At 41.3% G+C, this 144,179-nt stretch overlaps 1 protein-coding gene and 1 pseudogene across 1 annotated transcript; one reads left to right on the top strand and one right to left on the bottom strand.

Moving 5' to 3' along the window:
• Positions 1 to 35,433: 35,433 nt before the first annotated feature.
• Positions 35,434 to 36,470, top strand: LOC128746149 (uncharacterized; annotated as a pseudogene).
• Positions 36,471 to 40,119: 3,649 nt separating this feature from the next.
• On the bottom strand, positions 40,120 to 124,447 carry LOC128745308 (homeobox protein B-H1-like). Its single transcript, XM_053842345.1, has 3 exons — positions 124,051 to 124,447; positions 60,584 to 60,815; positions 40,120 to 40,714 (listed from the first exon to the last, which is right to left on the bottom strand). Exons 1-3 carry the CDS (start codon positions 124,445 to 124,447, stop codon positions 40,120 to 40,122), a joined length of 1,224 nt encoding a protein of 407 aa, XP_053698320.1.
• Between the last annotated feature and the right edge of the window lie 19,732 nt (positions 124,448 to 144,179).

Below are 144,179 nucleotides of genomic sequence, written 5' to 3'. Positions count from 1 at the left end.
GAGAATTATTCCGAGGTGTTTGACTTCATTACTGAAGCCCAGTCTGACACCATTCAGTATTGGGGGAGTAATGGTATGTTTCCTTCGCCAAGTCCCTCTTGTGAGCACCATAACATGGTGGTGTTTAGAGCTGCTTGCAAGCGACTTGACAATACTGCGTCAAACTTACCCCTAACGATAAGTACAACGTCGTCGGCGTAAGCAATGGTATCATAACCAAGCTGTGATAGCTTGTGAAGGAGTACGTCGGCCACCAGTGACCAGAGCAGGGGGGAGAGAACTCCTCCCTGTGGACATCCTTTGATCCCCGAAATCGTGACCGACGTATCTCCCTATGATGCTGTAATTTGTCTGCTCGAGAGCATTGCTTGAGTCCAGCTCATTGTAGTGTGGTCGATTCTCTTTTGACAGAGAGCCGTATTAATAGATGCGAAGGACGTGTTCTCGAAAGCGCCTTCAATATCAAGAAAAGCTCAAAGTGCCGTCTCTTGATATTTGAGCGATTTCTCAATTAACGTCACTAAGCAGTGCAGTGCGGTTTCCGTAGATTTACCGTGTTGGTATGCATGTTGATTTACATGTAACGGAGAGTTGCGGATATAGTTATCCGGGATTTTCTCCATCAGCTTAAGAAGCGTTGAAGTCAGACTTATCGGTCTGAAAGCCTTAGGCATGGTTTTGTCTTTTTTGCCAGCCTTAAGTATGAACACCACCCTTACTTTCCGCCAATTCTCCGGGATATACCCCAAAGTGAAACTGGCTCGAAAGAGGTTGATGAGCTCGGACATTATAACACCGTCCGTTTTTTGTAAGAAATAATGGGTAGAATACCATCCGGACCTGGAGATTTTATTGGTTCAAAAGAGCTGAGTGCCCAATTGATCGAAGCCACCGTAAACAATCGGCGTGCAAGTAGAACCGAATCATTTGGCACATTGTGTAATGACCCATTCCACTGTTGCCCGCCTATGTTTTGTCCAGTGGTCACTGTCGAACCAGGGAAGTGCGTGTTCATCAGAACTTCCAGAGTTTCCCTGGTGGTAACAGTGACACTCCCATCCTCTTTTTTCATTTGCCCTAGACCATTGTAGTGGTCCTTGGACATCGCTTTCTGCAGACGCGTACCCTTTGGCAGAGTTTGAATGCTTTCGCAAAATTTAACTCGTGATTTCCTTTTGGCTTTGCGTAGCTCAGCGTTGTATTTGGTGAGCGAAGCTCTGTAGTCTTCCCAGTTAGACGTGACTTTGGCCCTGTTGAACAGACGCCTTGCCTTCCGACGGAGATTGCTAAGCGTCTCATTCCACTGTTCGCGTGTTTACGGGACAGTTTGTGTTATACGCGTCTGTGATCCTACATTGCAGGTCACTAGCGGCGATATCCAGCTCAACTGGAGTTCGTATATTATTGAAGGAATTACGTGAGGCAATCAAATGATCCCTAAAGGAACTCTAATTGGTTTTCCTCGGATTCCTGAATTGTTCTCTCTTTAGAGGATTAGCCTCGATGTCGAAAATGATATGTCTGTGGTCTGATAAACTTGGTTCATCAGAGACATGCCAATTTTTGACTTTCTCAGCTATAGAGACCCTACATAGAGTAAGGTCAAGGACCTCTTGTCTGATAGCGTTTATAAAGGTGGGGTCATTCCCTACATTAAGTACATTGACATCGTTAGAAGTAAGATATTCAAGTAGGTACTCACCCCTGTTATTTGTGTCCGAGCTGCCCCATATCGTGTGGTGCGCATTTGTGTCGCAGCCTATCACGTACGGCTTGTTGACTGCCCTGCAGTACCACACAAGTTCAGCAACCTCGGGCGGTGGTATTTCGTCCTTGTCCCCTGGAAAGTAGGCGGACGCAACGACTATCTCCTGCTTCCCTCTAGTCGTCGGGACTACCACCGTAATGGCAACGACATCGCGTTGGATGAATTCTGTAATTGGAGAAAATGTTATTTTCTTATTTAACAGAATGGCAGTCCTCGGCTTGGACTGTGTATTGCAATAGATAAACTTACCATTAGCGCCGGATAGACCGAGGATTGTAGTATCGTTAATCCATGGCTCTTGGATCAGAGCAGCACTCACCTCCTCCTCATTGGTGAACCTCCGGCTTAGGACACTAGATGCGCCCTTGGCATGGTGGAGGTTCACCTGAACGCAGCGTAAGCTGCTCATTTTGTGGCAGGATTACCGTTTTCAGCTTGATCCAATGATGGATCGAGCCTTGGTGTACGAATACCAGCAGCGTTTTCGCTGAGTTGAGCGGCCTAGTCGCCCACACCGGCAGGCTTCGGTTGCTGCAGGCGACAGGCTACAGACGTCCGACCCGCCTCTGAGGTTTGCTATCGACTGGTGGTTGCTGCGTACGCCTCTTGCGAGGTTTTCGCTGCGCCCGTCTAGTCTTCGCAGGAGTGCATTGTTTAGGTGGCGGCGGGGCACTCCCGGATGGAAGTTCCGCACTTTCCAACCTCAACGTTGCGGAATTGCATGGTCTTGGTGGTGGCGGGGCGCTCCCAGAAGGGAATTTCGCTCGTGCCTTCCTCAACTTTGCAGCAGAGAGCGCCTGTGTTGATCAGACCTTTGCCAACCTGTCGCATGCGTGCTTTGCCAAACATGTAGTTTAGCACAAAGCTTACATTTGTGCTTACATAGAGAATTCATAGAAAAAATCCCTTTGTCTGACGATCTGCGCAAATGGCAAAATGAGTCAGGCACGCATCATATCAGGGACCGTCAACGGTCACGTAATCTACAAAGCGGTTTTTGCCGCTTGCCAGATTCATTAATTTGGGTTACCATTAAATGAAATTTAATTGAATGAGTTTCAAATCCTGAGTCATTAGAATGTTACTAATAAATCCTTTTCCCACACAATGCTATCGGAAAACAGCAATTGGGCAGCAGCTCACAATCAGTTACATGATACTATACTAGCAGCCGAAGAAGCAGCAGCTCGCAATGCGATATCGCAATTATCGCTCTTGTATAACGCATTCACTCCAACACGTATCCAGCGAGAAAAGACGCCAATTTTTTACACACCGTCGACTGAAAATCGTTTCCTTGTAGGCTAGGAAATAATTAACCTACTAAGTGAATTTGATTATTCGCAACAGTAGCTTGTGATTCCCGAACGAATGCGCCTCTAGCCAAGCTGGCAAAGCACAGCACATTTTGTTCGACCGATAATAGGAAAAATACAATGCGTTTTCCTACCTGCTGTGGATTGGCTTCACGTGAGCTAGCCCGGACCCGGAGTACATACATACATACATCCGAAGCAGTGAAATGGAAAAACAGCATCGAAAGAACTATGCTAATAGATTAATGTTACATTATCGCGAGCCGGCGTGAAACGATGTGCGCAGGAAAAATTAACGTACTGTGCACCTTAAAACCATTATTTGCTGCCTTTCGGATGGTGGAACGAAAATCGTCTTAGAAATTGCATAATTCATTTTTCCATACCACCGCTCCTTGTCGCCCGGGCCCGGACCAGGGCCGGGTACGTTAAGCCGTCAGTCAGGCAGTCAGTCAGTGGAGCGTCGTCGTCTTCGCCGTCGCCGACGTCTGGTATCAGTTATTCCGCGCGGCGCCGGTGGCGGTGCCCGCCGTGAACGGTTATAACGGCTGTGTATGGATCAGGAAAAGCGCCCATAAATTGCTGATTTTTTTCGCACTGTCTCACTCATGTTTCAATCCATGTTCATAATTTTCTGTTTAATTCACTTTTCGATTCATTGTTTTTGCGCGAACTGCGAGCTGCGAGCGATTTTCCGTACTACTAACCAACTATTAGTCGTTCGGCGGGCAAAACAATGCGCTTGTCGCTGTGCGTGTCGAGCGCTCAGGCTGCGGGGTGGTTTGGCGCACGACGGGGCGGATTAGTCTTCCGCTGATGGTTTTAATCGAGTGCGGTGAAATGATGACACGCTTTTCGGCTCCGGGAAAACGGGCGGCGGGGAATGGCTCCGGTTGGGGCTACCCTGCTCGGCTTTGTTCACTTCGTTGCGTGGGGTTTTTGTCGTGGGGAGCATTTCCTGGAATGCCCTTTTCGTGTTATTTAGCCATTTGAAGACATTGTCTGCACGCAGACTCGTGTGGGTTAGTATGGTAACATCGAACTGAATAGAGGAACCGAGCAATCAGTGGGTTAATGTGGTATTCAGGTTTTACAGTGTAGAAACGAGCCGATGAGTGATACTTCCTTCAACCAATAGGGAAATGTGGAAAACTAATTTTCAACTGATTAAATAATTATCTTCGGCATGGAAAGAAAACTAATAATTTTAATTTGATTGCATGATTATTGGATTACATATTTGTATCATAAGATATAAATCTATCATCTTTACTTATAGTTGATCGAAAAAGTATTCGGAGTTCAAAAAATTAGATTGCTTTTTGATTTAATTGCTCAGTTATTTTCACAAAACAGAAGTATGGCACGCTTGGATCTACGGTAATTAGTAAGATAAAAGCATTCCATCGTAGAGACATGAGCAATGCGGTTTGAATGTACCAAAAATGCAGTCAAAAATTTATTCGAACAATTTACTATTAGTTAAAATAGTAGTTTCTTCGTTAACCGTCCATGTCGTACCACCCATACCCATTGATGACCTGTTTCGACCTTGCCATTTTAAGAATTCCTCCCTCGGTCCTGGGCTACTCGTCGCCAATTCGTTGAACGTCTCGACACACGCAAGCCAGCTTCAACCTGGTCGAGCCATCTAGCACGTTAGTCTCCCAACTTTCGCCAAGTGTACGATGAGAATCTTTCCAAGTAGTGCCTGCAGCTCGTGGTTCATACAGCTGTGCTACTCTCCGCTTTCCGTTTGTACTCCGCCAAAAATATTCCATTCATTCAAACACGCAAATGTACGTACATCTACATACTTAAAAAGTTCGATAAAGTTTTACCGAACTCTGAGCAGCCGAACGTTCGGTAAAAATATCGGTGGTGTAAATTGACGTTTACGGATCATTAGTAATGTTTGGCATCATAAAAAAATTTTACCGAACGTTCTGCTGCTCAGAGTTCGGTAAAATTTACCGAACTCGGTACTTTTTTTTAAAGTGTGTATGTCTTCCGTAAACAAAGTTACAATCTCAAGGCTTAGAGGACTGCTGGTCTGATTAGCGTTTTGTACATCGCTAGCTTTGTGCGATGGCATATGCTCCTTGATCGATCCGTCTTGCGGAGGGAGAAGTAGGCTCGAATTCCAATTTGAATGCGTTGTTGAATCTACTTACTGGTATTATTGCCACCGGTGGCCAGAGCTTCCAGTTCATCGCCGTCAATAGTCACTGCCCGTGGGACGTTGCTTTCTCTTGAGCCTTTTCCTACCATAAATTTGGTTTTGAATGCATTGTTTTGCAACACAATCTCCCAAGTCTCAGTTTTTGACCTAGTGTTTTTGACCTGGTGATTGCGTTCGCTGTCCCAAGGTTTCTAGTAATGATGCCGAGCTCGACTGCGAAGGCTAGAAGTTGGCTACTTGACTTGCTTGGTTTACTGAAGATCGTTTTTCTCGTTTCGATGCCCGCTCGCCGGATAACACCTTCAATAACGATGTTGTATAACATATAGGACCCTTACCGCAACCCTCTGTCCGAATCGAAGGGGCGCGAGAGAGTGTGCGGACTACACGCACGTAGCACATCACTCGCTCCAGAGTAGCTTTGATCAGCCGCGTCAGTTTATCCGGAAAACCATTTTCGTGTATTATCTGTCATAACTGTTGGCGCTCGACTGTATCTTGTGCTGCCTTGAAATCCACTAAAATATGATGTGTAGACTCGTTCCGCTTTTAGATAATCATCCGAGTCGAAGAAACGACTTTTTATCCTCAACATACACATCCTTGTGTTGATCATTATCAAATCCATCTTGAACCTTAAGACCATCCAGCTTTAGAAACGGTTGCCTTCTTGATAACTTTTCTCAGATGTTCCACAGTGTTCCGCCCTAAGTTGTACATGATAGGATACAGTATAAATTGATTCACAAAAAATAAGTGAGATTAGCTGCTCATAGCTGCTCTCCCCCGAGTTACACCCCCTTAAAGATTACATGTAAAAATAAAAAAACCAGTGACAGCTGCTAAAGGGAAAAAGATAGAGCTCTACTGTCTTCGACGAAAATATGCAATTTAATGTGATTAATAATTTCTTCTTTAAAAAGCATACGAAGCGTTATTGAAGAGCTAGATCGTAAAAACTGTTTTGAAGGGTGTCCCTAAGAGTTTGGCTCTATAACTTCTTTCATGTAAGAGATAGAAATCTTCAGTATTCAACAAAGTTTCTCAAAAATAGTTTAGCTACAACTTTTATGTAGGTAACAATCATTTCTTACTTAGAATAGAGAACATATTTTTTTGTATCTGTTTAGGGATACCCTAATGTTCGAATATTTTTTCACCACTAGAAAGTGCTTTATAAATGAAGAAACTTTTCTGTAGTAACTATTATGGTATGTCTTAAGGTTTCGATGCTATTACTTATGTTTCACTATTTTTGAAGACTGTGCGTCGTGAGCCACTCCAAATCCGGAGTGCAACCGCGCACTTGGTTGAGAATTTGTCAAGCTACCAAGAGCCGCCCCTGATATGGGATCAGACGCTCAAGGCTGACAAGACAAGGCCTCGTTGCCACTCAACGTTGGCATGAGTGTTTTCTTCCCTCTCGCTATACGATCTAAGTTTCCACCGGGATTGGTTATCAGATCTCCGCTAAGGTTGCTCGAATTCCGACTAGTATCAAGGCAGGGATAGGAGTTGCTGGATGATATGCTACGGACCACTATGGTTTCTATTTTTTTTTTTTTTTGGGTACATTCTCCACTGCGACCAGTAATTTGATCTATTGTGGCGGGCTCCTATTTACTGTAACCCACGTCAAGGTGTCGTATCACTATTAATAGGAGTGGTTTCCACTTGTTGACTAATGGTATTGTCCCAATAAGGTATAATACCACGAATAAAGTTAATTGCCTTATTGGGAGAACTTGTCCACACAACTGAGGGTTGTATTAAACCCTCCCCAAAGAATTTGCTCCTTCTATGATAAAGTGCTACGCAGTTACAAAGCAGATGTTCCGCATCTTCGCTATCTAGGTTACAAAAACGACAAGAGTCATCTTTCAATTTGCCTAGCTGTTTTAAGTGATAGTTACTTGAGCAGTGACCCGTTACCAAGCCACAGAAAGTACGTAAATCTTTTTTAGATAGACTAAGAAGTCTCTGAGTTACTGTTTTGTCAGGTGATATAAATCGCTTTGATTGGCGAGCTGTTAAATTATTTTTCCATATGTCATTTATCATTAATTTTTCCCAGTTACTCAATTCCATTCTGAGGGTTGAGGCCCCACAGAATGGTTCTGGTCCAATGAAAGGTTTAATCGATCCAGCTTTTGCCAATTGATCCGCTTTTTCATTGCCTTCAATTCCACAGTGCCCAGGTACCCAAAAAAGACTTACTGTACTTTTTTTAGCCACCTGCTGTAGCAATTGAATGCATTCCCAAACCAGCTTCGATGAACACGATACTGACTTTAGTGCTTTTAATGCAGCCTGGCTGTCAGAAAATATACATATATTTGCATGTCTATAATTTCGTCGCAGACAAACTGTAGCACATTCAATTATTGCCTGTATTTCTGCCTGAAATACAGTCGGCCATTGACCCATAGATATTGATATGTTGACTCCGGGGCCCGTTACCCCTGCTCCGACTCTATTGTTTAATTTAGAACCGTCAGTGTAGAAGATGATGGATCCTGGTTGAATATTAGGCCCACCTGATTCCCACTCCGTGCGACTTGTTTCGGTCACTTGGAATAGTCGTTCAAAGTTATATTGCCTATCCATCCAGTCTTCCTGGGTTAATATAGGATTAATTTTGAAATCTCTTAAAATACTGAGGTGGCCCCTAAGGTCTCCATCAAGAAACTTCTTTGTTCTTCTTAGCCTTAGTGCATTTTTCTCAGCTTCCAATTGCACGAAAAGGTGTAGTGGCAGTAAACTTAAAATAGCATCTAGTGCTTTTGATGGTGTACTACCGGTTGCTCCAGAAATGGAGATTGTAGCAAATTTTTGCAACTTCTCCAGTCTTTTCTGTGCATGTTTAATTTTAGTTTTCGGCCACCATACTAAGGCTGCATATGTTATTCTGGGTCTTACTATTGCCGTATAGATCCAATGAATCATTTTAGGTTTCAATCCCCATTTATTTCTATGTTACGCATTATCCAGCCGTATGTTACGCATGAGTAGGTGGGCCCATCTTGGTGTGTATCCCACCAAAGTCTGAGATTTGTAAAGACGTGGAAGGAAACCTGGTCACAAACGAGCGCCAGGTGGTTGACAGGAGGAAGCAGGCCTTCGATTGGCATATGGCGGTATAACAGAAGCAGGTGGCATGGAAAATAACCTAGGAGTGCATACAAACCATAACAACGTCCAGGTTCTCGATCTTGAAAAGCGACGTTACTTCATGGAATAATTTCATGTATTTCAGAATAGGCGAAACTATCGGAGAAATGGATGGAAGCTTCCATCCCAACTAACATTGAAGGTTTTATTACAGTCTTATGATAGTTTTTATAACCAAAATGTCATAAATACCATTATCAGATCGCAATAAACCTCTAATTTGTACACAGTTGGCCTGGAGGTATGGTTTGCCCGATCTACAAAAAAGGGGATCTCGTTACGTCGTCTATCTACAATAGCATGAGATTTCGTAAGGCGGTATTAGGCGGGTAGTTTTCACACTCCGTCAAATCCTTCAGAAATGTCCGGTGGAAAACATGCATTTGGATCATATTGTCAAGAATTTCAGGGCGAGAACAGCAATGGCAGATAAGGCACAAAAACGGTTTTCCGGACAAACTAACGCGACTGATCAAAACTACTCTAAAACACATGAGGTGCTATGTGCGTGTTTCGGGGACAACCTCAAGTCCTTTCGAAACGCACAGAGGATTAGAATGTCCTTTATGTTATATTGCATCGCTATTGAAGAAGTAGTTCAGCGCGCAGGCGACGAAACGAGAGGAACGATCTTCAGTAAAACTAACTAACATCATTACCAGAAATCTTTGGACGGTGGAGACAATCTATGCCAGACTAAGAAACCATGGTAATCTATGAATAGAGTACCCTGCGGGCACGAACGAGAGGTTCACGCAAAACTACCCAAGTAACCACAAGCATTAACGCATAACCCCATATTGGCTGTAGCTCGGCATCGCTAATACCAGACAGCGGTATATCAGCAATTCGCATGGTTAAAACTTTTGTATAAACATTGCTAATGCGTCTAAGCATTATCGTAAATTAGCATTATTAAAAACACTATTTGCGTATATAATGTTACAATATGTTGCTTACAAGCTTTAGGACAAATCTTTAAAACGTACCGTAAATGTTAATAAAATGCTTATACTTGACTTCGTTTTTGCTTATTTACGGCCACTACTCATACTCTGTTTCACCTAACTGCTGCTGTCTTTTTTCAACCAATTGAATTCTAAAATCAACTACGAACGACGATTTAAGTACGACTAATTACAACCCACTCATCTATAACAGCTGTGGTTAAGATATCAAAGGCGCCAGCAAATGAACTATGCAGGGATACACGCACCCATCAGGTTCAAGTCTCATTAAAGGTAACATTTGAAATGCAAAAAAAAAATCCATTCGTCGTAAATAATGAAGTAACGCATAGCTTGAGAAGCTGCTAGAACCAGCGGACTTAAAAAATAAATATGAAATATATTTATTTTTGTCTTTTGACACGCCGGCCGAATTGATGTTTTTATATTTTTTTCGCAAACAGGCTAAAAATAACGATATGTCGATAATGCAGGCGAAGCGATGTTTAATTCATGCCGTAATGGTGCTTTAGCAATTGCTATTATAATGCAACTTTAATTTGACAATAGTGGGGCCCTTTTCCACTTTATTACTGCATTTATTGTACATGTAAGAAAATAACACATTATATGATATGCTTTGTAGCGCACTATAAAGCATTACAATTGAAAGCTAAAGCTTCGTGGTTACTTGGGTACGAATACAGGTGCAATTCGACAATACTTGACAGTTTGAAAGTATCAGTCCACCAGTCCGGAAGAACAAAGGGAAGAGATCAGAGATCTCCACTGCCGATGGTTACACGCCATGGCTTTTACCTGTCACCAGAGCAGATCCTCGTGTACAGCCCGTCGTTGGCTAAGCTGCGTCGCCATGAGCCTTTGGGTTTACCACTTCTACGCAGTCCTTGCGGATTTCAGCCGAGTGCTTCTCTGCAGATCTCGTTCGCTCCTTTCCTCGAGGTATGTCCGATCCACTTCTACCTACGTCCACGAACCAGGTCCGAATACAGCGGAGACAAGTTTTTGATACAACACGAGCCACCATGGCTCTATGCCGCTAGTAGTAAGAAACAAGATCTGACAGCAAATGTGTCAGGTAAAAGATCACCTCTCCGTGCTTTCGACCGACCCAAGACGAATTGTTTTGGATTACCCTATGGGTCCATCTGCCGTGCTCGTCATTATCCCATTCTTGTCGTCAGCTACCCATGGAGTCTGGCCTTACGCTATCCCGAATGTCTATGACGTTTCTCTGCCTATACCACTCGCTATCTGCACTTGGCAATATCCTTTTAGCACTGACGAACTGACACGACACATAGAAGAAAATCCTTTAAAAACCATCGTCCTACACATTTTGCTTGCACACTAGCACCCTCTATTATGCATGTTGCGGAGTAGCTTGCATTTGCAGGGTTTTATGCTGTAGGATTTTTACATTTGTATGGTTTTATACTGAAAACTCTAAGCAACAGTCGCGCGCCGCGGTGTGTCCATGATGCGAAACATGCTTTTTTGAAAAATGAGTGGTTTTTGATTGGACGATGGAATTAACGCGAGTGTCTCGTCTGTTTGTCTGTGCTTTTAGGAAGCATATTCGCAACGCTATCCGTCTACTCAGCATAACTTTGGACAGTGCAGTAATCGCCGTTGACGCCTAATCACAAACATAATCAGCCTGGCAGGTGGCAGTTCAGTTCCATCCCTCTATTATGCATATGGCACAGATGCCAGCATCTCCACTTCCTCGAAGAACTCGACTACCATTGTTAGGACGATATGTGGGTTTTATTATACTCTTATGGTAGTTTTCATGACCAACTTTGGTCTTAAATGCCATCATAAGAGTGTAATAAAACCCTAACTGTTACTTGGGCGGTCACTTGGTACTGTTTCGCACCATCAGCGGTTTCGTTCTCTATCGTCCGGTTTTCGAAACAGCTTTTAAGCAACCAGTATTGATGGTCCGGTAGCCTCATCCAGCCAATAAAGGCGTTTTTCGTGTCAATCGTGACAATGGTACAATATCTGTCACCTCACATCTTTTGCCTCATCGGCTTTTCGGCCCTCCCTAGGACAGGCTTGAGCGCATCGGTAATGGATATTCCCATACGGAATCTAAACTAGGGTAAACTATTCATTAGTGGACCCTTTAGTGCTTAAGTTGTCTTTTTCCATGAATTATTTTGAGCTGGTAACGCTAAACACCCAACCGATGACACTTACAATACGAGTAACTTTCGATTAAGCCTAGTAAAATATTAATTTATGTTCCAAATCTCTATATTTTCCACATTTTTTAAAACAGACTGGAATGCCCGTTTTCCTTTCATGGACCCTTTGTCGTTTACAATAGGACAACGACCGGGTCCATTATAGGAATTCCAGTGTATTTTGTATGGAGAGGGTCCACTAAAGGCGACATATTTGCGTTGCTAACCGTATAATGGACCCTCACTTGTTGAAAAAATCGATTTTAAGGCATTAAAAATTAAATAAAGCTAAATCTTTATAAACTGAAATATGTGGTATGCTCAGTACTATCCGTTTCATCTCATATGTCCTCGGGAATAAAAAGTTCAAGCTAATAAACGCCGGAACTGTACCCGAGGTCCGTTATAGGTAAAGGGTCCACTATAAGATAACTTACCCTACGTCTTTGCCAGTCCGGCTATTTATAACGGGCGTCAATCATGTTTAGAATTACCTTTTCTAGTAGCTTGGTAGCACTGGTTTTGGGTGAAACATTCGGTACCCCGTCAGAACCGGTTGCTTCCGTGCTTTGAAAACTTTACTGTTCTGATGTATCGTACGCACATCCCTGGCACGAACGTCATTCTCATACATTTTTCTTGAAGCCGTTTGATCCAAGCTGGATACCGTTCGATCATGTATTGCTCTTCGCCTTAAAAATGCATCTGTATTGGCAGCGCACGCTTTCATGTAATCAGTGTTTCCAATGTTGTTACAATTTCCTAAAACTTGTCATTACAATTATCGATCCGCTATATATCAACAAACGCTCAGCAAAATATAAATGATAATGGAAAATAAGTTTAACTGATCATATAAATCATTACGTGTTCATAAAACGTATAATCTGGCATTAGTTAATAGATATTTGGTTGCGCACATATTTCGTTGCACTAGCAAATTCCGAAAAGACAGCACCACGGTCTCAAAGTTTCGCCACATCAATGAGCTTTTAAAGAGCTTTCAACTTTCGCCGCATCGATAAGCTTTGAGTGAAGTAAACAAACGATCAGCTGACCAGGAATCCAAAACTGGCCTTCAATGCAAACGGATTAATTAACTATCCTATTAATCCTATGCATTATTCAGTTGCTGCTGCAAATTTCAAATGAATCGGAATGTCTTGATAAAGAAAACAAACTATATTTCGGGGTGTTCGTAGTCGGTGCGGTTGGCTGCGGATCAGCTGTGTTTATGTTAACAAGCTCTGCTATTTGACATGTTTTACTAATACTTCGGCAACATTCAAATAAACGTTTAGGTTTTCAACGAACACATGAGGATGAGATGTACAGTACACACAACACAACAACACAATGGCGTTAGCCACTTTCGGTTTCTCTTTAAGCTTCCTATTTAAGGTGAATGTGTTTCTCCCTATTTCGTAGGGATGTTGAACTCCGCAGGCTTTGAACACTTCACGATTTTCGCTCATTCGCGCAATGATCTCGGAGCACCATTTTTGCAGAATTAGTTTATGTGCCAAAATGCTAATCCGACCTAAGCTCTTGAAATTTGCACTTAGGTACTTTGACGTTTATTAGTTGTGTTGCAAATATGAGCATTTTCATTCACATTGAAATAATTTCCATAATTTTTAGTTGAGAATTTTGAACCATTACAAAACAAATCATTAAGAACTTTACAGTTTGAACATTTCTTATGTACATAAACCCCCACTGGTATGGCAATTGCTACACTATTGACGGTTAAGTTCGACGGGTAAACTGTCCAGCAGTTTTGCAACTTACCTTTCTTCTGCACCCAAACTAAACTATTTTAACCAAAATTGCCGAACGATCTTCCTATGGTTTGGAGTCTGGGAGCACGGTTCCGGTTGTTTGTTTTCATTCAAACGCTCCGTTTTTCAAGAAATTTTCAGTGTTAAATCAAAGTATTTATTGATATAGTTTGCGCGAGTGGACTGTTTAGTGTTTGTTCTTTCCTGTAGTATGCTGATCATGTCGATTGGCAAGAGATAAGTATACATTTTCAAAGCTAAAGTAGTTTCCAAACACATGTCATGGAAACAAAACAAACCTGATAAACCCCGATAAAATTCTTCCAGATGCCAATTATCGAAAATTATTTTCGATATTTATTGACGAAAAGTGGTTTCATTTGACATGTAGCTGGCGCTACGGTAGAAATTATTCTTTTATGCATCGGAATGAAATTGGTCTAGAAGAATTTTGCAATTATGATTTTGTTTAACTAAATACGTGCCAGAATAATGAAAATTATTCTGGAAGTATGGCTATGTAAAAATATCCATGCGGGGCTTATTGTTTATGAAGGCGACCTCGGAATGTACGTGTACCGTGGACCCCCGTTCGTTTGACCGCTTTTAATCTGAACACTTTTTAATTTGAACCCCGTTGGTTTGCACAACGTGCAAACTAAAAATGGTTCAAATGTCATTCTCAATGTGACATCATTTGCTAATGTGGACAATGCACATAAACACGATTTGTCTGTACTGATCTAGCGTGTTTAATCTGTTTCACATTGCGTTTTCCCGCGTTTTCCCAACGATTATGGTAGAAATCCGATCGAAAAATGAAATATTCGCTGCTTGCAACTGCCAACTGAATCAAACCACCAAAACAATAACAAAGAGCAGGGCAGCCAGTTCACACAAACTTCAGCATATTTAGGGTTACTAGTTGTTCAAATTAAAAACTAACCCCGTTAGACTAATCTCAAGATTTTAGTCTTGACCTTGGAATGAGGTCATACATATATTAATATTTTTTTTTTTTTTTTTTTTTTTGAAACGATGGAAACGTTACTTTGCATGAGGAATCGTTCAAACGAACGGGGGTCCACTGTATATCCAGGCATTCTAGAAATGGGTCGCTGGATGAACAATAGAGCTGTCACCTTCCATCTCCAGGACTAAAATTATTTGCATTTACAGAAACAAACTTTCTGGATGCAAGTAACTTTTTTACATAAAAGCGCTGCCGGTCAGTGGGCGATGGATTGTAGACACACACACACACACACAATTGCCAAACGATCTTCCTATTTTCTACAATTTTAACGTTGACAAATCGCGCATTTTGATACATTTTCAAAAACTTTGTTTTCGTCAAAGCAAAACAATAAATTCAAAGGATTCGCAACTTGCACGTATATGTGAAAATGAATAGAGTTACCAAATATTCAAATTAAAAATGAACTCACACAATCTGAACGAAGTGACATTCATATTACCGGGAGTTTTTGGTGTTTCATGATTCTATCCACCTTTTCGCGTGCTAAATGCAGGGGTGTGAAATTGTCAAAATTTTGCGGACTAAACATCCATGGACGGCGACAACTTGGAACCAGCCAGTATACCGAAAATAGCAGCTAATATTAGTTAAATTATAGCTCAAAGGCCGTGTTTAACTGCTTTCTAATTAGTTCCAGTAGTCTTAAAATGAATAAACCTTTAAGTAGGCACCAGAACCAAAAGTACCAAAACCAATGAGTAGGACATGGACAATATATGTAGTTTGACAGCCACACCACCCCGCTGGCTAAATGGCGAATAGTGGGCGCAACTTTTGGAAAATATTTAAATGCTTTTGGCAACTTTGCTAACGTACGCTTGACAGTTTTGCAAGGGGAAAATGTCAACTTGACGTGAGCAGAGTTGCCAAAAGCATGTTATTTTTTCCGATAGTTGTACCCACAAGCCGTAAAGCACTATAAATGTATATCTTTATAGGGCTTTAACTAGCCGCCATTAGGGACGCGAAAAGGTCGATATGAAATGGGAAATTTAAAAACCCGCAACACTATTACGTCGTTTATGGAAGTTTCGTACGATGTCGAACAATGCAATAACATGAAAAAGCATTCAAAAGCTGAACGATTCGAAATAATTTAACAGAACATAATGAAATCGTAAATTATACATTGGGGCCAAAAAGTATAATAGCCGAGGATTGCTACATTCTTCTTCGGTTGCGAATCGTCGCCGTGTTTCCTCCGATCAGGACTCTTTGCTGCATCCGCAAGTAATTGCTGCTATCAATACGCAAGAGTGGAGTGAATTAATTTCGGTTTATGGTTTCTGCTCAAAAAAAACCCGATGATGTTCATGATTGGTGAACAACAAAAACATCGAACATAAAGAGCTTATAGAGTCGAATCCGATTTAGCAGCAATGTATTGAACTATGGCGCTGTTCAGTTCAGTTGCCGATCTCGGTATAGCTCGAAACTGGAACCGGCTTTCAATGGCCGCAAGCGGCTCCGCCAGGTACGGACAGGACTGCACACAAAACAGTCTGATAACAGCCGGATGACGGTAGTTTGCTGCGGTGGTTCAATTTTACTGCGCTGCCATTGGTCTGAAAGGGTTAGCACGGCCGAACTGCAAATTGTAAACCCGCATTGGTCACGTACAGCCGGCCGGGGACGAAGAGATGAAAGATCGCCAGAGATAAAAGCCCGCAACTTGGATGGCCATTATCATCGGGAGGCTGCACTACACAATCTGATGACGGATCGTTCAGAGAAAGGAAGAAAAAACATACTTCCCTTTACGCACAAATTATTGCTTCCGAAAGTGGGTAGCTTTGTATGCGGAAAGTGGTAGGCACGGCCATAGCCGGCGGCCATATTGGCATTTTTCTCTCCGCTTATCGTATATAGGCGAACTGGTCGGACTGTAATGTAAGGGGGCAGGTGGGGTATAATTGGCAATCGCTTGTTTACCAATATCACTATTAGACTTAGCATGTGGTTTTGTATTAATTATGAATGAATTCATGTAATGAATGAAGTTCATTATGAAGACATTATTTTAATTATTTTTATAACGATCCACGATCCAGACGGAAATAAAGATACAAGAAAGTAATGAAAATTGTATATTTGATAGTACTCTAGGAGCAAGAAGACGATTGGATTGGTTCAAAATACCAGTCTTCGAAGTATACTTATGTTTCTAGTTCATTATATTCTGTTATATTCTGAGATTCACGGAGTACCAACTATGAAACGCAAGGACTAGCAAAAGGTAATTGCTGGAACTGTTATTTAAGCTGCGTTGTAGTTGTAGTTTACATATGACTATCCTATGCCAGTGGAGGCCCAATTATTGCCTCGATGGTTGCAATTTAACCTCTTCAATCTGATTACTATGATTTGTATATTTCCGTCTTTGGTTACATAATCCAATCACGGGAAATCACGATATCCTCCACATGTGCTCCGTTCATGTGTGCAAAATGTTTTTGCATTACTTTCAATGAGATTCCTGTTTCGAGGGTTTATGTCAACTGTTAGGAACGTATATTTCATTTATTCCTAAAAACGAAATACCGATAAATCTCCCTAAAATTTAACGCAACCGGTAAATCTATTTCCACGGCTCACAAGTGGCCACTAATCGCGTTAAATTCGTTGGGTGTTTCCAGCCCAAAACACCATCCAGTGTAGCAAGGAAACCATACGATAGCGTCCCTCGGCTCCCGTCGACCAGGAACATCCAATTCATTATGTAAACGTGTCATTCACACACAGTCCTTTTTCGCAACAGAAATGTCCGGATGACAACCTAAACTAATCCGCTCCATTAAGCACCACAAAGCCGCGGCCAAGCTCCCTAAATTTGTTAACCCCCAGAATTCACAGTAAGGAACCTACCACCCTACCTCGTGTTTTCGTTGGGTTATTATAAAAGAGCCCATGCGAGGTCCGGAAGACGTTTTATTTGGCTACAGCCTAACATCCGAGCGTCACACCGCTATATTAGGCTGAAAAAAAAATCAATTACCACATCAATCGTGTTGGACTCCATAATACATCATTTTTATAGCAGCTCCTGTTAGTGCGGTCGATTCAGATTCAGAGCACGCTGAGTGTGGCTTAGCAAGTGTGCTGCCGAGCCGACCGCCACCGCCGCCTGACTACTGGGCAGAAAAGTGGAACACGTTGTAAAATGCCGAAAAATTAATGAGCCGCTCCGTATGGAAAGCAGCTTAGGAGGACCCCCTACCACTGCACTCACTGGACAGGGAAGGAAATCCTACACACACCCGTGAGGAAGCCATTTTTTGCCGTTTATTAGATGTACCAACATGCTGCGGGGGGAAATGAAGGCGTTCGAGTGGAAAGTGTTAACATTGGTACTGTATCAATATATGATGTTTATTGGAAACGTGTGTTATCAACCGCTATTTATGAGCCGAACGCCGAGGAAAAGCGGCGGTGGTGATAGGAACGGGAAATGCGTTTTACTACACACCCCTATCAGCGTACCGTAATTACCACCGGTGCTCTAGGTTAGTTGTCCTAGCTGGCAGTAGGGCACACCTGTATTCGGTGAATGATGTGTAGATAACTTGTGTTTAGTCACAAATTGGTGTAGGTATCACAATTCGCTCGATAACACGTGTTAGCAATCATCATCAGAGAAAGTGATTTGTACACATTGTAGTCACAACTTTATCTTTTCCAGTGAGAAGCTGTTTGAATGCCCGACCTTTATAGCTATTAATATATACTTGTCATGTATAGGGCACTCCGGTTGGCAAGTGCCCAAGTTGGGGCACGTGCTTCTCTGTAAAATCTAATGTAAAACAAAATAATTTCTGTAACCCAAAAGTTCGCAGTTTTCAATTTAATGGGCCAATATTTTTGCGATAAATTAATTAATTGTAAACAAAATAGTTTCAGTTAAGTCCAATTTCAATTCCGGTCATTAATTAAATTTCAAGTTAATTAAGTTTCAAGTCTAATTTAAACCCAATTTCAAGTTTAAATTCAATTCTAACTGCATGCTTAATTTCAACACTTATTTCAAGTCCATTTTTAGCCTAGTTCCAAGTTAAATTCCAAACACAATTTCAAGCGGATTTTAAATACAATTTATATCCAATTTCAATTCTTACTTTGAGTTTAATTTCAAGTTTAATTTCAAGTATAACTTCAAGTCAGCACAGAAGTAATTCGGAAAGAAACGGAACAGAGGTAATTGCGGACTCGGGAAAAGGGCGACAAACGGAACGGGAAATGAAGAGAAAGCAGCGGTTCATAAAAAAGGTAAAACAAGAGTGAAAAAGAGGGAAAACGAGATAAGAAAAGGACAGGGTCGAAATAGAAAACAAGCGAAATTAAAAGGAAAAAGAAGAATATTGAGTGAGAAAAAAGAAAACCGATGGAAGAAACGATAAAAACAGGAAATAGAGGTCAAACAAAATAGAGGACAAAATAAAAAGATGGATAAGACTGAAAAACGGGGCATCAAGAAGAGGAAAGTGACACAGACAAAAACGAACAGGAAAGGAGATAAAAAAAATACGAAAACTGGAAACAAGATAGGGAAAAAGAAAATAGAACTGAAGATGGTAAAGAAGATAACGAAACACACTGATAAGCATTAGGAAAAACAGGACTGATAAATAAACGGAACAGGAAACACAGGACAGAAAAAGAACAAGAAAGAAAGAAGAAAAATGGATGGAAAGTGAGGGTAAAAACCGATACCGGTGGAAAACGGAACAGAAAAAAGTGAAAAAACAGACAGGAAAGAGTAGCAAATGTGATAAAACGTGTGAGAATGAGACGACAAATGTCAATTTTAATTCCAACTAAAACTTCGTGTCTAATTTTATGGCTATGTCCGGTTTGAAGTAAAATTATAAATTCAAATTGTAAGCTTAATAAGGGGGGTTGCGCAGTCTCCTTTTGTCTAGCACCTCTATGGTTCAAAGGTACAAGCACCAGCGAGCCACATGCCCTGGCCGGTCAAATCCGGTTATAAACTCAGATTATAGCTTGGTTCGACCCATGCACCATTCAGCATTGGACAAAAGGTAGGAGTCACTACGACAACTTGTTAAGCGTAGCTACCAGTAACCATCAGTTATTAGTTAGGTCGTAAACCGAATTCATATATATTATTTCATATATATTATTACACTGGTTTTTAATTCTATCTATTTATATAAGAAGCTTATGCCTGTACCAAAAACCAGGTCTCTGACAAGACGTCATAAAAGGTTTATCGGTAACTAAAAACAGGTCCCTGACTGCTCGATTGCACTACTGGTTGACTAGACCGTTCGACTGGACAGGTCGATTAGACTGCTCGATTTGATTGCTCGACTGGACTGCTTAACTGAACTGCTCGACTGAACTGCTCGATTCGACTGCTTGATTGGTCAGATCGACTTGACTGCTTCACTGAACAACTCGATTTAACTGCTCGAGTGGACTACTCGACTTAACTACTCGATTCGTCTGCTTGACACATTTGCTTGACTTACTACTCGACCTGACTGCTCGACTAAACTGCACGATTGAACTGCTCGACTGGACTGTTTGATTCGAATGCTCGACTGGACTGCTTGACTGGACAGCATGATTCATTTGCTCGACTAGACTGCTCGACTCAACTATTCGAATCGACGCTCGACTCAACTGCTCAATATAACTGCTTGATTCCACTGCTCGACTGGACTACTCGACTCAACTGCTCGACTCGACTGCTCAAATAAACTGCTCGACTCAACTACTCGATTGGACTATTCGAATCGGTTGCTCGACTCAACTGCTCAACCCGATTACTCGATTCAACTGCTCGACTACATTACTCGATTTCATTGCTCGACTCAACTGACAGCTTGATTCAACAACTCGACTAGACTACTCGATTTAACCACTCAACCCGACAGCTCGACTCAACTGCTTGACTTAACTGTTTGGTTCGACAGCTCGATTCAACTGCTCAACTGGACTACTCGACTAAACTGCTCGACTCAACTGTTCAACTTAACTGCTCGACTGAACTGCTTGAGCCGACTGCTCGACTACACTATTCGATTCAACTGCTCGACTGGACTACTCAACTTAACTGCTAGATTAAACTGCTCGAGTCGACTGCCCAACTCGACTGCTCGACTCAGCTGCTCGGCTGGACTGCTTGAATGAACAGCTTGATTTAACTGCTCAACTAGACTTCTCGATTTCACCTCTCGATTCAACTGCTTGACTTCTGTTTGATTCGACAGCTCGACGTAACTGCTCGATTCAACTGCTCAACATGACTACTCGACTGGACTACTCGACTCGACTGCTCGACTCAGCTGCTCAAATGCTCGACTCAGCTGCTCAAATGCTCGACTCGACTGCTCGAATGAACTGCTCGACTTAACCGCTTGACCCGACTGCTTGACTAAACCATTCGATTCGACCACTCGACTCAAGTGCTCGACTGGACTACTAGATTCAACTGCTCGATTAAACTGCTCGACTGGACTACTCAACTTAACTGCTCGACCGGACTGCTTGACTAAACAGCTTGATTTAACTGCTCGACAAGATTGCTCGACTAGACTGCTCGATTTAACTGTTCGACTCGACCGCTCGACCCAACTGCTTGACTTGTTACCGATCACTTTTAAATTGATCGTCACAATGAAGTAGTTGGTTCAGTTTAGCGTTTTAGTTTTAAGTTTGTAATTATTTTGTTTTGTTTTGATTGGCTCTGAATTATTGTCTTTAGTTTGTTAATTTCTTTTGCTTATTAAAATTTGTTATTTTTGTTTAACCTAGGTTTAAGTCCTTACTAACACACTAACATAAAAGAAAACCCTATAATTAAGCAACGACAAATTGCGAAAAAATGAATATTGTATTGTGGCCGCTTACAAGTCCGTGGGATCCCTGCCGCATGATAATCTGGGATAACAAAAGGGGCCTTCTGAGCACACCCCGGAACGTGCAGACCAGACGTTGGGGCGTTGGACGTGCTTCACAAGGAGCCGTTATTTATTTCCCAGAGGGCAGCCAAAACTTGTAAACGGTCACAAATTTAATTAAAGGCATGTACCGGAAAAACCGCAACGGCAAAAGACGGCAAAATAGTCCGCACTAAAATTTCCAACCAATAAACTAACCCATTGATCACGGCACAACCCTGGGAACTCTCAACCGGTTCGCCTATCCGCAAACGAAGGGAAATTCGATAGCGAACCCACTGTGTCCGGATAGAGAGAAGGGAGGAGAGAGATAGTCGACGAGAGGGAGATATAGGTCAAAGGTTGAAAGGCCCAAAAGGAGGAGACAGTCGAGCTCGAACTATACGGTGAACTATACCCAACGCCAGAAAGCTAAAAATTTAAAGCTGTGCAAAACTACCTAGTCATTCGAAGCGTAGTCTTTCTTAAAACCGAAGAGCTGGATTCATATTCATTCGGCTAAGACAGTGTGGCTGTCCGTGTACCAACGTATTGGATGTGACAGACAGCGGCCAGAAGCAGTCGGACGTAGTGACCCATACCCATTTCAACTACGGATTCAGCCATCGTATAGCAGGTGTTACGTGGAACCACGTGTGACCCCGTTGCCATTCTGGACGGCAAACAGCTTAAGGCAACGTTAGTGTTCCTGAAGGGTGGAAAACGAAGTGCAACGCTACTCATCCTGATTCCCGGAAGTCACCGGAAGCACAGTTCCTGTCAACCTTAACCTCGATCTAGTACGTCATCGTGCCAGCATCTCGAAAATCGACCGTGAAGCGGTCGAGGTATGTACCCTCTCTCTTTCATCCGTTTTCCTGCATGTCGCCGATGGGCCCCAACGCGTCGTGACCCGTACCGCAACGTGATTTTCAACTCTAAACTCGAATTAATAAATAAGTAAAATGGAGTTCTAGATTTTAAGTTTAAAGAGCCGATCCCTTTTCCTCTGAACCTTCGTTCGTTGTTCCGCTTTGTTTGATTGAGACGGTAAGTAGTCCAATGTGCTGAGTCCCCCGAACACGCTACGACCCTGAGAAGATAGAGTGAGCCAGCAGGGCAGTGTGAGCTTTCTCATACTTACAATTGGCGATCCGCGTAAAATAAAAATATCCAAATCCTTGATTTGAATATTTTTACCGTGTTTCGGGGAGACTCGAGTACAGGTCGGTACTTGTCTCGATTGTTCTTTGCATGAATACGTCCTTTGAAGGTCTTGCACGTGACCGATTGTTAGAATCAAGTGAAAACGCGATGACAGATATCTGTTGCAAACGACGCATGATCAAAGTGAATCCGTGAATTGTAATGCTAGCTCGAAAAACGCGATAATTATAGGTTTATGCAGCACAGAATTTGCAGCAATTCTTACCATTCTTTTCTGAATTAGTTGAACACGTGAAAGTTGGAGAACAAAAGAATTCTTAACAAAAGAATGGCTACGGCTATAGAAAATAATTATACAATGGAGAATATTAGGAACCAATACTTTGAAATGCGCGTAGATTTTCTTGATGCAGATGATTTAGATCTTGAATTATAATTACAGTGACCGATTACCACTCCCACAGTTCAGCCAAGGAAAAGCACACCGAGAGCCAACTGTGCTAGCTACAATCTGCTAATGACTAAATCCACCGTAGTTAATCCTTGGATAGGCTGGCCACTACAGACTCCCCGATGGGAGCAAACACAACTTCGGAAAACCATAGATCCCAGCGCCGACTCAAACTACCTTCAGTAATGATCAGCGAATATAGTATTTCTACCGACCGAATACGGTTACTGGACAGATAAATTTCGTCCAACAAATCCCCGTTTCCTTGTCACTTCCTTGGCAATCAATGAATAACCACAATCAAGGATGTAGTGGGTTAACACAATCGGATTTCAGACCGGTATTTCCTACCATCACGCTGGGAAATCAAGGGAGAGCCCAACCAACCTCTGCTATTCAACTATCTGAATTTAAATCGCGACCGATGGGAATGACGGGTCATCGAACGTTATCAGTATCGCAGGGGAAAATCGATTTTCATTTCACTGCTTTGAATCCATCTACTACCGTCGTCTGTCGCTCACCTAACCACCAGGTGGAACAATGCCGAACACTTAAAGGCCCAATTTGCTGCGTGTGACTTAAAAGAATTTGATTCCCACAACTATCCTTACTTTCGAAAAACTAGAAAATGATGAACGAGAATCGCCGGTCATCAGAAAACCTGCGTGAAATGTCCACGAAATCATCTAGAGATACTAGAATTCAGTCTAGTGGATTCGGAAATGTATTCCGATCAATCGACTTGACTATTATCAATCTTTTTCCTGACTGCAACAATAATCGACCATATGCTTGGGTGCAAGTATATAATTTTGTAAAAAAGGTTACTAGATTCGGGTAGTAATCGCAAAAGTCTGTTTCAACGTTTAGATCACTGTAAAATTAAACCGCTTTAGTATAGATTAGAGCTAAGATTCTCCTATAGTGAGATCCTGAGAAAATTGATGAACTATCAACCATTCGATGGCGCCCTATACATGTTTACATCTGTTCCAAATCACCAGGTGAATGAATTGAATGCAAGCTGATAGTTTTCTCTGAAGAACGTGAATAAATTTTGTACGAATTCCACAACAAATCCATCCGCTAGTTTAGAAAAACGCTAGCTAGAATTAGGTATCGAAACTATTGTCCTCAAGTAGCAAGAGATGGTAGAATTCACTGCCAAAATGTACGGGTGTAGAACCTGGAAGAGTGGCTCATAGCCCATCCCAGCTGATGTTTGCATTGTTGTAGAAAAAAATTGTTATGCCAAATTTTGAACATACTTCACTTCAGGTCGTCGAATATAAAATATCTAGTCCGATGATAGACCGACTGGAAAAAAACAAGAATCGGGTTAGAAATTATCGTAGCTATCCCCTGCATCTGCCAGCGGGGAAGAAATAGAATGCGAAATTTATGACTCCGCCACCTGTTGGACCTTTTACACCACAGAAACTGTCCGTGAAACAGCCTGCCCAATGTTGACACAAGTTGCTAATTAAAATTGAGTATTTAAAAGATTTAAAAGCAACTAATAATCCTATAATTCAGGAAAATATGGTGCACGAGTCACCGAGCGTAAAAAGCAATAAGATTTCGATTGATAAGATTCCGAAATAATTGACAGCTGTCGGATCAATGCTAGAAATAACCGTTTCGAATTTCGACATTAAGTTCGAAATTCGAGGGGCACGTAAACTTTTATTACTCACCGTTTGAATCAAGGGTTCTAATCGGTCGAAGTAAAATAATTTCGATTAAATTTAATGTCTTGAATTGATGGGTGACCTAGATCGCTCAAGAAGAATACTTTCGCTGGAGACCAGAGTCTTGCGACGATGAAGGTCAGTACCAGGACTTTCAGTACAAGAAAGTAATCCTCAAAATAGCGCGGAGTTGTTGAATCGACGTTGATGCCTTATGACCCCGAAAGGAGCTTCTGGAGTGACTAGATCTACTCTATTGATCAAGCAAATAACAAGGCGGAAGGAAAAGCCTTGACCAATGGTAAATACCTGGAGTGACAGAAATTAAATATTGTCCACCAGTTAGGAAATAGAAAGACCATTAGGAATAATGAAAGATTGAAAGAGAATGAATGAGAAGGAAGAATGAATAAATACGAAAGACGGCCATTGAATGAAATGTATGAAAGAGATGAATTGAACGAAGAGTGAAAAAAGAATGAATGAAAGAATGAATTAAGTTTAGGTTTCCTTAGCGTAATGCAAAGGAGTAAAAAGAAAGGAATATGGGAGTAAAATAAAATATTTTCCCATCAGAGATAAAGAAGAAAGAATGATAAGAAGATAAATGTTTCGAAAATAAGTAAATATTAAGGTGTAACGCACGCGAAGGTAGGACAATTCATGGATAGAAAATGAGTTATGAAGTTTGCAACAGGTGGTAGTAAATATTAATGATCCAGTCGTGTCACGTCAACGAGTCAAAATGAAGTATTTTTGTAAAAATAATACAGACTTATACGAAAAATTATTTGCATAATTTTTCTATCCCGGCCTGGGGAAGATTGTTACCGATCACTTTTAAATTGATCGTCACAATGAAGTAGTTGGTTCAGTTTAGCGTTTTAGTTTTAAGTTTGTAATTATTTTGTTTTGTTTTGATTGGCTCTGAATTATTGTCTTTAGTTTGTTAATTTCTTTTGCTTATTAAAATTTGTTATTTTTGTTTAACCTAGGTTTAAGTCCTTACTAACACACTAACATAAAAGAAAACCCTATAATTAAGCAACGACAAATTGCGAAAAAATGAATATTGTATTGTGGCCGCTTACAAGTCCGTGGGATCCCTGCCGCATGATAATCTGGGATAACAAAAGAGGCCTTCTGAGCACACCCCGGAACGTGCAGACCAGACGTTGGGGCGTTGGACGTGCTTCACAAGGAGCCGTTATTTATTTCCCAGAGGGCAGCCAAAACTTGTAAACGGTCACAAATTTAATTAAAGGCATGTACCGGAAAAACCGCAACGGCAAAAGACGGCAAAATAGTCCGCACTAAAATTTCCAACCAATAAACTAACCCATTGATCACGGCACAACCCTGGGAACTCTCAACCGGTTCGCCTATCCGCAAACGAAGGGAAATTCGATAGCGAACCCACTGTGTCCGGATAGAGAGAAGGGAGGAGAGAGATAGTCGACGAGAGGGAGATATAGGTCAAAGGTTGAAAGGCCCAAAAGGAGGAGACAGTCGAGCTCGAACTATACGGTGAACTATACCCAACGCCAGAAAGCTAAAAATTTAAAGCTGTGCAAAACTACCTAGTCATTCGAAGCGTAGTCTTTCTTAAAACCGAAGAGCTGGATTCATATTCATTCGGCTAAGACAGTGTGGCTGTCCGTGTACCAACGTATTGGATGTGACAGACAGCGGCCAGAAGCAGTCGGACGTAGTGACCCATACCCATTTCAACTACGGATTCAGCCATCGTATAGCAGGTGTTACGTGGAACCACGTGTGACCCCGTTGCCATTCTGGACGGCAAACAGCTTAAGGCAACGTTAGTGTTCCTGAAGGGTGGAAAACGAAGTGCAACGCTACTCATCCTGATTCCCGGAAGTCACCGGAAGCACAGTTCCTGTCAACCTTAACCTCGATCTAGTACGTCATCGTGCCAGCATCTCGAAAATCGACCGTGAAGCGGTCGAGGTATGTACCCTCTCTCTTTCATCCGTTTTCCTGCATGTCGCCGATGGGCCCCAACGCGTCGTGACCCGTACCGCAACGTGATTTTCAACTCTAAACTCGAATTAATAAATAAGTAAAATGGAGTTCTAGATTTTAAGTTTAAAGAGCCGATCCCTTTTCCTCTGAACCTTCGTTCGTTGTTCCGCTTTGTTTGATTGAGACGGTAAGTAGTCCAATGTGCTGAGTCCCCCGAACACGCTACGACCCTGAGAAGATAGAGTGAGCCAGCAGGGCAGTGTGAGCTTTCTCATACTTACAGACTCGATTGCTTGATTCGACTGCTCGACTCGCCTGCTTAACTCGATTGCTTGTCGCGATATCATATGGTCGGTGTTAAATCAGACCGGACCAAGTCGCAAAATTTTACAAAATGCGTTAATGATAGCGAACGATCAAGAACTTTCTAAGCAACATTTTGCTCTAATCAGACTACATAAATGTTGCAAACAGCCAGAAGTTTTTATTCAGTTCAATAAAATCCAATACGACCATAAAAACTATTTGTTTCAGAGGAATCTGCAAGCCTAGGTGCTGCATTCCGTTATCGAAACTTGACCTTCTGTTTTTATACGACAGACTTCGCAGCCTGCTGCTAGAGTACAGGACAATTGCAGGGCCAGTTGATACTATCCTATTAACTGTAATAGCCTCTCCCAGTCAAGATTCGAACATACGACGATTGGTGGCTTATTAGGCCAGCATCATACCTCGAGGCCAACTGGGGGGGCAATCCAATCTCAGTAGGTTCTCCGATATCAGCAACCTCCGGTCACCGTCCGGTCCAGGTCACCGCGATTGTGGTGTTCATACGTACTCTCGAACATAACTCAGAGGCGTTTGGAGATTGGTGGCAATTTTGAGCGTGTCGGTCAAGCGAAGATTCTTGTAGGTCATCAGGTCATCTTGGCATCGTGATATCATCATCGTGGCAGCTTCTCTCTCTATCGAGTGCCGTTCCTTCTTATCTCGCAACGGCGTTCCCGTGACTTATTGGCAGTGTGTCCCGGCATTTGTGATCGGTCTTTGTTCCGTCCAAATGGTCGATTAGACAATGTTGCAATTTAAAATGGATTCGGCTGGTCTTTCTGAATGTTACTCCGATGATCAATGCAATGTTACCCCGTTTTACGGTACTTCAATGTGATTGTCTTTCCAGATGTCGGAACGTTCTAGGATTCCCTTTTCGTGGATTCGCAGTTTGCGTTGTATCAAAACTCGGCATTCGAAGAATAGGTGTTCCGAGATCCCACACTTAGCTTGCCTATCTTCATGAGATGATGTTTGCGCGGGCAGTGACCGGTGGGGTTGCGACATGGTGACCACATAAAATTGCACCACGGAAAAAACATTGTAGAAAATTACCTAATCGACTGATCTTTTTCAAACTTTCAGACAATAAAATATAACTCATTAGTAAGTTTTTATCATATTTATTTCATTCAACTTCAATATCATAACCGTATGTTCACACCTTACGCCTAACTCCACTCATAAGGTTCTGTACAACATCTGACTGCAGCTTCTTCTGTACGAAATACAACTTTTTCTTCATGTCTTCCTCAGATTTGACTTCCTTGGGATGCTTCTGTAGTGCTTGCTTCATAATAGCCCAGTATTTTTTGATGGGCCATAGTTCCGGTGCGTTGGGGGGGTTCATGTCCTTGGGTATGAAAGTAACCCCATTGGTTTCGTACTACTCCAGGACATCCTTTGAATAGTGGCACGAAGCTAGATCATGCCAGAAGATCGAAGGGCCCTCGTGTTGCTGCAACAGAGGAAGCAGACGCTTCTGTAGACACTCCTTGAGGTAGGTCTGCCCGTTTACAGTCCCGGTAGTCACCAACGGCGCACTCTGTTTGCCACATGAGCAAAGTGCTTGCCAAATCATGTATTTCTTGGCAAACTTTGAAAGTTTCTACTTCTATATTTCCTCCGGAACATCAAACTTGTGCTGGGCGGTGAAGAACAGTATCCCCGAAAGCTGCAGGAAGTCCGCCTTGATCATCTATGATGAGACAATGCGGCTTCGTCAGCATCTGAGTGTAGTTTCCGGGCTCGTGGGTGACTTTCCCACCGTATTTCGCCGTTCGTCATTATTTGGGGCCTTCTGCACTTTGTACGTATGCAGTCCCTCCCGTTCCTTGTCTCTCTAAATGACAGACTTGGACAGATTCAACTTTTTGGTCACATCCCTGGCCGAAGCATTGGGATTCTCCTCAAACCCTTCCACGACGCACTTGTGATCCTGATCACTAATAGAATATTCATTCTGAGCGCATTTCTCCTTCCGTTCGATGCTCAGAATTTCGTAGTAACGTTTAATCACACGACTCATCGTTGATTGCACGATTCCGAGTTGTTTTCCGATGTCTTGATGAGAGAGTTGAGAATTTTCTAGGTGCTTGTGCAAAATCAATTCGAGACGTTGCTTTTCGGGTGACGCGATTTTTTCCAATTTTCGAAAAAAGGGCAGCGATAAAAATACACTGTAAACAAGACACTCTAAACTACATCTATTCAAATTTTCAAACAGAAAATAGTCAATGGGTATTTCTACAGTGCTCTTTCTGTAATGCAATTTAATGTGGGACACCCTTTAGCATCTCGGTATCTCTCTCTGCTCTAGCGTATCAGTCACCCGTTCATCAGTTTTTCATCAGCAGCTCCTACCGTTGCTAAAGGCTGAATGTTCAGTCGTATCTCCCGGATGATATGGAGTCCTCTAGAAGAATCGGTTCAGGGCTGATCCATTTCTTGCTAGGCTGTCAGCAAACTCATTACCCTCGATTCGGCAGCCTCCAGGCACCCAGAATAATGAAACTTTGTTCTGGTAGGATAGTTTTCTTAAAGTTGTACAGCACTCCCAAACTATGTAAAGCTGGCACGAAAGAGGTCCGCCTTTTGTAAGAAGATGAAAAGGATGTCATCCGGACCTGCAGACGTCATTGGCTCAAAATAACTGAGTGCCCAGTTGATTAAAGCCTCCGTAAATAGTCTTCATGCAAGTAGAACCGACTGGTTTAACGCATAGCGTAATGACTCATCTTGCCGACGACGCATCCAGTGGTTACTGTCGAGCCGAGGAAATATATGATCGTAAGAACTTCCAACGTTTCCATAGGAATAACAGTGAGACTACCATCCTCTTTTTCTTTTTTTTTTTTTTTTTTTTTTTTTCAAATATCCTAGGTCATTCATTGGTATGGTCCTTGGCTAACGCTTTTTGGAGTCGCTTCAGGCAGAGTCTGGCTGCTCTCGTCAAACTTGACTTGACTTCCTTTTGACCTTGCGAAGCCCAAGTAACCAGTAAGCACTAAACACTTGTCCTTTGACAACATAGTATAAGCATACAGAACTATGATTGAAAGCTTACTTTTCTTTATATATTTCTGTAGAACTCACATAATGCTAAAAAGGCGAAATAGCGGGTTATTAAAATGCTACACCACAAGCATTCAATAAACATTATTAGTGTTTCTTTGAGGCTTAATCGAAACGTCACTTTGTCTACATTGTCGACGTATCGAGAAAGTATCGACGGCATATCGTTTGCTTGTTATGGAAAATAAAAATAGATTCGGTTGGGATTTAAAAAACTAAAAAAGCAAGCGATTTTTTTTTGCAGCATCTCAAGGGGAGCATGCTAAACAGAATCATTTTTTGAAATGCTGGATAATGTTACCACCTAGACTTGGGCTCGAACCGGGGAGTTAGTCATGCAACCTGATTCGTTTCCTTGCACCTTTGCTACCTAAACCATAGCGGACGTGATTGAGTGAGTTGAAATTAGCCGTATTTAAATCTTGTTGATATTCCCTCTATCATAGCTACTTGTCCTGCATTACCAATAGGATAGAAAACGACGGCATCCATTAGGTGGAAGAGGGCACGAATAGTGGCCGCAGAATAGCAAAATAAGAAGTTAAGTACAAGCCATTTATCAACACTTACCGCTCGTTTTAATGCAATTGACTAAATGCATTATATTGTTACGTTATATGCGCATATATTGCTTTCTTTAATGCTGATTTACGTTAATGCTTCTATGCATCAACAATGTTAATATACGTTTTATAAGCATTAAGATTGCTAATATACAAAAGTTTGGCACTTGGGATGCAGAATTATTTCCAATATACGGTTTTGGATTAATGCTTATAGTTACTTGGGAGCTATGCATTATATTTGATGAGATATGCCCTATAAGCGTCCCAATTGGACGTGATCTGAGCTCTATTGAATAAACGCCTAGCTTCCTGACGAAGATCGAACATGGCAGACTTTCCATGTGATTAACGGACAGTTCATGGTAAAAGCATTGATGATCCTACTTTGTAGGTCATTGGCAGCAACATCCAGTTCAACTGTTGTATAACTGTCTTTAGTTAATACCCTTCTTTATCGACAGACTTAACAGCCGATTATTAAAGTACAGGACAATTACGAGGTTGGTGTAACGATCCTACTGACTCTAGCAATACCACCCAGCTGAGATGCGAACATTGCAAGCCTTGCCGAACATATAGTTCAGCATTTCTGCTCTGCTCTGAAGCTCTGCTTGGCAGACAAATGGGCTATCTCCAACGCCAGCTCGACAATATTGCCTATCGACCCTACGTCCCCTACGACGTAATACAGGGCTGGTACCGAATGGCCGAAACACAAATGGCCGAATCACGAATGGCCGAAATCCAATTGGCCGAATTTCAACAACAGTCACAGAAAGCCGAATCACGAATGGCCGAATCACGATTTTTTTTTCGGAATGCCTAAATAACTATTCAATAAAAACATGAATTGGCAAGCAGTTAACTACTAACTTTAATCAAACAAAAAACAAAATAAGCAACACAAATATTTACTATAGGGTATAGATGATTGAAAGTTCTTTCTTCCCCTAAGCGCAAATGTGAGACCTATTTACCGTGTCAGTAGCAAATGTGTCCTAGATGATTCAGGGCGAGACGGCCGCGGGCCGCGAGTGCGCCGGTGACCCGCCGTCTGAAGCGCCGGCCACTGCGGGGGGCAGCCCCCCGCACTATGGCGCAAAGCTGACCAAAAGTCAAAAATCCAATTTCCAGTTCTGGCCATTATTATATTTTTTTCATATTCTGGAATAGTTTTGGAAGTTGACCTGAAAATTTTAGCCAGTTTGAAGTTAAAATGAATTTTTGACAAATGTCTGAAGTTGATCATGTTGAAGATTGATATTTCGTTCTTCCATACAAATTGTATGGGAAACTCAACATCAATGTTCAGCGATCAAGAAAGTATGGTGGGAAACGTCAGAAAACGACCATGTTAAATGCATCTTATATGAAATTTTCTCTACTCTTCGAAAAACTGGGTGGCTTTCTGCGTTTTGCTGCGCTAAGGGAGATATATCGATTTTTTGAAAGGTATATCGGAAGTGATTTCTTCGTGTTATATGAAGGCGTGATTTTCTCGCACTATAAAAATTATCTTTTCAACAAAAAATCGAAAAGGTTAGTGTTATTCATCATTTAACTTCTTCGATTTACCGATTATTTTGTGTATTCATATATACATCCTATTTATAAATGCTCTGGGTTTGTTCAAATTTTTTATAGTTGTTCCTTTTCGGAGAATTTAAGACCCCTACCTGTTTATTTGATGCTTGGGGTGCCTCTGTCTGAGTTAGGGTGGTTCCAAAAATCATCATTTTTACCAAATTTTCTTTCTTTAAAAGTTCATAACTGCACAGCCAATACTAACTCGTCTATTTATGTACGAAAATTATCGTATATCTCTGAACAAATTTGGAATCGTATAAACAGCCTAATGAAGCGCGTACAAGTTTTCACAGAAACGTCATTAAAAGCAGAATCTGCCTAGTAGGCCCACCCTTGCAAAGGTTCTAGAGATACTTCAAGAATAAATTAAAACGTAATGGTAGTATCACAGAGGCATTTAAAGTGATTTGAAATCAATACGTTCACTATAACAATTTCCTTAGGCGCTTGCTAAATTTACTAGAAAAGCCTTTATTGAGATTAAAAATAAACATTTTTAAATTTCGTTCAGCCTCAATAAATTATTTTTAGCAGAATCAACTAAAACAATTTGACAAACAAATTCCATTTCCTAAAAGTTTCCATTTATTGCCATTAGTGGCTTATAATTTGCTAGTTTTCTTTTTTTTGGAATAAAGTTTTTTTTATGGTTTGTGAACCACCCTAATGCATCACGATACAAGTTAGTTTTTATATTTTCAAAGGCAAATACAAAATTTGCCATCCTAAAAAAACAACAAACAAAAATAAAATTAGTTAAAAGAGAAACATATTTTTTTAAATTTTGTGAACCACACTAATGAGCACTTATTTTTTCGATTTTGATCCCAAATTTGAAATCACTGACCCAAAATTAGTGAAAGATGTTGTTTTCAGCCGATTTGAAGTAACTTTTGGCTTTTGGCCAAGCTTTGTATGGAGGAGCGCCACTGTGCCCCGGTGCGTGCATTTTTCTAGGTTTACTGACTAGTAGGGATTATCCCTTAATTAAGCCCGAACGAGCGGCGGCGAGTAAGGACAGCGTGTACCCAACGTTTGCGCAGATTAAAGGCCGTCAATATTTTCGGCCAAATATGAAGTTCGGCCATTCGTTGTTTCGGTCATTTGTGTTTCAGCTATTCGTGATTTGGCCATTTGTGTTTCGGCCATTCGTAGGTAATCCGTAATACACACCACGCTTGTATAAAGAAGCCGTCGTTCTGATTTTGAGCAGGCAGAGGATCATCACTCTACTCCTTGAACACCAGAGGCCTCGGGAGGTCCGTCATGGTATGGCCGTTTGACACTTGGACCTGTTGCTCTCGTGTTTTGTGACACAATTTCCGCCGACAGTTGCCGCTTGCTCTGCTCGAGAGGTGGCGGTTGTAGGGCGACAGAACGCCTTTCTAGCCTCTTCCTGTGTATATTCTTTACTGAAACACAGCTTGTGACGCTTTTTTTATGCACTGGAGAGCCACTTGAGCGTAACACGAAACGACGTTGGTGCCGCATCGTCGTCTGCCGCATCGGCGGATCTGGAAGATTGACCGTACGGCTCTCCACTTTTCCATTTGGTGAACTCAGGAGCAGCGACGAGATTGAAAATCCTCCATACAGCGAATCGCTGTCGAGGTTGAAGCTATCCTCCAGCTCCTGCTCCTTCGTTCGATTGGTTGCGCACAACGGAGTCTTCTGACTACATTTTTTCGGCATTGTGAGACGGCCGGTGCCTCAAGATCAATATTCCCATGATCACGTTTTCCGATAGGTACTACTATAATGAAAAAACAACAACGACCCAGGTTTTCATAGTATTCATTTAGCTTTATTTCGTCATATTTCACGTAACCAAAGTATTCTAGTGAATATTGTCCTTCTGCACTCTGCAAAATTATGGTGGCCCAACTCTGACTATAGTCAGACATGACCTTTATAATAAACGATTTTGTAGCATTTCACCTTTCCCTACCCGAACAAGTTGCGTTACTTAAAAAAAAGTGTTTAAAATATTTTTTTCTTATTTGCCAACTTACTGTTTTATAAAACAAAAATTTCACGTTAGCATTAATTTTCGTTCCTGAGTTCATCCGCAAATAAAATGTCGGAAACACCTTTAGTATGTATTGCGCTATATATAAATGTTTGTACCTATGGACTATATAACTATTATTAAGCTCTTCTAAAACACACAAAAAGAAAAGAAGAATGCCCGGCTCCATATGTCGATAACTAATGACATATGTTACCTTCACGACCTACATAGCCGAACGTCGGACCGACCGATTCGAAAAAACGAGCGCTTCCTTGTAACGTACTCATAACATAATCATTCTTTAATTAACTTTCAATTAAACTCAATACTCTACCCCGGGTTAGTTCCTTTTTCTTTTCTTTTTTCGTTTTTCGAAGCGTAAACCAATTTTTTCCTCTTTTCACACCCCCTATTTGTAAAACAGCCAGCGCGCTCTTTCTTTCCCTTTACGTACAAACGCACACACTGTGCCTTCAAAGCGACCGTGGAAATCTTTTTCTTCTCTTTCCCCATCGAATTTTCTTTCAATTATATTCAAACCATCTGTTACTTAATCAAAAACTAATGGTAAAATAACGCACGAACATGGAAATATGGACACTACCTCCGGTAGTATTTGCATTTCCACTTCAGTCTGTTTGTATTGCTGTTGCAGTTGAAAACCGTAATAATCGACTTGTGACATTCGGTTTTATTCTAGTTCTGTGTGTCGAAACTACGTCGCACGTGGCGCGCTGAATGGTGCGTCAATGTGCGATCACAGCGCACCACGTGCGACGTAGTTGCGACACACAGAACAAAAAGAAAACCGAATGTCGCACGTCGATTATTACGGTTTTCAACTTTCTGGCTTTAGTTTTCAGAATGCATACAAACGGGTTGATTATGCGACCTTCTGAAAACTAGACCCAGCTTTGTCCAACTTACCAGCACTTTTGTCTACCGATGTACTCATCAGACAGTAATTTAAAGTCAAACAGCAATAGCGCGCACGGGTGGCAATAATTATCGGGCCCCCCGATGTCATCATCACACAGATCTGTCATCTAAGCTAACATGTATTGTCTCGCCACCACTAAATTGAAGTTCGCGAGTCAGACTCGCGACGCGAACTTGACTCCCGACTTAACTGTCAATGCTTTTGACACATGTGTTATTTGTTTTCGATGACGGAAAATTCAAATGTTTAAAGTAATTTGGTTTTCAAATTATTATTTTTATTATAATCCGCGTTTATATAACCAATAATGTCCAATATTATTATTCAAAATGTACGCCGACAACATGCCAGCGTCAATACAGTGTATCATGCGTTATATGGTTATTATTTTCTAGGAATTTCTAAGAAACAGCTCGCCATCATCTACGGCAAATGCTTGTCCACGATTTGTTCCTGGTTTTCCAAATACGAGAGAAACGGATTGTTTCATCGCAAGCAACGCGAACAAATTTACAAAAAATTTACTATTGACATGCGCAGCTGGCTGATTCAATTATATATGAAAGAACCTATGTTGTTCCTTGATGAAGCAAAGCTCCGATTCCAGCTAAAATTTCACACCTCTATTAGTGTATCTTCAATTTGTGCCATATTGCATGAGTTCGGACTTACGCGCAAGACAATTGAACGCCGCGCCATCCAAATTCGCGACGAAGAGATCGTTCGATTTGTCAAGGAAATGATGTCGATAAAGTGGGATATTTATAACCTGGTTTTTTTAGATGAAGTCAGCTTTGATAGTCGTGATATGCTACGCCGGAAGGGGTATATCGTGGTGAGTTTTGTCGCAAGCCTCGCGTATCGTTTCTCTGTTTTCTGGGTATGAGTGGAATGTTAGATAGCTTTTGGACTCAAGGAACATTCACCAGAGCAAAGTTTTTTGAATGTTGCAGAGACTTCGCTCTCCACAATAAGCAAGTTCAACGCTATCCCGGATTCCATTCGATCTGGATAATGGATGGAGCAAGGATTCATTGTGATCCTAACTTGATAAGATACCTACGGTCAATTGGCATTATCCCAATATTTCTTCCGGCGTACTGCCCATTCTTCAACCCTATAGAAGTAATCTTTGGGTTAATAAAGAAAGACCTCATTAGAAATAGACCTGAACATTCTTCAATCCTGCATGAAGTTTGCGAATCGATTAATCGATTTAAAATTTATCTGTGTACAAACATATTTGAGCATTCCGGATATTTTGCAGGGGGAACGTTTTTACCTGAAAAGGGTCTTGACCAAGATATAAACAGTTTGGATTTTATTATCGATAATAAAAATTAACATATTAAAAATATATCAAGTGATTTTTTATCAGACAGAACATTATTCTCTGAGGTATACTTCATTATTTATCAATAAGTTTCATTGATGATCCACGTCCGTACAGTCCACTACCTTCGCTGATAGTTTCTGACTAATATCACTTTCTTCAGGCTGCGTTGCCGATGACATCGCTGCAAATAGTTCAGATTCACCCTTCGCTCGAGATTCCATTGCATTAAGTTTGTCGACAACTCTCTGAAGCACGGTTAACGCTAGATCGATATCTTGCCTTACTTCGTCGATTTGCTTTGTCCATCCATCATTCACAGTTTGCGCTACCACGATTCCTCTATGCAACGACTGCAATCTTGCTGCTTCAGATATAGCCGTCCATCGAAAATATTTCGCCAGTTCTAACGGTGGTGCCTTGGATGTCTTCAGTTTATCTCGTTCGTGTATCGGAGAAGAATTGATTAAGTTGGCCCAAAGCAGCCATGAACTATGATGCCCCTCGATGTCAGGATGTTTGCTGCGAAGCTCAGCGGCTAGTACAGATTCATCCACAGTACTGTTGGCACCAGATCGATCCGGGTTTTGTGGTAAAATTAATTTCTTTAAAATTTGTTGATACTGTGTGTTATTTTCGACATTTGTGGAGTAGACGTAAACAAAAATTTTAATCGTCTTATGTCGCCAATTCCGCAGAAGTCTGGGAGAAACCGATGACACATAATAGAGCTTCTTTTTACACGCATCTTGCAATGTTACAAATTTTTGTATGTGTTCCAGTTTTGGATCATCTTCGGCCCATGTTGGAATATCATCTTTCAAGGTAACTGCTCTATGCACCTGCTTTTTTGCTACCTGCCAAAGTAACTCCAAAACTTCCGTCATATCATTTCCTTCTATATTACGCTTTTCGAATTCACGTGGGCGCTGCTGGGAACAATATAATTTTCGACAAAACACACCGGCGAAAATGAAAACTTTATCGCTGTCTCTATTTGTCTCGTCTGCTTCAAAATTCACCGATTCTTGCTGGTTAATCTCCTCGGTAATTAGTGCGTCGTTATATGCTTCTTCATATGCAAAAGCATTCCGTGATAATTCATCCTCAACGTCAGCAGCATCGTCGCACTCGGTCAAATATTCCTCTTGTTCGAATGATCTAGGGACAAAATATAAACAATTAAGAAACAAACATTTTGAATCAAATTATACTAAATGAACATACCGGTTCGCAACTGAATCATTAATCTCGGAATCGAACGGATTTGACCGCAGAATATGCTCGTTTGTTGCTGCCGTAGAAGTATCAGCATTGTTGTCATGTTGATGTCTGTTTAGCAAATAAAATGACCTAAAACAAAATTTTAATTTAATGCATACGATACAATTAATAATATTATAAACTCACGGTTCCATTTTTATAGATATCCAACGAAGAACGAGAAAGCGTTGCTCACGGTGCTGCTTCGATTTCAATTTGTTTACATTGGGAAACAACTAGGTCAGTGTGGCCGGATATTTTGATTTTCAATGAAAAATTGTCGGCAGTGTATCGTGTTGCCAAATGCACTGCGCTCAAATTTTGATTTTTATCTGCATGGACAATACGCCGGCAGAACCGGCAAACTAGCAGGCCATGGTCCGACAAGTGGTAATTAGTGATCAAAGCGGGAGGATTAAGTGAATAATGAGCGTTTCTTTTTCTTCGGTATTAATAATTCAGGACTGAGTAATTTTCAATAAAATTTTTATCTTTATTTCTCGTCATATTCGTTAGTTAGGTCTACCATTTGTTTACACGTTAGTGTTCCATTCTCGTACGATCGTGGCTTTTTTGTGACAGATCGCTTGCCTGATCGAAAGTTCCCGGAATGGAATACTGCTACTGCCGGGGTGAGAAATTTCACTCACAAATACGCCGATTATCTTCATTATATCGATATTTACAATTTTCCAATAACTAACTATCGTAAGCTTCCTTTCGTCTCGAATAGTTGACAACTAAAAGGAAAAACGACTCGTTCGTAACCTATAATCTTTAGCTTGCTTTGCTTGTTGTCTCTAGCTCACATCCTGTATCGGTCCGCCCTAAAACAAAATCTAAGTATTTGTGTGTTGTAGACTGCTGAATTCAGCTCCAGCTCCAGTTTGGTGTGCGGTTAAAACAAAAACTTAAAATGGGAGGAATTGATAGTTTCGCTCGAAACTACCGGTTTATGCGCTCTCAACTGAGACCATTATAATACTGCTTCTAAGTGGACGTCTTCCGAATTTGCGTTTCTTTTAACTAAATTTTGGCAATTTGGTTACTTACTAGCTTGCTATTGTATATGATTAATTATATCTGAATGAGTGTGTGTGAGTGTGTTGCGTCTTTTCAATTGTTTGTTTGTGTGAATTTAGCTTTTGTTTGAGCATTTTCTGCTTGTCACTCAGTCGAAGCATTTTGTTTTCTCTTGTTTTTGTTTTGTTTTTAAGTTTAGATGAAGGCAGCTTGCGGCGATTTTCAAGAGACAATCGTGAGCTTTCAGAAGGTTTAAATTTGACCCACAATAGGTCAAAAGTCGCTTTGCAGGGCGCGAAAAACTAACACATTGAACTACTACAGATTGGGAAACGGGACGAAGGGTGGCCAAAGTTTACAACAATTTACACTTATAAAATAATTAAATAATTATTTTCAAATACTATTATCATAAATTAAGATTATAGTTAATAAATTTAGCGGTCATCTCACTGGTCTGGATAGGCGGAATGTCGTCTTCTTCTGCCTAGCGATTTTCATTTACTGCCATTATCTATACAACAAAAACAAAATTAACCGTATTCGCACTCTCTCGCTTTCTCTCACGCTCCTTTATAGAGTTTAAATTTCCATCGTCTTCGTCGGTGCTGTCAATTTTTCGCCCTTCGTTCTTGTTTTCCTTGTTATGCATTTTTGTTTTTATTTTGTTTTTATTTTGAGCTGTTTTCCCAGCTGCTGGGAGAATTCATATCAAATATTCAGCTTCTGTATTACTATTCTATATGTACACAACAGAGGACGTCCGTTTCGTGGGAACTCGAGTGGGTTAAGCACCGATCCTGTTCAGCCGTTTAATGTCGACGAAAACCAAATCGGTTCTTCCTATGAACCCGAGGTCAGAATGGGCTTTAGAACGCCCGCCGTATGTAGGGTAAATCCTAAGGACCCGGCGAACTCGATAACGCCGCTGCACTCATGCGCAGCAGCGCCGCAAAGTGAAGTGTTCAACGAAGCGTCACTTCTTCGCCGCCGGCTGACCACTAATTAATTAAATAATACAAAACAGTTATAAACGGTCGGCCAGAGAATGGTGCTTGCGCTCTCTTTGTGCGTTGTGCTTTCGGACCTACATATTTTCGAGACCTTGTGTGTGACATTTCGTGGCGCAGAAGGCGCTGAATTTTGCACACAAAGAGCTGCACGCTTCACTCGGTTTGTCCTCCGACGGTCGCCTCTTTTCGCTAATGGTTTGTTTAAAAAATAAAATCTGCTTTAAATAAATGCTATTAAAAATAATAATCACTATTTTCATTCTCAGCTGTTCATTATACGTATATGAGTGTTCGGTTGTCACGGCGGCGGCGGCTTCAATCACACAGCTTTGCAGCTTTGGGTTTACTAGGCAGAGCAAACTCAAACCTGTATGTTTTCGTCTTCGTCGTCGCTGGGAGGATTGCTCTCGGATCGGCCCGGCGGACTGCCCGGATTGAGCGTTGGGCTGGGCGATCGCCGAGGATGACTACTGAGGCTGCTGGTGCTTCCGTGGTTGTTGTTGCCGCTGCCACCGTTATTCGCGCTTCCATTGCTACCGGTTGCACCCGGGCTGCAGTTGCTTCCGGGGTGTCCCGCACTGTTGGCGGCCGCGACTGCCGCTGCTGCAACCTGTTGACTGCTGGCTTGATAGTAACTGCTAAGCGTCGACAGCGACGTCGACGCCGAAAGGTGCGGGAACGGTGCGCTCGGGCCTGGAATGGTGTTTAGTGTCCCGAGACCGGGCACTCCGGGGTAGATTCTGTACGGTAGTGGTTTTTGCAGCGCTGCTGCAGCGGCCGCATGTCGGTAGTAGGCATCCACGGCACTCTGCGGTGCTCCCGGAGGTCCAGCCTGCGTTGGGTAAGGCCAGCCGCCGATATAGGGCGGTCCTCCGTACAATCGCTGGAAGGCAGCGTAGTTGCCAGCTTCCGCCAGCAGCTCCAGCCCCACTGCCGTTTGTCGCTTCCATTTGGTTCTGAAAATGAGGTAGAGAAAGGACGTCGTTTGAGTACAATTTGGTTTGAGTTATGACGAAATTTATTGAGCTAAAGAAAAAGGGTGCGTTACGTAGAAATAATCGTTTATAGTTATTTTTCGCATTTTCCAGACGGTAACTTTCCGCAGGGTGAGCAATAACCATCAAATGCTCACTTTTCCCAGTTTTGTTCGTAAACTGGGCTGATCTATATTCCCTGATAAAGCATTTAAATGGCATATGCATGTTTCTGGTTTCTGTTTCTTTCGCCGGCCGATTGTTGGTGTTGTTTTATTATTATGCACAGTTCATAACTTATAACATCAAAATCAACTGCCGTATGCTGTACCGGCAGTGCTGATGGCAGCTCGGCAGCAGCAGCACGGTTGGATGCACCGGTTGCGTGTGTGTAAAAATGCACCGCACAGCCACGGGGGCTCCACGCAGGGAATAGACTCTGCAGCCCAGCAGCAGCGGGGTGTGAATAACTTTGTGCACCGCGCCCGGCAGAGCAGGGAGGTAATTATTTCAAACAATTTCCACTTAATTGTTACTGCTGTTGTATGAATTATTGTCCCCTCGACGCTAGCGAAACCACCAAGCCAGCCAGCGCAGCAGCGCAGCGGCTTTCTGATTCATTCGCGCTGTACTGAAACACTAGGGCAGTACTAATTTGACAGTTCCGGGCTTTTGTGGTGTTTGTTGAAAAAGAAAAGCTTTGTTGGAGCGAATTTTATCGTAACTTTCGTCGCTTTCGTCTCTGGTCTGGAGTGTTGTTAGGAGTGAGTCATGAATTTAGCTATTGGTCACCTCGCTAATAATGAAATTAAACTAGTTTAGGCTTCTTACTAATGGTTTGCTTAATACGGTCATAAAATTCATCGCCATTTTCAGCCAATTGCAGTAGTTCATCGGCGATGCTAGCAGTAAAAGAGATTTCCTAGGCTGCTCGCACTTACAGAAAATCTCAGGGCGAAGTTTGAACGCGTGAGTGTTGACAAAAGCAAAAATACTTCTTTCTCTTGATTCTCACACAAAACCCTGAGCAATATCAGCAATGCTGGCATCGCCAATTGACAACAATCCAGTTCCAACTGAATGATTGTCGTCGTTGCTGTACTAATCATCATCATTATCATCAACGACAACATGATGTCTATTAGTGAAGTTTACGAGTATGACGGGAAGCACGATGACGTATTGGGCTTTCGAATAGAACTATTTTTGAGCACGGTCCTGGAAACTATGTTGTTGAAATTCCCGACAGCTTCTTTACGCCATTAGCTGAAATTGAGGCAGCAATCAAACGTATGAAAACCAAGAGAACTGAAGCCTGACTAAGTGCTGACCCAGTATTATTAGCGCAGATAAACCATTTAGCATCATGTCTTCAATGACATCCAGGAAACTGCGACACGTGGATTGAATGCAAAGTGTCTTGATAGAAGTTCCCAATAAAGGGACAGCGATGAGAAAGTGGAAGGCTTTCAATATCTTAGCAGTCAGACGTTGGTACCAAGACTGATATTGAGACACGGATCAGAAAGACCAGGAAAGCCCTTGGCGCTTAAATCCCCTTACTGATTAAAACACAAATTTTTAATTCCTACGCGAAGTCCGTTCTCCGTTCTATTGTACATCTGCAAGAAGTGATGCGTGTCGCCGGAGACAAAGAGAACACTGCAGGTCTTCGATAGCGGTTGCCTGCGACACATCAATCGAGGTTTATGGCCTCACACTTGGATCGTCAATTCGGAACTCTATCGTCGATATTACCAGCTCCCGAAAGAAACAGATTCGGAAGCGTAGGCGTTCGAAGTGTATCGAACATAGTTTGAGGAGAGTAAAGGACGAAATTTGCACCAGAATCTCGACCGGAATCTACAGGGGGACAGTGCAGCAGAGGTAAACCTTTGGCGTATCAAGTTTGGTGGCCATTCCTGGTCACTACCAACAATCATATTAACCTAGTTAGGCAAATTCATCGTCATTTGCAGGTAATTTCCATAGAAGATCCCACACATTCTAGTTCCCACTAAACCACCATCGTCGTATTCGTCGTCGTCCTCACCATTATCATCGTCGTCGTCATCAGCTAAACAGGCGGCAGCAGCGCAGCGCCGAACAATTAGGAGCAGCAGAAGAAACGACGTGAAAAAGACCTCAAACGGCACGATTTACAAATGGAGGCGAACCTTATGGACGAGCGAGAAAGGCCCTGTAATCGAGTACTCAGCGAAAATGCCTGTTAGCACAAATCTAAAACCCGTTTTACGGTTCCCTGATACGCGGCCAGCACTGCACTGCACTGCACAAGCAATTTAACTGCTCTTCCCCCCGCCCGTCGGGGACGAGCTGGGGAATGGTCATCGGAGCCAGGAAGGCAAAATGATCTCTTTTCCACCCGACAATCACGCAATTGATTCCGGGAAGCAAGTACGACCGAGCACCAACGGACGGACGGACCGGCGAGGAGGCGCACGAAGCATTTAGAACATAAACGTTTCCAGCGCTGGCGCAAGGCTTCATTTACATCCCGGCAACGAATCGTGCTGCACACAATGCAACGAATATGCACAAAAGCCAGCTTCGCACGTTTAATTGGCCTGAACTGGTTCTCGCACCCACCTTCCGGCGTTTTTCCTACTCTCTTCTTCCTGCTATCCGCACGACAGGGCAGGAGAAAATCTTCCTGTCTGCCGGCCAGTAAGACCTATCACGCGTAAACGCAATTACAGTCCACTAGGTCGGACGAAGAACTTCGCCATTTAGAATACAACAATGAAACACAAAATTAGTTTTGTTGATGAAAAATCGCCGAGCTCCCGCAAATTGCACTCGTGTTAAGCCTCCCTCCCAGCTCCGTTTTGCTCGCTTCCAGCAGCCTACAAGCGTTCTACACACACATAACAACCCATGAATAATTGAAATATTCATTACTCATTATTTAATGTTTTCAGGTTATGTCTGTCTGCATTTTTCTCGCCCCGTCTTTGCTCCCAATGTGCACTGTAGCTATTGATGGAATGCATCTCGCGTACAAGCTGTATACATCGTGCTCGGTAATGATATTATTTTCATGTAAATCGCAACCGCAGCCTTCACCCTCGTCGTCGAGCCCCGTTCGCGGGACTGCCATGACTCCGCGCACACGTGAGTGATAAATTTAATCAAGCATTATTCAAAGAAACACGGCCCGCCGCCGCCTCCACTGCCGCCACTGCCATCTCCATCTACAAAGCGTTACTACAAAGTAGTGGTCGCGCGAGATTAAAGATTAAGACACTTGTAATTTTGTATTGCTGCCTCGCGTTCGCGTCTCGCTCAATCACGCAGCTCTCCTCCGCCGCCATTAGTGACGACCGTAAAATCATTTTGTAGAAGCGCTTTGTCGGTCAGCGTCAGCGCAGCCACAAATCAATATCGAACCCAGACAGCCATTTTCAATTCTATGACTACGCTGGTTGTCCCACTCCGACTAGTGTTGTTTTATGTCAAACGTGTCTCTGGCGAATAAACACAAACGCCCCCACCTCTTTCGCTGCGCTGAGCGCACTCGGCTTGCTCACTCACTACTCACTAGGTTAGGTGCTCGTTTCCAGTTCATTGATTCTCTGACTCGTTAACGACAGCGAACCCAACTGGTTTTTGTCATAAACGGCTCTCCCCGCCGAACATAATAAATAAAAATTTGCTTGTTCCCGCCTTCGCAGAGGCGCGCAAAGAACCATTCCAGCCAGTCAGTCAGTTAGCCAAGCTAAGGCGCGGCGCGGACCAAGCGGGTGACGACGGCGACGACAACAAGAGCAACTGCCATTATTTGCCACCCTCGCTATTACCGCATTGTCCGCCGCTAGAAAAGGAGGCTCGAGGGTGTACCAGATGGTGTCAATTACCGGTTCTTTCAGCTTGCATTTTTTTTTACATATTTTGCACAACAAAACTCTTCCCCTCGAGGGAAATCGCTTAAAAGTGCTTCAATTTTCCTGCTACCTTGCGCACACAAAAAAAATGCGAATTAAGATGCTGTTATTTTCTTCATTTTTCTTCGAGTTTTTTTCGCCCTCCTCAGGCTCCGAAAGAAAAGGAAACTAGTTAGCGAACGTCTCTTTGTGTCGATTTGTCACCCTTCTTTCGTCGACAGTTTTGCCATAATCATAACTTTTTAATTAATCTTTCGGACTTTGGAATCGAATCGACTCGACGGACCTTTCTCGTCAGTCAGCGAAAAAAAGCAGTTAAATTTTAATCGGTTTTCTGTTTAACAGAGCAAAATAAAAACAGAAAAAGTGCACTTCTGAGACGGAACAACTTGAAAGGATCAAAACTTCCATTAATCACCCTGTCACCCTGTTGTTCCCAATCCAAGCAACTAAGCTGCCTGCCGTTCTGCTTGTGTGTGGGGGAACGACAGTCGAAAAGTCAAGGAAATGCTGTCACCTTTCCGTTTCGATCCCTTTTACCTACCCTTGGATTCATTCCATCTCGGACGGTAGCTGAAAAGTTCGAAGCCCGCGTGTCTTTGCTCACGAAGAAAGTGATTAATTTATCATACACACCCTTTCCCTGCGCCCACAGGACGGCGAAGCTGAAAACAGAACACAACCGGAGCATATCGCGTAATAAAAATCAAATTAAACTGCTAGCCGCCGATTACGCCATACACGGCACCACAAGGAAGGCAGCTCAAGTCTATATCAATTAATAAATACGTTGCCAGCTTGTTAACGACGACGTGATTTCGATAGCCCAGCTGGTAACTGTAAAAAAGAACCTTCATAATCGACCCTCCAACGGGGTCTTTCACGAGGTTTTATGACAGAATGCGCGTGTGTGTGTCACTACTACTGTACGTGTGCTACCGAGCTAATACTGCCGGAACGAACTCGAACGTGTCGCCAGCCAGCAGCAGCAGCAGCGCGCGGGGCGAATGATCGGGCTTCGGTTCGGTTCTGTCTAACAAAAGAAATCAACACAATAAAAGAATACCATTAGTGCTAGTGGCTTTTCCGCTGACTTCCGATCTGCGGCTGTGGCTGGCAACAACAGTCAGTGGAAGAGAGCTATAATTTGCAGCAGTCGTTGACGGTCAGACCATCATCGTCGGTTGCTGGTGATTGTGGAACCACGCAGCACACATAGAAAGCGTTGTGCTAATTTGAATGTCAAACAAATGTAATTATTGTTTTCGCCCCCCTACGCTAACCGATATGTTTGAAACTCTATAATTGTACAGATCGTTGCGCAATTCTAATTGTTTGTTTTTTTTTTGTATTTTATTTTGGAGATCCACTTACTCCACTTGGTCGACCACCCAATTAGCTTCGAGGAACTATGCTGATCTAACAAGCCAATCTTCGAATGTTCGAAACTTGACTGGGTAATGCTGCTGAAGTTAGTAGGATCGTTTCTCTAATTGTCCTCGAACAAAAATGGTTAAAGCGTTCCCGCGGGAAAATCATCGTTACCTAACGGTACAATTATTCCCATGATCTCAAGCAAATCGATGGTTCCTCACTCGTAGAAACTCGTTACAGCGATCTCAAGTGACGCTGGGGTTTACATTCCCATATAAATCAATCGTTAAGCGAACACGGAATGCTAACACCGGACCTCAAAATCCGGATCGGAATGCCACCGTATATGTCTAACCGATCTGTTTGTATAAGATCATATCCATTGCAGCAGCAAGTGTTATTTGTCCATCGGATCGAGCCGTAACGAGCCCCGTGTTGTGATACCCGCGCTCTGGCCAATGGACCGGAACGTGCGCCACGTTACTCAACACCAACCCAGGTAGGTAGCGCTTGTCAAATACCGCGGATCTCATTACCTCTTCTAGCCGGGCTCAATTCCCATGAATGATCGAATATCGCCCGTGAAATTCATCCGATCGAGACTTTTCCACTGCACTGTGGAGTCTGGGTAAGTGACTTCCTCTGTCCCTCCGGTGGAAGTCACAAGAAAACAAATACTTCGGCTATGTACGTACAATTATCGAAGGAGAACCGGAGTCCGAAGCCTAATTGATTACATTATACCTACGAAAGGCGAAGCGGGAGGAACTAGATCCGACCGTTCATGCGTGTCGCCGGATATCCCCGAACCCGATCTCACATTTCCAGTCCTGAGATTCATTCACAAATTCTCGCTCTCGCTCGGCGGAGTGTGGCAATGTGCCATTAAATGAATCAAATTGAATAAACAAGATTATAACATGCTTTGTTATAAGCAGGGGGTTTGTGTGTGCCGGAGAATGAAACCGAAAAAAAACTATCAATGAACCATTCGCCCGTCCAAAGAAGGGAACCACAAAATCAAATAGATGTAAATTACTGTCGATAATTTACTATACTAATGCTATAGTAGAGAAGGATGGGATAGAGAAGAGCCGGTCGGTCGTCTACGACGACGACGACGACGATGACGACGGTGATGATGATCTGACGGTAGAAAATTAAAGGGAACGAACGCGAGCACAAATTGAAGTTCCTCGGTTATAGTGACCAGCCGCAGCAGGAGAACGAGAACGAGGCAAAGCGACGAGGTGGAAACTTCAAAGTTTTCGGATCTGCTTTCGGGCTGACTCCTTCCGTGTTTTCGACAGCCTAGCCAGAGCAAGAGAAACGACCGTCGAAGGGGCAACATATTTAGGCAGAGTAATCCAATTTAGCTAGTTCTTCTTCGTCTTCAGCTGCCGTTTCCCTAGCGGGTGGGTCACCCACCATCGACGAACCCCGCACTACCGGGGAGAGAGGGTGACAACTGAAGTATAAAGCGGTTTTAAATCGTATTTTCGGGCGGTTTTCCCAGCGTGCAGGAGATTTACCGTTTGCGGCTCGAGAGCTGTTCGAGTTTTAATGTAATTAGCAATTATCACCTTCTCCGGGTGTGAACTGATTAAATTAAGTTTATTCGTTTATTGCTGAGAGCGAGAAAAGTGCCGGGGATTAGAACTAACTAATGCAGTGAGATCAAAGTGGGAACGGACCAACGTTATTGAATAAAGCAATTCATTTCGAGGGGTACGACATCGATTGAGCTCAATGTAGCTACGATACGACGATGATTTGAAGCAATCATGCCGGAAGTTAGTTAGAAGTGAAACTTCGAAGATGGGAAAATTCGCTAACATACATCAGGAGATCATCACTTTAGCAGCCATGAAATTGTTTTGTACAAGGTAAAATATTTTTCTTTGTGAACATTGCGCACATTTGTTGCCACTTAACCATTGAGGTCAGCCGCAGCAGTTTCCTAACGACTCTGGTTTCTTTTCGCCTGTAGCACTCGCTATCCTCCTCCAAAGTTATACCGAAAAGAATCATCCCGGCGATGACGCATACTGCCTCTGACGAGATAGTCCTATACGCACTCGTGACCCCCATAGCCATGAGTCTGAATGTACTGTCAAGCTTTGCTTGATTTCGCATAGTTTTTGGTGCTGCAATCGAAGCGAGACGGCCATACCTTCGTATCGACGAAGATCCACTGGCACGTCTTCTACTACTTCTTGGCCCAGAGTTGTTCGGCATTATGCTAGTTAAGGCGTTTGTGACTTTCACCGCCTTGTCACAGGCGCACTCAACGTGGCCATTGAAACTCAGCCGATCATCAAACATTACTCCCAGGTATTTCAACAATCGTGCACCGCTTTACAGTTACTAACCATAAGTACTTCTTTCTTTTGGTGTGCTAGCTGGAGTTTCACTCTATGCATCCAGTTTGTTTTCATGTGTATGACCTTGGGTGGTAGCACTTCCATCTCTAGGCACTATATCGCCTGCAAAGCCAACAATCTCGACACCTTTCGGCAGCTTCAATGTCAATACGCCATTGTGCATTCCATTCAAAAGCGTTGGACCAAGAATGGAACCTTGAGGAACTCCCACCGTTATTCTGATGGATTTTGTCCATCTGACATAGCGTAGGCCAGCACTCGATTTTTCGAAATAGCTTCTAACAATTCTGGATAGGTAGTCCGGAACCTCTTCGGTAACGATTTCCCCGCCGCTTCTGCATCGACGGTTTCTCGGTCCTCTCAAATACCCTCCGAATTGCATCCACTGTGGACTTTCCTTTCCGGAAACCGAATTGTTTGTTCGACAGTCCTTACTCGCTCTACGTATATCTTGTCAATCTGTTAAGGATTGCTCTTCCTAGGAGTTTACCGAGTGTGTCCAGAAAATATATTGGCCTATGCGAAGCCGGATCTCCCGTTAGTTTTCCTGGTTTAGGTAACAGTATCAGCTTCTGTGAGTCTTAAGGTTTTAGAGTCCGTGTGTGTTTCGAAAAATTGTGTATGTGTGCGTATGTGACTCAAAGTGACGCTGCAAGCCGCTGCTTGTTTTCCTTAAGGGTAGTGCCGGCGCTGCTCATAGGTTTTGAAATGATTGATTTGATTTGAACAAAATTACTACAAATGAAAGGGGAACCTACAAAACCATTTCTTGCTGACGAACTGACAAGACACATAGAAGAAAATTCTTTAAAAACCATTGTCCTGTACATTTTGCTTGCACACTAGCACCCTGCGTAGTATCTTAAAAACATTCAAAACGTATCAAATGTGCGCGAATTTTCAACATCTGGATTGTAGAGGATACGAAATAAGAAGATAGCTTCAGACTAAAAATATTCAGATTAAAGAAGGTCATACCAGCGGGGGTTCTCGGTACTGCTACCTCTCAAGTAACAACGGTAGCTGAATTGCAAGAGCAATTGCTGTTTACGGGTTGGTTTAAGGCGATCAAAGTTGCATAAAGAAAGCACTTAAATGGTGTTTGAATAATCGATGGTTAAGTTACTTTACGTTCTTCAAACCAGATCTCTCTCGAAAACTGATAAACAAGCTTAATAACGGATTTTTCTGCTAAACAATTCGCTTCTAAACAGCCATAAACATCAAACCGTTTTGTGGCTGCTTAAAAGTGTTAAAGTGGCCTAATAAACCACCAAAAGCTTTCATTAGGCCCACAGCTTTCAAACTGCTTTAAAGCTGCGTAAGAGTGTTAAAGTGGCTTTACAAACGATATAAAGTTTCCATACGGCTCACAGCACACATACCGGAAGATTATTGAATTTCTCAACTCGGATGACAGCAGCAGCTTATATCAGTTATCGACATTATCGACTGCTCAAGGTGTAAAGATATTCCCATTGTCTGCTCTGCAGGTGCAGATGGGGCGGATCAGACGGTGGGTGCTTATGGGCCAGAAGATGGCGGGTTCAATTCCCGAAAAAAGACATACATTTTTAATTAGCTTATAGCGAATTTGGTTATTCAATCCGGATTAGAACCGGATGAATTTTTTGTGTTCATTTGCTGCTATCTGACAGATAAAATTCATACAGTTGCAACCCGGATTAAATAACCAAATTCGCTATTACTTAAATGGATTAAAGCCTCTTTTTCTTGATAAAGGTCAAGTAAAGTCACCGAAACGTCGGAGTATTAGAAGCAAAACGTTGTTTTAACTGCTATAAAACGACTGCAAAGCCGAAAAACCATCCCAAAAAATATAGTTTCATAGTCGATAAGCATATACTCAATTTAAAAATACATTGCATAAAGGTTAATGAGACGTTGGTTAAGCGACTTGAAAAGCATAGCAAAGCTATTTCTCGTTCTAAAAATAGAATTGACAGCATTACGCAAACTGGCGATTTAAAAGCGCGGAAAAGCCTCTATTAAGCTTCATTGCAGCTTCGAAAGCAGCCATTAACAAGCCCGAAGCTTGATAAAATCACCAGATTTAGATGTTTAGGAGGTTGAATAAAATCAGCTATAAAAGCGTTTTATCGGCCTGAAATTATTACTTGGGAAGGTTTTTGTTTCTAAAACTAAACCAAAGTTCAGCCACAGGCAAACAGACGAGACACTCGCGTTAATTCCATCGTCCAATCAAAAACCACTCATTTTTCAAAACAGCATGTTTCGCAACATGGTCACACCGCGGCGCGCTAGTGTTGCTTCGAGATTTCCGTATAAAACCATACAAATGTAAAAACCCTACCGCATAAAACCCTGCAAATGCAAGCTACTCCGCAACATGCCTAACAGAAGGTGCTAGCGTGCAAGCAAAATGTGTAGGACGATGGTTTCTAAAGGATTTTCTTCTATGTGTCATGTCAGTTCGTCAGTGGTTCAGCCGCAGGTTGAATAAAATCAGCTATAAAAGCGTTTTATCAGCCTGAAATTGTTCCTTGGGCTTTCCTTTCAGGCGAGAACTGGTTTCTCTGTGTAAATATTTCGGCACCAACTTTTCAAAAGGGCCAATCTGCAAAACGTAAACAAACCGAGTGACGGTTATTTTCTGCTGGACTAGCATAGGGAAAGAATCCCTCACTCTGTTTGGTTACATTTTGCAGATTGGTGCTTTTGAAAAGTTGGTGTCGATTTTATAAAAGAGAGAAGAAGCTCCCTCTGAATTGTGATAATTTCATGTTGATGGTAGAACAGATTGTTTCGTAAAATTATTGCTGTTCTTGCAGCTTTTGATTTTTCTCGTTTTAATTGGCTGTCAGTTGATAATAGAATAGATTTTGTAATCTTTCCAACATTTCAACTGTGTATTTCAGTCTTCAGGGATTGCTACAATGTGTTAGGTCTGTCGTAAAATGTTTGTAATTTCTACGAGACAGAGATACTTGACAAAGAGCAGACAGTATTATACGTATAATTTAAAAAAACATTTTCCGACAAACCTAACATGTAACACATTGTAGCAATCCCTGAAGAAGACTGAAATACACAGTTGAAACGTTGGAAAGATTACAAAATCTATTCTATTATCAACTGACAGCCAATTAAAACGAGAAAAATCAAAAGCTGCAAGAACAGCAATAATTTTACGAAACAATCTGTTCTACCATCAATAGACTGACAGCCACTGAACGAGAATATTAAATTCTACAGTTGACAAAACCAATTTTGATTTTTCGTAACGTGGCCGCATAAAGCGGTGCTTGCCGAATGTAAACACAATTAGTAATATCGGTAAGCTGCAGCGTTGTAACACAGAGAACAGATTAACCGATTAATCGATTTTTTGTGTGTAAAATCTGTCGGTAGCGCCCTCCAGAAATAGTTTGCCAAACGCATCAAAAAATAACCATGTACCTTTATCATTATTTCTTTGTGCTGGAGTTACATAGCAGCGATGGCAGCGACATCAAGATTTAGTTTGCCACTTAGTGGTCGAAGGGTGCTCTATTGAAGGATTACTCGTAGATTACATAAAAACCTTTTACACACTTTTTGTCAATTACCTGGTAGTCTGTTCACTGTGGTTGTAACACAGAGAACATCGACAAAAAGTGTGTAAAAGTATTTTATGTAGTGGAAATCGGCTTACCGGTCACCGGTGGACACTAAGATCATATGCGGACAGGAAGGAGACACTCACGCGAATGAGTGTAAACTCTCCGCCCGCAAATGACGGATCACTGCAGAAGCATGTTCGAATGAATTTGAACTAATAGCTCTTATTCATAGCGTGCTGATTTTGCGAATAGTCGGACATTTTCGCAACCGCTATTACTATTACTTAAACACCTGAATGGATAAACCCCTAATCCAAGGTGTCATGCGACCCGTGCCGAGGGATGAATGATGAGAGGTTCCTATAAATACTTAGCCGCGAACGGAGCCTGTGGAGTACCAGGCTATCCTCCACAGCCATTACCATGAGGGGCTCTGATGCAGCGGACTTTTCTTCCACTCAACTCGTAGCACTTTTTATGAACCTAAATACGAAAAATTCAAAATTTTTAGACACCGGCCGTCTTACAATGCCGGAACCAATGGAGTCAGAGGAAGTTCTACGGAACCGCGTGCAACTAATCAACCTAAGGAAGAAGAGCTGGAGGAAATCTTCAACTTCAACAGCGACTCGCTGGTCCTGAGTTCACCAAAACGGAGCATAGACGCAATCACGTCAAGTGATCCACCTATCCACTATACTTACCGCGGATCAGCTAAGGGCTATTCGAAACGAAATCCTGAACTACATTGCGGAACAGGATTCTCCAGCCATACGGCCAAAGTTTAGGAGCTACCAGCTTAATAACAGCTACTTGCTCCTCGTTTGTACCAATGCTTGGAGATTACGGTACCGACCCTCAAGCCGTGGGATGAAGCGCTGTTACCAACATACACCATGAAGGACCTTACGAGGCCCCTAGCGTTCCTAGGTGTATTTTCAGAGCAGCGTTGATACTTCCAGCGAGAGATTCCTTCGTCTGCTCCAAAATCAGAACGAAGGCTTCTCTACACAAGCGTGACGTGTACTTCGTCGCAGTGTGACAGAGAACACCGTCGAACTGGCTTTGGAGATAGAAGGCTCTGTCTGCCAACCTAATTGTCAAACTCTGCTGACTTCATGCTGAACTATATATTCGGCAAAAGCTCGCATGTGATTTCGTATAAACATACCAAATTTGAGCATAAAAAGAGCTAAGCTGGAAATGCTTGAAAATAACTTTGCCACTTTTTAGATGCACAAAAGTTCCATAACCAAACAAAGAAAGCATTAAAACTGAAGTACCGTTTAATGATTGTGTCGGCGGCGGTTTCCGCCAAAGCCTCACAACTCCCATCCGACACGTCGTCGGTTCGTTGGTTTGATCCACCAAGAGCAAGATGAAACAAAAAACAACCAAATTACAACCATCGATACACATATCGTCAGACACTTTCAATTAGGCTTCTCTAAAACAAATTTCCGCCCACCCCCGCCAGCATCAGCATTAACCTCCTGGCGGCGGCTGTGGCAGCAATTCGAGTCAGTTCGGGTCAGTCAGAGTGTGGGTAATAATTAGAAGATGAAACAGTGGAAAAAAAGTGACTGACTGTCGATGGGCTTTAATGCTGACTCAGTTTCCGGCGCCACAGGATTTAGACCTGCGCCAACTGCACTGAACTGAACTGAACGGGATTGGCGCCAGCCGGAAAGTGTTTTTTTTTTTTGCTTTCGGTGATCCTTTAATGAACGGGATGAGATGCATCACTGACTGCTGCGAAGCTGAACTAAGTTGAGCCTTCCAAATCCAATTATGATCAACCATGAAAAGGTGCGACGCCGACAATAATTTCTCACTTGCACTGGACTGTTTGCCGAACAAGTTCGAACTGTGTAAAAGTTGCTCAGCACGATCTCTTGTTACGGGGATGATGCACAGTGTCCTTTCAAGGTGGGATGACAAATGAGATTTGTTGCCAACTTGCCGAGCTGGGTGTGAGTGTGTGGTGTATGGGTTCAGAGCTGTGGCGTTAATTAATCATACTCTAGAGGTTGTCTGCAGAAAGAAATTTATACAACAAAGCTTTGCGGCCAATTACCGTATTCGGCCCGAGCAGCAGATCCACTTTGATAAATCATCCAACCATTTGGAAGAGGAGAAAAATTCGCGCAATTCACTTAGACGTAATTTATAGTTCGTATGCAAATATATTACGTTTATGTATGAATAAATTTGTTTGGTTCGGTGTTAATTCCAGGGCGCACTCGGTTCCGAGGGACGCTCTCGAATTTTTTACGGCTATTAACACGGCCGTAAAAAGCCGGAGTGGATTCTTTTGCAGGAGCAACCAATTGTCACTCGTGGTCTGTGTCACCAACCACGGGCAGCCCGCTCGTAGCAACAATGGGCACTAGAGTTTTGACGAACCACACAATACTACACAAGCAAGGATTCAAGAGAGCGCGCGGAAAAAAAACATCCTAATAAATCAAATTCAAATTAGTACCAAAGCACGTACGCATTAACAATTTATTGCCCGCATCGTTTTTTCCCCCCGTCAAACGAAGGATTTAGGGTTATGTGTTTTTTACGGTCTTTTCCTTGCGTTGCGACCGCAATCCGGAAAAGCAAATCAATCTATTCCGCCGAACGGCGTTAGTGACAGAAATTACCGAAATTAATTTGTTAGCTCTCTATTTAGATGGTAATTTGATGGCCCGGCAATCATTCCGTCGTTAATTGTGTGGCGTCTATTAAACATCACTATTAAAACCGACGACGACGACGACGACGGTGACGCGGCATGGTGGCGCGGCTCGTAAATCATATCCGCGCGCGCTCACTCGCTGGCTCGCAAAGTGGCTCAATTACGCCGCCGGTCGAAATCCGATTTTCCGGTGTCGATCATAAGTGCGCTCACATGTATAATATGAAAACGCGACTGATTGTCCTCAATTGACGTTATGTGATCAATGTATGTCAAAAGTTTCACCGGAGAACGAGAACGCGGGTTTATTCTTCGTTTCGTTCTGACTGGAAACCCTCGGCTATTTTTTGCACCAGACTGCCGTCGTTTAACGAAAATTTGCATACGACAAAACGCGTTAATTTCTACCTTTATCAACAAGCACCGATTGGCATGCAATAGTTAAACGCTATTTTCCTTCTTTGTTCGGAACAGCAGCGCTGGCGCTGCGAGGCGAGAAAGCTCCAAACCTCCTCCGGAACCGTAATCCTTCGCTTTCGCAGGCATTTAAGCATACATATGTATATGCACAAGATAGGAGAGCCCAAGCAGTGTCGGATATGTTACAACCAGGGCACCTAATAAATAACTATCGCACCTGAAGTACTGTGGGGCGATTAAATCTGGTTTTAAACAAAGCGATATTGCTTCCACTTAAAGGCGCTCTCCGGAAGGGATACAGCCAGTTTACCTATTCAAACTAAAAACCAAGCATCGAGTCCTTTCCGAAACGAAAAAAACCACCGTGAAGGGGAGGCGAAAGCCCGTTAGTTATGGAGCCCTGGCAGGGCACGATAGAACGACTGTTATCTTAATAGGCCCGCTGCGGTTTTTATGCGGTTACAGTCGTAAGAATTTTTATGTTTTCCCTATTCACCCCTGTTTGTACCACCGGAGGAGTGTTGGTCTTTGTTTTTTATTCCTACCCTGACCGGCCGGACAACGATCGGGACAAATTTGTTACAAGCCACTTATGATTGTCGGTGGAAAAAGCAAATTTCCCATCGATAAACTGAACTGATTGCCGGTCCAAATAATGCGAACCCCCGGCGAGAGTAGCACGACAGCTGCTGGTGCTGCTGTCCGCCTGCCTGCCTATGTGCTTGTGTAGATGTGCGTGCCAATTTGTGCTGTTTGCCGTCTGATCCCTTCGGTTCAATTTGCGGCGCAACGGGTAATTTAATCAGGTATTAAATCATGTTATTTTTGCCGAGACTCTCGAACTGTGGCCGAGACCGAGCAAAAATACAATAAATAAATTGATATCGCAAAACCACAAACAATAAATCAAAGCAGTAATGACAGGTGCGTATGTGTGTTTGACCGACTGTCTGTCTGTTTCTGTTGGACTGCCCCCAACCCCAACCCCAACTGTCCGATGCGGTATAATGCTGTCAGTTCGATTGGTCTCTCTCTGTCTCTGTCGTTCGACCTCAAACCGAACTCGGCAAAATAATAATTCAACATTCTGATCGAAAATCGAAATGACGTAATTTGCATAGCTACGTATAACGTTTGATGCGTTCCAATTGACGGTTGGCTTTGCGGTTGGACCGCTTCGCAACCGCCAGCTGGTCCCGGGTCGGCAACTATCGGCTACATACATACCTGCATATGTACGTATGCAACATATTATTGACTGTGCGATGATACGGTTTTACAGCCTAATGTAGTGATTTTCTCATTAGCTTGTTTGTTCTGCAAGGGTGTGCTTTTCGCTCATTAGCTAAATGAATAGTTTTGCAGAATTGAACGGTTGCGCGCCATTTATCAAGCAACGTAGAGGTTATGGCTTGACAAACAATGTTCGTTCTACGAGTTTACCATGCGACGATGACGAGGGGCGGTGACAGGCAGGTTGAAAGCCGTAGTTAACGGTAACAATTGATTGGACAACTTCGCCGAACGTACTTGTTAATTTTATCTGTGTTCGAACTATATTATTAATGTTTGAAACTTTTACAGAAATCAACAATTCAAACCCGCTTCTGAGAGAATTCGGCCAGCAGGCTATAGATACTGTATGGGAAAGTAATTGCTGCAACGTTTTGACAAAAATGTCTCTTCTTCGTGCCCGTCTAAATAACAAGTAACATTAGCAGCAACGCACCTACCTCGACAAATTGCAAGCTTTATGTAAACGTAGTGAGGGAAAAAGTTGTGTGCGAGCATACCGATGCATTGCATCCATAGCGACCATCGGTGTCTTGTGCCCTGGACATGAAATAGACCCTACAGTAGTTCACGGCCTCTTATCCAGTAACTTCTATACCTACCTCCTAGTTGTACCAATTGGGACACGAGCGGGCTTGGTGAAGCTCACGTAACCAACCCCCAGGTCGTATGCTGACAGGGATAGAGAGCTCTATCGAGCTACGTTGGCCTTCCGGCGATACAATGGTGATGGTCGCGGCCTTGCAAGCCAGAACTTCTAAAGCAAAGAATAGCAACGAAGGACATAAGTACTAAATCAGATCGGAACAATCAGCAAAGACCCAGGCAACGAAAATGGACTAAAGATTGGAAATTTAAAACAAGGAACTGTCAATCTCTCAATTTCCTCAGAAGTACTCACGAGCTTTCTGAAGAAGTAAAGAGCCATAAGTTCGATATCGTAGCACTGCAGGCGGAATACTGGCAAGGAATGATGGTACATACCTATAGAGATGGTCGTATCATCTACCAGAGCTACACGGTCGGTACCGTTGACTAAAACAACTCAACAAATTTAATCTCGTTTTGCACGCCGTTCGCGTACAGGCAAACAAGCACAAAGTGTAGGAAGCGTTACACCGGTGGCGTTAATTTTGATATATTTTCAGTCCCAGTTTTCAATGCCCTCGGTTAGCACTTTTTCGAGTGTTAACTGAAATCGGGATCCACCGCAAGCGAGTATTTTCTTGCTTACAAAAACGCGCATGGAGGAGCTTCATGCTTATTCCAAATGGCCGTGTGAGTAAATGAAATAGAAAAAGGAATACAAAAACCTAACGCTAGCAAAAAGACGAGTTCACGCTGATCGTCCAGCATATATCCAAGAAGCTTTTACGAAGTAAATGCACGCAATCCCGAGTGTTTCCGACGTGTTAAAACACCGTTCTCTAAAAGACTACACTGAAGCGGGTTGCGGGTGCTTTTTCAGAGCGTGTTTATTTCATTAGGCACGGTCGCAGCGTACCGGCTCAAATAAATTTCGTGGAGTTTTTCAAGTGCGGTACGCAGTATGGTTCAGTGTTTAGACATGCCTGCTTTCCTGCATACTTTTCAACATTGCGTTCGAAGGACATGCGGAGCACGATTGTTAATAAATCCAGTCAATTCATCCGCTTTTCCGATGACGTGGATGCCGTCGGCAGAACATTTGTAGCGGTGGAAGATCTTTACACCAGACTTAACCCCGAAGCAGAGAAGAGTGGGTTGAAGATAAATACGTCCAGTATGAAGTATAAGCTGGAGGCCGGGAGCGAACGCGACACGTTCCGCTTAGGCAGTACCGTGGTAATCGAGGGGATGTGTTTGAGGTAGTCGATGCATCTATCCATGAGATTAGAAGGCGTTATATCAGCGGAAGTCGTGCCTACTATGGACGCCTGAAAGAACGGCGGTCGAACACTCTAAGCCTCCGTACAAAGTAAACATTGTTCAAAACGATGATTAGCCAGATTGTCCACCGTGGGCATGAAGCATGGACACTGCTAGATAGGGGCCTGCGACCACTCGGATATTTCAAAAGGCGGGTGCTGAGAATTATCTTTGGTGGCGTGCAAGGGAACAATGTACGGAGGCGAAGAATCAACAACGAACTCGCGCGTTTCTACGACGAACCCAGTTGTCAGAAAGCGGCTAAAACTGGACGAATACGTTTGGCAGGACTCGTTGCTAGAATGCCGGACAACTATCTTCCAAAAATGGCTTTCCGGAAGGGACAAAACGAAGAGAGGCACTGCGAGCGAGGTGACACAATCAGGTGAAGCGAGAACTGGCGAGCACTGGGAGCCCGCAGAACTGGAGACCAGCTGCCATGGACCGTGTTAGATGGAGGAATGCCGTTATGCAGGCCTTATCATAAGGCGTAAGGCCAACTAAGTAAGTAAGTACATAAGAAAGTAGGCGTTCATATTCTTAGTTACCGCTTAGTTGGTTTTGAGGTACGATGCTGGTCTAACAAGCCAGTGGTCGTATGTTCGAATCTCGCTGCTGCTAGATAGAGCTAGTTGGATTGTTGCACTAGCCCCATAACTGTCCTGTACTCTAATAGCCGCCTATGAAGTCTGTCGGTAAAGGTCAAGTCTTAGAAAAGTCTTTCGAGCCCAAGGCTTTGCTTTTTTGCGTCCATATTCTAATATACACAATGGCATACGTTAGCTCAAGTTTCACTCGGCAAATTGCATTGTTGTTACTGTCTAACGACGTTTGGCAGAGTTGGCAGTCTTTTTGATAGAATATTTTTGGTAGTGCCATCCAATTAAGTGGGGAAGTATCTGCTGCAGCCACTTCCAGTGAGTGGTTTGACATAAAGTGTCAGCAAATGACCGACGACAAGATTCGATCCAGAGTCCAGACGTTGGTTACGACTGTGAACTGCCAAAGCAAGGAGAGGTTTTTCGTCGCACTGTCGTCCGGCATTCCTACGACGTGTCCGACCCATCGTAACCTACCGACTTTTGCCAGCTTCTCGATGGGAATCTTTCCAAGAAGTACCTGTAGCTCGTGATTCATAAGCCCCTGCCACTCTCCGCTTTCAGTTTGTACTCCGCCATATATCGTCCGCAGCACTTCCTGCTGGAACACGCTATTCCGTGAGCAGCGTCACAGCTTTAAATCCATAGAGAACTACCGGTCTGATAAGATTTTTGTACATTGTCAGCTTCGTACGGCGACGTATGCTTCTTAATCATAGCGTTTTGCGAAGGACAAAGTCCGATTTCCGATTTCAGGACCGATTTCCTGCTTGAATGCGCCGCTGAATCTCCTTACTAATGCTGTTGTCCGTGGTTACCAATGATCCCAAATACACGAATTCATCTGCCACTTCTAGTTCGTCGCCGTCAACGATTGTCGTATGTGGGAGACGCGCGTTTGTTTCCTTCGAGTCTTTACCTTTCATGTATTTGGTCTTCGACGCATTTATTTGTCGTAAATTTCGTTACTATGATAACAAAGTCATCTGCAAAGCCTCCTAGGAGTTGACAGCCCTTGGTGAAAATTGTGTTCTTCGTTTCGATGCCCGCTCGTCGGTTCACCCCCTCAAGAGCGATGCTGAACAGCATACAGGGCGTGCCGTCACCTTGTCTCAACCCTTGTCTCTGAGATGCGCACATCCCTCGACCAACTATAGCTCCGATCAGTCGCGTCAGTTTATCCGGAAAACCGTGCTCGTGCATTATCTGCCTTTATTGGTCTCGATCGATTGTATCGCATGCTGCTTCAAAATCAATAACGAATTAAGAACCGGGCCGCGCCAATTAACGTGCCCGCTATGTGCAATGGTAAGGAGAGGAACCTGGTCTCCGAAAGGTCAGAAGGGGCCATGTATTGGAAATAAAATTTCGATGTACTGGGAAATTATAAACACGATGCAGCCGTCGGCGAAAGCTAAATATAACAAAGCAGCTAAAAATAACATCAACCCCGCTGAACTTTTGAAAGTTAAGAACAAAAAGCTGTAGTGTGCATTCCATCGGGTCATATTAAAGGTATGGGCAAAGGCGGATCTATCGGGGGACTGCTTGGAAAGTTTCGTATTTCCTATCTACCATCGATTTCAACTTCAATTGATGTCCTCAGTGAAATAAATAGAGGCGTAAAATGAAAGGCGACCTCAAAGTCACTAAAACTACTACAAAAAATCCAAAACAAAAATACCTAGAAAAACCTACCTTCGGTTTTGGTACCACGTCTTCACCTGGGTATCGCTCAGGCCCAGCTTGTTGGCCAGCTCCATCCGGTCCTGCACGCTCAGATACTTCTGCCGCTCGAAGCTCTTCTCCAGCGTTTGCAGCTGGTGGTCGGTGAAGGCTGTCCGCGCTTTTCGCTGCTTTTTACTCAAACCGGCTGTGCCGCTCAGTCCCAGGCCACTCTTTATGCTATTGCCATCCTCGTCCTTGAGGCCTGTATGGAAACGGAAACAAGAACAGTACAAAATCGATTAGATCCCGAACGCGCTCTAACTGAAGCGAAAGTTGAAAATCATTCAAACACTTAACTAGCTTTGACACTGTTCATTCATTTTTAATAAACTTGACGAGTTCTGGAATGGGACTGCAGCCTGCCGCTCTATTTAAACCCGAGCGTGGACAATTAATCATACCGATCTGCTTCCCCCGGTACGGGAGGCGGATGATGGGGAGCGCGGGTCGGTTAGGCGGTAAAGTAGCATAAGGACCTCTCCAGTTCTAGTTCGACGTGTCTGCTACAGGGATATCAATTATGTGAGAAACGGGAGTGACAGTGCACTTTTCGCCCCACGGCCGATGCTTACTCTTTCTCCGTCTATTCGTCTTAATTATGCTTTTAAATATTTATAACAATAATAACAATCAGTCGGTTACAATAACCGGAGGAAAAAAGGCTCACAGATACGCGCCAGGAGGTAAGCGCGCTCGCTGTTCTCGCTACTCGCTGCTATGGGCTTTCATTGTGACATTTAAAAATCTATTAGGCTGCATTACGTCAGCGAATTCGATTGTCACAACGGAACTACAGCTGCCACCTATGGCGTGAATTCACTCCCTGAATTGCGGCAATTGATAGGGGTAAGTAGGTAACGATTCGGAGGAAGATAAACGGATTCCTTTGATCGATGTCGTAAATATTATGAAAGGAAAATGAATTTGATAACTTTGTTTGCCACTGCTAAGTGTGACTTGTCCAGGGAGCACAAACAAAATGAAAAAGACTATTCAATGTTCATTGAATGTGTAGCGATTTTTCAACTTTCGCAACGCTCAACGCTGGTTAAAAGCCTAATTAAATTCAAAGTCGTAAATAACGCGCCTAAGCCGACTGCTGACGGCTGACAAAGCAAAGGTGCAGATCGTTATGTACCGAGTAAAAAATTGAGCTACAAATTCCGATTTTATTCAAATGTTATCAAAGCAAGCGAGCAATTTTCATATATTTAGGGAAATTTCGGCAATCGAGTCCGCCATAATTCATTTCATTCATATACGATGTAGCTTCGGCGTTCGGGTACGAGGGTGATAAGTCTCAATAAAAAGCTTGAGTGCTTGCTCAGCCAGGTGGAAGTGAAACTATCGGATCACGCTTTGACCGGTGTCCCACCGGATAGGGGAGAACGTATCACATCGAAATTTCCATCTAATCTGAAAGGCTAACAACCATCAAATTATCATAGCACTCCAATCTAATGCTAAATTCAACACCTGTTTATGCTGTTAATGCGAACGATCATTTGCACCCCGCACTTGGTTACCCCTACCCAAGGAGGGGATTATCGAGTTTGCTCTGATTACCTCCGCTAGAGCTCTCGACAAGAACCGGAGGAGTTAATCTTTCGTAACCGCACAGTTATGCAGATTGCAGTAACGCTTGTGAAACAAGCCATTTAGCAACGGCTACGAAAAAAAAATCCTAATTGACGATCCGATTTACTGCGGCACGGCGGCTGCGCGCCTCAGTGCTAGCAGCTTTAACGTTTCCTTCCAACCACGGCCGCTCTAGGGTCATTAGTTTTCTTGTTTCTCACCCGATCACAGCGACGACGACGATGGACCACGCGGGTCGCTTAATTATTACAAACTGCAAATAATTGCAATTTTATTTCAACGATTCACTACAGAGGAATGCAAGCCGCCGCCGCCGCAGCCGCCGACCAAGCGGGCCCCGTGCTCGGCCCCAAAGCGCCGAACGAATGGACGCGGATCGGCACTACATGACATGACACTTGTCTGCGCGTCGGGCATGGGGCTGCGGCTACAGTGTGACGTGACGATTGAATTTGACAGGGTTACAACTAAGAAAACTAAAGACAACTAGTAGCGAATTTGTTTATTCGATCCGGGTTAGAACTGGACGAATTTTATCTGTCAGATAGGAGCAAATGAACACAAAAAATTCATCTAGTTCCAGCCCGGATTGAATGAACAAATTCGCTACAAGACTGGGTGGTTATCGGTAGTTGGTGGTACTGAAACTCGTTTTATTATTATTTATTGAGTACTTCATTAGTAACTACAACTGTAGGTGGTTTGTTTGCAAGAAATTATAGGGAATTTACGCGAACTTATTTATTCGATCCGGACTGGAGCTGGATGAATTCTATCTATCACTTCAGATAGGAGCGAACGGACACTAAAAAATCAGCGAGTGATTTTTGTTTTCATTCAAAGAGTCAGCCTTATTCTTGATTCCGGCGCATCTCAATTTCGATCTAAACAGTTTTGATCGAGTCAATTGCCCATTTTATGTTGCTGGCATCCGTGAACAATGCCATGTCATAATTATCTTTGAGAAAAGCACTTTCATGGTACGGAAAATACAGACAAAACAGTAAATATTAAAACAATATTCTGCCGTTGAGAGCAACATTCCTATTTCAGAGCATATGTTTGATTTCTTGTTTATATTCCGTCGGCATGTGTCCGCCACAATTTGTTGTCCGTTGTCAATCATTAGACGTCCCGGAAGGCAACTTCGCCGTCAGGTCTGGTCGAAGTGTAGGTGGCCACGTTAACTCTACCAAAACAGCAAAAAACAAATGTTGGAAATTGATTTGAGTTCTTTTTTTTTCTAATCTGGTAGACAATTATGGATCACTGTTGTGTTTCAAGTTAAATAACTCAGTTAAACAAACTGTTTAAAAACATTAAGCATTTTTGCAACAAAATATAACACATAATACATCCTTTTTATCCCGAGATTGATGCGTTTTTAATAAGCGTGCAATGTTGTCATCGAGAATCTGTCAAAATGTCGTTTTTCTCAATCAGCACAAGCAGTACGTTCCTCCTCATCCATCATAAAGATTACAAGTGAAATAATCACCCATTTTTGTGCAAAAAATTACGTACACAAAGATCAAGGCAAGTTCTTTACTATTTAGCTAAATTTTGGTGATTGCCAACGATTTTCCTGAGATAATGGGCAGTAGTGTTCCACAATAGGGACCAAAACAAGGTACTCTTTCACAATAATGGAACACTTTTGTCCAATTTGTTTATTCAATCCGGATTGGAACTGGATGAACTTTTTGTGTTCATTTGCTCCTATCTGACAGATAAAATTCATCCAGTTTCAACCCGGATTGAATAAACAAATTCGACATTCGATTCCAACGTAATTTTCATAAGTTCATCACCTATCACAAACATTTTTTAAGCAGGAACGTGAATCGGAACGCTAAACGGAAGCTATACAGTGCTGAGTATTTGGAAAATGCTGTTTCCGAAACACGCAGGACAGGGAAGCTACACGTAAGGCAGCAAAACGCTATGATGTTTCGTATGAAACGGTTCATCACTACCTTAAGCATCCTCCAAGGAATGACAGACCTGGACCCTCGAGCTTACTCCGTCCAGAAGAAGAAGCTCGTTTCAAACAGTGGGCGCTTTACGGATTTCCGATAAGCGAGATTGATTTGACACGGCATGACGCTGTGAAAGACTACGCCGTGATCCACGTGAGACGCGTGCTTTACCTGCTCCTTTTCCAAGACAGTATTACGATTTGAATATTGTTTTCATCAAAACAACTATCTTATGTTCTGACTGTTTTGGGTAGGAATTTGGCAAAAAGAAGAATACTACAAACTTATCAAGATCTTGAGCTAATCTAACCGAGAACGTTCTGCGCATGTTATTTTCGGAAATTGAAGACATTTTCGAGGAAGAGAGTATCAACATGTCGATTTTCGATTCCCCAAACCAAATATTCAATTCCGATGAGTCCGGATTTAGGCTTTCGAGGCCCTTTGCGAAAGTAACGCTGAAAACACCTGCATCATTAATAGCAATTCGGAAAAGATTCTAGTTTTTTCTTTTCTGTCTAGCCTTTTCGGAGTCAACGCAACCGGTGAACTAACTCCGCCTACGATTCTTTTTCCGGGACAAAGAATCAGTGGTGAAATCGCGGAAAGCATTTCTAAAGGCTGGTTGGTAGGTGTTTTCGAAAATGGATTGCAGACATCCAAAACCTTCTATGAATTCTAGGAAATGGTTAATGATTATTATTTTTGTTGGTACAGTCCAAAGTTGCTTCCAGTAGTTGTTTTTCTAGATGGTCATAAGAGCTACATAAGCATAAAGTTGATGGAGCTCTGCAAACAACGTAAGATAATACTGGCTCCAATCTACCGTAATTCCACAAGAATTCTCCAACCATTGGACCGATCGTTCTTTGGTCCTTTTTTGAATATTTGGAACAAGGTTCTAAAGAAATTTCACTTGGGTGATTGATTGATTCAACAATTCGTCCCAAAAGCTACACAAGGCACATAGTAGCGCAGTTGTTGCAAATCAGTTGTGGCAACCGATTTATAACTAATTTCAATCATAAATAAGTTTCTACAACCATAAGTGCGAAAAGCGTGCTGCTTGGGGTCTTTCAAACGATTTGAAACAAGTTATTTTAATGTTACATGATTTGAATAAAGTTCATTGAGTGAATTCGCTGCCAAAAAGTGATGAAAATTGGTTCATAATTGGCAGCGGTTTAATTATTAAAATTTTGACTGAAACTAGCTAAATGTATATTATCACCATTGGCAGGATTTCATCACAATCTGTCAAGTGGTTATCTAGATGGCATCCGAGTAATAGCAGTGGGCAAAAATGCCGACGAATCACATTTGGGCAATCTGGTGCTTCGTTTTTTTGCCGTCTCAAGGCCACAGTTAAGGAAACCTGTGGTCATATCGAGCCATAGTTAGTTGATACAGGATCTTTGGTTATTTTCATACGTTCTGTACTTTAAAATACATAAAAATCATTTGTTGGATGAACGAAAAGTCGAAACTGTTTTCACAATTAAATTCCACTTTGGAAGAGTACGGTGGGCCGGACACGTCGTAAGGCTGCCCGACGACCGAACGACGAACGCGGTTCTCCACAACAATCCCCACCGGCACCAGGAACTGGGGGCCCACCGTGCAAGATGGCGCTATGCGACTTCTGAGACGCCTGGAAAATTGGGGATGAGTGAATTAAAAACCGAGTTGAATGTAGATGGCCGCTTGAAACCGCCCAGTTAGCTTCGAGGTGCGATCACAGACAAACAGGCATAACACTTGGAAGAAAAATCAACTAAAACTATAGTACCACACATTTAGCCTGAACACTAGCACCATCTATGATCGACATTCCCAAATATCAAATAGTAACAGGTATCAGCATCTTTGGCTCGAGCAGCACGTTCCTCACAATCATGTGGAAGATTTGTGCCTTTATTTTTTATAACAAAAGGACCAAAGTAACAGTTTTGGTTTAATTTCACTCTTATGATGGTAATTAAGACCAAAATTGGTCTTGAAAACCGCCATAAGAGTACAATAAAACTCACATTGTGTTACCGATCATTTTCAAATCGATCGGCACAATGAAAGTTTGTTCAGTTTAGCGTCTTTAGTTCGTAAGTTTGTAAATATTTTGTTGTTTTGTTTATCGGCTCTTATACATTGTTGTTAGTTTGTTAAAATTTTTGTTGTTAAAATTTTGTTATTTTTTGTTTAACATAGTTTTAAGCCATATCACTAACATAACCGTTTGATCCTGACACAACCCTGGGAACTCTTAACCGGTTCGGGTAACTGCAAACGCACCCACTGGATCCGGTTAGTGAAGAAAGAAGGGAGATAGTCGGCGAGAGAGATAGAGGATGAAGGAAGGTCGATTGTGGAAAGGCCAAAAAGAAGTTTGGTAGTCGAGCTCGAACCGTATGGTAGAGTACACGGAATCTTGTACCGCCAAACGGCGTGACCAGTCTGATGTCGCGATTTGCCTTCTGATTAAAGTGAAAATCTATAATACGGCTTAAGTTTCTAAACCAACGTAAAAAGGTTTGACTTGTCGTGCGGCAATGCTTGGAAACAGTAGTGCGTGGCAAAACTGACCCGATTCTACCACGGGTGTTACCAGGAACGTTTTAAGGCCGCGCTACCCACACTGGACAGCAGAGGACAGAGCAACGTTATCTTTTTTGTACGGCGGAATATCGTAAGGCCTTGCTACATGTTCTGGACGTTTTTCTTGGAAATCGGTGGAAACTAAGAGCCTACATTTCGTGCATTCGCCTGTATATGCCATCGTGCCCAACCTCAGCTATTCGACCGTGAAGCGGTCGAGGTATGTACATTCTCTCTTTCGTCGTTTCCTGCATGTCATCGATGGGCCCCAACGCGTCGTGTTCGTGATCGGTACCGCAACGTGATTAGTGAACTTTAAACCCGTATGAATAAATAGTTAAATTGTAATAATAGTTTTAAGTTCAAAGAGCCGATCCCTTTTCCTCCTGAACTTTCTTTCGTTGTTCCGCTTTGCTTGAGTGTGACGGTAAGTAGTCGAATGTGCTGAGCCCCCCGATCACGCTACGACCCTGAGAAGGTAGAGCGAGCCAGCAGGGCAGTGTGAGCTTTCTCATACTTACAATTGTTGCTTGGGGAGTATCCCTCGAACTAGCAAGTACATATTTTTTATGGGGATTCCCCTTCTTTCGTTAAATAGCGTCACTTTGGCCAAACAAACTTGTCCTCGTAAGTTCAAACCTCTACCGGACGGTGCTGCAAAAGGGAGAGTCAGTAGGATTGTAGCACTACTCTCGCCTCGCAATTGTCCTATACTCTAATAACCGGCTGCGAAGTATGTCGATAAAGAAAGGTCAAGTGCTACTGACGGCTCTGCTTTTTAGGCAATGTGGCTCCTTTTAACATGTTTTTAAATATGTTTCGTCAAAATGCGCAATTCGTCCTGTCACTGGAAAACATAACCTTCATCTGCCGACCAAAGAAAATGGTAGGAGGTTCATAAACTTTGAGTAATCTGAGTATGAATATTGCTGGAAATACACCTGGCAACCTCCTAATGGAGATCCTGGCTCCCAGATCGATCACATCTTGATTAACGGTCATCGAAGTACGGAATCTGGGTGGAAATACAAGCGCCGGAGAATTGGTTTGGTGGCATGCTGTCCCATTTCTTGTTTTGTAGATTAAGACTATTGGCGGAGTCCTTCGTCAGCGAGTACTAAGCCGGTTTTCGTTCAACGACGGAGCGAATGTTTACTCTACGTCAGTTACTTTACAAGTTTCAAGAGTATTACCTGCAGACTCAATATCTGTTTGTTGACCTTAAGGCGACATACGATTCAGTCAAACGAAATGAGCTGTGGCAAGTAATGCTAAAACATGATTTTCCGATGAAACTAGTTAAACTGATTCGTAAAATGAATGCTAGATGGATTAAAATCATGCGTGAAAACACTGGGTTCAAAAACATAGCCAAGGGTTTCTTTTGAAGGTGCTATACGAAGAGCAAACATGGAAAGGAATGGAACTAGCATTACGACATTTCACGTACTTTCTGGTTTCAACAGCAGAGCAGTGGTAGAAGCCTCTTTAATTGAAAGCAGCGAGATTGGAACTCACCATTAACACTACCGAAACGAAATACAGGGTTGCTGGCAAGGAACGTGAGAGTGCAAATGATGTTAGTACCACAGACTAATAGACGTAACACCTCGAACAAATTTTCTAACAAAACATCGTTTCAATGACACCCCTAGAGCTTGGCAAAACGCTAGCATCATCTGGTGCAGTCCTCGCGCTACGCAGAGTAAGTTGCTATAAATTTAGCAATGCTATAAATTTACTTGTATATTATCTGACAACAGCGCCAGCGCAGGCGAATGGCGTTACCGCGCAGCGACTGTTGCTTGAGTCTTGGCTTAAGCGAAAATTTGAAATGATCGTTTTTATTGATGATGGAATGAGGCTCCAGTGTTACGTCTGTTAGTCTGTGTTAGTACCGTAGAGGAGCTGGATGGGCACAAAACTGGCACTTTACAGAGCTTTTATTATCCCAGTAGCCCTTCACAGATCATAGACGCCGACGGAAGCAGATCGACGAGTGCTTGGGATTTTTGAGTGTAGAATTCAGCGATCAATTCTTAGTGACAAAAGGGAAAAAGGAGTGTGGCGCAGACGCATGAACCACAAGCTGTATCGAGTTTACAAACATGCTGATATAATGAAGGTAGTACAGCGTGGCTATGATTTGTTAGACATGTGACCGTAATACCCGACGAAATAGTGGTCGAAACTATTTGCATCGGATAAGCAGGAAGAGGCCGTTAAGACGGCAGCAGACCCCGCATCCGGTGAAGGGGCGCTGTCAAGGATGATGCACGTTCAGTTGGTGCTTGAGGAGAACACCGTAGAAACGACCGTCCTGGAGGACTATGGATTGCTTAGCGCAGGGTCGATAACGGGCCGTCACCACAAAGCAGTTCTGACAATCTGACACGATCAACACTTCACCGGCATAGCAAGGCACACACTAAATCAAATTGGAACAAATTGAATTCTGAGGTGACAATAATAGAGCACAGAATTAAGTGACTGAAACATTCTGTAGCTGTTTCCCAAAATTTATTTGCAATTACACAGTAGTAGCTCATGCAACATCCGACTACAACCCTGCCTTCTCCAATGATGTAGAACGACAAGGAACTGGCTCAATTAAAAAGCCACAATCATCCGCTCCACTCCGTGCGCGCGCGTCCTCTTCAGACATTCCGAAGCAACCATCAGCAGCGGAGCGAATTGCCAATCGCCGAAGGAAAATCACTTAAAAGCTAAAAATTATCATCATTTTGTCATGTCATGTCCAAGTAATTATAGTTTTATTGATTCGCTGCCATACACATAATAATCATTTATATTCCATTTTGCCTCTTTTATATAGGTGTCTGAATATATATAAATTGGCAATTCCGCTACGGACGGACAGCTCGTCCGCAAAGGCTGCAGTGCTGCAGCTGCTCTAAAAACACTGCAATGATCGAAGTTTATTAATTTCATTTCTCCATTATGGCGCCGCAATTCGTCTTCTTTCATTTCTCGTGATTCATCGCTTCTCGTAAAAATTGCTCGAATTGCCAATGGAAATGCTCCTCTATGTCGTGTTCTTACGTCGCATTCAAATTATGTGTGAAAATTGCTAACCCAACCCTGCTGCAGTTCCCACCATGGCTCGCATGGTTCGCGGTTAGCAATGCCCCGTCGCTTCAGATGGAAACGGTCCAACGTTGTTTACACAAATCCATTAGCGTTAACTGTGCGTTAGGCTGCCAAGCTGTTGGGGTAATCAGACTATCATTACACTACTGGCGGATAAAAGAGGTAAAGGAAGGATTCTATTATAATGATGCTAATAATGATGATGGTACTTCTATCCACGTACGGTAACGATATGTCAGCGCGGCCTGGCAGAAAAAAAATCCAACCCAATTATAGGTTTCTGCTAAGTAACATCTATCCAGCAACCGAGATGATAGGCTGTCACACTAAACTGTCAGAACGATTTCGCGTTTCGAGCCCGTGCGTCGGTAAAGTAGATCACGCTTTAACTATCACGCAATCTATTAGCGACTTTACTGCCCTGTTACCCACTTTGGCTAATAGTTTCCGGTTGTGACCGAGGCCACTGCTGGAGCCGTTGGATTTTTATTACTATTATTTACCTTCCGGGGACTGCACAAGAAAAAGGGCATTAGCACGAAAGTTGCTAGGGTGATCGCGTCAACTCTAATCGAAGCGTTTTTCTTGGTTCTGCTCGGTTCTGGTCCCACGGACGGGGGAAAAACATACAATTAGAGTCGTTTTGCGGCAGCCAAATGTAGCCGAAACAATGACGGAATGATACTGTGATTCATGTTGTCACATTTCAGTTTACATCTGAATTACCGAATAAATCCAGCATTGGATAATAGACGGACGGTTCCACATCCTTCACCGCTGCGCTGCGCTGGTGGAAAAATGCGTTCCATTCTCGTTTTGGTCTAACAACAGCACTTTGTTATTCTAGCTAAATTACCATAAAACGGTAATAAAATAGACAAGAATGGGACCCAAATTAAGCGATATTTTCCACGCATCGAACCGAACAGTAAATGGCACTGCTTTACCGTTTTGTCGGTCGGTACAATGGCAATTCTCGAAGCGATGGCTTCTATCAAATAACTGTTTTGGAGCTGCAATTCATAATGTCCCCGGCCTGTCACGCGAGACAGTGCCCAATTCAATCTATTTTGGGTTACAATCAGCGAGGCAGGTTCATGCATACTTTCCGCAAATGGTCTATTTGTAATTTTGATAATTTTCACTAGTTTCTATTTTTTTCTCGATACTGTTGCTGTCATTTCACCAGCAAAACAGCGCGAGGCGACCAAAATTCGGTAGCGCGACGTTATTGCCCGCTGTCACGCAGTTGCGCTTCACCGCGAAAAGCACCGTTCGTTCGGTCATTTATCGCCGCTACTGACCGAGGGCCTCCTGCTGAGCGCACCTTTCGATCCGCTTTTTCCCCTTTGAATTTCCCCCAAACGTTCGGGCACGAACTGAACACCCCCCGAACCAGTCGTCGTCATTCAGCAGCTAAATGAGCCGTGGAAAATGTGTGTTTTCCAAGTTTGCTGCAAGCAAGCCCCGCACCCACCGGAGAAAACCCCATCATTTGAACGTGAAGTGCCATAAGAAAAAGATATGAAGTTTCCCCCCTAAAAAAAAAATTGAATTTTAATATTTAACCAAGCTCGAAGTTTTTCGTTGTCGGTTTCGTTACTTTTAATCGAGAGGTACCACAAATTAAATCAATCACAATCCATTTTGTTTTGCTTGGTTTCGGCACCTGATGAAGCGGAGAGCAGTAGCAATAGTAGGCGATGAAATCATGGCAATATCCCCACGCAAAAATGGCAACAAATTAGCTCCGCTCGCTCAGGTCACCCGATGGATTCGGGTCGGCCAGCAGCAGCAGCAGAGGTGGGCGTCGGGATCGATTAATCGCAGAAACACGCAATGGGTATCTGGTTTTCAATTACGTTTAACGTATTTTGCGGTCGAGCTGGTTAATAATTCAGATCCCGCCGCCCGTCGTCGTCGCCGCCGCCGCCATTGGAGCGCGCGGTATGGATGACAGAGCAGAGCGCAGCGCGGTGTGGTACCGAAGGGTATAATTAGAGTAAATCGGTTCTTTTTTCGTGACGACTCTGGCAGGGCCACTGGTTGGCCACTGTTTGCTCTCTTGTTCTCTGACTTTACCCGTCATAAATTGCTGTCTATTTATGACAGAAGGGGCTCAATGGGCTGTGATTGATTGCAGTGGTGAGTTGAGTCGAGTAATGGAATAGTTGATTCGTAGCTCGGAATTGATTAGGGCGGACTTTTGTTGTTGGTTTTCTGGAAATAAAGAACATATTTCGACTCCAGATCGTCCCCAGGATGTGGGGTAAATTACTTCTTTCATAGCATCGCCATTCTTCGCAAACAAGTCGTCGCAGAAGACGATCCCAGCAATTTCTAATTGAATATAGCACAGCACTGCACACAAAGACGCGAGCGCTAGCTGCACTCGAAAGGCGTGGCAAACTCTTATTTATCCAACATCCTCCGTTGTCCCCGTAACCGTCGTCACACATCGTTATGCTGGCTGGGATGCTGCGAGCCCGATCTCTTTCTTTCGCTTCCTCTCTTCCTTTTGCCGTCGTTGCTGTTTTTCTCTCATTCGTGGCTTGTTTTCAAAACTGTTCCTCTCTCTCTCTCGCACTTACTACGTGCCCTCGCAGCTCACTTCTTCATCTGCAATAAAAATCTCATCTCACACGCACTACCACACGTGCACCAAATCACATTTCTCGCGCACTAGATCGACATCAGCGCTCTCGCTCTTTCTTCCGGCTGTCGGCATTGGCGTGTATTAGTGCCACTTTCCGTCCGTCTGCACATATTTACATATTACCGGAAAATTACCTCCCATCTTCATCTAATCATTGGCGTGTATTAGTGCCACTTTCCGTCCGTCTGCACATATTTACATATTACCGGAAAATTACCTCCCATCTTCCAATTAGCAGCGACCAAAGTGAATTTACTGGTTTCCTTTTTTTCTTTCTGTGAGCATCGATCGAACACCATCACACTTGAACAGACTCGGGCCGTTCCGCTTGGCGTCCGCACGGAAATGGATCTCTCTGCCTTTAACTGTGGACCCCGGTAATTCTAATCCGATCCGTTGACCTTCATGACTGTAGCGGTGAGCCGCACCGCTAGCAGTCAAGCAACACCCAATTGACACAGAATCACAGCCTAACAACTGCAATTTAATACCCTCGGTTTGTCCCTCTTGATTGCTCCGTTCGCCGTCTTTTTCCAGCTCCTAGGGACCGCGTCCTACTCATTCTCGAATCGTAGAAAAAAAGCCAATCCAAAGCACCATTTCAAGTGCTCTTAACAACTGTATAACATTGTTAGCAACATAGGGCGCACTCCTTCGGATCCAACCGCCGCACATAATCATAATTTTCCACTCTTGACTCCACTTCACTCCACTCGCGAGCGCTCGTGAGTCAAGAGGCCATGCACTTATCGACAATGATACTTGCTTCCTACTCCCCTCTCGGATTCTCGCGTTTTCGCTCCTGCCATTATTGTCGTGACTGCAATTTTGCACCGTAGTGTATCGAGACTTTTCATCACGTCCTTCTGCTTGAATTTGCCGTGTGCTTTTTTTCCTGCGAAAAGGACTGCGCTCTTCTCCGTCGGCTCTCACAGCATCCAAGCGTTTTCGGTTGCTCCAGTTTCACAATACGGCGAAACAACGGCATAAGCAGCAGCACCAACAATATATGGTTTTGTACCCCTCGTTTCGGTGTATTAAACAGCAATGCTGCTTCGGCCCGGGCTCGGACAATTCGTGATTTACACAATAATGAACGTACTTAATTTCGAAAAAGTACAGTATATAATTTCGCCGAAGCTGTTCTTATTTTTCTTCTCTCATCTAACCTCGTTCCGACCGGCTCCGATATCCTTGAATAGCTTAAGTACACATTTTAAGCTTGCCCGTGCAATGTGAAGCTGAGAAAAATTGAAATGATGCACTGCCATTCACCGAAAAACACAAACGTGGACGTAAAATTACAATAATAAGTAAATTCGTTTCAATTTGGTCCGTGCAATTGGAAAAGGGGGAAACACATTAGGAATCTGTGGATGGGAAACTTTTCAGTTTTGTTGTCCTTGCGTGAGATTTTCCCCGTTCTGTTTACTCAGCCGACGCCTAATCGTAGCCGGTGTTGCTGCCGCAAATGATTTGAAATGATTTTTGGTAATAAAAGCGGAAATTCCCAGCAGTTCGCAGCCCAATTTGACCAGCAAATCTTTGCAGCTATGTATTCCTTCGTTTATCATCAATTATCGCTTACTTCTAGCAGAACCTGTTAGCGTAGATCTTCACAAAGCGTTACCAATCGTCTAATGACGGACCCTTTGATGGTTCGCGGCTCATGGCAATTCAGAGCTCACGCTCGAAACCACCCAGTGGACTGATCAGATCTTTTCGATACGCTTTCGATCGATTTCTCGATATTTCCATTCGAGAAAAGACAAAACTCCTACATCCGTCGAAGCAACCCTGGCAACCTTCACGTGAAGCAGCTTATGGCGTGTGAGTGTGTGAAGCCGAAATCAATCAAAATCACACACACGTCCATCAATTAGCGGTCTTCAAAGTTTCGCCGCCGCTGAACTGTCATCCAAAACTAAATATTCCATTAGCTCATAATCATTTCAGTGTACACCGCGGATGGCGACCTCGAAGCTGTCCGAAAACAGAGACATCAAAATCAATAATCAAAACTATAACAGCGATCACAACTTTTATCTCCCTCTCTAGCTTCTTCTGTGGAAGAAGAAAACAAAAACACACCTTGATTGATTTAATGTTTTCCCAAAATCCTAATTCTTCACATTTATGTACAACGTCTCACGGCCGATTTCCGTTTCACCGTTAATCCTATCAAAATGTCAACTGAGAAAGACCATTTAACCGATTACCTAATGAACGAGCATGGTTCGTTTGATCGTTCACTCCGTCAGCCCGTCCCGTCGTCGTGGACTGAGCGACGAGGCGTCCGAGATGTTTGTTTAGGAAATCACCGACCGATTTTTTGACGGGGTGATCAGCAAACCAAACTAGTTAGTTTGGTTCTGGCCGGGACACCGCACCGAGCCGAGCGAGATTGGCGAAGAATCGAAAGCTTTAAGCTGATTAAGCGATTACTGTCTCAATTTTGTGACTTATCACACAAACTATTAATCGACGCAGCTCGGTCGGTTGGTCGGTCGGTCGAACAAACCATCATCGTAGAGTCGAAGGATTAGACAAAGGTTCATTATCGCTCTCATCAGCGCGCAGTCGCGACGCTTCTATCTTTGCGCGCTCTACGTCTTTCAACCGAGTTCCGTCCGACAACCCCTGCCAGTGCCAGTGCGTGCACCCACGTGGAAAAACACAGCACGGACCTTGGAAGTGGTACGTACGTACGGAGTGCTCACGCACTCCAGACCCAGCTCCCACTGGTCAAAAGTTGCTAAACAGAAAAGCTTTTAGGGAGGCAGTGATCCAGAAACACTTTCGTCGAACGGTTCGTCGGTCAGTCGGTTTTCCCGCCGCAAATAATTAAGGCTACAAAAGACTTAAACGTCTTGAAACTAGTCGTCTCGAGACCGTCACTTTCCGCTTCCTTTGCGCACCCCGCTTGCCGACGGGTTTCCGTAATTATCATGCGAGCACTGAACACGAACCTTGCCTCGCTCGCCTGGCTCACTCGTTTGCTCGCTAGTGCGTCGGGGTACTCATTCCTGACGAACTAAACAGTACGAAGCTATCACAGCAGGCGTGCGCATTGTTTTGATCTGTTACAGATCGGACCAGTGCGATAAGTCCAAACAGCAATGACCAGGCAAGGTGTGGACGTTACTGTAGTCAAGTTCTCGCTGCGTTACGGGGCGGCGGGCGGTGCAACCACGCATAGTGCGCTGAGTGGTGGCAGAGCGGTTGTACTGTGAGCAGTGGATAATGTGGTTCGGTTCGGTAATAATCGGAAGCAGGTGTGGAGCAGCATTAGGGTGGTTGCGATTTGATGATCAGCCACGTGGTTGCAAAGGATCACAATATGACTTTTTTCTGACTTTGAAACATTTACATTTGCGACTGTTGTTTGACAGTTTAAACTAACGGCGTCTGACGTCAAAATTGCAGAACGCTACCGCAAACGTTTCAATTCTGGGCAGGTCTTAACATTTCGTCAAGGAAACATTTCCAACATTTCCAGGGTGAGTAATAACGACTGTCAATGTTTTTGGACGTGTTGAAATGAAAATGGGTTAATCACAGATGTTTCCGCATATTTTTCGTTTAGAGTTTATTCAAATGTCAACACAGCTGATAAGTTTGTTTTAATTTTTCATTCGTTCAAGAGTCGTGGTAATCATGGAAACAACAGAGAACTTGTGAGAGCCTGCTTTTAAAAAAATTTCGACTGTGTGATATTTTAAAGAAGCTGAGGCCACTCGGAATAAACGAAAGATTTATCAAACGAAACAAGGAAACCCGTTCTTGGAAAATACTCCCCAAACCTGGCCATAAACGCACTGTAAGGGCACCGGAAGCCATCAAACGAGGAAGACGGATACCGGTCTGGATGTAAGATGGTCAAGAAACTTTTGCATTATCCATGGAGAATATATTGAAAGATGATCTCCAATTGATGCCATACAAAAAATAACGGGATGGTTTGACTGAAAAGCAAAAGGTTGCAAGAGTCGAAAGATGTCGGCAGCTGCTCAATCGGTGCCAGGATTGTGAAATGTTCTTTTCGGACGAAAAAATGTTCCTGCTAATGGATGATCACAACCAACAAAAGGATCGGATATATGCAGTACACCTTTCTGATATTCCTCGGAACAAACTGGTTGTTCAAAGATACCATAATGTTTCCAGGGTGTTGGGATGGGAATGTTTCTCCAAAAATTTTAAGGTTCCATTCCTGTTCATTGAATTTGGTGTTAAAATCAACGCTAAATATTACATCGATAATGTTTTAAAGCACCATTTGTTTCCCATCGTCAAAAAACACTACAAGAATGCACCATACTGCTTCCAACAAGATTCTGCATCATCTCACCAAGCGAAAGCTACACGAGCTTGGTGTGAGGATAATTTTCCGGATTTTATTTCTTCGAAACCGTGGCCAGTTTCTTCGCTGGATTTGAATTCTCTCGACTTCTACCCGGAAAAAAATAATCATAAAACGAAGATAAAAAATGCAAAATGCAGTAAAAACAATAAAATTTAGCGTCCGAAAAGATAACCAAACTATTTTTGTCCACCGTAACTTTCATGGTTTTCTGAAATTCAACCATAAAAATGACGGGTTGTTAAGTATCTTAATAATAAAAAAAAATCTAGTTTTTCGCAAACAAACATTTTCATTTACAGTAAACATTACCGTCCTTTTATGGTGATTTTTTAGGCGAAAAAACATAATGTAAATAAAAAAGGCAGTAAATTTTTGATGAAAATTCTAGAGCATAAAATAAGAAACAGCAATATTAATAAAATTTGCTTTTAAGACACTTTTACAATGAATTTACCATAAGTTTCAATGTTCACAATAAAAACTGTTGTAGATGCATTGTTTCTACTTCAAAATTTAATGTAAATTTTTTTCGGGAATGCATAGAGTTGCATGCTAGACAAACTAGGGAGTACCAAAGAATTGACTCGTTGTCAATTGTCTGCTCTTTGTCAAGTATCTGTGTCGCGATAGTATTCAATCGTTGAAGAAGACTGAAATACACAGTTGAAACGTTGGAAAGATTACAAAACAATCAAAACAAGAATGTTATCTTTCACTAAAGAAACTTAGAGAGTCGCCATCTTAAACCGAAAATTCTAATCGAGCAACATCAGTTGTCAAAAGTAAGTCCAATCGAACAGTAGACTTGCCGAAAAACCGATTAGTTCCCAATTTTTACACGACCGGTTAACACCGGAATTCACAATAATAAATTCCTGAAAGATATCATACTTGGCAATCCTGCCTACTCGGAACTGGATCGGAATAGTGATTCGCAAGGTACGTAGGGTTACATATTATACATTTGCTTGAAATAATTAGCAGAATTTTGATGCTAATTTTTTTAGCTATTATGCAGAGCTGACAGTAGGGATGGGAAATATCCTGGGGCATATCGATAATTATCGATAAGTATCGTTACTTTCGGTAACAACTTACAGATAGACAATAAAACCAAATTTACATATTTTTCACTCAAATCGGTGCTTCTGTGCGGAAAGATGGCTTTAGATAAAAGTTCCGAGACTGAAGTCAAAAACACGATTTTCAAACTTTATGTATCTTTTTCTCAGACACTACACAACGCACAGTGGGCAAAAGCTACCGAAAAACGGAACTTTTTGTTACCACTGTTTATAAGGGGTAAAAAGTGACGTTTCTTATGTAAAAAATCACGATAAATCGATTCATGATAGTCTGAACGTCCGGAAATGACCGGAAGTAGCCCATTTTGCCCCATTCACCCCTACTTTCTAATAGCATTGAAAGAATTTTGCACAAACTCTCTCTAATTAGAGATTCTATGGTAAGAAAAGAAAAAGAATCTTTGGAAAAAGGTATATGAACAATTTTATTTTATTACAACATAATCTAATAGTTTGTTTTACTCCAGTTTACTCAAGGTTTTTGTACTACAGGCAAAACGCCAATCCGTTACTTTTGCCAGAGATTTTCAAGAAGGCATGCCTGTTGGGGAGGTTGAAAAAGTCAAAAGATCGAACGACGATCAAGTTTTATACTAAAATGTCATGTGAGGGAATGTTTTACCTTGTTTTACCCTACACTTTGTACTGAAATCAGAGAAAGGATAGGAAAACGAGCAACTTTATAAGTACTCCGATTTTATTCAAATTTGGTGTGTTTGTTCCTAGTCAAAAAGTTTTAGACCCATATTTTTTATAGGATGCTTAGGGTGCCCCTTTCTGAATTAGGATGGCTACAAAAATCATTATGGTTACAGATTGTTTTTCTTGTCTTACCATAGAATCTCAAATTAGATAGAGATTGTACGCAATTGAATGGGAGAATGGGGCCAAATGGGCTATTTCCGGTCATTTCCGCGCGTTGAGACCATCACCAATCGATTTCTCGTGATTTTTTTTCATAAGAAAAGTCACTTTTTACCCCTTAAAAACAGTGGCAACAAAAAGTTCCGTTTTTCGGTCGATTCTGTCCACTGTGCAACGTTTTGAAACAAACTTGTTTTTGTTTTGTTGGTAGAAGCTTGGCAAAAACTTTTGTTACTTTTGAGCTTAGTAAACGAAACACTACCCGAGAAAAAGGAAAATGAAAACAAAATTTTATTTTTTCAGTCATCTTTTTTTCTTTTTTTTTTCTTTTTTCTCTGGCTGTGTTTGGTTTACAAATCCCAAAAGTTATAAAAGTCTTTGCTAAGCTTCTACCAACAAAAAAAAAGTTTGTTTCAATACATTGTGTAGTTTTCGAGAAAAAGGTACAAAAAGTTTGAAAATCGTGTTTTTTCAGGAGCTGCGTTTTATTCCGTCGAGTTTGTTCCACGTCGCACTGGGATGCTTATGTGTATGATCGGTTTTCGGCCACTTTCCGTGGTCGGATCTTTACAAAATTAGTATGAAAATAAGCGGACATGACTATAAAATCAAAATCTGAAATAAAAAATAATGATTTTTTCAAAATTTTTAGTCGATAATGTTTGGATGTCAATTAGCGGATATGACTCTTTAAAGCTGTATGGACCGAGTTGCCAATTCTGGGCTGTTCAGCAGCGTGATATTAGGAGAGAGGAAAGAGACTTCCGTGCAGTTGAATCATTTCAAGTTTCTCTGTTTTCAGATTTTACTAAGATGGGATTTAATTGGAAACGAAGGAATTTAAGTCAAGAAAGAAATCTTGTTCTGAGTTCCAAACGAAGTAAAAAAAACTGTAAATCTTGCGCTGAGATCAGGTATTTAATAATCGCTGCCTACGATTTATCATTCGTGCCTGGTGGTGTGACAACTGGATATTCAACGAAGAATTTCAACGTCGATGTCATCAATGGCCGATAACAATAGAAATTTGCGAACGTGTGTGGAATGGGATTGGTACAGAGACTATAGATTACAGAGACGCCGGTAATCTATAGTCTCTGTAGGGATCGGACACACTTTCAGACAAGGAGCAAACGACATCTGCAGAAAAGCATTCAGCGTGGTGGCCGATATCGAGCCCGGTATTCACAGCAGTGTTTAACAAGATGTTTACGCAATGTTTGGGAGTCACCGGCAGGATGTACTGGTGATCAGATCTGAAAAGTGACAAGCTGGAAGCTGCACAGAGCTTTTTTTCTTTGATTATAATCACTTTAACATTTTGGGTCATTCATGACTTCTGCGGGGTTTGAAATTGAACACGGTGTTACAAATAAGCAACCCTAATTCGCAGCACTGTAAAAGGTTTGGGACAATTTGGACCTACAGCATCTTGGAAACCTCATCGAAAGCATCCCCAAACATCTGCAATGGATCAAAGGAGTGACAGCAGCTTGCGTTTAAAGGTGGATCACAACTCCTTCCAATTGATCTCGAGGTACGACGCTAGTCTAACAAGCCAGTCGTCGGATGTTCGAGTCTCGACTAGGAGAGGCTGTTAATAGAAAAAATGGTTTTGTTATTTTTCTGGGGTGGATCTTTTTCTGTGCCGGTTACTGTGTCACTATCGGTTGATCCATTATAGAAACATTTTATGAGTCACCGTAATAACGCAATATTAAGTTAACCACTCCGTAAAGCAGTTCTTACGAACAAGTTTTGAATCATCCTCAACCAATTTAATGAATAACCAACTTCGGCGAACTGCTGGTGAGATAATGTTCTGTATCACATAGACTAGCCTGTTCCATCCAAGGTGGTCGAATAGAGAGGTACAGGGGGAAAACAAAAGACCACAGCAGAACGTACACTAATCGAGCAAATGAGCAGCTACAACAGCAGCAGCAACCACCACCGCTGCCACCACCGTGCCATTGCAAGAGGAAGGAAGTAACGAATTTATAAATTTCCCTAAAACTTAAGATTATAATTTGTTTCATTTGTGCTTTTTTCCCTGCCTGATGACCTTGCCTGACATGCACACTGCCTTGCTCCGAGGCACGAGGAATGTTGTCGACTGCTGTTCTCGTCGGCTTGCGGCTGAAATCCGTCACCTGACGTCAGTCGGTCGTAAGACGTTCGACAAAATATTCGTTCATGGTTTGTTCTCGTTATACGATATTTGCAACCGATCCCGGTCGGTTATACAACCCTGGCGTTAGGTTAGGCCGATGAAAGAGAATCAAAATCTCGCGTGCTTAGAGCTACTTTTGCCATAAACCCCCTCCGGGGGTTTGTCTCGCTGCACTGGAGCCGGCACAACATAACCTTCAAAACCGGAAGAAATTATAATAGTTCCCAAAAAGCTGGCACAGGATTATTGTTTGCTTCCCGGTTGAACTGGAATGTTTTAGAGAATCCTACTGACCGTTGGTTGTTGGCCTCCCAGATAAAACGAGCAACATACAGTAGGCGGAGACGTCGCGTCGTTTGCTATGTAAATAAAATGTAAAAACAGTAATGAGTCCCTTCGTGATCAGCTACGAATGGTAGGTAAAACCCTCAATTGGAGTGTGCGGTTAGCCGGTTCACAATTACCTCCTGTCAGATTGATCGTCGGCTGCAACTTTATCGTAAGTATCGCAGTGGAAAAAAAGCTGGGAAAATTTGATTCCCATGCATGGCAAGGAAACCGGAAGTGTCACAAACACGGCCACAGGACAGTGTACATTTCCTGAACCGAAGAGATCCCGAACGATGGATAAGAGGGCTAACCTGGCTGGGGTTTTCACGTTTCACTTTCTGTAACATGCGGGGAGCTAACACTCTACACAGCACACACAGGGCAGGGGTGATGTAGGAACTGTTCACTTTTTTGATTGATAAGCAAGATAATCGGAAGCAAATGTTGGCAGAGGTAAGGGGTGTAGCAACGACATAATGCGGTATTTGGTGCCTAATTGCTGTAAATTTGTATGGCAAGCATCGAACCCGAGAGCATTTAGTGGGAAACAGTCGTTAAACCGCACTTAAATGTTTAAGCAGAATTCTCTGCTCCGTACCACAGCAACGGGGGAACGGGGCCGAGTGAAAGGTGAGTGCAATTTCTCGATACAGGGTTGTACGCCACTTTAGGTACTGGTTGGTGCTACTATAGGAGCGACAGACCACGAAACGACCCTGGTCGGTCGGTCTTTCTAGCGATGTATGCGATACGAGCCAGGATGAATTTACATAAACATAAACCGCACATTATTAAACTCATTAACTGTGCTCTTTTAGCATCGAGCAGTAAACGTTGGCACGGCTGACTGCCTCTAGGAGAGTGCAAAAACCACACATGCACAGCAATGCGGCTCTTCCTGCCAAGAGAACCCTACTGCTCCTGCCATCACTTAGTTTAGCCTAATGGATCAAAAGGGTTACCCACCACCTTCTGAAGATGGGACCCTATACTCTCAGACGAACGAAAACCCTGTATTAGTGTAATTTACATTTTTACTAGTCAATTTGCTGCTGGAACCCTTCCGTTCTCGGTAACGTCGGTATCTCTCAAGTGTGCCCATTAGAGTTTCCTGTAGTTCTTAGCACAGAATGTTTTGTACCCACTTAGCGCTCTTTGGCAGGGAACACGCTCAATTAAACCACCTGAATTTTTGAACTTCGATTAAACCAACTGTGGTGGACGCTCATGATTGAAATGGTTCAGCGCGACGCGGATCGGTTATGCTGTATAAGCGTAAACGGACTGTACCGCGTCGAACGGTGACAATTATACGCTGACACAGCGCATAGCGTAAAACGTACGACACATAGCATAGGAAGAAATATTTCAGTACAATATAGTCGAGAACGACACGTTACGAGGACCACATCTAGTATTCTTACTCCAAACCGAACCGCCATATCCCAAGAATATTGCATGGCGATCCTCGCCAGTATGCAGTGAAAGCGAGTTTCGATACGGTTAAATTTTCTGATTCACGCGTTGGAGATGCCCAAGTAAAAAAAAAAGTGGTCGAGTTTTGTTCCGGAAGTTATAGTTCAGAAATTGTGCAATGAAAAACGTCCTTGTTGGTTGCAAAGCGAAAAAGCACGCTTCGAACAGTGTTCTGGAAGAGACCACGTAATACGTGAATCGTAGAGTGAAAAAAAAAAAAAATTACAATGGGATGGTTTAGTGCGGATGAAATCATCGCACCGGCCGCATCAAATAGCGTCATTGAACAGAACCATACCGCACAAACAATTGCACTGTGCGTGATAGCAGCGTTGGCTGTAGGATACATTGTAGTGCGGATAGTAGCAAAACTGCACCGCCAACAGACAGAAAGTGTCGCCCAAAGAGCTATTAGTATGGCAAATTTGCCAAACGTGTAAGAAACTACCAAATGTTGTGATTCAAAATAAAAACAATTAAAACAATAAACAATTGCTTTAAAAAACAAACGTATAAAAAAAAAAAAAAAAAAAGTGTAGTGCTGTCCCAAGTAGCTTCCACGTTGCATTCGTACATCGACATACATTCTACGGATAAAAGTGCTGATTCAGTTGTACAACTGGAAATGATTTCAATCAACCAGACGATGACTGCGAGAGAAAATTTCGTTCGATGATTCCAGCTTCGGATGGATGGAAAATTTCACACTAGCGAGATATGGGAAAATTCGGCTGCTGCGGGGAAAAAATGTCAAATGTGATGACCATAGAACATCTCAAATATAACCAGAGAAATAATTGGGAAGTATCCATTAGTAAAAAAAGAAGAATATAAATTACTTTACAAAAAAAAAAAAAAAAAAAAAAAATTTTTGTTTTAGGCACTATCACTGGAATGGAAGAATTTTTCAAAGCAGGAGATGCGTTAGGGAAATTACATGCTAATTTAAAAAAAAAACATGCCAATTATAAACCAGGCACTAAGGTAAGGAAAATAAAGGAAATCCAAACCATATTAGAAGAGCTAAAAAGGGCCGTAAACAAATGTAAAGCAATAGAGACTAAAGCCCAATTTAAAAGAAGATATCTACAACTGAAGTCTGTTGCTAGGCAGTGCTATAAGCTGCTTGGCTCAGTACCTGCTAACCTAGACGACACCTTAGCCCCTGAAGGCACTAAAGGGGGTGAGGGTGAAAATTCGAAAATACAAGATAACGAAGAAGACTCAGAGGAATCAAACGACGACGAGGAAGTTCTTCAAGAAGAATTTTCAGACTTCGAAGAAGAAGAACGCTACGAAATGGCGACCAAACTAGACCTTAGCTTGGCCATGAAGGTAGTCGACAGATATAATGGCGAACCATCGAAACTGTCCATATTTATTGAAACCGTCGAATTGCTGGAGGAATACTCCAACGGAGTTCCACCAGCAGACGTCCTGAAATTTTTAAAAACAAGACTAGTAGGCGCAGCCCACGGGGCAATCGATAATGCCCGAACAACCGCCGAGGCGTTTGATGCACTGAAAAGAAAATTTTCGGTGAAGATTACACCGAGAGCGGTGGAAAAGGAGATGGCATTGAAAAAACAACATTCTAAACAAATCGCAGAGTTCGGCGCGGACATAGAAAACCTGTCCGCTAAATTGGCAGCCGCACACGTTTCAATGGGAACTTTCCCAAGTGAGGCGGCAGCCCTAAATATTGTCGAACCTGTAGCGGTTCAGGCATTTGTCGAGGGATTGAAAGATCCCTCAACACAATTTTTCGTAAAAGCACGGAATCCGACATCGCTAAATAAAGCGATATCGGATGCGTTGGAGTGCCAAAGTACTCCAAAAACTGAAAATAGTTTAGAAAATATGATGGCACTATGGTGCACATCAGGAAGAACGCCCTATAGGGGCAACGATCGAAATAATTGGAGAAGCCGAGTAAGCTCTAGAGGTCGTGGTGGTTACCGAGGAAACACTAGGTACCGTGGTAGGGGTACACAACACAATAACAACTATGGTTATAACAATAACCACCAAACCAACCAAACCTACCGAGGAAATAACAGTCGCGGGAGGAACAACGGACATGTGGCACATATGGCCGAACCTCAGCAACGACAACAACAGCAACAACAAACACAACAACAGCAACAACAACAACCTGTAGAAGAGGCACATTTAATCGATCTTTTTCGTTAATTTTAGTGCGAAGAAGGCTCTCAGAGCAAAATTTAAATTATTTGGCAGAGTAATAGAACTCATAATTGACAGTGGAGCATCTTGTTGTATTCTGGACAAAAGATGTCTTCCCGAATTTATCAATATCAATAATTCACACACATTAGAAATCAGTGGTGTAAACGGAGTAACCCGTACTCTGGGATCCGTTGACACTTTTGTGGGGTACAAGTCTGTGGAATATCCCATTAAATTTAATATTATAGAGAGCTTGCCGGATGCAGTTAACGGCTTGATTGGCACAGATTTTTTGAGAGAATTTGGAGCCATTGTTGATTTTGTGGGTATGGAGATGAGATTGCAACAACCAAAAACTGAAACATGCTACATTATACCGGCTCGTACTGAGGTGGTAAGGTACGTTGATACCGGTGTGACGGGTACTTGTGTGGTACTACAACAAGAAATAATGCCACATGTTTTCATAGCAAATTCAATATCAGTTCCAAAAGAAGGGAAATTACCCGTAAGAATTATTAATATAGCAAATAAGGAAATTTGCATTGAAACAAAAAATATTGAAACAAAGGATCTAAGGGATTACAATGTGGTAGGAAAAATTAAACTGCCAAAATACGATACTAATAGAGCAAGTAAACTTTTAAATGAGTTGAACTTGAAACATTTGACAAAACAAGATCAGGCAGAGATGCAGAGGCTATGCTTAAAATACGCTGATGTGTTTTGCTTGAAAGACGATAAATTAACAGTAACGGATAAGTACACATCCAGTATTAAAATAAAGGATGGCACAACTCCAATATTTTCTAAACAATATCGCCTTCCCCTGGCGCAAAAAAGGGAAATAAATGACCAGATTGATAGGATGATGTCAGATGGAGTCATTGAAAAGACTAGTTCCGAATGGAATAGCCCAATTTTACTAGTGCCAAAAAAGTCGGCGAATGACAAAAAGAAATGGAGGTTGGTTGTTGATTATCGGAAACTTAACAATGTTCTTGAGAACGATACATTTCCACTCCCAAATATAGAGGAGGTCATAGACTCATTGGCAGGAGCGAAGTACTTTTCGCATTTAGACTTGTCCCAAGGGTACTACCAATGCAATTTGAAGCAAGAGGATAGGCCACTAACAGCTTTCTCGACGTCGTCTGGACAATATCAGATGACAAGGCTTCCAATGGGACTAAAAATAAGCCCAGCGTCATTTTCAAGACTAATGACCATAGCGATGGCAGGTCTTAATGGAGAGAAGTGTTTAGTATATTTGGATGATCTCATCATATTTGGTAGAAATCTAGAAGAGCATAACAAAAATCTCTCGAACGTTTTCCGAAGATTGCGAGAGGTAAATTTAAAACTAAACCCCGAAAAATGCAATTTTTTGCAAGAAAATTTAGTATACCTGGGACATTACATATCTGCTGAAGGCATCAGGCCTGATCCTGCTAAAATCGAAGCAGTGAAAAAATGGCCGATCCCTTCCACTGCGGATGAAGTCAAGCGATTCGTTGCTTTCGCAAATTACTATCGGAAGCACATAAAAGACTTTGCTAGGCTTTGCACACCGTTAAACAAGTTGACCAGAAAGGGTGTAAAGTTTGAATGGAGTAGCGAATGCCACAACTCATTCGAGAATTTAAAACAATGTTTTATAAATCCACCAGTACTGGATTACCCGGATCTAACGGAGACCAACAAATTCAACTTACATACGGATGCGTCTGGATATGCGATTGGTGCTGTGCTATCTAATAGCAACGGCAAACCGGTTGCATATGCCAGCAAGACTCTGAATAAAGCCGAATCAAATTACAGTACGATAGAAAAGGAGTTATTGGCTATGGTGTGGGCTATCAAGCATTTTCGACCATACCTGTATGGAAGAAGATTTGAAGTCTACAGTGACCATAGACCATTAGTTTACCTTTTTACTTTAGCTGACCCCTCCAGCAGATTAACAAAATTCAGGTTAGCTTTAGAAGAATATGATTTTGAAGTAACTTTCAGGAAAGGAAGCGAGAATGTGATAGCGGACGCGTTGTCACGCATTTCGATTCAAGACCTGAAAACACTTCATGGAAAAACTGTTCTAGTCGTTACCAGAGCTTCGAAACTTAAAGGCGAAAAAGCGAATGACGATAGGACTGATCAACCTTCGTCTAAACAAGACAAATACGTTAAAATGGTAATGAAAGATAACATAAAAAGCATGCAAATCTCCACAGATGTAATTGAAATTCCCCTCAAAAGGACACCAATTGACCTACGGGCAATGTTGTCGAAGGTGGCGGAATATTCAAAAATTAATAATATAAAATATATAATCATCAAAAATAATAAGGAGACATATGACGTCATTAAAAAATATGAAGAACTACAGATATATGGTCGACCATCATCAGTAAAAACATTACCAATTTTAATAAAAATCGGAGAGCAAATAGAAGAAGTAACAGACGAAAGGTCAAAGCTTTTAATACTAAACGACTACCATATATTACCGACAGCGGGACATGCGGGTATTAGACGCACACTTGCAACTATAAGCAAAAGATATTTTTGGAAAAACATGAAATGCGATGTAGAGAATTTCATTAAAAAATGCAAGCAATGCCAGATATCAAAAGTTGGAAGATGCGGAAAAACTCCAATGATCATTACGACAACAGCAAGCACAGCATTTGAAAAAATCTACGTAGATTTGGTTGGTCCTTTGATACCTACCAATGGATACGAATATATACTAACAACGCAATGCGAGTTAACAAAATTTATAACCGCAACACCGATACCTAACAAGTCAACAGAGACAGTAGCTAAAGCATTCGTGGAGCATGTTATTTTAAAATATGGTGTTCCACAACGAATTGCGTCGGATAGAGGAACAGAGTTTATGTCGAGTTTGTTTACATCCATTGCCAAATTATTGAATATTCAAAAACTAAATTCTACAGCTTACCATCATGAAACTATAGGTTCTTTGGAGAACACACACAAATGTTTAGGAAACTTTTTACGCATCTATTGTAACGAAAAATTATTTTCTTGGGTACATTGGATACCATTTTACACATTCGCATATAACAATACCGTTCACACTAACACTGGATACACACCTTTTTATTTAGTATTCGGAAAAAATAGTAACATGCCTTCAAATTTAACAAATGATAATCCAGTGCCTATTTATGACATAGACAACTATAGCAAGCAATTGACGTTAAAGTTACAAGTATGCCATCAAGAAATAAGAGAAAACCTTCTTTCTAGCAAGATGAAAAGAACAATGAAAAATAACTTAAACATTGTACCAAAATGTTATAACAAAGATGACTTAGTCCTAATTAAAAATGAAATAGGTAAAAAATTGGACAATAAATTTATAGGTCCATACAGAGTAGTAGAGGACATAGACTCAAATATAAGGGTAGAGATCAATGGTAAAGAGGATATAATACATAAAAATAGAATAAAAAGTTATAAGGAATGAAAATAATAATACATATAATTTGAAACAATAGGACGTGTGGTGGACGATTGTTTCATAATGAGTTCTTTCAAATTACATGGGAATAATACGCATTATATAAATCCTAGTTCATATTTCCTTGTTTAGTTTAAAAATTCTTAACTATAGATAACAATTTTTAAAAAATGTAAATAGGGCGTGTGGTGGACGCTCATGATTGAAATGGTTCAGCGCGACGCGGATCGGTTATGCTGTATAAGCGTAAACGGACTGTACCGCGTCGAACGGTGACAATTATACGCTGACACAGCGCATAGCGTAAAACGTACGACACATAGCATAGGAAGAAATATTTCAGTACAATATAGTCGAGAACGACACGTTACGAGGACCACATCTAGTATTCTTACTCCAAACCGAACCGCCATATCCCAAGAATATTGCACAACTATTGGCACCTCTTTCGCACGTTTGCTCCATTCCAGATTTTTCTCGTATCACGTGTTTTCCAGTTTGTAACATTACCCTAGCAATGAGTGAAGCCCGCTCGGATCAGTATTGCGGTGTCGGAGCTAATTAAAGCCGATAAAAATCAACAACCGTCACTGCCGAGTCAGCGACAACAAGTCACCGTTGGCTGGAAGTGCATAATATAATTTGCTTTCATTATTTGCACCGTTCCATACGAGTTGTATATACCAGTTTATGCGGTTAAGGTTCTAACCTAACAATCCTCGCGAGCCCCTGCCTGGCGCCTGCTTCCATCCTCTCCACTCGGCGCGCCGGCAATAACTAACAACACTAAACCTGCCAGTACAGATTAGCAAGCAACTCGACTAACGCAGTGCGGTGTTGTTGCAGTAATTAGATAAATCAAAAGCTAAAACGAACGTTTAATCTTGTCTAGCTAAATAGCGCGAACGCTTGGCCGCTCTCGGAGCCAGTTGAGGGAGGTAGGCAGCTTGTCAAGACGAAGTATCGTTTAACGTTTTGCGGTTTTTCGAGTGCCGGAGTATGCGGAAGCAGAGAGGCGTTAAGAGCCAGGGGGGAAGCAATTAAAAGTCATTTGCGTTCGATTTGCAGTGCTCGGCGTGCAAGATTTTGTAGCGCGCTTTACTTTGGATGATGAATGGCGACATCCGTCGAACGATTCAAGGTTGTTGAGCGCGTTTGAGTGATCACAGAATGAGGTCGTAGAGCGAAAATTTTTTGAGCGCAATACCTCATCCACCTCATTCCGACCGAGAAACCCAACTGACCACGCTCTTCATCACTGTTGCATACACTTTCAAATGAAATTATGATTATAAAATGTTAATTTAGGAACAACACCGGTAGAATTGAGCCGAAGGGGGAAAAGCGCAGCGCACAGTGAGCACCAACAAAAGACGAAGAACGAAAAGAACGATCGTTTAACGAACCATGAAAAAGTGTTTTTAATATACATACATACACACACACCCGGCACCGCACCACTCCTCCAGCCGGCCAACCGATCCGTAATAATCCACCAACAGCGCGAGAACAGCAACAACAAGTTGCGAGTTTATGGTGAATAAAATATCCATTCTGGAGTTCCCTCCCGCCGCCGGTTCCCGGTCGCACCCTCCCTCCCCGCCGGTCCCAGGACTTTGTGGACTGATTGGTACTTCTTCGTTTTCACCATTAGCAGACAACCAGCGAAAGGTAAATGGATTAACGATTCCACCTCGGCCGGCGCGAGAACGCGTGAGGTGTTATTCCTGTTCTGCCCTTCTACCTCCGGCCGGCCGGCCAGCCAGCCTCAACCAACCTACCCGATATGCTGTCCTTTCCTTCATCTTCATGTTTGCGCTCGCTCCAGTCGGCGTAGGATTTTCGTCCGTTTGCTTTTTATTTAATTTTTATTGTAATTTATTGTTATTTGTATATAATTAATGTTGTTAAAATGCTTTATTAATACGGATACGACCGGTGCAGCTTTCTACTGACTTTCGAGCGCGGTTTCTTAGCATTGGTAAATGTGGTAGCCAGGTTTTGGGTTTCCTTGCTATAAATTTCTTTTCTACTGGTTCGAATATTTTGTTAAGAACGACTGCTGAGTAGAGAAAACTGGGCGAAAATTACGCTTTTTTATGAAAAGTTAATACGACTAAAGTTTTGTCAACTTATTTAAAGGGTCGTTAATAAAAAAAAAAGTTTTGTCAACTTAAACTTGGTGCATTTTTTAAATCGTGCATTTAAAAAACCTGAGCACCCCTCATTTTGATTTGTACATATTAACTTCAGCTAACGAATGCAATTAAACAAAATGGACTGATTTTAGAGATTTTTCATGGGATTACCCTGCCACCTGATTGTGAATCCACCTATGCATCGCCAATCGTAGTAACTTTGTTGTCTTTGTGTACAGAAAAAAAACTGACAGCGTTATCACTTGATTCGCAGCAGCCAAGATGAAAACCATCAAGCAACTACGCTCGATGCTTTGTTCATACTATCAGTTCCAGACCAGAGAGGGATACTTCGTCTTCGCCGAATATGGCAGATCCGGCATTTATATTCTTTGAATACAGGCGAGAGTGTCGAAGCCTTGTTCTGGCCACCCGTCGGTGCTGCGTGACCGAAAACTGTAGCAGAAATTGAAGAAGAAGACCGAGAGCCAGAGCTCATCGTTCCGCACCTTAGGCCACAGAGAACAGACATCCAAGCAAATGGTCCCCGCTTGGATAATTCTGTCAAATTAGATGGGAAACTATAGTGGTAGTGTCACTAAAGGCGCAAAAAATTCTACAATGAACTCACAACAACTACCTTCTGGCACTAGTGTAACGTTTGTAGTCCATATATAGTAGCGCCAGAGGAGCCAAAGATTGTCAGTGTGCAAATCAAAAGAATCTTTTAGTTGGGAAACTATAGTGGTGGGGACGCTAGTATAGTAGGTGATTTTAATTTGAAATTTTATCTATGAATTCCCGTAAAATTTGTTGCTGAATGGATGTCTGTTCTCTGTGCTTAAGCTACGAATTCAGAGCAACCGACCAAATGGTGTAGAAGTCGAAGTCAGTCGAGACCGGCCATGTCTGAGCAACAGGTAATGGTGCAGAAAGTGCGACTGAAGGTGTTAGCAAACAAATCTTTCCGGCGAAGCGCAACGTCGTAGTCATGATGGAAGACAAGATGTACTTAACACTACACGGCAACGACTGGCAAGGGACCACCTACTTTACATTTTCCACCAAAGAGATTAGCGATGACGTCAAGTACATCCAGAGCCGTAGTGTGACATTGTGGCGCCGTTGGCGGAAACCTAATTTGACGGCCCACGCTATGTCCAAAGGTACTTATTATTTAACTTACATGCACCTCAGAGGTCTCTTCATAGGATGTTAGTATTAATCAAAACATTTAATTTAGAGAAGGTCTTAAAATATTCCATCTTGAGTTTTTTGAAAAATTAAATTTTAAAGGTTATTTAGGGGTCATCCCCTCTCAAGAGATCATGTCCGTTGTAATCGACCACCTCCGATTTCAACCAAAATTGGTATAATTACTTATTCTGACCCCACATTCAATTTCCCACAGTTTTGTACGGATTGATCAATCCCCCTTGCAGTGACATGCAATAAAAAATGAGTATTTTCGAAAATCTGAGAAAAATGGAGAAACGTCACTGCAAGGGGGATTGATCAATCCGTACAAAACTTTGGGCAAATGAATGTGGGGTCAGACTGAGCAATTATACCAAATTTGGTTGAAATTGGAGGTGGTCGAATACAACGGATATGATCACTTGAGAACGGATGACCCCTAAATAACCTTGAAAATTTAATTACTCAAAAAACCCAAGATAGAATATTTTAAGACCTTTTTTATAACGGTTGACCATAACCATAAGGGTTGACGGTCTGTAACTCTGGGTACTTTTATCTATACTGAGGATTTTGTTCTAGCCTAAAATGACAGGGGAATTCCCCCACCTACTTTGGTTCCCGAAACTATTTTTCTAAGCGAGAATCATGTCTTCCTATTCACGTGTGAGCGCTTCGTTTGCTCTCATTCCCGCATATCCCCGTGTGGAGGTAACGAAGTTACTAAACAAATATGGTTAAGTGGAGGCGGTCTTTCGCCTCTCTTCGCTAACCGTACGCACTCTCTGAGGCATCGGCTCAGATAAGCGGTAAACTCTTGAATGTCTATGCGGCTGGTGGCGACGCGTCGGTCGATCACATTTCGCAACCCAAACAGCTTGGCGTGTTTTGTTTAATTCTCATTGTTATAAGTTCTGGTGGAAAGCATATTAACTCCGGGTGATGAAATTCTTGTACGTAGAACTCACGCCGCGCAGACATGAATGCTGTTTTCGCGCAAAAACTAGGGCGTGCATCCCCAGTAATGTTTCAATTTTCTGCCAGTGTTGGCCATTCTACTAGCGGACCAGCGTGGCTACTTCTATTTTACCGTGAATTGACCGGGATTTGATCTTTCAAACCTTGGCTGAATTTCCAAATTATGCTAGTCAGAGGATAGGGTCGCTACACTTCAATCGAAGGATCTACCGCAATAATTACGTGGCCAAGCCGAAAAAGCAGCTGATGACCGAGGTCACGAAAGAGCAGAAGAACTAAGGTTCCGGCTGACTGTTGTAAGGCCGCTTGGGCTAGCATCGAACCATTTGTGTAGAAGGGTTAATAAAGGTAAGATTAAATAAAAATTTATTTGAATGAATTATCTTTTGCAGTTTATTTTTCATCACCATACGAAATTAGTTCATTCATTTAATACATACTCTATTTTGATTTTGTCATCTGCTCTTCAACTATCAAACCAGGCGTTCAAATAAGAGGAGCAACGGGTCAAAATTTTCAAAACAACAAGACATATTCTCTACCTTATTTTTTATTTTGGTAGATATAGAGTATAGATTGATAGTTGTTTCTTCCCCTAAACGCAAATGATTTACGTTCATTATAGGGTGTGAGACCTGCCTCCCCGCAGAAACCGCTTCTATTTAGGTGCATGCATTTTCCTAAGTTTACTGACCAGTAGGGATTATCCCTTAGTTAAGTCCGAACGAGCGGCCATTCGTGTTTCAGCCGTTTGTGATTCGGCCATTCGTGATTCGGTTATTTGTGATTCGGTCATTCGCGATTCGGCCATTAGATATATTATGCCATTTGAATTTCGGCCATTTGTATTCCAGCCAGTCGTAGGTAATCCGAAAAAGGAACGAAGGTAGAACTCCAAATCGCTACGATAAACAATACATGTCGATGCGATGGACAGAGTTCGATTACAAGGCGATGGACGGTGAAACTTACGTCAAGGTAGACTTCGAACAGTTTCCTGTACAAGAACTTTTCCGGAAGGAAAAGTTGACAGACATTTTCAAAAATACGAAACAGTTAAAATTCACAAAAAATTATCTGATTCAGCAGGCTATCTGTTCCAGTGGCTTGCAAAGCAAGATTGCAGATAGAAGCGACCGCCTGGAAATTTACTCGGACGAGTGTCTGAGAAAATTGAGATTGTTCCGTGCTGTTTTGGCCAGGTTTGGCACCTTTCCTTGACGGAACAAAGGCTATGAAGTGGTGAGCCGTCAACAACGGTCGTACTTAAGGACGCGAACCATACCAACAAGCCCGATTTTTAATCTAAACACGTTGTGCCATCAATAAGCGTAACCTGAAGAAAAATTTTCAAATTAATCGTAAAATTGCAGCGTGATCACGCCAAAAATTCAAGAATTCCCGAAAAAGTTGTTCCTGAATGTATGTTTGTCACTGTGATAAAACGTTACCTTTCCACACAGAATATCTGACTCGATTGTGCAAACAAAAAAAAGTCTGAAGTCTGAAATTTAGTCCAATCACAAGAATCATTTTACTTAACACAACACTCATTTCATTAGCCAGCTAAATTCCGATTACAATTTCCATCACTTATTAACAAGACGTCATTTCCAATGCAAACGATGCTTGTGCTTCAGTTTTCCACCAATTATCATCCATCTCCCAAGCCCGTTCCAAGGCGTTCCATTCCCAACAGATCCTCCTAACGGATGTTCCGACGGCGCGGATGCGATGGAGATGGGTGTTGCAACACTGCCACTGCACTGGCTGGCTGGCTTCGCTATTTCCAAGTGGATGTCTCGCTTACATGCCCGACACCTCTGCTGCCGCAACTGCCGGGCAGTTATGCGATTAATATACTAATTATGCTAGTACCAGCAATTTGCAGCGCCCACGCACGCGAAATCCCATCATCATCATCATCATCATCATCATCAACGATGAGTTACGTTACTAAATGCATCCTCAATCGTTCACGGCGGCGGCGGCGTGGCATCTCCGGTCCAACAAGAATTGCTGCGTACGCACCGATACACCAGCCTGCAGCAAGCACACCGCCGGAACGATAGGGTCGTCTGTCAAGATAACTGCACTTCCTAACTTCGATTGTGCTTGCGATTTGAAGAGTTGTACGAGTGCATCATAAGTGGGCTACTGAATGGTTTCATTAATTATTTCCCGAACCGCATTATATAATATAGCTCTGTTCAAACGAATGAATAGGCCGCGCACACGGTTTCTAGTCGGCACTCAACGGTTGTAGCGACGTGCGATGTTGACCATGATTGCCGGTAGTTCCAAGTTATGTGTCGAGGAAGTCTTCTTGAACACCTTCTCCAGTTTAACTGCTGCTAGCCTCGGTTGCCACCGTCATCGCCGCCGCCGCCAACGCCTTTGGTTTGGTTTGGAAAATGAGCATAACTGCACCATGTTATAATGGCTGTAGGGCTCATAAAGCAACAATAGAGGAGATTGGGTGCTTATTAAAAATTGTAGGCGAAGAAAATTACCTACTTGCTCTGCCACGTCGGGGCTGTGCAGGAATTAAACGAATCGGTTCGCCCGGCACACTTGCTCCAGGCAGCAGGGATAAGGCGAACCAAGTGTCGGCAGGTCGGTCGGTGCGAAAGCAAACCGTGTTGTGTGCGATTTACACATAATGACACCCCTTGTGACCGCCACCGTTTGCTGCCATCTGGTGGCGGGGGTTGATTCCGAACATGATCACCAACAATGTTGGTAAACTAGTTAGTCACGATAATTGGCCTCGGTGCTGCGTGGTGAGCTGGCTGGCTGGCTTTCGGCTGGCAAACGAATGTAGGCCTCTTGGCGGAATGTGTGTTCGCGAGTAAATGAGAGTACATTAACTACACATCGCTGGAATTGAGATAATCAATTTGGCAAACATTTCCCCAAACGAGCCGCCGTACCAGCCGGCCGCTCACACGCGTTGTGAAAACCAGTAGCCGCCAACTGCACAGAGAGAGAGGTGCAGAACAAATCAATTGATTTTCGAGGCAGCATTAAAGCAAATCCATCGCAATCGATTCGAGCTTGACGTGTTGAACTCGATGGCGAATTAAGATGATTTTTTGGCCTAAGAAGACCCCTACAAAGTGTATGGTTTTTATCTCAGATTAGACACCATACAAATGCTAATGTGAAGAATAAAATTTGATACAGTTTTTAGCTACTAAATTAAATACATGTTTTTGAATCTTAGAGATTTTAGGCATGCTCTACAAAAAGGTAAAGTTGACTTTAAACTTTTAACATTTGTCTTAAATGCTGTAAAAATAAATTAAACAACTAACTTACTATTGTTACAGCATGACAACACTACTCTTGAGGTCTCTATAGAACCTATAGAATTTTGTTGGAGCACTGTTAATAATTGTTTTATTAAACAAAAACATAACCTTTAACGCGCTATGGAATAACTTGGCAGGTGAACGTGGTGCTCGATACACACATCACTTGACAGATAAGAAACAAAAATATTACGCCAAGCAATGACATAACTGAGTTTCAACTAAAGAGAAATAAGTTCAGAATATAGTGTGTCATGTAACAGAGCGGATGATGGCTTTGTTTATAACCAAACTAGCAAATGAAATGTCAAAATGTATGAAAATCGATGCACTTGATGGTTTATTTGGATTCAAGGCACATCTGCAGCACTATTACATGGCACACTATAGAGGTTGCTGACATTTGTCTTGTGCACACTTCGCCACCTAGAAATACACAGAGTATAGAGATACGCGGAAGCAGACATTGATTAAGTTGAAATCTATTGTGCAAAATTGATGTAAACAAAACAGAAGCAGATCATGTTGAAAACAATCAAGTCACACTGCTACAGCATTTTGCTTCGCAGCAAGTGCTGGCGGTTTTTGTACACTGATGCCAAATCGTTGGCTTTAGTACAGAGAACAGACATCCAAGCTAGAACAAATTTTTCGTAATTTTCTGTGTAAAAATTCACGAAAAACCGTTAAAATTACAACAGTTACCAAACGCCGCCTAGCCTACGAATCGCCAAACTAAATTGGCTGTCAATCACCGTCAAGAATTTCCGTCAATTAACGATGAGAGATAACACTTGAAATAACTATCGATATTATGGGGCTATTTATCGATGACTAGCTGACCCGACAAACTTCGTATTGCCACAAATTAACCTGTGTTGTACATAAATCATGAATCTTGGATGATCTTTGTCACTATCTCGAGTTTTGCAAGCCCCCCAGTGGGCGGCGCTTCCGACGGCGGGTCACCGGCAACACTCGCGACCGGCTCGTCCTGAATGATCTAGTGTTACTATAGATAGTTTTTGTGGTCTTGTTATTGATTAATGTTTTCTGGAAGAGTCTCGAATTTCTCGAGTTGCATTAGTTTTTGAGTTTCGCAAAAATTTCTGTTTTATTTGTATGAGAGTCCATATCCCCCTACCACAGGGGTGAGAGGTCTCTAACTATCATAAAATAAATTCAAGACTCAAAAATCTCCTACATGCTAAATTTGGTTCCATTTGCTTGATTAGTACTCAAATTATAAGGAAATTTGAATTTCATTTGTATGGGAGCCCACCCTCTTAAAAGGGAAAGGGGTCGTAATACACCACAGAAAAAAAATTCTGCCATCTAAAACTCTCACATGCCAAATTTGGTTCCATTTGCTTGATTAGTTCTAAAGTTATGAGCAAATTTGTATTTCGTTTGAATGGGAGCCCCCCCTCCTAAAAAGGTAAGAAGTCCTAATTCATAATGGGAAAAATAGTTGCCTCCAAAAACACCCACATGCCAAATATGGTTCCATTTGCTTGATTAGTTCTCGAATTATGAGGAAATTTGTATTTCATTTGTGTAGAAGCCCCCCATCTTGAAGTGTGGAAGGATCCTAATTCACCGTAGAAAATATTTTTGCCTCCAAAAACCTCCACATGCCGAATTTGATTCTATTTGCTTGATTAGTTCTCGAGTTATGGGGAAATTTGTATTTCATTTGTATTAGGGGCCCCTCCTAATGTGGGAAGAGGTCCTAATTCATCGCAGAAAAAATTCTTGCCTCCAAAAACACCTACACGCCAAATTTGGTTCCATTTGCTGGATTAGTTCTCGAGTTATGAGGAAATTTGTATTTCGTTTGTATAGGACCCCCCCTCCTAAAGTGGGGAGGGGTCCCAATTCATCATTGAAAAAAAAATTGTCTCCAAAAACACACATATGCCAAATTTGGTTCAATTCGCTTGATTAGTTCTCGAGTTATGAGGAAATTTGTATTTCATTTGTACAGGAGCCCCTCCTCTTAAAGTGGGGAGGGGTCCTAATTCACCATAGAAAATTTTCTTGCTCTCGAAAACCTTCACATGCCAAATTTGGTTGCATTTGCTTGATTAGTTCTCGAGTTATGAGGAAATCCTCTTAAAGGGGAGAGGAGTTATAATTCCTCTTATAAAGAGGGGAGGGGTCTCAATTCACCATAGAATAAATTCTTGTCACCAAAAAAAACACCCACTTGCCAAATGTTGTTCTATTTGCTTGATTAGTTCTCGAGTTAGGAGGAAATTTTTTATTTCATTTGTACAGGAGCCCCCCCTCTTAGAGTGGGGAGGGGTCCTAATTCACCGTAGAAAATTTTCCTGCCCTCGAAAACCTTCACATGCCAAATTTGGTTCCATTTACTTGATTAGTTCTCGAGTTATGAGGAAATTTGTATGGAAGCCCCCCCCCTTAAAGGGGAGAGGAGTTACAATTCGCCTTATAAAGAGGGAGGGGTCTTAATTTGCCATAGAATAAATTCTTGTCACCGAAAACACCCACATGCCAAATTTGGTTCTATTTGCTTGATTAGTTCTCGAGTTATGAGGAAATTTGTATTTCATTTGTATAGGAGCCCCCCTTCCTAAAGTGGGGAGAGGTTCTTATTCATCATAGAAAAAATTCTTGCCTCCAAAAACACCTACATGCCAAATTTGGTTCCATTTGCTGGATTAGCTCTCGAGTTATAAGGAAATTTGTATTTCGTTTGTATAGGAGCCCCCCCACTTAAAGTGGGGAGGGGTCCCAATTCATCATAGAAAAAAATTTTGTCTCCAAAAACACACACATGCCAAATTTGGTTCCATTTGCTTGATTAGTTCTCGAGTTATGAGGAAATTGGTATTTCATTTGTACAGGAGCCCCCCCTCTTAAAGTGAGGAGGGGTCCTAATTCAACATAGAAAATTTTCTTGCCCTCGAAAACTTTCACATGCCAAATTTGGTTCCATTTGCTTGATTAGTTCTCGAGTTATGAGGAAATTAGTATGGAAACCCCCCCTCTTAAAGGGGAGAGGAGTTATAATTTCCCTTATAAAGAGGGGAGGGGTCTCAAATTACCCTAGAATAAATTCTTGTCACCGAAAACACCCACATGCCAAATTTGGTTCTATTTGCTTGATTAGTTCTCGAGTTATGCAGAAATTTGTGTTTCATTTGTATGGGAGCCCCCCCTCTTAGTGGGGGGAGGGGTCTCTAACCATCACTAAAACCTTTCCTGGCCCCAAAAACCTCTACATGCAAATTTTCACGCCGATTGGTTCAGTAGTTTTTGATTCTATAAGGAACACAGGACAGACAGACAGATAGAAATCCTTCTTTATAGTTATAGATTTGACGGATACTATTTCGAACAAAACTAGTCAAACATTAACAGTACTAATAATGATAATTAGCATAACAACACGATAACAGCAAAAGAAGACCGAATTTTGCCACGTGTGTGTCACAAATCGCAAATCATTTCTAACAATGAAGTTTGACGATACTATCGATACCACACTAGTTTCGATAATATCAACAAACCTTTGTACCATTCCCTTCGTTCGGTTTGTTTACTGATGAGCTTTTGATGTTTTTTTTGGTTTTTGCATAAGTAAAAAAGCGAAAGAAATATATTGGATTTCAGTTTTGACAGATGCTCGCGGGTGGCGCCGCCATCAAACGAATCGCCAAACTAACAAATGCGAGGGGTAACTTCGGGTAACTTTAACGTGAACGAAGGGTTATTTCGAAATGGCCGTTACAAAAATTTACACAGGTTGGGTATGCCAGCCTGGATGTCTGTTCTCTGTGGCTTTAGTTTCCGCGTATCTCTTACTGTGAGTATTTCTATCACAACCTATACACGGTTTGTTGTGATCTGACAAAATTTTCCCGCAGCAAAATCATTTTCCGATGCCAACAAACCATCCACACAGGCACATATCAGCAATCCTTATATATAACTATAGTTCAGAACCAATGAGGTTTAAAAAGGTGTGGCTTGCGGCAGATGAAAACATTTGATCACGGAGAGCAGACATCCAAGCGACAGGTCCCCACTTGGATAAAACTTATGTCAAATTATTTGGGAAACTATAGTGATGATGTCGGTAATACCAGAGACAGACATACAATTGTACCAGCGTTGTACCTGTACAATTGTATGTCTGTCACCGTGTACAACGATAGAATCACGCAAGCAAAGTGGTACAACGGTGGTTTCTGTACCTACCTCTTTCACCGTTGTACGAAGCTACAACTGCTCGATTTTTACTGCGCGCAGCGCCATTGACTGGTAGTTGTGATAACAAAAACTAAGCAGAATTTTAAATTAATTATTATTTTGCAAGATTTTGGCAAAGATTTAACGCTAAACGCTCGGCATCTTGAAATTTGTGTTTACATTTCGTGAATAGGAACAATAACCAACGCTTAGACCATGCAATTATAGATTATCGGTGATGAGCACAACCACGTACAACGTACAGTAGTATGTCTGTCACCCTTCCGTTGTACATGTACAACGCTGTACACGTACAACGCTGGTACAATTGTATGTCTGTCTAGGGTATAAGGCGCATAAAATTCTACACAAAACTCACAACAGCTAGCTTCTGGCGCTAGCATAACGCTTATAGCCCATGTATACTAGCGCCAAAAGAGCCAAAGGTTGTCAATGTGCAAATCAAACGAATCATTTCGTTGGGAAACTATAGTCACAGACAAACAGACATAACACTCAAATTCAAATTCAAATTCAAATTTGGGCTTAGTTGGGAATGTCTGCGTTTTGGTCAAAGTGGCGCTTTTTGACGAAAGAAGGGGAATTTCCCATAAAAAATACTTGCTACTTCGAGGAATACCCATGTTGCTATTTGATATTTGGAGATGTCGATCATAGATGGTGCTAGTGTTCAGGCTAAATGTGAGGTACGATAATTTTTGTTGATTTTTCTTCCAAGAGTTATGTCTGTTTGTCTGTGCTATAGTGGGGGGGACGCTAGCATATTAGATGATTTTAATTTGAAATTTTATCCAAGAATACCCGAAAAACTTGTTCCTGAATGGATGAGCTTAGATTATTAAAGAAACTAACACTAGTCTTTGATTTCCTCATACATGAGTGAAAAGTATGCCATCAACGCTATCTACTGGTGGTAGGGTATACTAGACTATCATAGTCTTTGTATCGCCTTCTCATTTAAACAAGTGTTAATGACAAATGATATAGTCAAATGTGTGCCTATGAGAACGCTCTACGAACACTTTGACAGGTCAGTAAATCCTGTTGCCGTCAGAAGCCACTTTACTGACGATTGAATCTGCGAAGAGTCGAGTATCTATGCTCTTTAGATTATGATTATCAATATGATTATCAACAAAACCAATCGACAACTCGGGCTCATCCTAAGGATCGGAAAAAAGCTCCAGGCACATTGCGTACAGTTTACTGCTTGCTAGTGCGATCGATACTGGAAACAAGCTGTGTTATTTGGGATCCACAGTTCGAGTTTCGGTACACACGGATTGAGGGTATCCAGAAACGCTTCGTTCGGAATGTTTGTCGCAGATTACCTTGGAGAAATCCTGATAATTTGCCATCATATTAGAATCTGCACACATTGCTCGGTGTCACTCCGGTTGAACTGCGAAGGAAAAACATTATTGCTACTATGACACATTAGATTTTAGTGGGAGGGTATGCTTATGCCCAGCAATTCTTCCCTCGCTTCAACTTTATTGCCCATGTCGACTACAGCGGCACCAACACCTTCTGCGTGTGGGACCATGGCGTATCAACGGCTTACATGAACCGATTCGGCATTGGGCAATCACATAGTTACAATTTACAATCGACGAAGTGATTTTAATTTTGTTAGTTTATATTATTATTTTGTAAATCGTTATTTATTGTAATTATTTTAGAGAAGATGTTTTTATGCTACTTTGAGAAGAGATAGCATATTCTACTCAAAGTAACTTTTCCCAGTCACAAAATATTTCATCAAACCACGAGTCAGTTAAAATCATGCTGAATAAATAATAATAAATTATAATACACTAGCATCAACCGCAAGTGGTTCTCACTCAAAAACTAGCTGTCTTCAATTATCCATTCTATCATCCCTTTCCAAAATAGTTTACTTCATTATACTCATATACAAGCAAATAAGAAAGAAAAATCACACCCGGTGGTGGTTTTAGTCGCGAGACTTGCCGTGCGACCGACGGCAACGCACTGGTTTGTTTCGGACTGACCGAGGAGATAACAATCCATCTTCTCGACGATAAAAAACAAACAGCAGTCGTACAAAAATAATATCGTTGCATAGGAAGTGTGTGATGCATACTGTGATCGCCCGCTAATATGAAAGATACCTCGTTAATATTAGGCGAGTTCATTTTTGATCTTTTGCGTTCTAGATTGTTTGCCTATGATATTGTGACAAACATAAGTTTCGGATATAAAACTAAGAAGGCCACTAGGAAGAAGCGGCCAACATAACTTTGAGCATCCCAAGCCTCTACTTAGCGCTTCTACGTAGCCATACCCGGAAATACTCCAATTTGTAATTGAGTAGCCAAGCTAGGAGGTGCTGAGTCGTGTGATTTTCGGCTCCTAATCTTACAACTATAGTTTTGGACAAACCATTAGTTCACACAGGTTTATTTTCAAGTAGTATCCGCACATTAAATAAACCTCATTTAAACTACTCTTTTTAATAGTTGGTGTTTTCTATTTTTTGTTCAGAAAGCAAAATCAGATGCTATATTCTTGGCCCATTGCAGCTTCGCTTCTGGAGGGTCCAGAGTATTTAACCTTTATTAGCAAAGATGCTCCTGATGGCTGTAAATAAATCATTATCTGTATGAGAAGCGTTTGGTACGGGAGGTCCACGCTTTCTTTGTTCCCCTTGATTTCAAGGAGTTGAACGGAATTAGTGGAATCATTTCTCGTTCCACTTGACTCCGTGGAATTTTCTCTGCGGTACATATGGCCCAGTTGACCTGGCTGTTGACCAGAAAAATTATTGAATCAAGTAATCGTCATTTTTCAGGATGTTTTCAAGAATTGGTTGCGTTAGTATGAGATTAGGTTATATTAGATTATGATATTATTACAAACAGAAGCCGCATTCAAAATCATAGATCTCACGGGATTAAATAGAACTTGCTAATTTGCGGTTGTGTTAGTAGTTTGTTTTCCCTCAGTTAGAAGAACCCTACAACAGCGTCATGGAATAACCAACAACAGCATCAACAAATTGCGTGTACGTATACGCGGCGAAGTGTGCGTACGGAAACTGTCAGCAAGCTCAATAGTGCTTCCAAACCAGAATTGAAGATAGAACCAACAAAAGGGCGAATGTCGCAAGCGTAAACAAACCGAGTGAGAGTTGATTTTCCTATGCTGCTCCAGCAAACTATAACTCTCACTCGTTTTGTTTACATCTGTGACATTCGTCCTTTTGTTAATTATATCTAGAATTGCCCTATGACTATGTATTTATGATGAATGTGCGCCAAATTTAGCGGGAATCGAATGTTACGGCACATCCAGAGTTAAATGCCCATTTTTACAGCATACACACATTCGTCCCTTCTCGCAGCTAGCAATTTATTTGAAAAATTCATGTAATAAAATGATACGCTTGGATTAGTAACCTTTTTTCTCGAAAAACAAAAAAAACTGGAGAGAGAGAGTACGACGTGGAAGAGCTATGAAACGCGCAGCGCACGCAGGAAGCTCTAACGGGGTTTGTATTTTTTTCATTTTTTGAAATTCATTTCAATCGCCATAAATGCCGTGTCACTGCGTTCATAAATTTGATCAAAATGCGCACATTCAGCGAAACAAAGGTTGATGAGGGTTAGCGCAAAATTGTATGCTTAACCATCCGCGAAAGTCGAAGTGTTCATCACGACCGACGGCGGGTACCACGCACGGGCGAAATTGAAACGTCAATGCAGTGGCGTGGCTAAGGCTAATTTTTAGACGGACGATGACGGTGAAAATAAAGTGTATTCAGAACCTTAGGCAAAGAACATTGACGACATCGTATCTTAGAATGCAACAGTTAATTCGTACCCGTGTTGCCATGTCTTAAGTATTTTCTTTTCGTTTAGTTACTTGACAGATACACGCTTAAATATTTTAACCTACAAATTGGTTGGATTTCTCTGAGAAATAGTTGAAACCAAGGTTGGAACTACACCAAGTGTACAATCAGGTATCAGCATTTGTGACTCGAGCAACACGTTCCTCGTAATTGTGTGGAAGATTTGTACTTAAACTTTACAAACTCAGATATTGAGTAGAAAATTTGTCTTATTTTGGTTAGAATTATTCACCAAAAACCTACGTTTAAATTTCTTCTACCAATCTTGTGTTCAAAAGTAATCAAAATATGAAATTGCATACTTCAAGAGGATGATCCATCCTCTTGGTAATGGTAGTTAAATTGTATCCCGAATGGAGTCTCATATGCCAACGGTATTGGAAAAAAATGCTGATTGGCTCCTCTTATGAATTTTAAATTTGTTAACTCAGGTTAAAACTTTCCTAGCATTACCATAGACTAAATTAAATTCAATCCGATTGGGTATATCTGCCAGCTACGGCCGCGGCATATTTCAGCAAATCGAAAACATTGTTATTCGTGCCAACTGATGAGATGCTCCTCAAGGTTCCGCCAAATCGACACCACTGTCAATATGTTTTGCACAGTTTTTCTATAATTTATCTAAATTAAATCATCGTACAGCAGTTAAGGTCTTTCACTGTCGATGTTACTTTTCGAGGCCCATTACGGCGATTTCGGAACAGAAAGCTGCTGCTGTTTTAGTTGGAGGCGATTTACCGGCGTACCCGCGTTGTCGCCGCCTTCCCCGTTGATCCCGGACGGAAACTAAGCCGGCTTGTGCAGCTCAACCGTGTACGCGCCGGAATCCGTTGAATTAACACTCCTAAATTAATGAGCGTATCATTGCCCGGACGAAATAAAAGTAAAATTAAAATGATAAATCGCTAGAGTAGACCAGACTGGCAGAGCTTTGGTAACACTAAACCTAAAATTGTTTAGATTTGTATCTCTGGTTCTGCAGTTAGAGCCGGCCGGCCAAAAGTCCCGGGAAATATGATTTCTCGTTAGCGCCGTTCATCGGTGCCGGACCGATACCCTAGCCCACTGCAGGGTTTTCCCCTCCTCGCGGCTTAACACATCAAAGATCGACGTTTTCGTTTTTTGTTTGCTCTCGCTACCTCTGTTTCTCTCCTTCCAGTTTTCTGTTTAATTTTTATTATTTGCTGCCCAAGCAACCACGCACTACTTGATGAATAATGGAAATAAATTTTGATAATTGCGGCTACCTCTCCCTGTGAATCGTTGAACGCTCTCCACACCCGGCATCCTTGATTTTCAGCCAAGATCGGTAGTTCCGAAAGCGTAAATCGGCTGAGCTCCACCACGAAGCAGAACCGGTAAAGTGTTTGTTTAGAACGGAAGTAAATTAATTTTTACTAGCTCCATTCATTGGCGATGAAGCCAGGGTGAAATGTGGGTTGCGTGAGAGAGGGCTCCGAAAACTTACCACTTGATCGATTCCGATCTTGCCGGGGCGATGCGATGCGATGGTCTTCTCCTCTTGCGCGCGGAGAAGCGGTTCGCCAGATGGAGGACGGACGGCCGGGTAGATTATTGAAATTTATCGAAGATGGAAATTATTGGGCCCGAACGAGGTTTTCTTGCTACCTCTTGCTACCTTGCCAGGTTTCTCTCTCTCTCTCTCTCTCTCGTTCTCGCTACCGGTTATTCGCGTTATATCGATAAATGATTTGTGCATCTGTGTGTGCGGGTATTGAAGAAAAATTTTAAGTGAACAATTAGCGCCGGCCGCTTGGAAGTTGTTTTTTTAGTTTTATCTGGTTGGGAAGTCGGGAAGTGGCTCGGCAAATTGAAGGTCATGAGCAATATCCGGTTCTCTGGGGCCGGGTGGAGCTGCGTTCTGTCTGTCCGTCTGCTGTTACTAGAGAGAAGTCGGGTCTTCGTTCGATTTGGGCACAATTACGGCTGTTTTGCAGCAGAAACTCTATACCTTCATGGCTAATAGTGCCCGCTGATTGCGGGTTTTCAATGTTCCTAATTGGCCTAAATGGTGCCGCAAACGGCGAGGTACGCTCGAAAGCGAACTACGCAGAACTGGAGCCAAGAGGAGGCAATTTGCGCGGCTTTTGAACTCTGTGATTCGGCGAACCGGCGGTGACAGGGCATATTTTTACGGCGCAATCGTTGCTGAAAATGACGCAAAATCAATAAATTTTTAATACCGGTATGATTCGTTAATTTTGGAGCAGAATAGTGGAAAGCTATGGCGTAAGGAAAACTTAACCTCACTTATTCATGAATCGAATATGCTGCTTTGAAGTGCTACAATGCGTTGGAGTTCGCAGGTTTGTTCTAAAACCATAAAACGCAAACCTAAATTCTCATTGGAAAATTTTCAGGATACAACCTAGGCCACTAATTGGCCAACACTGACCATTGAACGTGGCACTATTTACGACGACAGTTCATTGAGTATAATTTTCAGCAAAAACAAAACAGAAACCCCACTTCCCGCAGAATTTGTACGTTCGTTCTATGGAACCTACGAGTGGAGTTGTTAATAAACTTAACTCTGGCACCTAATTAAGCTCGAGTTACGACCAGGCCCCGGCGATGCGATGGTCGGCCAGCGTGCTACAGTGCAGTGGCACGAAACCACACGACGGCCACAGCAGAAGACCACAAGACCACGCAGAGCCAGACCGGGAGGAGCACACGGGAAAAGCAAACAAAGTTACCGCTTTTTATAGGAAACAGGTGCCACCTCGCGCAAGCGTTTATGAATTTATGATCGAAGCTTCAGCTTTCCTCGCTTCTATTTACGACTTTTATTGCTTGCTGCCTCTGTCCGATGCATCCTTCCTTGCGTTGCGTCGTGCTGCGGTTGATTTTCGGGGCCTAACGAGGTACAGAGAAACTAACAATCACTATCATGGTTGAGAGACTCCGAACAAAACGCCGCTGTGCCCAGAACCTTAAGTCGAAGAATTGAGTCAAGCAACAAAAGTCATTACGTTTACCTCTCGATTCCCCTCCGAGCTACTGAAAGGTTCCGCAACTTTGGCGATCTCACCGATCCGTTGTCGCTGCTTGGACATGCGATTGATGGAAAGGAGATAACCCGATAATAAGAACGGAATGATTGGGCAAGTTCTTCCGGACAAACTAGTCGTCGATGCCCCGCCGAAGAAAAAACGCGCCACCGCCAATTATCGATTGAAGTCATGAAGTCGTGAAAACTAAATCACAGTTCATCAAGCTGTACATGCTCTTGGTTGGAAGCATGGGCCGCCAGCCGGAAGGAAAAACACGTGTTCGAATTAGGTTTTCCTGTCTGACGTGTACGGAAAATCAATTTCTGTAACGCTGTGGGGTAAATTTTTTCCCCTTTGATAGGTAAAAAAGCAGATAATGGATAGATAGTGCATCGATCATCCAGATGCTTCGGCGTAGGAATGATCCGTAAAAGTAATAACTCGCGATGTTCTAATTAATCATCATTAATTAAAGAAATAAGTTGCTTTCGACTAACCGCTGGTTCTTTTTCTGGTTGATAAAACTCCTCTTTCTACTCTTCCACTGGGATTGATCACAGGTTTTGTGGAGTAGAAAACAGAGTTTCGTACTTCAGCAAGCAAGCAAATGAGCGGAAATACTCAATTTAATTACATTTTCTTTTACACAAATTTCTACATTCCACTTGTAGGTTATAAGAGGGGGCAGACTGGTCAGCAGCGTGGGCTGTGTTCAGCGAGACCCGACAACTCAACCGACCAGGTGGAATCATAATTTAATTAACTTGTAGCAAAGTCTCGCCAAAACCGCCGAGTGGTCCAAGTAGCCGAGCATCCAGCGGTGCAGAAGTGATGAATGGCCCCCCCCCTGAATGAATGGGATAAAGTGAATGCGCGCGTTCGCGCATCAGGATGAACATGTACAAGTAGGAAACCAGTCGGTCGATTCCTCGGTCAAGTGCGGAAAAAGTTGTTGAAAATTCCGCTTTCGTTATAATTCGCGCGGAAACATAATAGAGAGGAGAATCCACCGGGCTATATCTCTGCTTTGCGCTATTGTTGTCCGGCCATTCGGATGGTCTTTGGCGTAGCGCGAAAAGTCCCGCACATTTTGTCCCGACTTGACAGTCCGATGATTGACGGACGTCGCTGTGAAATTGTTCGCTTTGCGGCAAAAGGAGACAGCCATTGTGTTGCCTGATTGCAGTTGTTGTCACCGTGAGGCGAACCCGAACTAAACGGCTGTCTTGGATCGTAACACTTTCGTTCCAATCAAGGCGAAGGCGGGTTGGGATATTTTTCGGGCGAAGGCCGGGTATGTTTTGGGTTTATAAGTAGGTACGATATATTTTGATCGATACTGAACCCTGGTAGTAAGGTTTCGTTTTTATGGTGCGAAAGGGAGAAAATTATGTGGATAATAAGGAAAGTATTAAGAACAAATGTCAGTTAGACCGAACCAAGTGACAAAATTCTGATTTCGAGAAAAACGCGTTCAAATTTTGCTGCTCTGTATGGTTTATACGTATCAATCGTTTGAAATCATCTCATAACACTGGCCGTTTGCAACATTTATGTAGTCTGTTTAGAGTAAAATGTAGCTTAGAAAATTCTTGATCGTTTGCTGTCATTAACTCATTCTTTTAAACTTTGCGATTTGGTCCGGTCTGATTTAATACCGACCAAATAAGCTATTTAGCGAACTAATAAATCTGAACTAGAATAACGAACTCAACGTTCAGTCACTGACGAAATGACATGACACATAGAAGAGGCAGCTCATACTTCGGTCAATTTTACCGAACTCGTTACTTTTTTTGAGTGTGTAGGTAAAATAATGCAATGCCTCGATAGTTTTTTATAGTTAGTACGATAGTAGGTGTCCTTTTTTGAAAATAGGGCAAATGAGGTATTCCAACCATTCCTCCGGCATTTGTTTTTCCTCCCAGATCGTTACAATGGGTCGGTGTATTGTTTCATACAGCCGTTCACTCCCCGCGTTTAGAATTGGTACTTTATGGTAGCGGTTGCGTAGATCTGACAGATAATCCGTCAAATTGCATGGGAGAACTGTCAGATTAACGCAACCGCTACCATAAAGTACTAATTCTGCGCGGGCCTTTAGTTTTGGGTAACAACAGCTTGCTTCTGGGGCTAGTGTACATTAAATCGTTCATATACACTAGCGCCAGAAGCACGGAGTTATCACTCCCAAACCAGCTATCTCTAATGATCCATTGGATAAAATTTCAAATTAAAAACACCAAATAATATTAAAACATGCTAGCGCCACCACCACTATAGTTTCCAATCAAATGATTCTTTTGAAAACTAAATAACTTGCATTTGCGCAGTGACTACTGACCTCTGGCGATAGTGTATATGGATTATAAACATTACACTAGCGCAAGAAGCTATCTGCTCTGGGGTTATTGTAGTATTTTATGGCGAGTACTGGCACACGCCTCACTGGAGTTTAACTAAAGTTCTATAATACGAAGTATCACAATTAAAAATTCCGCAGAATTAGCAACACTGTTACTCAAGAACTAAACCAGCAGCCCGCCCAGCAGAAAAAAAATCCACGCTTAAATTTCACTGATCGGTCATATATCATATACCGTATGTCATATATGTATAATATATCAGAATTTTTTGCTGATTCGCACTATCCGTTCCATCACAAATCAATTGGCTCTGTATTGGCATCATTTCAGCATTCTAATGTTGATCAGAGCTTTTAGAGCTAGATTGCCCTATCAGTTACGTCCAAAATCAATCGACCCTATATTAGCATTACTTCAGCATTAGAACTATTTGAAAGGTGGTGATGAAAACACAAACATGTTGATAACTGCTAACCACAGTCACATATAACTGGCTTTAGAATTGTTACTTGGGATATTACATGCATTTAACATCGACTTAAAAGTAATAACCGATTTGAAACATTATTGAATATTAATTTACTGAAATAAGGAGCAACGCAAGGGGTCAGACACTGAGCACATTGTGCCGCGGCACACTTCGGCACGTTTTCGGCATACATCGGTACAGTATACGGCACACACTGGCACATCTCCGAAACAATTACGCAATGGAGAGCCTAGAACCAGAGTGAGGATACAGGAATCATAGATTTTTACGTTTACGGGTTCAACTGGACGCACCCCACAAGAAATAATTTTACACCTTCAGGCGCAACTTTACATGCAATTGAATTGGAATGCCGATTTTTCGTACGAAATATCTGATTCGATTACTTTTACAAGAAAAATTACCAGTAATTTCTTGCTTTGTAGTTGTCAAAATATCTGGTAAATAGCCACAATTTTTAAGTAAGCTTTAGGCTAGGAAACAATTAGCCGTCGCTTGATTTGTTTACGTTTGCACATTCACCCTTTTGTTGGTCTCTTCTAGATGTTTAAAAAGACATGTCGTCGCTCTACTTATAGGTACTCTAGTTCGTAAGTTACAGCACAATATTCGGCACGCTTAACATAAAAACGGGTGTGCCGAGTGACCGACTTCTTGGAGCAACGTCAATTGTGCCGTAAACATTACTGTGGAAATCTGGTAGTTCCAATTGATTTAATAATTTACCAATGTCTGCTCGCAACTCATATAGGACAAAATTCTGCCTACAGCCAGCGATATGGCCGTTTGTCGCAGTCAACAAAAGCATTGGAAGCACGCAGGGCTCAACGCAAAACACCAAATTAACCGAAAAAACTATCAATTGCAGCAGTGAGTACAGTAGAACAGAACAACTATCCAGCTTTCTACGAGCCATAATGGCGGATCTGTTCGTAATATTTGCATTTTTGACATTTCTCTAATACATCGCATGTTTTCTTTCCGTACATTCCTTTAGTTTTACCGTGAACGCGCGGAAAGAAAACGTGCGATGTATTAGGGAAATGTCAAAAATGCTGTTTAAATATTATGAACGCGTCCACTATTATGGCTCGTAAAAAGCTGGGTAGCTACTTTTTTCATTCTTTTTTAACAACGACAGCGACGGTAAAGTAGGGTACGCTAAATCAGTCAAGAGACTGCACTGGCCAAAATTGGTCGTTGAACAGCATTACAAACGGATATAGTGCAAATGGTCTGACACTTAAGCATTATATACTTGTTATAATGATCATATATTGCTATTTAAGTTCCATTTATAATGCTGAGTGGTTATAACAATTGTTTTGGTTCGCTTCAGAGCTTTGATAGTAATCGATCAACAACTGTTTCTGTTCAGCTTTTTATGAACCATAATAGCGGCCACCCGTTGGGCTGGAGGTATGATGCTGGCCTAATAAACCAGTCGTCATATGTTCGAATCCCGGCTGGGAGAGGCTCTTGGAGCCAATAGGATCGTAGCAACTGGCCATGCAGCAATTGTCCTGTACTCTAACAGCTGGCTGCGAAGCCTGTCGTATAAAACCAGAAGATCAAGTTTCGATAACGGAATGTAGCACCTAGGCTTTGCTTTTATCTAATGGCGGACAGCATAATCCGTGTTCGTAATACATGAGCAGCATTTTTGACATAACATTTCTGTATCCAGCTTTTTACGAGCCATAATGGCGAACGTGTTCGTAATATTTGAACAGCATTTTTGACATTTCTCTAATACATCGCATGTTTTCTTTCCGTACATTCCTTTAGTTTTGCCGTGAACGCGCGGAAAGAAAACGTGCGATGTATTAAGCAAATGTCAAAAATGCTGTTAAAATATGACGAACACGTCCACCATTATGGCTCGTAAAAAGCTGGATACATCGCACATTTTCTTTTCCCACGTCCTTGTGGCAAAACTAAAGGAACGCGAGGAAAGCACTTGATGATGGTCAGTATGATAGCTGCATTGATATTTAAGTTGAATTACAGTGTGGCACATATATATTCGTACAAAAATCATTTTATGCTTGCAGCAGCATATACAATTGATACAATCAAACTAAGACCATGTGTGTGTGTGGCATCATGACTTAAGACTTACTTGACGTAGTTTCATTTTCGTATTGTGTCTCGTTCGGTGTGCTCCTACCAGAGTTTGAGTTATGGTCGATAATCAGAGGTTGGAGAATTCATGAAAAAATTAACATTTGAATCGATGAACGTCCCTCATGAACATACACCATTCGTTTCTGCTGCCGATGATGCATATACATCGCCATTTGATTTTATCACAAGTGTAGCTTATCATGAACATCGCAAGTTCGTTCTAAAATTGAATGTTGAATTTTGACCGCGACCGATTACCGTGAATAGAGAATAATTTAAAGTAGTGTTAGTGGCTTTTGAAGCAACAGAACGCTTCAATTCGCACTTTTGCGTTGTATACGATATTCGTATATTCAGCGATGCCTTGAAACGTTAATGTATGCGGCTCATTCGATGTAGCGAATTGAACTATTCATGGTGGTTAATAGGCATGATAAAATTGCTTGCTGATGCTTGATGTATATATTCAATTTGCGAATTTTTCAACCCCTGGCGTGATTTTTCGTGACCTAAATCATCACGGCTTAAAAAGAGGATTTGTATACTATACAGTAAAAAGATTTGTCTTAGACGGGATCTGTTGAAAACCGGAAGAAAACGAATTGAATATATAGAATTGCAGAGATCGAAAAGGTTGTTCGAGAACGAATTCGTCACAGCTGCGACCGGTTCGCACGAAAAATGGCAGTTCAGCTGCATATTAAAAGAAAATCTCTTCGTCGAATTTTTAAAATGGATCTGGATATGAAAGCATTTAAAAAACGTAAAATCCATGGATCAACGTTAGCAACAAAACAAAATCGACAGGAAAGATGCAAACTGCTTCTCTGTTGGCACGGTGTTTCAGAAGTGATCTATTCTGATGAGAAGTTGTTTGTTCTTCAAACACCGCATCATGCTCAAAATGATCGGTTGTGGTCGGTTTCGATCAAGGACGTTCCAAAGCACAAACGGCATGTACCACGATACCAAAATTCACCGGCGGTCATGATATGGCGATGCATTTCAAAGAAAGGGAAACTTACTCTATTATTTATTAACAAGCATGTGAAAGTTAATGCAAAATACTATCTAGAAATGGTCTTAGAATAAAATTTGATACCTTACGTTCGGGGAATGTAGAAGGTGAAGAAGATTGCAGCTTTCAACAGGATGGAAAGCCAGCCGAGACTGCAAATCTTGTGAAGACGTAGTGCAAAGTCAGTCCAACGAATTTCATATCCAATGTGGAATGGCCTCCAAGTTCTCCTGATTTGAACTTATGGATTTTTGTATATGGCGGTACATGCAGCAGAGGCTCCAGGATTATAAATATCATAATTTGGATGAATTTAAGTTAGTTATCAACAAGATATGGAATGATATTCCGATGGATGTAGTGTGTGCCGCATGTAACCAGGCTATTTAATAGAGCAATGATTGTTTGTTGCGTTCCCTGTTTATGGGTAAACAACTTCTAAAAGTAAAATTCGAAATTCAGCCTTTATTTAAAAAATATGACTGTTTTTTTTTCGAATACATATGTGTCACACTGTATTGTATAAAATAATTCACCTTCAATACAATGGGCTCAATAGCGCCACTACCTGCCTAGGGATAATTTTTCAAATGTTGTTTTTATTATAATCCAATCTGATTCCCTGTGTTGCCCTGTGTTGTTGTGTGCTTTCTCGTATCGTGTTCTGTAAACTGAGACCGTTAGCGAAATCCTTCATCGGCGAGTACCAAGTAAATTACCCGTCATCAGTTACTAGACAAGTTCCGGGAGTACAACTTGCAGACTTATCATCTAATTCGTGGACATTGAGGCGACGTACGATTCAGTCAAATGAAATGAGCTGGGGCAGACAATGCTAGAATTACGCTGAACCGTGCGACGTTGGATGGGTCAAAATCATGCATCAGAATAGCGGGTGCAACAAGAGTCAAGACGTTACTCGTTGTAACTAAATAGAAATGGCAAATGGTGCTCCTTATTACTGCGTTCAATTTTGCCAGAAGTTCCATCAAAGCTGATCAAGAATTTAAAAGTGTTTTATTGATTAAATTGAGCATTACTTAGTATAAGATAACTTTATTGCGTATTCACGACAAATCTCTTCGAAAATTTTCGGAGTTGTTTACGTCTGGATATAACGAACTTTCCTGGACATTCCCAACTCCCACTGCACTGGACTGCTGGATTATCGAGTCAAAATTCGATAATCTAGCTATGAATTTGTCAGATCAGTGGGTGGTACTGCATTAGTAGTGAAAAATCATCAATGGACGTCAAACTCACACCAAACAAAGGGATTTGATTTTGAAAATCTTCGTCACGATTGATCGTGATTGGTTGATTTTCGATTCCACCAACACTATAATGGAATTTATTCACTGCGACTGACTCCACTTTACCAACATCACTTCATTTTTGATTTGCAACATTTGAACAGCATACACCGGTTTAAAAACGGCATCTAATTAAATTTCGAAACCGACGGTTGCTGTCATATTTAATTCTCTTATGACGTATGCTTTAAAAATATAAAGCGCAGCCATAATTTACCTCTCATGAAGCATGCTGGTACAACAGTAAGCTGTTACAGTCGACTGCGAATCGGGCCGTGTATCCGATAAGTATTAAGCTCATCGTCCAACACTACTGGTCGCTGGCTAGTGCAAGGTCTTAACACGACGAGGTCTATACCCTCGCAAGACGACGGCTTGTCAAAACGGCGCCGGTCGTTACGGAACCAAAATTTGGCGATTGAGTAGATAACACAACCATTTCCTAAAGACTCAATTATCTACTGTTTCTTTTAACAATTTAAAAAAAAAGAACGAAAAACACAATCTACACAATTATCGAGCATCGAGTTTTCCCCGCTTACGTTCCGCGCACGCAGCATCGCTGCTCCGGCTCCAATCACGCCAGAAGCTGAGCTCACTTTCGCGGCTCTGCAACAATCGTTTAAGGTAGCAACCACGGCACGTTTACCGGAGGCCTCCATTAACGCCCGAATTTTAGCAGATTAGTGACACCTTTCCTTTGTTCTTCCCGGACCCCTAATGTGGGAACCCGTGCGCGAGCGCTTCACCCCCTACGGAAGACGGGATGGGGAAACCTCCGGAGGTGGCGAAGGGTGGGGTGTCTAATTCGGCCTAACGACCTACTAGTGTAGTATAATTAGTCAATTTCTCTTCGCCTCAGCATTTCCGCACCCGACCGACCGACCGGCCAGCCAGCCCAAACACTTTTACACTTTTTATTTGCAATTAAACTTTTAATGCGTTTTTAGTAGCCGCGAAGTGGGCTCTTCTCGGTGCGATTTCAAACAATAAAAGAAATATGAAACAAAGTAAGATAACTAATTCTGATTTTCCTCTGTCTATCTCTCTCGCTCCGTTTCTATCGGACTCACTCATTTTTGCTTCAAAACTCATTAATATAAAATTTATGTTTCGGAGCTGCGCCGAAAAGTCATAAAACAGATAGCCAAATCGCTAAATTTTAACCGTTGCTTGACTGACCACAATATGGACAGCGGCGCACACCTACACAGCCGGGCACATTAGCTGGTCCAATTAACTTCATCAAGAAAATGTTATCTTCAAAGCTCTGCACTTTAATTAATGCTCCAACAGCAACGGCGATTTTCTTCCCTAGTCTCCCTACCGGAACCGGGTGCTTTATTTCAGTGAATTTTAAACGTTTTATAGGTTATTTACGGATTTAGATGCGCACTTTTGGCCCGGAAGAGTGTCGAACCCTAGCCCTCCGCTAATGTCGGGCTCTAACCGTCGTATGAGGTCGCGAGAGGAGGGGTGCCAGCGGATTAAAATGTCACCCTGACGATCGACACAATCGAAAATCGATACAAAACTTTTTGACTTTTCAATTTTTTAAAGCCTTTTACACTCTCATGAACCGGGATCTTTCTAAGCAGATTAGTGACGAAAGCCATTAACCGGGCCTCGGTTGAAAGATAATTATTTGACACGACTTCGTCGCGTTCGTCAGTTACTGCCAAAGGAGAGCCGGAGATTTATCGCTGTCTGTCCGGGACGATTATTTCCTATCGCGGCAGGAGTGACGTCTTGATTGAGCATGAGCCTTTCTCACGAACCTGGCCACTGCACTGCACTGCCTATCAGCCTACCAGCCTACCAGCCAGCCAGCCAGCCAGGGTTAGTGCTCTGATTGACTTTTGAACCGCGGTGTCACAACAATGTGTTCGATCAATGGTTGTCAATTTGGTGATTGATTTTTTAAAGGATTTAAATTTTCGGTGGTCCCTAATGTATCTGGAATTAATTTATTAAATAACATTCTTAAAACACGAGGGTTAGACATAAATGGATTAGAAAATGGATTTTTGTAGTAGTATTTGCCAAAAAAGGGTAAAAAACGGCTGTAAAGCGGTAGTCTGAATAATATTCATAAATTACGTTGAAGCTATATTTATTCGAGACAATATTTTCATACCAACTGGTCGGATAACATTTACTGAATATGTGAGTGCATTTTGGTTTTAATAAAACGCTTGTCAATTTGAGTTATAATCGCCAGAATTGATGAGGTTGCGCGTCTATTTTAGGCCCATTTTTTATTGTGGTTTCTGTGTGGTTACGCAATTAACAATAAAGCTGATTTTTGGCATATTGTTGGGGCTTATCAAACGCTTATCGCCTATCAAAAACCAGCTATATCTATTAGAAGAAGCCTGAGAAATTGCGATGAGCAAATAGCACCTCCCAAGGACTTATTCGATGGATTGCCGCACTTCAACAGCAAACCAAAAGGGGATTTACAGCTTGTTCGCGACAAAATCTGGACACCTCAATTTCGCAATAAAACAAGTTTGCTAGAAGTTTAATCCATGAAACAATTTTATATCATTTATGTGTGTATCGTTAATAATTATCAAACAAATTAACATAACTTATTTGGTCTGCATGAAAAATTGTCGAACTTTGGAGTTTACCCTTGCCATGAGGGCCAGTGCAGACTTGTTAGCAACCAATTTAGCTGCGTTTGTCCAAGATTTTCGAAATTTATCTTTAGTTGTTGCTTGTTGTTTGTGCTGGGACAGCTCTCTCTTCACCAAAGTCCAATACCGCTCGATGGGGGTTAACTCTGGACAGTTTAGTGGATTCGCCTCTTTCGGTACAATATGGACTCCATTAGCATCATACCATTCCAAAAAATATTTGGCGTAGTGACAGGATGCCAAATCAGATCAAAACAGCGAGGGTACATCATGGCTGTGTAGGAACGGTGACGATCGTTTCTGCAGGCATTCTTCACGGTATATTTCCTTGTCAACCGTTCCCGTAGTGGTGTAACTTTTGCTTGCTCGACCACAGCTGCATATGGCCTGCCATTCTAAATATTTTTTGGGGAACTTGTCCTTCTTCTTTGTCCTAAAATGCTCTGCAACACCATTCCGTTTCATGGCAGTGTAAAAAGACATACCAGGAAGCTGTTTAAAGTCTACTAGGACATACGTTTCATCGTCCATTATAACGCATGGAAACTTCGTTAAATATTTGCGATAAAGCTTACGAGCGCGTGTTTTGGCCGTCGTATTTTGCTTATCATTACGGTTTGGCACAATCCTCACCTTGAAAGACTTCATGCCTTGTCGTTGCTTAGAAGTGTGCACGAATGTTGGTGACATTTTTATTTTACGAGCAATGGTACGTACAGAAAGATCTGGTCTCCTCCGTAATATTTGTTTTACCTTCGCATCCTTGTGGTGGTTCCTCAGATCCGTTTTTGTTCCACTTCCCTTCTTCCTAGCTGTTGTCAAGCGAGTATCAAACGATTTTAAAACACTGTGAACAGTGCTTGGCGAAAACCCAAGCTTTTTGCCAGTTTTCTTAACGAGAGATCCGGATTTTCATAGCGACCGCACACAATTGCTTTTAGCACCTGCTTTTCTTTCGATGCCATTTTACGCTGAGCGCTTGTGATACAAACAAGTGTTATATTTTCAGAAAGAACAGACATACGTCTACCACTCTGCAAAATATTTCACTCATTGTTAATGTATTTCCGAAGCTGTGTGTGCTTAAGGGTGTTCAAATTTGGTCGCGAACAAGCCTTATGTGTCGGTGTTTTCAAGCGTTGCCTACATACCGGCTCATTGAAGAAAATTACCAGCTTCGAACATGAACAAAAACTCATCATACGACACCTTCAATCTCACTAAACATTTAAAAATAGTTCCATGTAAGTCAAATTGAGTACCTAGAACCACAATGGCCTATTTCGGACAGAGTTTTATTATCAAACATGTACCATATTGTGTTATTGGGTTCCCGGAGTCCCCCAAATATGTACAGATATGACAAAACCTGACCCTAGATAGCAGATTTGGCTTCCATTGTTCTAGTTATTTAATCCTAGTGTGATTTAAGTTGTTGCACGTTAAGTTTTTGTTTATGGACGAAACTGGCCACTCGTTTGGGTGTTTCCAGAAGTCCCCAGAAATTGTCCAGATATAACTAACGTGGTGCTAGGTAGTTGAACTGACTTCGATTGACCTAGTTTTTAGATTCTGGCGTAATTTGAGGTGTCGCAAGATAAGTATTTGTTCATGTTCGATACTGGCCATTTCCCACAGCGATAACTTAATCCGGAACATTTCCGGTTAGTCCCAATACAGCGTAAAACTCCTAAAATGTCGCCAATGGGCATATGTTGCATAAAAAATCAATACCGGCTGTAATTCGTTTTGGAAGATTAATTGAAGATTGTTATTTACTTTATTTGCGCAATACGCCCTTTGAAACTTCAAAAGGGCGTAACCCAAAAATTCATCAAAAGATTTTTTCTTAAATTTGCTCAGAGGTGTTGGATGGCAATACAAACCAACTGACATTTGCCGTTAAAATGGCCTATTTTATGTTTAATAACGGTCTTTTGAACACCGTGCGTTTAGTTTACATCCGCGCGTGAACAGCGTCGTAAAATTTTCAAAACTTTAATTTAGTTTTTGCTTTGTAATACTCATGTGTAAATCAATAAAATGTTTAAATTCGTGATTATAGAGATGCTTTCAGTACCTTCGCTTCGAAATACAGTGGACCCCCGTTCGTTTGAACGATTCCTCGTGCAAACTAACGGGGTTCGTTTTTAATTTGAACAACTAGCAACCCTAAATATGCTGAAACTTGTATGAACTGGCCGCCCTGCTCTTTGTTATTGTTTTGGTGGTTTGATTTAGTCTCCTTTAGTTGGTAGTTGCAAGCAGCGAATATGCTATTCTCCGATCGGATTTCTATCGCAATTGTTGGGAAACGAAATGTGAAACTGATTAAACTAGGATTAAACACGCTAGATCAGTACAAACAAATCGTGTTTATGTGCATTGTCTGCGAAGGCAAATGATGCCATATTGAGAATGACATTTGAACCATTTTTAATTTGCACATCGTGCAAACCAGCGGGGTTCAAATTAAAAAGTGTTCAGATTAAAAACGGTCAAACGAACGAGGTTCCACGATATACATCATTCTGGTGCAAATTGCTTCAAAGACCGTGAAATGCAAGAAACCTACAGACAGAATACAAGTATAATCCCAACAACAATCAATGACAGCTGATTCATGTCAATTTATTTGGCGAACCGTCAAATTGGTGGTTACCATAATTGTTTTGAAGTATTGCGACAATTGCCCCTATTTAGATTACCCCGATTTACACAATTATTACAGTCGAATCTCGCCAAACTCATAAGTTGATTAAACTAAAAGCCACTCTAGTGTCAGATTAACAGTGCAAAATGCGGTATGTTTGATTAAATGATTATCACAGTAGTCTAAATAGTCATAAAATGTGCAATATACAACTAAAAATAATTCAACATATACAGTGGGACTTCGAATTTGGCATGGTTCGATTTTGGCAACAAAACTATCCGTTTTTGGAGTATAATCAATATATATATAGAATGCCAGTGTCGCTGGTGTTTCATGGATATTTTGGTGGCAAACATGTTGCTGGTTCGTGTCTTGGATACGGGAACAACACTGTCAAATTTCCCAATAGAAAATTTTTCCTGCCGACGAAATACATACCCCGAAACGACCAAATCGAGTGATTTATCTAACGTGATTTACGGAAAAGCAGAAGGATTTTTTATTGGGTTGCCTTTTCAGTTTGACAATGAGATTCCCGTTTCGAATCGAACACTCACACATTTGCGCATACAATGTAAATATACAATTTTCAACTGTGTAATGTTTACCACGGGCACTGCTGCGACACTGGCATTCTATATTTATTGATTCTACTGTTTTTCTACGGCAACACAAAATATTTCCCTTCCAAAAAAATGCTTAAATATCAGTTAGTTTTCACATACACGCTTTAAATGACGAAAAAATGATGCTCTCAGTGTGTTCATGAAAAAAATGCGGTTATAGAACAATAATATTTTTATTGCCGTAGGACTACGTCTTACCAGAGAGGTTGCTAAAAACTTACTTGCACCGGACAAATAGCTCTTGGCGTACTTTTGAAACATATTGTGAGTTTCATTGAAAATTATCCACCACGCAACTCAAAAATGAAATGCTCTTTCATAGTTGCCGGGTCGATTTTGATATCGTTGGAAAAAATTATCAGAAATCATAAAGTTTTAGTTACTTTTGACGACCCAGTTAGGTGAACAACATGCCTGTTTACAGCATTCTGGCAACAGTTCGAGCGCGGTGTTTGCTTCAAGCGCGTTGTTTCCTTTAGACCACGTTTAACTTTGGGCAAAGCACCCAATACAATGGTTGCAATCATTGGTTAATAATGTTTAGCCAATTTCGAACGCACTTACATTCAATTTTTTCATATCAAAAAAGGGTCTCAATTTTGGCACGGTTTCGATTTTGGCAACATAGGCGACACGCATTTGTTGCCATATTCGAAATCCTACTGTAATGCAAAGTGACCTAAATTCAACAGCAGAAAAATTAACCTTACGAAAATTTAGTGCAACAACAGTCAAGTTTCGTTAATTGCACTAAGTTTATCGTCGAGTTTGAGAAAAATTTTCATTAGTCGGGCGGATCTGATTAAGCCAATAGATAACATGAACAACACTTGAACTGTTAATTTATTTAATTTATATGTTTATAAAATTAATTAAGGTTCTCATCAAAATCAGCGATAAGCTTAGTGCAATTAACGAAATTTGACTGTATATTTGTTTATCAAATGCTGTCAGAGCTGCTGCGCTCATTTTCAGTGAGTTTCGGAAAACTTTGAAATGAAATTTGAAATGAAAATGAATTTACATCAATGTAGAAACAGATTTCCACCGTAACATTTGATGTTCTTGGATTCTAGAACACAATATCTGTTAAAAATATTCTGATATATGTAATAGAAAATAGCATAGAAACCATTTGATTGATATTGCTTGACAAAGATAAATAACAGATAGTACCGTTTTTACTCAAACTTCGAACAGATTTAAACCTCGAACACTTCGGATTTTGATGCAAATACTGCTAATAGAATAAAATCTTACGCTTATTATACACCGTCGTGTTTGTTGAAATGTTCTTTACGCGATAAGCATAGCATTTTATCCTATTGGCAATATTAACGAATATTTTATTCAAAAATGTTCGAAGTTTGAATCAAAACGGTATAACCATTACGCAGTACTGCAATACTTATATCACAGACAAACAGACGAGACACTCGCGTTAATTCCATCCTCCATTCAAAAACCACTTATTTTTCAAAAAAGCATGTTTCGCAACATGACCACACCGCGGCGCTCGAGTGTTGCTTCGAGTTTCCAGTATAAAACCATTCAAATGTTAAAAATTACAGCATAAAACCCTGAAAATGTAAAAAACCTACAGTATAAAACCCTGCAAATGCAAGCTACTCCGCAACATGCATAACCGAGGGCGCTAGTGTGCAAGCAAAATGTGTAGGACGATGGTTTTTGAAGAATTTTCTTCTATGTGTCTTGTCAGTTCGTCAGTGCTTATGTTTAGATCGCAACACTGACTGCAAGATCTTTGGCTGGTTCCCTGCAGTTGCTGTACATTTAGTCGTTTCACTGAAATCTGCAATCTCTGCCAAAAATTCATTGTAAACAAATGCAGAACACCATGCGTCTCCATTGTATTTTCGCACATTTATTTCTTTAAAAAGTATCATACAAGTACCCTGAGAGTTTAATATCTTATGTAAAAAGTTCTCAGCTGTCCAGAAGAAAAGAAAGTTGTCACTTCAAAAACAGCCCTTTTCAATGATCCACAAGTGACTATGAACCTAGACAAGCATCGCAAAAAGGATTATTCAAGATAGTTCGTTTTGATAGTGACAACAACCTGCTTCTGGCGCTAATGTATATGAATTGTAATTTCTAATAACTAAACCTTCGTCCAGACAAAGGTTTAAAAAATCAAATTTTCAAAGCGTTTCATCAGCCTTAAATTGTTTCTTGGGATATATGACGAAGCTGGTTTTGTCGCCCTTTTCAGGACTCAATACTATTAGAGGATGTTTCATGGAGAAACATTTCCTAATTCGTAAATCCCGGACTTCCGATCTGTCGGAGTGTCAACGTCGAAGTTCTTGAAACTGGAAAAATGAACATAATAAACAATGGATCAATGAAGAAACTTAGTTTTGTAATGGCAACAGCTTACTTCTGGCGCTAGTGTATAAAAAATCGTCCATATATACTAAAGCTAAAATGGAGTTTTCAATCCAAAACCAGCTATCTTTAACCCGTTATGTTCTGGCGTGTGAAATTTAATACGCGATTTCATTGAAGTCACGGGTTATAATAGGTTAATTTATCAGTTCAGCTTGGGTAAAAGATATTTTTGAATGCGTTTCGCAAAGGCTATGTTTGTTTTCGAAAAATATTATAACAAAGATCCCAGTAATCAAGTTCAGGCTGTTAAACGTTCTAAAAGTCAACTTTATCCAGCTTTTGTCAGAATACGGTTTTAATTTCGATAAGAAAACTTTTTCTTAATTTACACGTATCTTAAGCCTGTAATTTTATTGAGTTTCAGCTTTTGTTAAAAACTGTTTTCGAGGCTGCATTAAAGCTTAACAGATGCTTCTTTGCGTTTTCCAATAAACGATTTACGTAACGCACCGCACAGACACATTCTTCAGAATCAATGCAAGCGGCGTTATATTTATAGTTTTTGGAACCCACAGAACCACCATGTTTAACCGCACAATTGCAGCGATAACATTGGTAAACATATGGGTCTGTAAGCCACAACAGTGTAATTATTTGTTAAAAAGCTTAATGATGATTAGTTTGTGAACTTCCGTTATCACTTATCACTGGTCGCTGATGAACAAGAGGCCTTTATGAGCGTGTTTCTAATTATTGGACTAAAACAAATTGTGTAAATCGATGAACATAAAATTTTTGGACAAATCTTATATTCAAGAAAGATAAGCGAACACAGCCTAGGTAACAACCCACATTTTATTCGACTGTGAACCGGAGAAAATAGAACTCTTAAATTCGCTGTAGCCGTGATTAATTCTTATTGACTAATCCAAAGCTTTGAAAACTTATCCACTACTTGGGTTTCTTTCACTTTCACCTATTGTAGTAAAACCAAATAACTCCTTAAATGTAAACCAACGTCGTCTGAAGTTTCACGGTAGTTTGTATCATTTTCATTTGGTTTTCAAGTTTACCACAAATTGTTCTTTTATTTCACCGTAACAACCACTCTCGGGAGTTAACACTCCCGGATTTTACTGTGTCCTCTCGAAATATAGCGAAAAAATCACTCACCGTTACTGCACACACTGGAATTATCCAGCGGGCAGCTGTCGTCGCTTTCGGTTTCACTCTTAACATCCTGATCGTCGTCCAGTTGGTGATGGTGGTGCAGATGGTGATGATGCAACCCGAGGTGATGCTGTCCACCGGGGGTCAGCACGGCGCTGCCCTGGTGCTGCAGATGGTGCCCCGCTACGATGCTCAGATCCCGGGGACCCGGACTGGGCGTTCGGCCCTCGCTACTGCTTCCGTTAATACTATCAGTTCCGCCACCGCCACCCTGGTGACCCCCCGTCTGGTGGTGGTGATTGTGGTGGTTCTGACCACCGCCCAGGATATCGGTGATCATGAACCGTGACCGCGGAGGCTGTAGCACGGCCATCGAATTTCGCTGTACCGGTACCGTCATGCCGCCGCCTCCACCGGTGATATCCGATAGGCTATTAATCTTGCTCAACTCGAAAGGGCTTTCGCCCGGGATATGCCACTGGAGCACGATTTTGACTGCTTTTCACGGACACTTGCGATCGGAAATCGGTCCCCTTCCGCCGTCGCCGTCCGGTGCACTCCTTTTCACACTAAGTTACTATCTTCACCTCTAGTCACCTCGCATCGAAGTCTTGAACCACAAATCCAACCAATTTATATGTCTCACTGATTAGGAAGTAATCTTTCCTTTTGGCTAAATCCTATTTGCAATTCAGAATCTTCACTACCGGATGCATCAATCGTCACAGCATCAGCACTAACTATCCGTGATTCCCGTTCACACCGTCACGAATCACTTAGCTTATTTTGCCAGAAAATCCTAACCACAGCAAGCGACGGCTTTTTTGCACTTCTCCACGTTCGATTAGATCTCTCGTTTTATTTTTCCTCTTGCGCCGACCACCAACAACACTGTTCACTACGCAAACAACAAACCGGACCGTAGTAGGCACTGACACACGGCACCTCCTGGCGCAGAGATAAGCCAGAGAGCACGGTAGTTGATAATAGTTCAAAACCTGCCACCGACGTGCAGGACAAAAACGCACATGTTCTATCGATCAGCGTTAAACGTACACTAAAAAGCGAACACTTTCGGACCGTCAACACACCGCACACTGCCGCAGCGAGATCGCTGGCAAAACCGGATCCGGCAGCACAACACCACCATGCGCGCAGTCACCGGGAGGGACGAACGCAACAAACGCAATATCACACTCACACCATCACCCACCGGGTGGGAGAGAGAACTCTCTTCCGCCTGGTCCAAACTGAGTTCACCCATGTGGTGAACGGTTGCGCAAAGAAAACAAGCCGATAAATAACCCAACGAACACACTCACACTAACGAAATGAAACAGTGTTCGTAGTAGCGTGCGAGCACAAAGAGAAGAAACATTAGCCACGCCTCCCATCAGGAGCTCAAAGCACAACAAACATATGATTAAATCGTCTAGGCAAGCAATGGAACAACAGAAAAAGAGAGCCCGAAGGGGCGGAGCCTGCGGCCATCACCAACACCACATAATCCAGCTCAAAAGCAACGTTTAATACATAGCTAACGCAACCTGATGCTTTTTCTTCGTCTGTGCAGATTCCTCATCCCCGAAAGCAACAACGCAAAATCACACCTCGCTGCCATGCTGAACTAGTGCGAGCGGTGCAGACTAACCGAGCTCTTCCGCTGAGAGGGAACGAGACAGCCTGCGGCTAAATATCCTTATTCTTTTCGTAAGCCGTCATGTTTTCCCTCAATTTGCGCTATTAACTCCCGCACTCCGCTCACCACTACCATTCATGCCGGATGTTCCGCCACGCACCCAAAATGGGTTTTGTACGTATCGTGATCTGATGGTTTAGAAGTTTTTCCTCACCAGCGCAGCGTTCCGGAAATTTCGGCCGCGATACGGTAGACAGGGATAGGTGGTGGATGGGAAGTACCGAGCTGAGAGGAAAAAAGTGACACTCTAAGCGCACAGACTATGGAGGTAGGCAGGAGCGAGGGGGATGCTTTCAAACTACATAACAGTATAAAAGGTCTAATTTAAAATTTAAATTGTGAAAAACAGCAGCATTAATGGCGAATCGTTGTCGACGCTGGGCCCGGCAGCTGCCGAAGCTGGACCCGTAGATGGCTGCCTAATTGACACTTTTCCCGAAATCCGTTTGACACTTGTCGGGCCAGCAGAATGCCAGCCCAGGATGGGAGGTCAAATTGAAACTGCGAATGAAAAGAGCTCAGAGATGACCGAGCTATGTAGATAAACTGATGTTAGCCATTTGTTTTCACAAATAGGTGAAATTTAAAATGTTATGTAAATTATAAGCATACGCTGTTACTTGTCAAAAATACTTAGTTTAACCATCCGTTTCATTCATGCATTTATCATCGGAAAGCTACATATGTGTTTTCAACTTATTTTATACCATAATAATGATGAATTCGCTATTCTTTTTAACATGCCGTTAATTTAATAGTGTATACATATCTGTTGAATCAACAACATTTTAAATTCAAATGTATTGATTTGATTACTTTCTGCTTTACGTATTAAACAAACTGTACTTGCGATAAAGATCGATTTTTTTTGACTATTGCTTTCCTGCTACCTTACTGAAATTAAAGATTGTTTTTATTATCCATGATTTCCCACGTTGAAGGGATTTTACCAATTCAATCCTATTTTATCAACAGCACATCTTTCCACTACACTTCTAATGAAACGGCATCGGCAAGCATGCGTATTCATACAGAGTCGTATTATAACCGAACACTACAGCTGTAGCACATTTTTCCAACACAGATATCAAATTCGCCGAGGTTTAATCGTCTCGCAGTAAAGAATTTGCGATCTGTTGGGGCAATGAACTTGTGTCATTTTTTCTGGCGCACTTCCCTAACACAGACATCAAATTGGGCTAAGTTTAATCGCGTTCGTAAGAAATCTGTTAGCATGAGGAGGCTTTGTCACTCTCTCTGGCGTACTTCCCAAGCAAGGACATCAAAATGGTCTAGGTTGAACCGCGGTGTTAAGAAATCTTGTTGAAATGAGGAAGCTTTATCACTTGTTTTGGCTTTCTTCCCAAGCACAGATATCAAATTGGTATAGGTTTAGATCATCGTAAAGAATCTTCCAACCAATCACGAAGCGAGAATTCTGGTAAAACATAGGTTCATTATTTTCAATTTTTTAATAGTTCAACATGAAGAGTCCATACTTTTCTTTATTTGGGTCAATTCTTAGAAGATTTTCCGATCGATTGGTTTAAGAATACTGAAAATCGATCGGAAAACCGCTGAGCTATTAGCGCTCAAAACCTTTCATTTTTCGTGACGCTCGCATTTTTCGATTTTTTGGAATGACACCCTATCTCAAAACTTGCCGTAAGACGTAGTCCTACGTCAAAAACGAATTTCTAAAACATATCCAAAATTACAGTGGCTATTGAAAATATTATTTTCACAATTTTGTGTGGGGATCAGTCCCGGCGTAGTGCTTAGCATTAACGACGTACGAGGACCCGAGTTCAAATTCCAACCCCGCAGAAGACACGAATGACCCAAAACTGGTTAAAGTGACTATAATCTCTGACTATAACATGAAAAAACAATTGTGTGTAACTGTCAAAGAGTGAACGTTGTTATGTTATGCTAAAAATAAATTCATGTTCTTAAAAAATTTAAATATACTTTGAAAGAAGTTAAAGTGCGTTGCTAAAAACTGCGATATAAATAAAGCATAAACATAAAACAATCCCAAAAGCTTAGCAAAACACGAATTTCTAAATCATATCTGAATTTTCAATGGTTATTGAAAATATTACCTAGCATTATTCCACAAGTAAAAATATTAGAAATCGAATCTAAAAAGAATTAATAGTGATTGGACTCATGCCACGTTTGGTCATATGATGACGACTTACAATAAAAACTTCAGATTAAAGAAAAAATAATATTCCTTAATACGATATTACGGCACAAAATCAATTTGCTGTGGAAAATTAATTGGTCGGTCTGTATTATTTGCACACTGTGTTCGCAATTGCGTGTGACTGGCAAAGAGTGAACGTCCCAGGTAACCAATAAGCATTTCTAATGCAATTTAAATTCAAGCCAATAATCATTTAAGTTGCCCGCGAACAATATCAAAACGTAGTCGTAGACTACGAAAAAACAAAAGTAAACTAGTAAAGTAACCGACTATTTTAAACTAACTGGAATGAACTAAGTATTATTTCATAAAGATATTGCTACATATTTCTTCCCATTACAACTTCCAGATACATGTAAAACGTGATAAAACCCTACCGTACCCTATCCTATCCATGAATTCCATATCCCAGAAGGTATTTTTTACTTCTATATTTATTATTTTCAATTACTTTTAGCACTACTCAGAAAAGTTAATATTTCGGAAAAGTTAATTGACCCATTCTTCAATCGATTAACTTTTCCGAGAGTCCACTGTATATGTAAGAGTATTATTTCATGTCAGCTTCGCATGCTCTTTCTTCCAAATTGCCCTATGTTATAGGAAATCAACAATAGCAATCAATTACACTCGTCTTTTTTTACACGGTAGGTATGAGGCGCGTAAAAGAAAATCGTCTAAAAATCGCGATAATTCGAAATATGCAAAAAATCCGCGGTAATTCGAAAATTATTATTTTCATTTAGAGATACAAACTTTCTAGCTAATTGATGTAAGTATTTTTTACATAAAAGCGCTGTCAGCGGGCGATAGATTGTATCACCACACACACACACACACACACACACACACACACACACACACACACACACACACACACACACACACACACACACACACACACACACACACACACACACACACACACACACACACACACACACACACACACACACACACACACACACACACACACACACACACACACACACACACACACACACACACACACACACACACACACACACACACACACACACACACACACACACACACACACACACACACACACACACACACACACACACACACACACAATAAAATGCGTTGGTAAAATTTAAAAAATATATTAAACATCCTAATAAAAATAATATATGGAAACATCACAATAAAAAAAATCACAAAGCAAAGCCATAGCTATAAACGGCCTTCAGACCTTGAACCTCCTTTATCGACAGACTTCGCAGCCGGTTATTAGAGTACAGAAAAACTACGGGGCTAGTGTAAAGATCCTATTGACTCAATAGCGGCACCGCCCAGTTGAGATTCGAACCTAAGGCGACTGACTGGTTAGACCAGTACCGCGGAGCTAACTGGGCGGGCCATAAGAGCTTTGCAAAAAACAAACTTCTAAATCATATCCAAAATTATAGTGATTGGTGCAAATATCTAGCAAATATTCTAAAATGAACCAGTTTTGAAGACATTCACGTAAAAATAGAAGTTAAGAAGAATTCGCAGTGATTGCATTCACGCGACCTTTGCGATCATATGATGAGGACTTTTAGCAAAATTTTGAGATTAAAGCAAAAAACCAATTTCTAAAGCATATGCGAAATTACAGCGGTTGTTGGAAATATTGTATCCGCAATTGCGTGTGACTGTCAAAAGGTGAACGTTGTAATGTTATTTGTTTTTAAAATTGAAATATTGAGAAATTTTCGAAATAATTTGTCATAAATACGCAGTAAATTTATTTTAGTAAATTTTGTTTCAATCACTAAAATGCGTATTAGGCCATTGCAAATTATTTTTAAAGTTTTCAATTGTCTGTTAGCTCCCCGCATAAATGAAAACAGTTGTGAAAATAGTCATAATCATATCGCTATTATAATTCTCATAATCCACCATACAATCAACGGTTACAGTACATTCCAAAAACAAAAATTTCGATGACGTCTACCATTTACATTATGGTTCAACCATTATCATTATGACCATCATATCCTACGCTTCAAAAATATGTATGGAAAATCACTCGTTTTCGTATGGTGAACATTCCTAACGACCCATTGTTTTTATGGTTACTTGTAGAATAACCATAACCAATATAGTTGGTAATATACAAGGCAACAGTTTTAGTACAGTGCGGAACCATTTCACAAATGGTTCTAGATTGAAAGATAGATGGTAATGTCTATGGTTAGAGTATTGTCCCAATTAATGCGAGGCTACAGCCTGAAGAAATCGAAAAATTAGTGTACTTCTAACACTTCTAACACTAAACAGAAATACAAATTCAAACAATAGAATTTTCGAAAATCGGCAAAAAAAATCTTTCGATTTTGTGTCTTTTTTCGTTGAATTTTGCATGGAAAATAATAACATAGGGAAGTGTCGTCGTGGTTGTGCCACGTTTTGGAATTCGCCTATAACTTTCGTTTCAAAAGGAATTTTGGAAATCTAAATACATCGTTGCAATGGTCTAAGAATAAGGTATATTTCCGGAAACTTTTGAACTAATTGCTTGAAAAATAAAAAAGTCATAGGCATTCACGTGAAGACAAAAAATGTTGTCATAGTCGGGCCATGTTGTACAGGTTGGGCCACCACAGAAAATCTAAGACATACGTATTGAAAGTCTATATAGAGACATGAAAAGAATGAATTCCGTGAACAACGGCTCATATAAGTACAAATACTCTATTTTTAATTGCATTTTTGCGAAATTTTGGCGATCTTGTAAAATCAATATTGCTACAATCGCCTTTTTCGATGTGTACAACTACAATAAAAAAACAACAAATCTAGGTTTTTATCGTTTTAATTTTGCTTTATTTCATCACATATTACGTGACTGATATACTCTAGCGATTAGAAAATGGTCGTATCGAACCATATACTTTATTTAACAGTGATCGTACCGAATCATTTAATTCATGTATGGTCGTACCGAACCATATACTTTATTCACCAATGATCGTACAGAATCATTTAATTCATCTATGTTTGCACCGAACCACATTCATTGTTCAACCTTGAATGTACCGAATCATTTAATCCATCTATGGTCGCACCGAACCATAGTCACTATTCAACAATGATTGTACCAAATCATTCAATTCATCTATGGTCGTACCGAACCTTATACATTATTCAACAATGATCGTACCAAATTATTTAATTCATCTATGGTTGTATCGAACCATACGCTTTACTAAAACAAAAATTTTAAAAACCTTATTTTTATATCAGCCACCGAGCCACTTCATACAACGGTTATACTAAACCGTTTGAAATCAATATTGTCAGCAGGTTGTTCAACGGTCGTACCGAGCCATGCTATACAAATGGTCATACCGAACCATTTTCTTACAATTTATTGTCGGAATCATTCAACGATCGCGATCACCTAACAATTTTATTCAATAGTTGTACCAAGCAGTTTTGATCAAAAGAGTGTACGAGACAATTGGGTCTCATACTCATTTTTTCCCAATACTACTGACGCTATTACAAACAAAAAACAGATACAGATAAAACTCTGTTCATACACCCTGGTTTCATCGAACATGTGTTTTAATGCATAAAGTAGCTTCATTGTATTAAACTGCTGTATGATAAAAGAAAAGAAAAATACTTTATAACTAAAAATAAATTTCACAATTCACAATTTCGATATTTCAAAGAAATAGGTTAGTTCAACCTATATATTTCTTTGAGCCACCAAAATAATCAGTGTTATTTCACTCATGCATGAAATGTTGCTTACGAACTTCTATAACACAATGTCAAAACTGCATTGGGCTATTTGGTTAGCATATTCCATACGAGAAGAAGAGCACCACGAGCAGAAACAAAATGTATTTGCTAGAAATTTTGAGGAACCCATCGCGCACTGAATAGTCTCTGTATAAGAAATGTCCAAGCCGCTGTTCTTTCCTTCGAGATTTGCGGTTAGCGGGAAGATATACATTATGAAGTTACCGCTTTCATCAAGAAACATCACACGAGCTAGGATGTGGTCTTTTGGCCGGATCAACTGAACGAAATAGATTGGCTGAAATTAATCGTTGTGCCGAAAACCACCAACCCTCCAATCGACCCCCAGCACCGACCGATAGAAAATTTTTAGGCGACCGTTTAGTTGAAAATTTAACTGAAATGTCGCTTTCAAGCTCATCGTGTCTGGTTCCATAAATTCATTCACCATTAGAAATGTTGTGAGATGCATGAACCCATTTAGAGAAAAAATTAATTTCCTAACTCTGTTATGCCAACCACGCCGTTTGGAGTGTTAAACTACATAACTTCTAAAGTCACAATACCTTTCAATCACCTGGCCTATATTTTTATCAGATGCAGCCATTTGTAAAAATGCAACATCTTCTGACCATCCTTCGCAGTTTCGAGCGTACCTTCAAGCAAAAGGAACCTCCTTGCCCGGGTGCTAGCAGTAGCTCATACCTACCGTCATTTTCGCTGTTCCAACGATCGACTGGTTCGAACTTCACAACTGTGTCCGTAGGGGTTTCCACTACATCGGCAATGGCTCCGGAGGTTCCTGATTTGCCCTACGGCTGCAGAGGAATCGGGGGGCTGCAGGCACAACAAAAAAAAACACAACTGAACGTTGTAATTACCGAGTTGCAGCAGGCAGCGGCAGCTAAGCCCCAGAGGCGGAGTCCGATACGAGTTTTGAATTGATTGTTCATTTTATTCCCGAGCCCCACACTGACCCCCAACGAGCTCGCCTGCCTCGCACACAGCTGCAAAGAAAACGCAGCGCAAATCCAGCTTCATATCCGGAAAATAAATGCAATCCCAAAAGGAAGGGGAAACGCCTTCTGGCGAAGCAGACGAGAAACCATCATGATCACACGTTGAAAAAGGAACAAAAGAAGCACTTTGAGGTAAATTTCAGCTTCGCTTCCGACTGCAAGCGAAGCAGGATGATGGTGTAATGGGGTAGTAATTACCGTTGATTATTCGAGTAAATGCCCCAAATACACGCTGTTGGCAGAGCTCCTGCCAGCCATCCTCGATGTGTTTGTGGACGTGTGCACACTGCACCGGCAGGAAACTGAGAACGCGTTGTTTGTGTATAATGAAACAGATCAATTTCACTTCGAACCGCACTCGTGTACCTACTGACTGGGAGAAAAATTTGTCCGTTTTATTGCTGGAAAGCGCGGTATCTATTTGGGGTTGAAAAAGAGAGACGCAAAGAGGATATTTGCTTTATCTATCAGAAGCTCTCGAACGAAAGTTGGGAAAATGGATCGCACACGACGCAGTGAAGATAATTGTTGTGAACTGCGGTTTTGCGATTGGCATACTCGTAAAAATTTATGTTCAATTAATGATTACAACTCTCAGTTGGTAACCCATCGGTGTCGAAGAAACCAGTTCGAGCAGAACGGTATGTGGTCAAAAGCAAGCAAAGTCGTGGACTTAAACCGTCAATAGACATTACCCTTCTTTATCGACAGACTTCGCAGCCGGCTGTTAGAGTACAGGAAAATTACGGGACCAGTATAAGGATGCTACTGACTTTATCTAGCAAGCACCGCCTAGCCGAGACTCGAACATACGACGACTGACTTGTTAGACCTGCATCGGACCTCGAAGCTAACTGGACGGTTAATTATCAAAAAGGATTTTTTTTGACAAAATGACGATACACTAGAAACTGACGGTTCAACTCATTTGCGGACAAAGTGATCCTAATCCACAATCCTAACTTTAAACTTTTTCTGCTCAGTTTCAGTTCAGTTTCAGTTCAGTTTCAGTTCAGTTTCAGTTCAGTTTCAGTTCAGTTTCAGTTCAGTTTCAGTTCAGTTTCAGTTCAGTTTCAGTTCAGTTTCAGTTCAGTTCCAGTTCAGTTTCAGTTCAGTTTCAGTTCAGTTTCAGTTCAGTTTCAGTTCAGTTTCAGTTCAGTTTCAGTTCAGTTTCAGTTCAGTTTCAGTTCAGTTTCAGTTCAGTTTCAGTTCAGTTTCAGTTCAGTTTCAGTTCAGTTTCAGTTCAGTTTCAGTTCAGTTTCAGTTTAGTTTCAGTTCAGTTTCAGTTCAGTTTCAGTTCAGTTTCAGTTCAGTTTCAGTTCAGTTTCAGTTCAGTTTCAGTTCAGTTTCAGCTCAGTTTCAGTTCAGTTTTTTTAGTTTCAGTTCAGTTTCAGTTCAGTTTCAGATCTGTTTCAGTTCAATTTCAGTTCAGTTTCAGTTTTTGTTGAGTTTCAGTTCAGTTGCAATTCAGTTTCAGTTCAGTTTCAGTTTAGTTTCGGTTCAGTTTTATTTCGATTTCAGTTCAGTTTCAGTTCAGTTTCAGTTCAGTTTCAGTTCAGTTTCAGTTCAGTTTCAGTGCAGTTTCAGTTCAGTTTCAGTTCAGTTTCAGTTCAGTTTCAGTTCAGTTTCAGTTCAGTTTCAGTTCAGTTTCAGTTCAGTTTCAGTTCAGTTTCAGTTCAGTTTCAGTTCAGTTTCAGTTCAGTTTCAGTTCAATTTCAGTTCAGTTTCAGTTCAATTTCAGTTCAGTTTCAGTTCAGTTTCAGCTCAGTTTCATTTCAGTTTCAGTTCAGTTTCAGTTTAGTTTCAGTTCAGTTTTAGTTCAATTTCAGTGCAGTTTCAGTTCAGTTTCAGTTCAGTTTCAGTTCAGTTTCAGTTCAGTTTCAGTTCAGTTTCAGTTCAGTTTCAGTTTAGTTTCAGTTCAGTTTCAGTTTCAGTTCAGTTTCAGTTCAATTTCAGTTCAGTTTCAGTTCAGTTTCAGTTCAGTTTCGGTTCAGTTTCAGTTCAGTTTCAGTTCAGACTCAGTTCAGTTTCAGTTTTTTTCAGTTCAATTTCAGTTCAGTTTCACTTCCGTTTCATTTCAGTGTCAGTCTCAGTTGCAGTTTAGTTGCAGTTCAGTTTAAGTTCAGTTTCAGTTCTGTTTTAGTGCAGTTTCAGTTCCGTTTAATGTGAGTTCAATTTTAGTGCAGTTTCAATTCATAATTACCAGTGAATTGACGTCATCATAAATAGGCAAGTAATAGAAGCCTTGCTTGCAAGCAATCCTACAATTTAATAAGATAAATCAACAACGTGCGGTAGTTTATGCTCTAGCTACATTATCATTGTAAGGAAATGTTAAAATATTCAGTCAGTAACAGACTAATAGCTATGGAAGCAAACTTCCTTGTTGAATACTCTTGATTGTATTTGACAGTCTTTTTCAGTCACTTACTTGCAGCTAGTAATAAAACTTGAAAATATGAATTGATTACTCTATCATTTATGATTACATGATTGCCAACTCGATTAGCTTTTCTAACTAAACCTAATTTCAATATTTCCTACAACCGTTCATCAATAAGTAAATATAGGTCTCAGACCAAGCTAATATCGGGAACAATAGCCAATAATTTTAAACAATGGAAAAAGCTTACCCCTTATTAGAAGCTAATTTATCAGACAACCAGCAACTAATCGCCGTATCATGCGTCTCCACCACTTTCGAACTGCATAGATCATTCGCCTAGCTAGGCGAGTGATTTGCATTCGATATCAAGATGTGAAATTAATCCCCATTCATGTACTCATTTGCTACCACATCATGTCAGCAAATATAGATCATCAAACAATGCATTTGCTTCTGCACCTTCATCCCTCGCCGAGTGCCGGTCCCAGTGCCAATGTATTTGCAGTTTGACTCACGTACTCACGCTGCCCTGTTAGTCTAATGACAGCATTCAAAACTACACTACACTACTTAGTTCACCCGTTCTACCTCCATACGAAGCGCAGCTCGTTGTGAATCAACCGGCATGCACAAACACAGGTACGGTTGATTACTAATGGTTTAGACGTTCGATGTCACTTTTTATTTCCATGCTTCGATACATATTAAACAGAAAACAGCGCTTACAATTAGCAGCAAAGTCTACTAACTAACACTCATGTCCGTTTTACCCCAACTGCTCTCTCACTCTCTCTGTCCGTAGTTACCTATAGCGTAATTTACAAGCAATGAGTAGACCATATCCTGCGCCACCAACCTGTCTAGTCCGTCCGACCACCATCCAATTGGTAGGAGTTGAAATGTATGGTGGAAAATAATGGCGACTCAATGGGTTTCATTTCTCTCTCACTGTGCACAGTGTGGTAGGTATGTTTGTTGAAACAGAAAAATAAAACTACTTCGAAGGTTGCACACTCTTAATGCACCCGTTCAAAACCACCCCCAAGAGTTGACCGAGAGTTGGCTGCGTCCCCCGCCCCCCTCCGGCCACAACGGGTGCTAAAAACAAATTATTCAAATTATAGCCACATTTCCTCACCGTTTCGCAACCACACACAAATATGGCTGTGGGATGGAGTTGCGATGGTTAATTTATATCTGAATGCAGTACGTAGACGCTCCGATTGGAGGTTGGTACATTCGGAACAATTTGCATGAATGTCGGCAAACTGGCACGATTGGAAGGGTTTAGTTTGTTTGCTAGCGCGCTAGATTATGTTCAAGAGACAACAATCAACAGGGTATAATGAAAAGAAGCAATGTCGAATGTTTCCAGGAATATTGAAGGATGAACATGAAGAATAATGTCCCGCAGGTACCACCCCGTTAATTCATAATCCATTCATAAAATCCATAACCGGATTATTGAATTTTTACTCGAAAGTCCGACAGCCAAACTTATACCAGTTTGGTTTTTTCGTCTTGTTTACATCCTTGCATGAGCGACTGCCTCCCAGTTGGCATCGAGGTACGATGGTGGTCTAACCAAACGTCGTATGTTCGAATCTCGGCTGACAGAGGCTGTTAGAGTCAATAGGATCGTAGCACTAGCCCCGCAATTGTCATGTACCCTAACAGTTGACTGCGAAGTCTGTCATATGAACAAAAAACAGAAGGTCAAGTCTCGACAACGGAATGTAGCACCTAGGTTTTGCTTTGCTTTACCATTGTCAAGCGTTACTTTTTGCAATTTCTTGCAGTCGATCGGGTCTCCATTGTCGGGTACTTTTTCATTTCGACGCATGTGACTAACCGGTAACGCCAGCAACCGATTCATGCAAAGTTGATTGATGCGTTAAAGTGCATTTGCTTCGCTGTAATAAGCGAAAGAGAGGAGACACGAATCATCGTGAGTTTAATGCGTCGACAACGAGAACTAGCCGAGAACGAGAACAATTTCGAAGGTCGCCCGCACGAAACAACAACACATCTCTCATAGAATCGAATGGATGGTGATAAAAGCAAAAACGATCCACGCAACTATATCGAACTATATCAATATACTTTACAGCACAGCATATGCCATACAACATGACATAATATACAAATCTAAAATCAAATACTTATCTCAAGCTCCTAATAGATTCAAATACTGGTGTCACTGACCAGCAGGTATTTCGCGAAATTTGTTTTATTCAATTCCTCTTCGTTCCAATAAGAATAAAACAAAGCAAGTGCTTTTTCGATTCCAGCGACTGCGCTCACACATACACAAACGCATTTTTCTTGATAAGCTATATTGTATTGTTTAACTTAAAATACTAGAATTTAGCACGATTTGCGTGGGAAATTACAATATTTGAATTATCAATAGACACATTCCAGCGTGACGAGACACCATGAGCAACCGTGTTTTCGAAGCAAATTTGTTCATATTTTACCAACAGTCTGACGAATATCTTTCAAAACAGGTGTTTTGAGATGCTATTTAGTAGTACTTTCTCAATACGAGGGCGAAATATTTATCATAATAAGCATCATTGAATAGTGGCGGAATACTTTTCGTTACGGGACACCATCGCAGAAAATGCGTATTCTGAACATGATTCAAACATTTGCAAAATTCTGCTCTCTTTCAAGTTATTCAAAGTCGACGTGTTCCGAAAATTTTTAGCTGAAGGCAGCCTGAAACTCAAAATGTAAAAGTATGTTCAGGTTTTTGGTTTAGTTTTTAAGATATAATAAAAATCATTTCGTTACGGGACACCATGCGCTGTTGGGCAAACGGTATTCTGCAAATGGTGTCCCGTAACGAAAAAAGTAAACTGCATTATATGGTTTATTTTCTCTAGATTTCTGTTCAGGCCGTCATATTTTTTATATCTGGTCTATATTCACTATATTTTGTAACAATAGTGTACTGATTTGGTGTGTTATAGTCTGGTAATAAGACATACGTAACGAAGTACATGTAAGGTAAAGTTTACTTCCAGGTAAAGAGAAATACCCATGTGAGAACTATACTGAAGTATTATAATGAAATGCTTGCCTAATCTTAGGGTTTGGACAAATTAGTAATTAAAATGTAGGGGCTGTGCATTAATTATGTAACGAGTTTTCCCCATTGTTGACTAATCGCCCCCTCCCCCTATGTAAGATTTTGCATGATTTTGGCCAAAATAACAAAATTCAAAAATTTTATTTGAAAAAATTTAAAACGGCAAATAAGGTTCGTCTTGATGCGAAAGGTATGCTTTATTTGCGCTGCACGCCAAAATGGTATTAAATAGCAAATATTCGAAAATTAGGTATTTTGTTTTACTTCAGACGTATCAGTTAACGTATCATAACGCATAAATTTAAAAGTTTTTAAGTAACTCTACAATTTCATGCAACATTAACCCATTAAGCCCCAGACTTTTCCCAGCAGGGATAGAAAGTTGGAACTTTCAGGAAAATTCTCTTTTAGGTCAACTAAGAAAAAACCACTGACATGTATTTTTAATTTTGACCCTGTGTCCCGCAACGCTACGTTGCGAAAACGCAACGCTGGGCATTAAGGGTATACCGTTTTTGCATACCTGCAATATTATGCATATAAATGCTTCATACTTTTTTACCGTTAAATCAAATTTGGAATTTTTACCTTTGTTATACTATATAACAAAGGTTTAGAAATTGGTCGAAAAACACGAAATTGATCCAAGGCCCGGAGGGCCGAGTCACATGTACCAATCGATAGGGTTCGACGAACTGAGCAATGTCTGTGTGTGTGTGTGTGTGTGTATGTATGTGTGTATGTGTGTATGTGTGTTCGCTCCGAATTTTCTATCGCCTGTTACTCGGCGATGGCTGAACCGATTCGACCGCTATTACTTTTGTTTGAAAGGTATTATTGCCTAGTATATCACTATTAAATGGTTTCGTGGTCTGACTTTTCGTTTGAAAGTTATAAGCAAAAATGTGAAAACTACGTGACACGGTTTTCTCCGGAACCACGCAACCAATTTTAACGATATTAGTACCAAACGAAAGCTCTTATTATTACTAAACATTTTGCTAAGTTTTATTGAAAACGGACAAGCAGTTTAAAAGTTAGCCTTGAAAAACTTGTTTTGACTAGGTACAAATGAACGCCTGTTTCTCAGAGATGGCCAAACCGATTTACACGCTATTAGTTCCGTTTGGCAGGTAATATAGCCGGATAGATCACTATTGAATGGTTTTCTGATTGGACGTTCAATTTGAAAGTTATGAGCAATCGAATACACCACATCAAAATTAACAATAATTTATAATGATTTTAACCAAGATAATTTGCCTAATTTCAATTATTTTAATATCAAACGAGAGGTTTTCACACTACGAATATATATGCAAAATTACTGTTCCATTGAGTTGATCGCCGCAATTCAAATTGTTTGCTTCTGAGTGAAAGCCAGTAAGTAGCTCGAAACGTACGGACAGACTGGCACTTGAATTTGAATTTGTTTTCGCCGAAAACCGCCGATCACAAGAAGCAAACAATGCAAAATTACATAAGAATTGGTTTTACCGGTCAAAAGATATTAACCTTCGAACACTCGCGCCAACTTTTATAACACGGTTACTTGCGCGCACAATAGCCCAAAACCAAAGAAAACGTGCGCACTAGAGTTTTGACTGGGAAAACTTGGTTTTAAGTTTATCGAACCTTTGGAAGAGTTTCTTAAAATTGAAAGCTCTATCGTCTGGTAGAATTTGAATTTTGAATAATCCCCCTAAAAGTGAAATAAAAAAATTATTTTCCTTCAGTTTCAATACAACACATTGATGTGTGCTGCAAACTTTTAGAGCATATTATTACAAGAAATTTTGCTGAAGACAGTAACCTTCTATCTCTTCAGTGAAGGTAGAAAAATCTTATTTAATGTATATGAATGTGTAAGGTCAGTTTTTCTATTCTAACTCTTCTTGTAATTGTTGTATGACCTTTTCATGTATTACAAAGTTGTACAAATAATAAAAATATACAACTTTGCTGAATTTAGTATACCTCTATGTTTGCTTGTTTAGGAACTGTAGAACTTTAATTGTAAAAAATAACCTGATTTTGACCCCGAATTACTCGATTACCAACAGATGGATCCTTTTTAAACATTTTACATTTGCTGATAGTTTTGCTGCATACAGACACCATTTTTCCATATGAAGAAACGAGAGAAAATTCCAGTTGGGGTCAATTGCGGTACACCTCACATGCTACTTGCTTCGTTTCTGTGATGTCGGTTTATGCTAATCTTGTTTCCTAACAATTTAAAGTATTAATGCATTGAATAATTCTGACATTTTGCTCATAACAAGTTTACTGAAGAATATACGTTAGTATATACGTAATATACGATTTGTAACTTTATAACAATATGGCATTCAAAAACCTACACATGTTGTACAAAATACAACAGCGTGAGTAACCGAAAGTTAATAAAAATTGATGAAATTTATTCAAGAAAACTTTATTGTTGTGAATCAAATAGAATGGCATTACAGGAAATTATGCATAGTTCAAAAACTTATAAACTAGACCTTTACTACGCAATGCATATGTTAAAGAATAATATTTCATCTTACAACTCACTTTTACTTAGACTTACCTTCATTAGTAACAACTTACTCAGCAATTTCATGAGAAAAGGAACTATCAAAATTTATAAGTGCTTCTATTTGGTTCAAATTTTGTAAACTTATTCAATTTCCAAAAATTTCATGTAAGCCAAACGTGTCGATTTCTATCTCAAATAGCAAGTAAGATCGTATAACAAAGGTTCCTTTCACCACTAGGTGGATTAAATCAGGTTTTTTTTGTGATTTTGAGTATTAATAAAGATTAAATGAACGACTTAGAGTATTACATGCTATGTTTTATGATAGATTACGAAACATTTGGGTTGGAGACCATCTTTGCACTAGACGCATAGTATGCAGTTTGAATGCTAAATGCATGTCATCGCAGATGATTAAATGCCTACCAACACGTTCCTGAAAGGTTGTAACATTAAATTTGGGTCCATGAAACTGTCGTTGCCATCACTCAATTACTCCAGATATTCCGGAGGCAAAGGTACTTTAACAATTTTATTTCGCTCGTATCACAACGGCTTCTCCATCTGCCATCAGTGTTTGAAGCTGCGAATTCTATGTTATGTAAACTTTTATAATGTTTCCGGGATATTTTAAATAAGCGAAAGATGAGATTTACATTCATTTGTTTACTAAAAAGCAACGACATCAAATGAAACACCGCAGCGAACGAACGAAAACAAACATTCCCGTTGCAAATTTTGAATATCGTTACTTCCTAGCGTTGCGTTTTCGCAACGCAAAGCTTCAAACCTATCTGAAAATTACAAAAATAATCAAAATTATGAAACAAAGTTTTTTTTGGCAAGCAACCGATTCTTACTAACACTGATTGATAGGTCAGGCGTTAATAGAGGTAGAATCGAATTTTATGAGCATTTTTCCTTAACTGTCTGAAAAATAGCAAAACCTGTTGTTTTGTCACAGCTGTAATTATGTTACATGTAATATCTGACCTTTGAGCAAAAACAGGTCGATTAGATTTTTTTCCAATCTTTATTTGTTTCTCAGGTTCCAAGTTGATATCTTCAACCGGGTCTTCTCTAGAAACGAATGAAAGTGCGTTGCGGTTTCGCAATGCTGGGAGGAAATGGGTTAACAACTCATGTTGCGAACTATAACTATAACATAAGTTGCTATAAAAGACTAATTTTGCCTATTCTTTAAAATAACTTTGTTGAACTTGCAAATTATTCTACAGTCATAAAACAGTTATATAAAATATAAAAAAATAAAACAGTTGAAAAGGGTCATGAAAACTTTCAAAAAAGAAACGCTAAAAAAAGTAGCTCAAAATGATGTCGTTCGAAGTACGACACTTACTATGCATCTTGCAAGCTAAAAAATGTTCTCTGGGCTAGGCTGTCTTGCTAGTGTGCTAAAAAAGCTGACTAAACAACTTTCAGAAACGGAATTCCAAATTTTTAGTCTATTCAAGTATTTTAATGATAAAGTATTGAAGTAAGTCGAAATCGGCGTTAAGTATAAATGTCTTTAAGACTTAACCCTTCTTCTTTATCGAGAGACTTTCTTTCTTTTTCATCAACTTTTTTTTTGTTTTCGGGTACAGTGGGTTGTTAGCCTCAGGTCCCTATCTCACTGACGTGGCTGCCACCTTAAGGTGGGAGGAAGCCACTCTGTCCCCTTCACTGTTAGCCTACAGTAACCGAGGTTGCGTACCCCAGCCGGCAACACGTGGACGTAGGGGTAGAAGTTAGTAAACAGAGGTTATGGAATGCACATGTTCACCCTTTGCCTGGAGCCACCCTTTGTCGAGAGACTCTGCAGCTAGTTATTAGAGTACAAAACAATTAGGTTGATTTGTCTATTTTGGATAGGCTTTACGCGTACTTTATTTTGGTTACTTCTATTTGATTTTGCCGTAAATGTCCAAAATAACGTACGCGCAACGTCTGCCCAAAATAGATAAATCACTCTACGGGGCTTGTACAACAATCCTACTGACTTTGGCAGCACCATCCAGTCGAGATTCGAACATACGACGACTGGTATCATACCTCGTTAGGTATTACTCATCAGGCATCACACCTTTTTTGCGGTGTCCACCTTTCATATAATGTGTCCGTTTTTCTGTACAATGCCTAAAAATATGATTACTAGGTAATGTTTTTGATGTTAAAGTATAAGTTTTGAACAAAATTTAGTAGTAGTATGGCTGTATCAAACAGAGATACTTGTGTAGATATTGAATTTTAATCTTGAGGTGCCCGTCTTTACCGCACATTCCCTAATATTACAATATATTATTATATTGTAATCATATTTATACATACTTATAGTAAATACATATTTACTTGCATTCGGTCATCAAAATAATAGATTTGTTATCGTCGATAAAGATTAGTTGAAACATGATGTGATAAGTGCTTTTTCATTCAATTACTTTTTGCGTTAAACAAAACGTTACGGGACACCATTTTGAAGCACCTATTTTATTTTACATAGAAATGCTTATCAAAAGTCAAGCACAGCGCGATTTTGATTGTACATATATGATTAAAGAAAATCCATAGTTTCAAAAAATTCGGATTTAAATTCTCTGGTATATGGAAATAAATGCAAAATTTTCGTTACGGGACACCATTATAAAAGTACCTGTTTTTAAAGGCCGCTTATCTGAAAAATGCTTTCATTTTTCAAAAAACTCTGTATGAACAAAATGTTACCCTAGTAATGAAACATGTTTTGACGATATACAGTTTTAAATTATTTTGGCTTAAAACTATTGACAGAGAATTAATTGCAGCCTTGCCTAAATGATGAAAAAATCTATATTGTTAACCTCCCACTTGCAAGGTGCATTTTAGCATGAATTGTTAATAAACAATATGACAATTCAGGATTTTTGTAAGCTTTATAGTATGTTTGAACCTACTACATACAAATATTTTTAATATTACTACTTTCAAAATTTGCTCTCATGGGATAGATGCGCTTGGAATGTGTCAATAGATAACAATGGTGCTATATTCGTAATTACATCTGTATTTACACAGCACTGTACTGAATGTCACTAAAAAAAATGCAATTTAGTTCAGAGCACTCGCGACTACAACCACACTCTCTGAAATTTCACATATCCTACAATAAAAATAATATGAAAAGACACAAAACAACGACAAAAATAACAAAAACATGACAAAAAATGTTTCAAAAGCGTCAAAAAGCCAACAAAACATGCTAATAAAAAGATGAAAAGATGTCGAATTTACTACAGAAAGACGACACAAGAGCAACGTAAAACAGTAACAAAAACTATATGTTTGTTATCTTGACAACAAACAGGATGACAAAAAAGTGTCAATAAAGTGACGAAATGCCAGCAAAAAGTAAAAGAATGACGACAAAAGATGATTGAAAACAAAACGGAGAAAA

Source organism: Sabethes cyaneus, chromosome 1 (assembly GCF_943734655.1).
Source record: "Sabethes cyaneus chromosome 1, idSabCyanKW18_F2, whole genome shotgun sequence".
In the NCBI taxonomy this organism is placed as follows: domain Eukaryota; kingdom Metazoa; phylum Arthropoda; class Insecta; order Diptera; family Culicidae; genus Sabethes; species Sabethes cyaneus.
The sequence above is the reverse complement of the archived record's forward strand: the minus strand, read 5'-3'. Positions and strand labels throughout refer to the sequence as shown.

Coding starts and splice junctions, on each gene's coding strand:
- LOC128745308 (XM_053842345.1), bottom strand. CDS start 124,447: ATGACGGTACCGGTACAGCGAAATTCGATGGCCGTGCTACAGCCTCCG. Junction 60,816..124,050: donor TTCCAGTGTGTGCAGTAACG/GTGAGTGATTTT, acceptor GTTTCCATACAG/GCCTCAAGGACGAGGATGGC. Junction 40,715..60,583: donor ACGTGGTACCAAAACCGAAG/GTAGGTTTTTCT, acceptor CCTCATTTTCAG/AACCAAATGGAAGCGACAAA.